This window comes from Atractosteus spatula, chromosome 3 (assembly GCF_055471065.1).
Source record: "Atractosteus spatula isolate fAtrSpa1 chromosome 3, fAtrSpa1.hap1, whole genome shotgun sequence".
In the NCBI taxonomy this organism is placed as follows: Eukaryota; Metazoa; Chordata; class Actinopteri; order Semionotiformes; family Lepisosteidae; genus Atractosteus; species Atractosteus spatula.
The window spans coordinates 26,493,928-26,631,008 of NC_142708.1; the positions used below are offsets into that span (position 1 = coordinate 26,493,928).

Consider the following 137,081-nt stretch of genomic DNA (forward strand, 5'->3'; position numbering starts at 1 on the left):
CGGTATTGAAATGCTTTTTATATACAGTACAACTACCTGAACTGTGATCTTGTCAAAAAGCAAGAATGGATAGGCCTTGATTAGTCTTCATGTCACTAGGTGGCACCGTGGTATCTTGACTGTAATCCCACCCCCCCCACACACACACAATGATTTTAGATGTGAACATCATGTAAAATCTATGGGTGACGGAAAAAAAATAGTCTAAAATGTCTAGAACCTTTAAATTCTAAATAAAATAAGGTTTTATTTATATAAATATGGCCATAAAACATTTATGATTTTTATAGAATTCCTTTTGTATCATTGCACAAAAACATGTTGGTTATAAAACCTGGCCTCCCTGATGTCCCCCAGCTTTAATTCAAGTTAGAGGTCCTCCATCTTCTTCATGCTTTCCCTTTCACAGCTCGTCTATCGGGGCAAATGTTTAAGAAGTTCATTATCTTGTATCTCCTTACCTAGATTAGAAGCTTTACTACCTGATTGGTCAATCAACTGGATGGCTCAGTGGCACAGTGGTTAGCACTGCTGCCTGTGTTCAATTCTTGGAGTGCTGTCTGCATGGAGTTTGTGCTGTATGTTCTCTCTGTGTTCGCAAAGCTTTCCTTCAGGTGCTCCAGTTTTCTCCCACAGTCCAAACACATGGAAGGTTAATTGGTTTATGGGAAAACTGGCCCTTGTGTGAATGTGTGTGTGTTTGTTTCGGCGTGCGCCCTGTAACGAGCTGGTGTCCTGTTCAGGGTGTACTCCACCTTGTGCCTGTTGCTTGCTAGGAGAGGGTCCAGCTCCCCCATGACCTTGTATTGGATAAAATGGTTAGAAAATATATGGATTAGGTTCTGAGAAAACCCTTCTTTCTTCCAATGTCTCCATACCCTGTTGCAGACCCAGGATGAACAGATATACATTCTGAATGTCACACTATTTTATCGATGAAATCAGAGTCCTGTTGGCACACAGCCTCCACATTTCTTAAATCTGACTCAGTGATCTCTCTTCAATAAATAACTGTCTGTCTGACATGTGCTTTCAAAGAACATTCTGTTACCTGACCGTGCAGCCGAAGCATGTTTTCAAGTTTGTGCAGTTCCACATTCAATAGGTCAAAGTTTTATTTTTTTGGTGACCATAAATTATGTTGTATCATTTGAGTATTCTCAATGCTGCAATAAAGACATATCAACGGGCACTTTCCATTAAAAAGAAAGTAGGGATTCATTTACAACACACTTACTGGAAGAAGCAGTTATTAACAGTCACAATACATTATAATTTAGAATCTCTAACAAATATATTGTAAATTGTAAAACAATTTCAAATCTTGTCTTGGTATACAAAAGCTGACATTTTCTTATGTAAAACAGCATTGAGCAAAATGTTAAACAGTAATTGAGTGTAGAAATGTAATAACTGTTGACATATGTATTGTCTATTTTACTTAGATTACATTTATGTATTTGCAAATTCTTACAAATATGAATTTATCAAAACTTTGAAAATGTGTGCAAAAGAATGTTTAACATTGTAAATCTAGATTCTAAGAAAACCCTAAGCTTTTCTGAAAGGGGAAAAATTACATTTAGTAAAACGAGTGTTCTTCAGTATAAACACATTTGTTGACCTTAAAATCTGGACTGCATTTTCATTTGGAGACATAACTGAATGTACAGGATATTTCAATTTTTGCTAAGTGTAGTTTACGGAATTGAGAACAAAATATCTACTTTCAATAAACAAACATGTGGGAGCAATTTTTGATGAGTTCATAACATTTGGAAGGCAAAAAGTATGGCCAAGTCAAATCAATGCCCGGGCTAGAAAATTAGATTAGGTATAAAAGAGTGACATATTATTGGAAATGATGTATGATCTTTGTAATCTTTAGCTGTCCTAGGATGTCTGTTTTATTTGTTTTCATGATAACCACAACACTTTTTAGAAGAAAAACAATATTGGATTCCTAGTAGTTTTATTCAGAAACTACTGCATTCAATCCATTTGCTTGCTTTAATCATCTTAAACTTAATTGGTTTGGTTTACTGATTGACTAGTTGCAGCTTTGGTCTCTCTGGAGGGAAAATGCTGAGAATATGGGTCAGTTTGGGAAAAAATTGGGAAAGGAGAGACAGCCTCTGCTACCCTCCAGATCTTTCCTATATGTTATGATTAGACTGGATCCCTTCTGCATCCATCCATTTTCTCACTGCTTTTAGCCAGTACAGGAACATGGGAAAGCAAGAACCTGTCCCAGCAGGGTGAGATGCACCCTGGATGGGATGCCAGTCTATCACAGGGTACACAAAGACACAAACACGCACACTCTCACGCCAGGGCCAGTTTTCCCATAAGCCAAGTAACACAGTAGTATGTCTTTTGGACTGTGGGAGGAAACCAGAGCACCCAGGGGAAAGTGGAAACAAACATACAAACTCCCCCAGGTGTGGAATTGAACCTAGGAACCCAGCCGAACAAGGCAGCAATGCTAACCACTACCTGACTTTGAGCCTGTGTAAGACTTTTGTAGCTAGCTTAACAAGTTCACACATAGAGAACTTACACTTGCACGTACACTTTGCTGAAACTGACCATGTTAGGGTTTCTGGAAGAAAGAACCAGGAAAGAAGAACCCGTTACTGTATGCTACTGTGGAAATTTGAAACATGCTACACCTACTGTACACATGGGGGCTACTCTTTTCATATTGGGCTCCCTAGAGGCCTTTTCAAATGGAGAAGTGCTGATTTAGGGGGGTCATTGAATAGTTGAAGTATTTCTGACTATATATAAAGTTTCAACTTTTCAACCTTATCCTGTTATTTTATTTTACTGTGTAATTGCTAAAAAAGAGTCATTGCATATTACATTAAAATTTGGGTGATTTGGAGGTGAAGGGATGTACTGTATTTCATGGCTAAATATGAACATAGTATTGCTTCATTGCATGCACTTATGATTAATTTTTAACCCTTAGCATATTGGTGACTGATTAAAGATAGAAACTTTGGAATACCCAACTTTTTACCCAAGATTTATATGATTTTTTTTCTCATCTGTGTTCATTAATGAAGAAATAGAAATGTATTTTCATTGTGCTATGTGGAAAACCATAGTACTTAATACGCTGATAGATTTAACAACAATAAATTAACACTTTAGTCTTGAACGCAGATTATTTAACCTTACTAACGAGGAATAAGAAAACCTGGTAAAAAGCCTAGCAAAAATAGTTAAAATAGTAAAATTGCAGATGTATGATATAATATGTAAGAACAAAAGCATTGGTATTAATAGGTATTATGGTATGGAAATAAAAATGAGTTTGATGACATACAGTAGGTTATAAAAGTTAACCAAAACTTCATATTCTGGTAATAATATTTACACAAGAGTTCTTGAGAGTATCAAAGCATATACAGTGCCCTCCATAGTATATTATTCATCAAACCCTGCCCTTTATTACATTATACTATATGACTGTGTTGATGCCACCATCTGCTCTAGCACTCAGTCCTATCTCTTTATTACTATTATAGCACTTAACCAACTTGCATCCATCTCTCAAATTCACTGTTAATGATCCACCACTCTTCCTATTCTGGACATACTGTAAGTCTTTCATTAACTAGACAGGACAGAAAATGTGTGTGTATGTCTCTGTGTTACAGATACTCAGATTCACTCAGGTACTTTATACTAAAAACTGTTTTCCATTGTCACAGTTCCTCAGACTGTGATGTTTATACAGCGACAAGGCTGACTTTCAAGCCCTTAAAATGTGGCCTTTTTTCATTGAGAGGGGATATTGTTTGCACTGTGTTGGCAGAGCTCTCACCCGTGTTAAAAATAGCCTTTGGAACATCAGCCCTAGAATGGAATTTCCACATCCAGAACTACATTCAACTATTCTTTCCTTTCCTTTATTACACCCTTTCTGTTCCTGATGTCATCAAACATAATGTATCAATTGTACAGGTTGACTTGAAAACTGGACCATTTAGACCCACCAATCATCTCGTACCGCCTACCACTAAGTCCTTGCAAGCCTTTTGTCCACACACACCATCCACACCAGATCCACGCGAGTTCCAAACTTGAATTAGTAGTAGAGTGCAGGAGATTATTGCCATCTGTACATGTACACTGGAATTCTTATTCACGCTGAACTCTCAGGACCTACACAGTACAGCAGAGAACACAGTGCAACAGACAACAGCACACAATGTAGACAGTACATTACACAATGGAACATGATAAATAATAACAACCAGAAACAATAAATATGTGGTGGTGAACAATAAATATGTGGTAGTGAAAAAGTCCATGCAAAAAGTGCATAGTGCAGAGGTGCATTAAGTTCTAAGGCAGCGCGCGCATATCTTTCACACCAAAAATAGGACAAAATGCAAAAATAAACAACATAACCCAGAGTTACATGAGGACAGAATACACACTACTCTGTTGAAATGGAAGCTGATGTATTACCTGCAAATGCATATCCATCAGCAATCATATACCTGGCTCTTCTGGCCATTTCAAGATCACTCAGAGGGCATTTATTGCGCTTTGATCACTACCGTGAAAGCTCATACACTTCCTTCTACAGTGTGCAAAGCTTAGTCCCTGGCCCACAGCCATGACTCTGCTCTTTTACACCTTGCTGTAGTGTAGCTCTTGTAATCCCCTCCCTTGGCAGTGCATCATTGTTGCCACAGGCATCACCTAGCAGCAGATGTTTCAGCAGGAGCTCCTGTTGAAGTGAATACACTGCACATGGTTCCCCGTCTTGTTGACTTAATTAAAATCTCGTCCAATTCAGAACAGGGCTTTATATAAAATAGTGTTCTTCCCGAATTGTGTTTAAAACACACGCCTGGGGATGCACTGGGTCTTTGGATAGACACCTTTTCTTCCCATTGTCTTGCTGTCAGCTTGCTCTTCAGCCCAAACATATATTGAAAAATATGTTGAAACACATTTTATTATTTTTAACAAAGATGCTGTATGAAGTAGAAATGTGGTTTTAACAAGGTATATGATCGCTGTACCTCCATTTAAAGATTTTCTCAACATTATGGAACATTTTACACCTTCAGTCAAACTTACCCTAGGTGTCTGTATGTTACTTCAGGTCATAGAAGTGTAGTGTATATGTTCTAGTTGTGCTATATGTACAGCTTGTACCCAGCTTGTACCCAGCAGGGACTAACATTGTTCAAGCACAGTGGGTTAAGTCACGAAAATGGTTCACATGAAATGTGCACTGCTGCTTAAAACAAAAGTGCAAAACAAGTACATGTTTTTTTAGGGACAAGGTATTCATAAGCACTATGTACACTTTGCAATGATGAGTCTTAAATGTACCACTTTAAGATATTGTACTGTGAATAATAAGCATCTCTAAGAACTATTTTACATGCAGTGCACATCAAAACAGATCACTCTCAGTATCTGTTTGTCCAATTGAATGAGTTCTTCTATTAAAAACAAGAGATGCTGTCCTGCTGTTTTCTAATACAACTAAATCGAAAGCTGAATTGTTCAATGTAAAGGTCAACACGTAAGTGGAGGCAATAACAGAGCCCCTAATTGCCCTGAATAAGAAAGACAGAGGCAGAGACTTATGTGTAATTGCCTGTATGTCCTCAAAACCTGTTTTTAAGAGCCTGCTCCTCTAATTTAATAAGTTTCACACTGTGTTGCTGAGTATATCAGCCTCTGCCTAATGACAACTCTTCTTTCCCAGTCACCATTTCATGACATGAAACTATCAGCTTAGTAAGGTAAATACAAGGTTGCCAATTTAATGTTATTCCACACATTTGTGGATTTCCACTCCTGCTTGCTTCACTGCACTGAGAACAGAGTTGACCTTTCTAGATCTTTCTTTCTTTTCCCCTCTTCTCTGCCATTTTAATCCAAACATCCCAGCAAACCTTTCAAGTAGATGTTTTTGATGATGTCAGGCTTATTCAATTTAAGAAACTACAGGAGACGCCAGAGGCAAGATATTTAGCTTCAGAGACATTACTGACTACAATATGCAATTCTGTCCGTTTTATCTTCATATACTGTATGCTGTCAATACAGAAACAATACCGTTCAAATGTATTCAATGTTAGGAAGTAAAAGCAGAACAGAAAGCAATACAGAAATAATGGAACAGCGGTGCTGTAATGTAGTATGGTTAAACAGGAGCAGTTCATGCAGAACCTTACTAGACTTTATTTTAATATCACAAATTGACTTAAGAATTTAGGGATCCCTCTCTAGGATAAAGGTTTTACTGTAGGTTATCCAATGGAAAGAATTTGGACTACAAAGATATCCAACATACTGTATAGCTTTTTGATGTACTAGGAGATTGTATAAAGAATATAATATTTGGGAATGTAAAGAAATAGAATAAAATAAGTCAGAGACCAAATGGTTTCCTTTTGCTTATTATGTGGATCTGATTAACTGAAAGTTAAGGATTTTTTTTCATAAAACATCATTTGGAATGGTTTTCAGGAATCTAATATAAATTCAGGGACTCTGTGATATTTAAGAAGGAATGTTTTTTCCAACTACGAACGCTAATATATAATAATGCTTCTGCACTAAATTCACCTAACCATGGATATGTTTTAAAATGCCTTTTAATTGTACTTGTATTCTCTCCCGATTACTAGTGGTTAGTAAATGGATTACTAATATACGGAAACAGGTGGGCTGAATATGATTTCTAACTGATATCAAAAACTGCTTCATCAAGAAATAAATTAAATAAGCTCCTCTTCAGTGTTTGTCTAAAATGTAGGTAGTTTGCACATCCAAGGAGAAACTGAAACCGTGACAAAATTTACTTTTGGCATTTAAAACTTAGAAAACTGTAGTTTCTATAGAATAGTATGAATATGAACCAAAACACTCCCATTAAATTTTTGTCAGTACACGAAAAATGCTGTATCTGAAGTCAGTACAATTATTACACACAGATCATTGCAGAACAATGAAAAAAATTACCACAATGTATATTGCAGAAAGACATTAGTTAGATGAAAAATCACTATTACAAGAGAGCATTGTGATTGTGGTATTATTCAATAGTTATTGTATAACTACAAAACTGTATTATTTTTTGACAATATAATTTCATTATTACAATATAGCATTCCACTGTTTCATAAACATGCTATGTGTGAAAATATATTTATCTTCTGTGGCAGCACAGTGACACAATGGTCAGTATTGCTTCAACATGTCCCTGTTGGAAAAAGTGGTTAGAAAATGGATGGACGGACACTTCTTAACCATTTCACATGTTTACAAGTCATAGCAGTCATTACAAGGCATTATAAATCATTATATTATATTGAAGATGCCATTCCACTTACATTATTTTTTCAGAGATGTTGAGTTTGTTTGTGAAAACACAGGGGCTGACGTTGTGGTTAGGGTTCTGCACTGGAGCACTGTGGGTTCAAATCCTAGATTTGACAGTGTTGCTCTACCCTTCAGTGAGGTACTTCACTCCACTTTAGTCTTGTTGTATAAATGGCAGCTTTCCAGTTTGTCATTAATAATAATAATAATAATAATAATAATAATAATGGCTTACACTTATATAGCGCTTTTCTGGACACTCCACTCAAAGAGCTTCACAGGTAATGGGAACTCCCCTCCATCACCACCAATGTGCAGCATCCACCTGGATGATGCGACGGCAGCCATAGTGCGCCAGAACACTCACCACACATCGGCTATCAGTGGGGAGGAGAGCAGAGTAATGTAGCCAATTCATAAATGGGGATTATTAGGAGGCCATGATTGGTAAGGGCCAATGGGAAATTTGGCCAGGACGCCGGGGTTACACCCCTACTCTTTTCGAGAAACACCCAGGGATTTTTAATGACCACAGAGAGTCAGGACCTCAGTTTTACGTCTCATCCGAAGGACAGCGCCTGTTTACAGTATAGTGTCCCCGTCACTATACTGGGGCATTAGGACCCACATGGACCGCAGGGTGAGCGCCCCCTGCTGGCCCCACTAACACCTCTTCCCTCATTAGTAATGAGCTCTCAATTTACTTACATGGTGCAGCTGATTGAATTTCCACTAGAAGCCCTACAAAAATGGCCACAGATCCTTTCATGTCTACATACATCACCTGCTGAACATAAATCACTTTTTAATTGAGTGGTAGCTTCATGAAATTTTGGGCTTGTATAACATGGTTATCTTATTGAATATTAATGAAATAACAAAATAATTTCTTCTTCTTAATGGTAAAACAAATTCTTTCACTCTGTCTCATACCATAGTACTGTGTGTATTGTGGAAATATCAATTTTACATACAATGATAGTTGATAAGAAGCAAAAATTACAAATACAATTTGTAACAATTTTTCAAATGTGAGTGGAATCTTTCATAATGCACATGACATTTGACTAATAGTTTCTTGAAATATGACCATGGATTTGTATACATACCAAACATATACTCTATGAGAGCCTTAAACCTCAGTGTGTTTCGATCATACAGTATGTAACTTTCATGGAATTTCTTATGGAAAATGTTACAATCATATGACTTGATTTATTCGGTTTTGTTTTTTTAGAAAAGCAGAAAGATTTTGTAAATTCAATAAAAGTTTTTGCCAGTTTTTATGACTAACCTTGATATAGTCAGGTAACTTTGGCTTGGGCATAAATTGCAAAATTCTAGTGAGGTAGTTCAAGTAGGTCAACACGCGTAAGCTGCAAAGGAACAAGTTAAAGGTTTATTCCATGCTGAAAAGAGAAGAAAAGAAACACAACGTTTCGGCTGTGGGGCCTTCTTCGAGTGTCAACGCTTGGGTGTTTAAACCCGAAGAAGGCTCCACAGCCGAAATGTTGTGTCTCTTGTCTTCTCTTTTTTGCCACCGCTTGCTGCGTCTGGTGAAAATCTGGTGAAGGAAAAACACAGGAAAGAACTGCTCTGCCCTGCTTCACAAGAGAGCAACAGCTGGGAGCCATCAGCGGTTCAGACCGGACTAAGCCAGTACACTGTCACTCATCATCTGGGGTGTTCACACCTTGTAGTTCTTAACCTGACCAAATTTATAACCAAACACAGTCCATATATCAAGGACCTTGATCTTTGAGACCTTGAGTCATGACACATTTGCCATGATTGATAGAGGTGACCGAGTGTGTAACGGGAGCCAGTCCTGACTCCCGTGTAGTGCATATTTAGGACCGTATGCAGACGATATAATCTGGGAGAGACTGGAGAAGGACAATAGGGAAAACACGGAGAGGAATGGATGGGAGGAATGACAGGGGTGGTGCTGACAGTGATCCAGGTACAAGGGGGAGCGCAGGCGAACAAGTCCAGTGGGAGTCCAAAAGGGAAAAACGGTGCAATCCAAAGTCCAGGTAGCTGGGAGATCAATCCAAGGCGAAAACAGGGAAAAGGGATCCAGGAACATGGAAAATAAAACCATAACGGAGCAAGGCGCTCCGAGCCGCAGACTCAGATGGTTAGGATGCCTGGGGAAAAGACCTTGCCCTAGGGCTTCTCCTGAGCCCGGTGGATAGGTGGGCGTTCAGACGTCCATCTTCGAAAACTGAGCCCAGAGCTTAGGAAGCACATAGCTTATATAGTGACGGGTTAAACAGGAGACAGGTGCACGTAATAATGAAACTAATAATAAAAGGTCGGTGCGCCTTCTAGAGGAGGGATGACGACCGTGACAATGTGATGGTCAGACCAGGAGTATCTATTAGCTACAGTACTCACTTGTGGTGACTGATGGCAACCTGCCTACACATAGCTGTATTGATTAACTCCTTGGACCTCACATGCTGCCTGTCCTGCAGGCTCATCCTGCCTTGACAACAATCCAGAAGGACAATGCCAGTCCTGAAGGAGCTTGTGTGATAATGGCTGTCTAGTGTGTATGCAAAAGGAATTTTGTCTTATTTAGTCCATAGATGTGTTAGAATTCCTAAGCATGAGTCTTCACAGAGAGGCTATAGATCATTGCCAAATCTAAAACAACATAGCATATTCAGTTTTGTAATTTGACTAAGGTTTTGATTGTGCTTCAGTTGGCCAGGATGTCCCTGGTTTTGCAGCAGGAACACTTGGAGTCGGAAGAGAACAGTGCTGTCACTGAGTGCAGAATCAGCCTTTCAAACTTATCTTGATTCTCATCTAACTACTGCTGTCCAGAGCAGGGGCTGTGGGACTCACAGTGGGAAACATCGGGCACATTTCAGATGAAGGAGTGCAGGATTTTCATTCCTCTCTACGGCAGTCATAATTTTTGGATTTTAAATTCTGGTTGTATATAGGGAGAAAATAACTGGAAATTGCAATTTTAAGTTTAAGAAACATTAACCACCAACAGACCTACATCAGACTTAACATGGTGATCCAATTACATACAGCTAAACGCAGCTTTCCAAATGTAATTACATGTACATTGTATATCCCTTGAGATTCAACACCATATTACTTTAGTCAATTATTAAATGATTTTATTAAATGTATTACATTTACTTATATTTTATGAATTACAGACAAATTCGGCTCATGTGGTTTTATTCCAACCGTGCGGTCTATTGCAATAAAAAGGGTTTAAATATATAAAATAAAGTCAAATTATAGTTTAAAAAGCAGATCCTGACACGTTAGTGTCCGGGGATCAAATTTAAGTTAAATAATAAACTTTCCACAAGTTATAGATTGTTCCATTTTTTTTCCTGGCACAGTATAGTTTCAGATTAAAAGAACAGGAAACAACTTAAAATACATAAACATTTATTTATGAAAACCTGCCAGCCACAGCACATAATACATAAACATTTATTTATGAAAACCTGCCAGCCACAGCACATAATACATAAACATTTATTTATGAAAACCTACCAGACACAGCACAAAGTACATTTACTATGGTTTGCAAACATTTGCATTAACTGTGAGTAACTACACCCAGCTTTTTTAGCCAAGACTGCCACTGATACCAACAGTATCCAAAAGCGACACTTTCTGTATAAGGAAGATAAAAAACATTCCTGTAAAAAGAAAGGTGCTATCTAGGTCAAAACTGCTCTCTAAAGTGATGCTAAACTGCAGGGAGCACTTCTCCATTTACCAAATAAATCCATCAACATCCACCAAAGAGAGGCTCATTTTTGCTTTGTGGATGACTTGAAAAAGAAATTATGACACTAAAATAACACAAGCCTATATTTAGAAATTGAATTGAATTGAAGAAAGTGTTGGACATCTGGCCTGTAAAGTGCAATACAGTTCAGTATATGAGGCCTACTGTGCCACTGCTTCTGAAATCCCCTTTTTCTGTATTGAACTGATTGGTAATCAACACGCTTTCGTCTTTCTGAGGTGCTGAAGGCTGTGTATCTTTGATGGACAGCAATTTTCAATTTTCTTGTGCATTTGTTTTATAGGGAAATTTAGCAGCGTGGGTTTCCAGTGGCAGACGATAGGCTATGCCTCTAAGCCTCATTTGATAGAATAAAAAAAGAGTGAAAAAGAATGGCAAGAAAGATGCATTTATTGCATAACTGAGGAACAAACAGAATTAAGAAAACATTTAACAATGAAGAAATCAGAGACGGTCTTGGTGCAGAGCTCTTTGTCTGACCACATACAGTCATCTACTGATCACATACAGTATAAATCACTTCCTAACTAACATAAATCAAATGTAATTATGTCATAATTAAACAACACCTCATCAAAGCTAGGACATAAAAGATTACAGCAGAAAACTGAAGAGAAGAGCTACTGAACAATCAGCATTAAAAACATGCTATGACACCACAGCACGCAAAGCTTCTTTCAGAATGACGTTAAAGCATAGCCTGCAGCATACAGTATATTTTAATACAACATGTACAGCTTTTAAAAGCTTGTATCCTTTCTGTTTCCTTCAGCAAGAAATGGGACAAGAGCTGAGTCAGACATGATTAAATTTTTCTCAATAGAAGGCTCGTGTGTGTGCCTTTGAATTACATCGCTGCTTCGGTATTGTGTATATCCCTTCATACTTGACAACCAATAAGAAAAAAGGCTCCGTAGCCCTGAAAGCTGTGCTTTCAGATGGATGCTGTTCAAGTTAAAGCTTTTTGCACAGCTGGTGCAAATTTGGCTTGCTAAGAAAAAAAGTGTCAATGGTGGGAAAGCGGATGGAAAACATACCCCACATTTTTGTGACATATTCCCCTTTTAGTATTGAAATATTTAATATTTCAATGCTGTAACTGTAGAATTGTATGCTTTTCTGCAGTGTTACCACCCCCCAAAAAGAGGTCCAATACATTATAAGTGCACCAAACTATATTTGGGGTCATGGCATCCACCAAAATGGTTAATGAACAACAATAAGGCGCTGGGAAATCTTTCAGCACTCCCAAGATAACTGGTAATGGTAAGTCATGAAAAGTAAAAAATGTAATGACTATAAATGTAAGGGCTATTGTTCATTGTTTGTGTTGTTTTGCCTAATTCAATTAGCTATTTCTGCAATTTTCAATTAGAGAATAATGATAAGCTATTGAAAAGTGGTCTTGGGTAAGCTACTATGTCAAACTTACCCAAGCCACCTCGCAAACCATTCGGCTGAAATCAAAAGACAGAGTCCTTCACATTGATAATTGGTTTGCAGATCTTTTCTGTGGTTCAAACAGTCTGGCTTCAAGAGCAGTGGCTTTCTGATATCAGCTGTATGTACAGCATTTTATAAGATCAAGTGAATAATTCATTGTAAAACAGCCACTAGTATTATTCATTAAATTCCAATTAAGATTTTAAAATAGATTAAAAAAAAACATGTGCAGGCAATATGATACAACAGAATGGGGATTATTGCCCAGCAGCACGATATTTTCTTTCTACTTCAAGGTAAAAACACCCTCGATTAAAGATCAAAATCAGAGATTCAAATAAAATAGTATACATTTCAAAAACATTTTTAATTAATTTCCATATGATCATTTATATACATAACAAATACGACCCCACACAACGAAACATGTCTAAATCTTCAGAAACAGGAAAAAGCAAAAACACTTTTCTACTAGAGCACAGTCAAATACACATAAGTTTTATATCACTAACATATATTTTAAGACAATTGTATATAAAATTAAACATGCTGACTCTAAATATGTAAGAAAAACAGCAGCGTTTTAGGATTCTTATATAAGGCAAAATACTTATTTAATGTAAGTATATCCTGCTTCTTGGCAATTTGCATTACAGTTGCTTATGTTAAGGACAAAGCTAGCTGTTCTTGGCACAATGGAAATGTAACAATGTGATTTAATGTTCATCATTAACTTCTGTGCCACAATAGAAACGTGTGTGGACATATGTTCATATGATACTACTTCTGCCAAAAAAAAACACTAAAAAGAGGATAAATGCAATGTTCATCTTTGTCCGTAACATGCTGTATGTTCAAATGAGGATTTTGACAAAAACCTAAATGACATACTGTACTATAGCTTATTCATGTCTTCATAACATATAAACCTAAGTGCATATAAAATATGAACCACTAAATCAGTGATGCTTCCTGCTTCCATACATTCTAAAATGTAGTAAAATTCTTTCTCAGAGTCATTGAAGTTATCTATGCATGTCATTAAAGGTAAATTAGAAAACTATTCAATTGTTTACATGTAAACTGCAATACAATATATTAATATTACCATTTTGTAAAAAATATACATTTGATTTCGAACAATTCAGGCAGACAGCAGCATTCTGCATGCAATTACACATTATACAATACTACTCAAATTATTTTTAAATAAATTCTTATTTTAAAATTCTCAGCGGTGCAGCTATGCTTGAACGAGTGCCCTCCTCAGGGTTCAGTACTTAATGCCTTATGTCAGAAAGCTCACAATATGATTTCTCTCTTCACTCTAGGAATTCATTAGCTTATGCTTATTTAACGTTGCTTACCAGGCTTTGAAAACTAGTCCATTAGTTGTCAGGAGTATTGGCACTTACTGAGGCAGCTTGTGCTACTGCTTTTATTGCATGATCTGCACTTGCATTTGGCGTCTACATTAACATTGCATGTAACAAAAAGATCAATGAGCTGAAGATCAATGAAGCATATACAGTATGTATATAATTAACGACAAAGTCAGATATAACGAGTAGCTTTCCCCTTTACAAAAATTGCCTTCAAAGTGCATGTGCACTTTAAAAAAAACTCAGCCTTTGTTTGCTTTGCATTTCATTATATTCCCTCTTCAATAAACAGCAAATTAATTAAATTCAGAAATTGAAGGAAGCCACTTGTTATTAAAATTCTGAAGGGTGTCAAGGATAATCAATTAATCTACACATCTTTAACATTGTGAGAACTTGTGATATGTTTGTAGTAGCATGCTGTTCTATCCTTTCTTGCAACCCTTGTTACGTTCCTGTAATTAAAATGGTATATAGCGAGACAACGTGCTATGTGTGCTAAGTTATGTCTGATTTGGAGTTTGTATGTGCAAAAGGGACAAGTGTGCACAAGTAAAACTGCACAAGGTCACCCACTTTAACCCTCCTGCAGCTTGCTCAGCAAGATGGAGAAGGAATGAACTCTCAGAATGTTATTTGTAATCATTTTGCCTGTTGCAACATGAAGTCACTGGGACATTCAGTGTCCACTCATCCAAATACGGTGGGCTCCAGCAACACTCCCAACACACATGAAGCAACTTTACTTGACATAACTGTGGTCACTCCAGGTAACTACCAAATGACGGGATCAGCAGATAGTCATTTGCGATGGCTTCCAATCATTTGTAACAGTGGTTACTAACATATTTGTGTGTGTACCCATGAATTACAATGACATCAACACTCCATGTCACCAAACTGCACAAATGCAATTGTCACATCAATACAGATTCCAACCTTGTGGATTTTATTAAAGTTTGATCTTTTCTGCTTAATCGCAACAGTGTCTTATCTGGCAATTTTCAGAATGGTCGCATGAATGGTGCACATTTCATTAATCTTTACGAGTCTTATTCAATAGTAAACTTACGGCGCTGTGACCTGTGCCCAGGTTTTGAGACTTACGCTCCACCTGTTGCTACAGCAACACCTAATCAACACAATGCCTTATTTTTCCACATCTGGTACTACAAAGCAAATATCACATCAAGCTGGGATCACTGTGATACTGATTTGTTAAATCTTAATCCCATCTATCACCTGTGGAATAAAATGGAAACACGTCAGTAACTGTCAAATGGCACTGCGAATATAGCAATGACTGTGCTGAGTGAGATAAAAAGCATTTCGACAAGCCATGAGCAGTGTCTCTGCCAGTCTGTGTTGTTCCATTTGCATCCTTGTGATTGATCTAATATGGGACACAGCAGATACTGATCAGGTAAGCAGAAGCTCACAAACATCTTGTCAGATATTTGTTTACAAATGTTCAAATGGTGTTGCTATCAGAATGTGTCACTTAAAATTTACCTTGAAGACGTAGTTTTTTCGCACAATTTAAACTTCAATTTACAGTTTTTTACTATAGTTTCATTGATGCTAATATTTGTAATAAGTGTAATTTGTAAATAAAAACAATGAAAAAATATATCTATTTTCTAGATATCTATTTCTATACATCTATAGTATTTTAATTAAATTAATGGTTGGACAAGTGATGCCCTGTCATGCTCTTTTACTGGGACCTGATAACAAAATCAAAACAGCTGGAAGGCAGAGACTTGAGTGTAAAGCTGATTCACCAAAATGAGTCAAGAACTGACATTCACTAAAGCTTGTGCTACCTTAACTCACCTGACATGAGCCTGTTTTCTGACACTATGCATATTCACTCTCACAAAAAAGATTCCATTAGTACGAAAATGGAATTTAAGTAGTTTAAATTGCGCCTTGTTCCAAAGGCGCTAATAGGCACTTATCTGGCAATGTGTAATGTAAACCTAAATTCGTTTTTTTCCCTAGAAGATGGTGAGTAGACCTGTGGAAACAGTAACAAGAAGGGATAATTAGAATACTGGGAAAACCATATCTTTCTGACACAGTCACTGTGATTCAAGGAGGTGATGCATCTAAAAAAAAAACAATGTGTGTGTATGTGTAAAAAGCTGTACATTAATATTAAGCAGACAGATGAGCATGTTTTTATAACAACTGCAGCTTAAGTTCAAGAATGCCAAGATGCATTACTGTGACAATCCACAGGTCGCAGACAAATTGCGATTGACAATTAAAAACTAGAAGAAAATATAATAAGCATCTGGTGTTAAAAGAAAATGAAATCTGACCGATTTTAAACCCAGATTAAAAGTCTAACCTCAAATGGTAAATGGAAACAGAAAAAATGGGGATATAACATATAACCTATTTTTTAGATATCTGTATTTTCACATTTTGGTGCATTGCTACTGTACATTTATCAGTACATTTTACACAGTTCAGAGAACAGGTAATTGTATTCATATTTGTGAATAAAGTGTAGCACTTGACTGTCAAAAGGAGTATGCTACATGTTTTTGTTACTGCAGATGAATTGTACACTGAGGGACATATGGCATTTGTTCCATTACCCTTTTGTTATGTTTAATGCATGTAACTGTAATATAATCATTCCATTTTTTTAAAAGAAAATCGCTTTACTTTAAATCTAAATATATGGCAGAGGCACTCCTCTTAATTCTAGCTTTTTAAAAGAAATAATTTACTGCCTCTTTTTACCAATTTTCAACAAAGCTCTGATGCTTGTATTTGTGTTTACCTCAGGCTTGTGGCACTACGGCATGTTACAATCAAAAACATTTTTAGTATTTGAAATATTTTCCCTTCAGTTATCTTTAAAACCCTTTAAGGTTTTGTATGGATGTAGAAGTTCACACTTATTGGCCAAAATACAAAAGAACCACCACAATATAACATCCTATGGCCCTCCAAGAAGCAAGAAAAGCATAAAAAAAACATAGTTTGCATTCCACAAGGATACAAAGTATTGGCGATTTGGAATGGAACTGCACAAACCAGCTGTTCCACCTGATTTCAATACAATGGAGACTGGGGATTGTTCATACCAGGGAAGGTGATGGAGGTCTGTTATATGCTTTTCAAAACGGATTTGCTTCGCATTGACTGTCTTAGAAAAGTCATTCATGTGCTATAATATTTGGGCTATTCGGTGTATAACTCATAAATAAAAATATGTTTTTGCTAGTTTGTGCACAGCAATTTATGTAGATTACTTCTATTAAAGAAGTAAATAAATACTTCAGTTAAATAAGTATTTGCTTCTATTAAATAAGTTTGGAGTTTTAGGTGGAGTTCAGACTTAAAATAATCCTCCACAAAAATCATTTATATAATCTTCTGTAGATACAATATTACCACAACATAAAAGTGATTTAACTTTTTGTTTGACCAATTACCAACAGTAATTTGTGTTCTGATTCCAAATAATCATTAAAAATATCTTTAAAAAAAAGAAAGATCTTCTCTCTTTACATTTTTAGTGTGCTTCTGTCAGCCACAATGCACTATTCATTCTTGGGACATTTCGTTTCACCTTAACAAATGTGGCTTTTTCCAAAGTTTTTAATACTTGTGCAGCAGCACTGAGGTACTATGGAAAAGCTATGCTATGAACCGTCATTCAGATCCCTAGTAGATACAAGTATAGGCACCTCGCGTTCTGTAAAACCAAACATACCCTGTCTTCCCAATCTGTACCATATCCTGGTGGGACATTTCACTGAGATTTCAATGAAGAAAGCTTCCCTGATTTCTACGGATGAGCTTAGATAAGCTTATGAGATGTGTGCTGTGTTGTACATTAACAAGAAATGAAAGTTCAAAGGGACAAAGAGACAAAGGTAAAACAAATAGGGAGGTTCAAAGGACATCATGTCTTTAAGGCAATGCATTTTTATGTATGTACTGAATACGCACATTATCTACCTGACCTGCTCCTTTATGTCACAAGGCTTGACAGGAACTTTATAGTTTTGTAAAGACAAGTATGGCTTGCTAATAGGTTTAGGTTAGAGCTGTTTTAGATGATGAATACTGACATCAATATTAGACCTGACTGAGGTATGATAAAAGAAAGATGATTTTCCGGGCTATATCACAATTCCAGTTTGCCATCACAATGCTCAGTTTACACCCTAACTCAGTTTCATTAGCTTTCAAAATTTTCCATACTGTATGTCCTGTAAGCAGATAACAATATTATTTCTCCACAGCTAGTCTTACAGGTAAAAAATATATATCTGTAAAATATCTTACTGTGAACTAAATAATTTCATTTTTATAATAAAAATACATATGGTAGGATTAATGTAAGATAACATGTGTAGCCTTTTCTTCTAAGACTAGTATAGTACAAAAATACACTGAAGTCAGTTGGGGTGCTGCTTAATTCTCCACAATCAAAGTACCACTAATCTTTGCAAAAGGTGTGCGGAAAATTGTTTTATGTAACACTTGTGTGTTTTACAAGCTAACTTTATGGCAGTTCACCTCACTTGATCCCAGTATTATTAAGACACAAGAATGCACCATAGAAGCTGGCTCTTCTGAATAAATGAGCCCCATTGCACTGAAGATACAATGTATATCAAAACAAAGACTAAAGATATGCTCAATCCATCAATCTTTCAGTCCCCTGAAGATGATTTTTTGTTCATATGTAGAAGAAATGAGCCTGAAATATGAACAGAATTTACTGAATAACCTTCTTAACAAATGGGATTCTTAAGGATCTTCCCATATGATCTCATGTTATGCATATTTATATCTATCTATGCTTTTGATAGAAAGGATACATCACTGAGATTGCTAAAGGAGCAACAGCTGCAATTCCACTATGAGTTTTAAGTTATTATCAGGATAAAGCATATCCTTAAAATGAAATTTGCTTAGGCCACTTGAACGTGCTTCTACCTCAGAGGCTACGAGAACAAAAAACTAAAAGAAACAATAAAACTCCTCGGTTCCCAGCTTCTCAACAGATCAGTGTCAAAAGTTTTTTTGTCTGTACGTTGTCCTGCTGGTTGTTTTGGTATTTGGCGCGAAGGGTAGGTTTTCTGAGACAGTTCAGGGTGTGATGCTTCCCAGAAGGTCGGGGCTGAAGTATCCGACAGGCACAGGGCGTGCCCCAGTGGGCACCACAGTGGGGTTTAACAGAAGGCTCTGCTGCGAATCCACAGCCTGTACCAAGGTGTAGTCCGAGAGACAAGGCGGCGAGGCCACTGAGGAGTCTGCCGCCCCACAGGGGCCCTGCGGCTCCACCGGCTGACTCTCGGCAGATGAACAGCTCTCCTGGGCGTAGCCCTTCTCTCTGCTGCGCTCGTGTTCGTCTCGGGAAGGGATGGCGCCTATTTGTTTGGCATCAGTCTCAGAGGTGTAGGCACTGACCGGGACCATGGCAAATTGACAGTTTTTATCTTTCAGGGGGTTTTCCTTTTCTGAGGCCTTCTCTGCTTTGCACTGTTGGCCAGGTGACAGCAAGACACCCCCAGCTGGCGTAATGTCACTCACCTGGGCGTAGAAATCCATGTTAACCCAGCTCTGGTTGCTCAGCTGGGTCTGGATCACAGGGCGGCCTTCTGCCCGGCTGGCTGCCGGCAGAGCAGCTGGATGTGAGGATTCGGGGGCAGAATAATTTGAAGGGGAGAGACGCGGAACGGCAGCATGGCTTTCTGATTCGAGAAGGCCGGTGTTCTCCCCCAGGGCTTCCAGCTGAGTGAGGTTGAACGGCACAGCTTCGGTATCCGGGAGCTCTGGATCGTAACAGCTGGCGCGTCCCGAGTCGTCATCCTTGATACTCAGCGCATTGGTGGCGTTGAGCTGTGCCAGGTCCAGAAGCTTGTGAGTGCTGGAGCGCTCCATCTTCTCTCCAGGCTCGTCGATATCCAGCTCGATGAACTCCACCCACAGGTCTTCAGTGTAGAGTTCAGGCTTGTAGGTGTGGTGGTTGGTGAAGATGGAGTTCAGTTCATCCAGTTTGCCTTTCTGCGAAAGGAAAAAATACAATTCAAAGAATATTTTTAAGCAGTTCACAATAACTGTTTAAAGTGTCCTTATGACATCGAAGAAAATATTCTTTTATTTTGCAGTTTTCTTTTAAATATAATTACTTCGCCTTTTTATTACATTCCAAATTGGCAGATTTCATCACTATATATTTATATTAGAGTTGTAACATTGCTGTACTGTGTAAAACTACAGGAAAGTGTTTTATCTCAGCCAGTATCAGTTCTAGGTATGAAGGGAATTAAATCATGAAAAAACACTGCAACATTAACTTGGGTAATGATCTGAAATTCTGCCTTAGTTGCACGATTTTAACATGTGGACTTTGGACTAACAATACAACCGGTTGGTATAACATTTTTAAAAGCTTGAACAACCTCTTGTTTTTTCAGCAGTACTCAACTGTCCTTTTTTATTATAATGTCAGCCCGTGTGGTGAATTAACTTGGAACAGTGTGTCCTACTATTATAAACATTCATGTGGAATATTACTGCAGCGCCAAATTGACAAAGTAACCATGTTTGCTTGGTCCACTGACCATGTAAAGGTCTCCTATTATAGGTCTCATGTGCCAGGTCCAAACATGCTGCTAACCTGATGAGCTCATGCCACAAGGAGGTATCTCTCAATTACAAACTGATTGAGACCTAAAACAACAGGTGATTTGACATTTTGGTCAGTTAATTAGCTTAATTACTGTATGTCATTAAGATCAGAGGGCCTGAGGGTATATATGGCATTGAATTGTAAATTAAACTGCAAAACCTGGCATATGAATGCAGATTGTATATTTTTTATTAAACCAAAATTTACCAAAGCATAAATTATGTTTGTCCATTAATATGTTATTTCGCTCTTATGCCACATTCTATTTCCAGAATATAATACTAAAAATATTACGTACCTTCAGAAGCTCTGGGTCAATTCCTTTAATTTTTGGAACTGGCACAGGTGGCAGAAAAATCACCATTAGCCTTAGAAAAAGAACAGTTTCCATCAGAGGATTCACAGTGAATTTATTTTCTAGAGACAGGCAGTGTGTATCACATAATATTTGTTGACAATTATGATGGAAATGAAAACAAGCTATGTTAGAGAATAAACTGTTTACTCTTCATGACAGTTAGGTCTTATACAGTGATTTAAACCCTTAATACAAATGAACATGAACACGTAACTTATATATTTATGCCAAAATGTACTACAGATGATCAATTTCTCTTTGATGCTTAATTAAGAAGAGGTATAGACTGCAGTTTATTTAATTAGAAGTGTATAATTATTTCTTCTTTCTACACGGAAGATCAATCAACAGTACACTACTCATGTAAATGTGTTTTATTTGATTGCAATACTTTTTGTGTCTGTTTCTACATAATGTAATGAAATTACATAACTGCTGCCTAAAATGTTTGGAAAAAACAATTGGTAAAAAAGAAAGAAAAACTTGTTAAATTGCTAAATTGAAATGGGATCTCTTCCAACACTCAACACTGATCTTAAACTGCTCATTAAACTGTCAGTGTAATCATGTAATAGAGGTATCCCCAGAAAGACTAATTGAGATTGATTAAATTCTACTCCCAATACAATGGAACCAATGAAATGGAATGGAATCGTTTTCTTTCATGTTTTATTATTGTGTTGTATTTTATTGTTTTATTAATGTTGTTTAATTGGTTAGATTTTGTAGGATTTTATTGTGTTAAAATGTCTACCAATGCCTAGAAATGAAGTCCAAAACCTGATATCATCTATATCTATTAGCAATTGACACAAGTTCCTTAACACTACATAGCACTGTACAGTTTTATGCATAACTTCACTGCCATTTAGTATATGTGCCCTTAAGAAAATATTTCCATACAATGTAGAAGAACTGCAATGTTTGGCTTTATAAATCATTATATATTTTTTATATTTCTTATGAAATATTTTAAGTGAAAATGCATGGCTAATATTTGTTGACAACTGTTCAGTTTTGTTTCTAATGTGCAGATAACTCACCTTCTTTCTTTCTGACACCTTCTTTCTTTAAGAATGTATTGGTTTTATTGAGAAAAGGATCAAGGAAAGGAATTCCAGTAAAATGTAAATGTATGTAAATGTATATATTTACCTCTGCTGTTGAGAGAAAACTATGAGCATTAGTAGAATTGCCACTCCAACTGCTCCAAAGATAAAGACAAAAGCGACTGGAAATGTGGACTCTAAAACAAAAAGAAAAGATTCGTTCTAGAATGAAAAATGAAAACATCACTATGTGGTTGGTATTGTTGTCTCTTTGCCATTTTTAAGTATTTAAATGATTTGACTGAAAAAAGACAGAATGGAAACCAACCAAAAAGACGCAACTGATTTGACTAATTTGAACATTTGTTTCTCATACCTACATACTGGTAGGCTAATTACCAGGTTACTGGTAGACATAAGTCTCTCTGCTTATGTGCAAATTACTTTTAGAAAGTGGCTTTCCCTTTCTGTAGGTATTATAAACGAAATGTCCTATCCTTTCCTCGTACTTGTGGAGCCTATTATATTTATCTAAAAGTTAAATTAAAAAAATGTCGAACATATAAAATTGATTTAAAAGTACAATAAAAAAGCCTAAATTCTTGTATTCCATTTTTACAAATACCTGATAAGCATATGATCATATAAATATCACTGGGTTTTCCTGAGATATCATAAAGGGATATTTGCCATTCATTTAAAGAGAAGTTGTATAATTATCTATAGAAAACAACTTCCCTGTTAACTTTGCAGTGTTCAGCCTCTTTCTTGCTGGCTACATAGCTTCAGTCACATGCTTACAATTTGACACAGATCAACATGGCTCACCATCAGCTAAACTGACAGCTACCCAACATCCATCTACCCATACATTTTCTAATTGCTTCTTCCATTTTTCCCAGCAAGCAACAGAGACAAGGCGGGTGGCTCTCTGGGTGAGATGTCAGTTCACCGCAGGACAGACAGACACAAACACAGACACGCACACACTCACAGCAGGCCAGTTTTCCCTGGAGCTAATTAACCAGTATTTCTTTGAACTGTGTATGAAAACCCACGAAAACCCACAAGCCACACACAAGCCCCACGCAGATAGCACGCTAACATGGGTAGAACATAGCCCCGCGCATACAGCATGCTAACATGGGGAGAACATACAAGTCCCACGCAGATAGCACGCTAATTACGCTATTAATTAAACCCGAGGACCCAGTGCTGTGATGTACAGTAGCAATGCTAACCACTGTGCCACCATAATGCCCCATAACCAACATTTTTAAGGAGTAACAGGCAAAACTAGGTGCACAGAGACATGCGCATGGATTGTCAACAAAAAATCAGCTTTTGTTTCACTGTTGAAGTGGACAACTAAACTGACCTACCCTTCACACTGGCAAAAGGCACAGGTTACCTGGGTCTTAAAGAAAACTCCTTATCACCAGCTATCTGCAAATTTGTACGGCCATTTTTGTCCCATAATGTATTCAGCCATGCAGTCTTACCTTTTGTAGGTATCTGAGGAATGTACACAGTTATAGGATCACTGAATTCACCAAAGTTGTCAAATGCTGGCATTCTACACCTCACTCTGACCTCATACTCTGTGTTGGTCTTCAACCCATAAATAGACTGGTAAGTGTGCTTTTCAATATCCATCTGTGAATAAAGGGAATGAACATAAAGAGTACATTTTAATGTCACAGGTAAACCACTCAGCTATTTAACATTTTTTTTTACTTTATTTCAACATTAAATTTAAGGGTATGCCTCCCTCATATTGTATGCTTTTGGGCTCTTTAACAGTACATTTTAGGTGAAAAAATCTAACTATATATAGTATATAGACTGCTTATGGTCGTGTTCATCCACATCTATTTCCTAGACAAACTGCTGGCGTAAGTGTGTATGTGTTTGACATTTGACATTTTATAATCTTGAATCTCTTTTTACTTGTGAAGCAGTTTACATTTAAACCCATTATTTCACATGGACAATCAAGGGTCACTACAGTTTCAGTTTCAGATTAACACATATAAGTACATGTACTGTACATGTGCTTGCATTACAAACTGTAGTTGCAATGGCCTGGACCTACCACTATCCATTCAGAAACATTGACGACTCTGTACTGAGCCTCATAGACAAGGCTCATCCAGCCACTCTTCACATCTGCTGAAGGAGGAGACTCCCATCGTATGAGGATGTCAAAGTGCTGCCCTGTGCGGCTCACGTTCAGTAATGTCCAGTTCAGGCCGATGGGTGGGTCGGGGTACACTGAAGAACAGAGGAGGATGAAGCAATGAGATTCTTTCATAGTTCCGAAAACTACCACCATTACACCTGCGGAACAGGCAGGAGACTGGAGCTGACGATAGGATTTATCAGTCTCGCTCATTGTAATTTACCTATGTCTTCAACCGTGAAACATTGCTCATCATATGTGACATCCTGGGTGCGTGACCTGAGCTGTATGCAGTATGAGGTCCAAATTGACGTGTAGTTTTTATCGAAGTAACATTCATTTTCTGAAGAGGAGCTGTAGTCTGGGCACTCCTTCCACTCTTTCCACTCTCTGAGACAAAAAAAATAGATTACCCATGCAGAAAACTTACTTTACAATAGAAAATATAGTTCAAGTAGATAGCTGTGTCAGCATGTGTAGGCTGCAAAGGAACAAGTTAAAGGTTTATTCCATGCTGTAAAGAGAAGAAAAGGTGAAGGCTCCACAGCCGAAATGTTGTGTTTCTTTTCTTCTCTTTATAGCATGGAATAGAAAATATACTGTATATGTGAAACTAAAAGAATACAGTTTTAAACCGTTAATTTTTATACAGCATGTTCAATTAGGGAGCTGCGTCAGCATGTGTAGGCTGCAAACGAATAGTTAAAGGTTCATTCCACGCTGAAAGGTAAAGAAAAAAACACAACGTCTTGGCTGTGGAACCTTCTTCACAGTGAGGGAGAGAAAGTAGCAAATAAATAAGGCATTGGACAACAAAAGATGGAGTAGGTAAGAAAGGGCGTGGAGCAGTGAGCAAATGGGCTTAAAGCAGGTGAGAATGAGTGTCCAAACTAAGGGAGAACAGGAGGAGAGGTGTGGAAAGCTGAAACCTGCAAATGAATTGAGGGGATTTAGAAGGAGATGAGTCTGTCATTGAGAGAAGGGGGAGGTGTGATTCAAGTTCAAGGAATCTGGTTTCACATTTCTTTCTGTGATAGGAGTTGTGAAACCTCTGTGTGAGAACACAGAGAGATCAGAAAGATCGTGGTCATTAGAGGTCAAATGGGGAACTAGCAGTCTGGAGAGAACTCCGATCCTCACAGCTCTGACATGTTCTCTGAAATGGTCTGATAGTGTTTTCCTGTCCCACCATTGTAAATTGCTGGGCATTTTCTGCAAGAGATGCAGTGAATGCGGTTTCTGGAAATACATGATGTCATCTGCGTGACACAGAATTGTCCAGAGGGGGTGTGAATGTGTGCTGTATTGGATATGATGCGGTGGATTCTGTTGCAGGGGAAAGTGCCTGGTGTGGATGGTTGCTGTGGGTGGTTAAGTGAGCTGTGAACAAGAAGGTTGCGCAGATTAGGTGGTCGGTGACATGAGACGATATAATTAACCTTTCAACTTGCAATGAATCTTTACCTGTTCCTTTCCAGTTCATTTTTACAAAGAATTATTATTAAGGATTAAATAAAGTAATATTTTATAAGAGGATTCATTAAATGACAATTATCAGATGTTACTGAAATGTCTAGAAGGGTTAAAGAAATCCTCAGAGACATGAGGTGTGGTTATGTACAGTAGATAATTGTTGTGGAAAGAGATACATTTTATTCCAGTATGAATCTCTACAAATGAGCATTAAAAACACTGCGGCTATGGGCTTCCAAAGTGGTCCTATCTGGCTGTACTGAGAATAAACTGTGAATACAATTTCACGACACTTAACTATTTTCTTGAATTTGATTTCCCTCCAAACTGTAAACTAGAAGCAATGGAATAAAAAATGGATACAACATAAAAATACTTGAACTAACTGAATATAAAACATGTTACCAAATAAATAACATTGCTATCAGTTTTTTAACCACTCTTCAAAAACAATCAGAAACAAACCAGGCCTGTCAATGTCCTTAGCAATAACTACTGTACATCACAGACAAATTGAAACTTACTCACACAAGCCAAAGAACAAGACTAGAACACTTCAATATCATTTCTTTAGCAAAGCTTCTGTCAGGCCACGTTCAGATATAGAGGATTAAAAACTTAAAACACTTTTCACTGTGGTATATTTCTTAAACCTATTTCAGCTATTAAACAATTTCTGTCTGTGATAGAAGGATTATCATTTGGATCCATTCAGTCCCACTTGCTTGACAGTGCTCCCTTCCACTACAGCTACTGCTTCTCCCATGTCTCTTACTTGTCTCGCTTCTGGAAGAAGACCCTCAGAGTGCCGGGCTCGGTCAGGTTCTGATAGCTCCCTGGGCTCCACCAGCATCTGAACGTCTCCTGTTCTCGGGACCGGCAGCCAGTGAAGTGAGGGCCTCTGGCTGGAACTGTAATAAAGGTGCAATATGGTTACCTCATTACAGAATGTAAATTGTTACCCTGATTTATCTTCATATAACAGTAGAACACATAATGTAGACAGCACATCTCACAGTCCTTGGAAACTGAAAGACACTTGTCCCTAACATAATAAGCCACTACTTCCTTCAAAAACATCGATGTGAGTTTCCAACCAGTCATCCATTTATTTTCTAACCGCTTTATGCACTTCAGGGTCACGGGGGAGTCGTAACCTATCCCGGCAACCAATGGGCACATGGATACACCTTGGATAGGACCTCTGTTCATCGCAGGGCACAGACAGACACAAACATGCAGAAACTCACAACAGCATTTTCCCCAATATACAATTAACCATCAAATATGCGTTTTGTCTGTGGAAGGAAACCAGGGCACCGAGAGGAAACCCATGCATCCCACCCACAGAGAGAACATGAAAACTCCATGCAGATAGCACCCCTCAGGAATTGAACCCAGGGCCACCATGCCGCCCCTAGGCGAGTTTAAATAACATGAACCCAATCATCCATATTATCAACCTAGCCTAGTCCTTGGCTTTTGAAACCACAGCACTTGGTAAAACCCACATTACCATGGGAGAACACGCAAACTCCACACAGAATGTGCCTTGGTTGAAAATCAATGCCAAAGCCCATGTGTTTTTAGCTGTTGTGCTAATCACCACACTTCCCACAGTAGTGGGAACAATAGTAGCAGGAAACTAATACTACCAAACAACAACAATAATAATAAAAATAATAAGTGACACTTGGCAAATACTCATTGCAGGTTGCCCCACTACAAGGCAATTCTTCTGAAGAAGTAAGAAATTGTTTCACTTCTTAAGTTAAGGGGTAGGTTAGGTACAGTAGGTCATCTTGTGCAAGTCCACAACTTAGCCAAGTTACTCTTATAATTTATGATCAACTGGCAACTGAGATGTTGAAAAGGGCTTTTCAATTTAAAAGCAAATTTACTTAGTCCATTAATTATCTCAGGCTTCCCTTATAGCTTTGATATACGCAAGATTCCTAAGTGTATTTGTTCGAAATATCTCACAGCAGCCTTGTATTGTCATGAGAGCCTGAAGGCTTATTAATGTTATCACAAGCAAATAAGAAATTTCTCTGTTCTATTAAAAGACCTAGCAGTGATGCAGAGTGAACGTGAAGAGTTACTCCAGAGTTTGTTATTTAAAGGGCCTTGCATGTGGTTCAATGTACACTGTGTCACTTCATAAATGCTTACTGTAACTGAACCCAGAGACGAACCATCTGCTGAGTGTTTTCAGACATGACAGTATTTCCCAGAAGTGCAGTCAGAGCTGTAGTGGTTTCAGATATATAACCTCTTTCAGACTTCTGTTCTGTTTTTGCTGCAAGTATTGGGGAACATCTTTATTTTATTTAAGCCTATTTCTAGATTTAGTGAAACATGCAGTGACCTGCACTATCTATTCGTTTTAAGAATCTATTATACTGAGAGAATGAGAACGTGATCTGTCCGAATGGTACAAGCAGTGAGAAGAAAGTAGGTAAAAAAAAATACCATAATTGTGCTGGCTCAGGCCAGAGACATGCTAAAAACATGCAAACCTGTCATCTACAATGATATGTTACTATTTACCACACAAATCTCCTAATCTTTGCCTAATATAAGTGTCAGTACCCACAGACCATTAGAAAAACTAACTAAGATGGCCAGGAAATAACAATCATCCTATCACTCTTCTTGGCTCACCAAAGACTCAGAAAATCTGAGAAACACCTGTTAACACTTAACTTGAGACAATTTAGCTGCCAGAGAGTCTATGTTTTGGGGTTTTAGGTATTTATTTTGAAAAATAATTCTAACAGACATGATTATATCACATTCAAGAACAATTTATATCACAAAACAAATAACAGTTTCAGTGTTAGCCCACAAATACACACAAACAATTCCTCTGTCCAGCCACAACAGCTAATAGTTGGTTATCCACACATGGTAGGCCTTAGCATAAAAAATATCTAAGAATATAAACAACCTGTGTACTGTATGTAGTAGTCTCTTTATTTCACTGCACAGAATCTATATCTTGTCTTGTTGTAGAACACTGGCTAAGAGAATCTTGATGTAGGAAATGTAACCACAGAATATTTCAACCACAGGTGGACAGATGAGGTTAAAAAATATTCAGCAATCTCCATCCATGCCAGGAATCAGTGACTGTTGGTTAGCAAAACAATTGCTTTGTTGTCTGTAAAAGCATATCACGAATTACTGTCTTTTTACGACAAAAACCCAGTTAGCTTAAAGTACAGACTTTGTCAGAACTACATCAAACTCTAGTTAAAGAATTACTGTTTCTGCTTATCTATGTTGCACATTTGCTTGTGTCAGCTAAATTCATTTACCCAACTGGACAGCCAGCAATCAATAAATTTTGCTGTTTAGCTTGTCTAAAAACTTAGATCGATGGCAACCTTTAAACTTTATTAATTCAGCAATCAGCTCCATTATAAAAACAAGCATGATACGATGCCCTCCAAAAGTACTGGGGCAGCAGAGTCAAAACTATTATTCTTGCTTCACAGTAAAGCAATTTGTATTTGCGATTCTGAGTTTAATATGAATTTTAATTACATTGGAATAAACATTTTATTGTTATTTATATTGAACATGTTTTATACCAAAATGTTTATAAAAATTGATACCCAATAGTTTGGGGGATTCTGTGCATACATTTTATCATATTAGAACAAAAACACATGTTGTGTTCAACCTAATTATTTCACATGGCCATTACTTTAATTTTGTCAATACTTATTCACAATATTTGTATTTAACTTATTTAATTGTGCGAGGTGCTTCTGAATTCACTTGTGTCAGTACGGCAGCTGTTTGAGTTGTTTGTTCTCTTCATACTGATTCAGAGGAGGCATGGAGGTAGGGGCAGACATGTTTTTAAGAAGGGCTGGAATGTGTGGAATGTGATGGGGTGGATATGTGAAAGTGGATGTAATGTTTTGAACTGATGGTACCCACTTCAATATGTCCATTTATTTTGAAAAAAAGATCTTTAGAAAAGTATTTTTGCTGATAATATTAGGGTGTACACAACGGTGCAGTGGTTAACATTGCTGCTTCACAGTGCTGAGACCCTGGGTTCAATTCCTAACCTGGGGTTCTATCTGCGTGGAGTTTGTATGTTCTCCACATGTTTGTGTGGGTTTTCTCCCACAGTCCAAAGACAAACTGGCATGTTAATTGGTTTCTGGGAAAACTTGTCCTGGTATGAGTGTGTGCAAGATATCCAAGACAGGCTATGACTACCTGTATTGGATAACAGTTAGAAAAAGGATGGATGGGTGAATTATAAACCTGAATGTCAAAGATATACCCAATTATGCAACATTAAAACATTACAACACTACTGTATATAATGAGCACAGAGCCCAACAGTTAGGTCTATAGATGTTCTTAAACTAACCTTCTTATTATCATGTACAGGTCTAATGATACTCATTAAAACAACTTACATAATTGAACGGACTGTTAAAAAATCACACAAGAAATGGAGCTCCAAGGTTGATACTGTAGTTCTTGTTCTACAATTGAAACAAGATGGGTATCTTTGGTTGGGCTCTCTTTCAAGTTATTAGCTACTGTATACTACCTCCCTAGAAAGCAGGAGCACACTCAGTCACTTAGCAACTTATGGAGGGTCGTACTAGTTATGAATCAATTACAAGAATTATTTTACAGTCCCATAAAACTGTAGTAGGCCCGTAACAGAATAAAACTTGTAAGTGCCCTAATTGCAAATTCGGAATCCTAGATTAAAACAATACTTTTACCTAGTGTTCCTTTTAAAGGGGCTGAGATGGCCAACAGATTGAACTGCATCTTAAATATTCAAAAAGGGGAGACTCTGCAATTTAGTAGATTTTGTATTAAATTATGTTTACTTTTAATATGATTTTTGTACCATGCACTGCTTTTCTCAAAGGCTGCAGTGAATATTATAACCACTGCATAGCTGATTCCTGCAGACATTTATTTATTTCCAGAAATGGATATCCATCATTTTATAGTTCAAATGAGGTTTGTACATCTAAAGCTACTTGAATGAAATATCCATCCATCTTCTAACTGCTGCCCCTAATTCAGGGTCTTGGGGGAGCCGGAGCCAATTCTGGCAAGCCTGACTGAAACAGCTGTAGCTATATACTACCAAATACTTACCCACCACTGCAAATTAATGTTAACATTTTTGAGCTATCACAGAAAACAAATTTAAAAGAGAAAAATGGTGAATTGGAGTATGTTATACTGTCTCGGTCTCATTTCTTATGGTACGTTTTGTATGACACCATTTACACTTTGTGGCACATGTTTTCAGAAACTATTTTCTCTTTAGTTATCAAGAGCAATGGTCTTGATTTTGTAAACTTCTTTCGTAAATCATTGTAAACCACTACACATAAACACATAAGCAAACAAAATTACACGTTAACATATCATTTACTCAGGCAGCACAGTGGCACAGTAGTTAGTATTTCTGCTTCACAGCGCTGGAGTTCTGGGTGCCATTTGGACTTGGGGTGCTGTCTGTATGGAGTTTGTATGTTCTCTCTATGTACGTGTGGGATTCCTACAGACGCTCTGGTTTTCTCCCACAATCCAAGGACATATTAGTAAGATAACAGGCTTCTGGGAAAACTGGTCCTGGAGTGGCTGTGTGCTTATCTGTGTGTGCCCTGTAATGGACTGCCATCCATTCATACATTTTCAACCGGATGCATGTCATTTGCCCCAATGAAATTTGGCCATGAAATAAAATGTGCACACAAAATTCTGCATTATGCTCACAATAGAGTACTAATGAAAAACTAAGTTTAATAAATTCACACTGTCTCTTACAAGTGAATCGTATTCACAATCTTTTTCTCTTGGTCCACCTGATTCAGCACAAACACAATGTTTTTTCGCTCCTGCAGTGGAAATTCAAACAAACGCATGTGACTGTGCTAATGTTTGCTTAATGTCTGCCCAGGGTACAATAGATCCCAGGGCACTTGGTTACTTGGAAACATGCCTAGGAGTAAAGGTCTCTATTTGCTATCTATCCAAAATTTGTAGACGGTTTTAAGCACTTGACAAACATTTAAAAGTGACAAAAATCAGAAAATGTTTTTTTTTAAAAACAAAGTGAGATGTCAGAAACCTTTGGAAATGACCCCTTTTCTATTGCACAAGCTATGTGGCGCAAGTCTCCAGAGCTAAAACAACAGAACAGATCACAATGTTGGGAGCTCTTTATTTTACAAAGTTCATTTGGCCAGAAAAAGACTGTCCCCTGCTGCTTCTCTTTCCAACGGAAATTCTTGCTTCTGAGCCAACTAGGCAAGCATCTACCTATAGGATTATGACACAGAGAAGGGACTACATCTTACTGAGCTTCTTACTGTATGTGGTAGAGTTTAGCACATACTGGTAAGTGCAAACTATAGGGGCAGTTATTTGTATTAAGAGAAAAGCACCCTTGGAAATTCAATAGCTTTTGTAATAAATTTGCACCATATTATTTAATGCAAAATGTATTTGTTTAAATCATAATTGTATTATTTGAAAAAACAAAAAACTCAGCAGAATTAATTTCAGTAATAAATATTTATGTGCTTAAATTATGTTAAAATTCTTCCTGACCTGTAACATGTAATTCTTGTACTTCAGTTACTGTATGTATATAGGGATAGTAATTAGGAGAACAAAAAAAATTAAATTTCAAATGTATTTTCTCCAGGAAGGAATTTGTTTCTATAAAACCTAATTTTAAATCTCCATCTATTCATCATTCATCTCATACCAGCATGGGAAGAATAAAGGACTGACTTCCTTTTAAAAGTAGTCTCAAAGTGCCCACAGGCGACCAGGTGTCAGCTGGAGTAATGACACAGTTCTCACTGAAAACATTCTAATTCTAATGTTTCAGGGAGTCCTTGAACATTTAGCAATAACTTTCAAAGTTACACTTGTGGAGCCAAAGGTTTTGAGAATCTTCCTTCTGTCTCGTTCACTTCACTTATTTTCCTGGAAATTTCAAAATAAATAAAAAGATAAATATCATTTCAGTTTCAGGTAACTCGTATGGCTCATAACTGAAGACTTCAAGAATGTGTTCTATAACTAACTGTACATTTCAAAATAAGAACAAAATTAAATTCACTCCAAGGAAACCAAACCAAACAAACCGAAATGTGTAGCCTTGTGTGGTCTCTGAGCAGCCTGTCAGATCTTAGAAGAACACTAGGCCTGGTCAGTTACAGGGATGGGAGATCTCTGTAGAAAACCAGACTGCTGCTGTAAGTAGCGTTGGAAAACCAGCAGGTGGTGATCTTCTCTTTGGAACAGAATTCCCAACCTTTTGAACCAGTGTGGTGACAGGGAACAGTTTGCCACTAGACTGAGATCCTTACTACTTTGTCATTAACGATTCCATGACACTGTTCATAAGAGTGTTAAACCTGGTGTCCTGTCTAAACTCTTCGCTGGGTATGCACATCTGGCCTGACTAAAGTTAATTCAATTAGTGAAGCAGTTTCTCAGTTTTATACATGATCTTTTTCTGAAGCACAGAACGACTGCCACGTGTCACCCAAATGGTCACTGCACCACAATGCTGAAGGAAGTGGACTCCGCTCCTATACAGTATGTGAAGCTTTCAGATCCTCTGAGATGAATACTGCTATACTAATGCAAACAATTATTATGATATCATTCTTCATGATAATGCTGGTGTTCGTGCTTGCAAAGCTACTGAAGATTATTAAATTAATCACATATTTAAGAAAAATTAGCAAACATAATACATTTCTTCACTAATGGTTGTGCATTTCAACAAAATAAAGCAAGTTCACAAATTCTATATATCTGAACAGGGTTTACAGAAACAATTGAAAAGGATGGTCCCCATTACATTCACTAGTTATTACTGTATGTAATATAACCCCTAGTGCAAGGAGCACAGGTCCCCTTACTTCTGCTAAATAGGGGTCTTGTGGTGGGAAAATGTTTTATAGCCACGTCTTTCTACTGCAGATACCTCAAGAAACCTTTAAACAGAACTTTAAAGAAAAGCTGAAATATTTAGAATACCCTTGAGGAAAACATGGGTGAAAATATGATTGCACAGGCATTGAAAATGGAATAAATATTTATCAATCTTTTCAGTGTAAAGTCAAAAGGTCCCTCAAGAGATTAAATGGCAGCATGTTGTAAAGTCACTGCAATTATAATTCCATAAATTCACCACTGTTAGTGACAGAAGCAACACCAGATTATCCTTGGCAGATAGTTTTTAGGATTATTCTGAGATATTGTTAAGATTAAGATGACGGTTCATTAAAAAGCGATTGATTGAGTGCCTATTGTCCTGCACTCAGATCTCTCTTGAGTCATTTCTGACAAAAACCACTGATTCACATTCAAATAACTCATACTTAAAATTTAATCAAACAACAGGCCTAATAAAGATCAGACCAATACAAACCTAACCAACCTATCCCAGAGAGAGAAAATTTAAAGAAAAAAGGACATTCAAGTCCATTTGCATGCCATACTGGTACTGTACTTCATTAGTGCTCCCAGTGAAATTACAATACGAACTATGGGCAGGATACTACAATTCCATGAGTATAACTTAATCTGAGAGTAAGAATTTATACAATTAGACTGGAAGAAAGACATAACCAGTCTCCAGAGCAGACTGTTACAGCTACAATGAAATAACTACTCCGCGGTCAGTCTGAATTTAGGTTTGGAATTGGAAACACTAAATCAGAAAGGATTGGAGAGACTGTTAGTCAAGCTTGACTTGATGCAGATAAACAACTAAAAACAGATAATTTCAGGATTTGTTTTATGTAATTAGGGAAAATGTAATTACAATGTATATGTTTATGTAACATTATAGTTTATATATCAAAGACAGACACTATAGAAGAAGCCAAAAATCCTTATGAATCAATTCCAATCAATGAATGCCACCCGGACAAGAGTACTTTTGTATATATTTCAAAAGCTTAGTATTGCTTTCATAACAACTCAGTTTAAAAAATGAGTAGTATAAAAGTATTATATTTTTATCTTGTAGCCAGTGAAACTGAATGTGGAATGTGTTCGGGCACTGCCTGTGTGAAATTTGAAGTTGGGCATGGGACAGATACTATACTTTTCTGTCATCCTGTGACATGAAATAAGCAAAACAGACAACCTGCTTTAACACAAGTATCTTTGAATTGTATTTCCATAGAAAAATGGACTTGTTGTAAGATCTGAAAAGCACTACTAACTACTCTGCTAGAAGGTATTTTTTCTCTTTATTTTAAATAACGTAGCTAGTTACTGTATTTGTTTCTTGTTTTTAGGCCAAAATTACTTTTACTGTATCCATAGTGAACAATAAAATTATGCTGCAATTTAGTTTTCAATAGTAAAAACAACTATGAGAATACAGTGGCAAATTTAATATAACTTGAAATGCAAATTAGTTATAAAATTTGGGAATCCAAGATTAATAATTAAAGCTGTTTTTTTCATAATATGCTTTTTCTGAAGATTTCCGTGTGAAAAATACATTTAAAATACAAATGCAAGGTAAAAATAATATCTCATTGCATGCTATAAAGATCTCCACATGAGTCCTACTACGTACTACATAACTCACCAAAAGAGTACCTACTCAAGTGTGCTGGAATCATAAAATCCTAAACTGTTGAAAAGACCATCTACTACACTATAGACAGAATTAAAAAATCTCACAGCTCTATCATAAATAAGCGCTTACAATGAGGTGTAACATGATAAGTCTTGAACTACTTGGAAGGCAGCCAAAATGCTGACATTCTGTCAAGATTTTGTTTCCAAATTTCACTTAACAACAAGGGACACATAACCATGCTTAAGTTAACACCAGCTGTAAATTGTTAGTGCAAAGAGTTCCCTTGATACTGATGCATTAAGGAAGTGTGACAAGAGAATGAAATGACCATCAACAGCAGAATGACACAGAATGAGAAATAATCTGGACAGTAATGTAAAAGGCTGGTCTGATTTACAGGCAAGATACTGGGCAGAAAAAAAAATATTTATTAAAGGCTTACAATCTATCTTGTTAAAAATCCATCCAATTTCTTACCTCTTTATCTAATATAGGGTTGCAGGGTTGCCAGAGCCTAAACCTACAAGCAATGGATACAAGGTATCGTGTTGAAAATAAGCAGAATAATTTTAATGGTAAAAAATAATAGGCTTCAAAAATACTAATATAAAAATTAATCCAATTTCAATGATAAAAAACAAGTTACGTTTGACAAACAGCTAAAATCCCATTTTGCAGGATCTGCACATATTTTTCTTATGCTTCGAACTCACTAGGATCCACACTGCAGTAAAATTATCGAGGGCTTATCCCTGACACAGTTCATAGCAGCCTCAAAATAATGCCTTTAAAGCCTCAAAGCTGCACACACATAAGCAAACCACAACACAACCTAAAACATATACAGTAGGTCTATATATAAAGGTAATTGGAAAAATAAATTCTGCTGTTCTTAACATATGATAAATAATGCACAAGCCCTGTATTAAACTAATTAGGAAGTGCTAAATTAACATTTTGCTAAATACTTTCAGAGGTAAGAAACCTTTCAAACCTGTTCAGAATGCTTCCGCGGTGACCTATATCTTATGCTCTTAATCCATTACTGCCACTTACTTGTTCAAAGAATTCTAATCAGTTAATAAAGGAAAGCATACCTTTTCTAAACCAATGCTGACTATTCCATTGTAAGAAATTCTACTGCCATACAGATATTATAATTAAGTTCTAATTATTGTTTCCCTGACCTTACACGTAATATAATTCAGACTTAGTCTATACAGTAATTACTTGGTTCTGTTTTATTTCTCAGTTTTAGTCCCCTTTTTATGGATGGGCGCTACATTAGTAATCCATCCATGTTCTAAATGTTTTATCTAATTCAGGGGAACCAGAGCCTATCCCAGCAGGCAATGGTTGCAAGGCAGGATACAGCATGGATAGAACGCCAGTCCTTCGCAGGGCATAGACACAGATACACAGACACTAGGATCAATTTTCCTGGAAGGCAAATAACCTACCAGTATGTCTTTGGGCTATGGGAGGAAACTGGAGTATCTGGAGAAAACCCATACAAACACAGGCAGAACATATAAACTTCACGCAGACAGCACCACAAGAACTGACCCAAGGCCCCAGAGCTGTGAGGCAGCAATGCTAACCAGTATGCTATCCGGCTGCCCTACATGAAAGATTTCCACTCAAATATTATTTAACGTGCCTTAAGTAACTGTTGGAACTCTGAAAGTGATAGGAGGTGGGTCTGAAGAATACTGATGTACAGTAACCGATGACCTTTAATAAAAAGATGGTTCATTTTCCACAATATCCAATGACATCCCACTCCACGACACTGGTATCTGTCTCTTCCCTGCAAAACAGAGGGGTGGAATTCTTCACCTGCCTTCCTCCCTGCCCGTAGAGCCTGTTCAGCTGAATTGCTGACATCGGGATTGGAAAACATTACCATTCTCCTTAACTCCACAGGATATTGATGCATTTCTGCAGCCCAGAAAAAAATGTGCTTCACATATGACACCATCAATAAAGTCTTTTTTCCTAGTTACGTGTCTTTTGTAGCCAAACATGTGCAGCATTTGACAAACTATATCTTCAATCCTGCCTGCTGGTTCTGCAACATCTGACAGGCTCTGAATAGGTTCTTTTGAAATGTGCTCTATCAGTGCCCTTTTGCTGTATGGTATAATGCTTAATCAGTATCTAGTCTACTACTTGTCAGATGTAATACCATAGGTGATCGTGTTATTTGCACACCTGTTTGACACACCCAAGAGCTGGTACAATGACTCTGTTGCTCCAGCCACATTCTTAATGACCTGCTACACAACCTCTGGCATAGGACACAGACATCAGATGTGGGCGCAGACATCAATCGTGCGTGGCATTGTGATCCTGAATCAAAATGCAAGTTTGCATTTATAATCCTAGACACACGAGCCAGTATGGGCAATGGGCAGTTTTATTACTTTCTTCTTCTTGTTTTTTTTAGTCTACAAGGAAATGTAACTCACCAATCCACATACATGGCACTGAGAATTAATAGAAGTGAAATATGTCATAGCCGATTAATATATAATTTATTACAGAGATATACATCACTACAAATCCACAATCCAATACAACCATTCATTGTCTGGCATTTTGAGCTCTTGCAGCTTTCACCTCATCTAAAAAGTCTTTGACCGCATTGCAAGGATATATTACAAGTCATACAAACCAATAAAAATGTATATAAAACAGAGAATAAAAGGAAAAGGAAGGGGTCCTGAGGTTTCTTTAAACAGATTTATAATAATATCCTCTTGTGTAAGCAGGAGAGAGAATTGTTTCTTATCTCCCTGTGGAGAAAGCTTGGAACCAAGCCAGTTGAAACAGTGAACTGAAGTGCAGCCTTCTAATTCAATTTTTCATTCTATCTGTCATTTCTAAGATATTTTTTATCACAGAGTTGCATTGTTATCACTACATGCATACACAAAAGACTTGAAAATGCTAAATTCACTCAGTTAAACATTTTTTTTCTAAACAATTTGAAATTAAAAAGAAGCCTTGCTATAGATCATTGTTCCAACGAAGGACATGAAGAACTTAATCCTTACTCCTGTGTCGCCAAAAAGTCAGTACCAAGGTAAAGTGTTGATCAGTTGCTACACGTATCCAGCCTTTTATTAACTAGGCCTAGCATGTGCATGTTAAGTAACAATATGTTGCCGACAGCATTAGAAAGCAGAATCACTCTATGTATGCAAAGATACCAAAATAGGTATACTGTACATATGCACAGAACCTAAAAATCCGAGCCGAGTTCTAAAAGCAATGCTATTTTTACACCCTGCCAAGAATGTGTATACTGGATCTTAAAATCTTGGCATCCCTTCGTATTTCTGGATTTCATCTTGGGTTGCTTTAATTGGAGAGGTTAGAATACTCCAGACATTTGAAGAGTTATGTCAGCTAGCATATGAGGGCCCACAGAGCACAGTTCCATACCTGGTACCCAAGGCCAGTAATACAAGTTCAATGGAAAGAAAGAAAAGAAAAAGCTCCAATGAAAACACTTCTATGAACCTTTCCTTTGCCCTAAGACCCACAAGGCACACTACAAATGTTGAGCTAATTAATCATTCTGGATTTTTTTTCCCAGCAAGGGGGTTAAGGTGTTGAAAGCTACAATTGTAATGTAATCTCTGGATTTTAATTCCAAATATTTTTTTCCCCATTCTGGGTTTGTTAAAGGGCACTATGGGCTGCTGAAATATGGAAGGCTGCTCCTATGAACCATTAGTGGGACCACAAAAAAACCTCTGAATCCAATGTTCTCCAGATTCTTACCTGAGCGTTAATAAATGACTCCTCTACACTACAGTACTGCACAAAAGGGCATCATCTGTGTCATTTATTAGCACCAAAAAGGTTAAATGGTGTTTAGAAATGCTTCTGAGCAGAAAATGTTGCAACAATGGAACTGTCCAATTTTTAGGATTTTAGGTTTTAGGATTATGGTTATATCTTTCAACTCCTTTATTATATTCAACTCCATTTGAAAAATCCCCCAAAAATGCTAATTAAACCAAAGGTTTATTTCTAATCACACAGAATCTTATGAGTTCCCTGGCATACGGTTAAGGCCTTAATGGATATTCGTTAGTATGCCTGGTGTATAAACACAAACATTGCAATGCTAAACAGATGGTATTTTGAAGCAAGCAGCCCTTTTAAAGTAGTACAATGCTTAATAAATGTACTGAGAAATAGATCAGTAGAAGTGCCTTAAAAATCATGAGTGAACGAGAATTCCCATCACAGTCTGAAATAAAGCATGTCTATTTCTTCCAACAGAACATCACTGACTGGATTCTTAAAAAATATTGCCAGTGACGGGCAAAATATAATATCACTAAACAAAACTGGAAACATAAGGCTGGTAATGAAAATGAACGAGGATCTCTTTCAAACAATAAAGCAAATCTAAAAAAACTCTTTTTACATTTCTTAGAGATCCATGAATGTACTAAAGTCATCCTGAAAATAAATAATAGAATGCTCACAATAATATCTCAGAAAAAAACAGTAAGCAACGGAGATTCAGCTATCACATCACTAAATCTTTTCAATATGGTTCTGAAGTGGATTTTAATTATGCCACTGTTTATGACCACAATTGGAAGAACAGTCATTTTTTATCACAGATTAGAAATCCACATAATCTGATAAGAATCTGTGAAAAAGTTTTATATTACCAATAGTGTTGTAGATTCACACCTATGAGTTCAGATCACACAAAGAAAACATGTTTAAGATGACCTGTTTTTAAGGAAGACCTGTATAATCTCATGAATTTAAAGAAATGTAAGGTTAATGAAATGCATATCAGTTTAATGAAAAGTGTCTACACTAAATGCCAAAAAACATTATAGTCAAAGATCTGTGTATTAATATTATATTAATATATGTATTTTGTGTTAAGGTAAGTAAATGTAATACTTCAAATCAGAAATACATTTTTATTAATGTAATTGATTAGTTACTGTTTGGTTACTTTGGTTACTGAGGAGACTAAATTGACATGGTGTGACTAGAAACCTTAACTACAAAAAAGGAAGAAAACTAGTAAAAATCCTTTGAAAATCAGTTATAAGAAATAATACTACACAGGGTGATTATTCATCATCACTGGAGTTGTGTACAAATGCATTAATTTCCTTTTGTTATACCTGAGTATTCATCACATTAGTGTACGGCTCTGACTTTTTTGCCGCCCAGACTATTGTTACAATCATATTATACATATTACAATCAATGGACCTCTTTAATATAACATTGCCTTTTAAAGTGAAGTTGCTGATCTGTTACTCTTGCTGTGTTTTAAATTAAACAAAATTTCAATCCTGGATGAATTGTATTATCCACATGGACTTGCAACATTCCAATCTAGTGTGCAATTTCAATAATTTTTGGATTGTGTTGGTCTGACAGTTTGTCCATGATCCAGCTTGTAACAAAAGTCAGATCTTGGATTCAGACATTGCTAATAGCTCCTTAGTTTACCCATTTGACTAGTCTTGATTTGAAGCTTTCTGATCACACTTTCAATCTGAATTTTCCAGTCTCTCACTTCTTGGTCTGTAAGCTTTCTCAATTGGCAATCAGTGGATCATGTTAGGTTGGCTGAATCTGCTGGCTTAATTTTCTTGTTTTTTCTTTTGCTGATACTTGAAAGATAAGGTGCAGCTGTTCAATAAGTCCCTAATACATGCATTTGATACCTTGGACCCATTAGAACTCATTGAAATATAGGAGTCTGTCACCTGTATTTGTCATGGTCCATGGCAGTACTGACTGCTTGCACTCCCAGTAGCCAGGTTCTGATTAACAGGAGAGCAGACAGTGCTTTAAATCCCTTCCAATCTAGCTTTAGGCAATCACATAGCACTTACAGTTGCTAATGGTCTCCTCAAGGCAGGTTAATTGGGTATACTGTCTTAATTCTTGAGACTTCAGTGCAGCACTTGATATAGCAAAACATGACATTCTATTTAGTCAGTTGGACAGCTTGTTTGATATTTCTGATCAAGTCCTTAAGTGGTATAAATTCCACTGTGATGAACTTCAGAGTTTTATTTCTCTTGGTGGTTTTAGTTTCATTGTTGGATTGAGTTTGCTCCGACACTGGGCCCTATTGACATGTGTCCCCTGAGTCAAATACTAAGATTCCATCATCTGAATGACCAAGTTTATGCATTTAAATCTATATCCACACCACACTTGAAATTAAATTAGTGGTTTTAGTAGTCTCCAATCGCATTTCTGATTTAAAACCTAGCATGATTTTTTTGCATGTGATATGCCTGAGGTTCCTCCCATCAGTTATGTGACACTAATACTGTAACCTTGTCAACTGACAAGAGCATGCTTTAATTCTGAATCAAAATTATGGATTTGGGCATGATCTTCCATCCGAGATTGACTTTTCAATGTTACAACAGAGTTTTTCCAGTAAGTTTTTCAATGAGCAAAAACCTGATTAATCTATTTCATTCAACAGGGATTGACTATTGCAGTGCTCGACTTACAGGAATCTCTCAAAGCCTAAAATATGTTTTCATGCTGCTGAATTCTGAACTAGTTAAAATATGTTAGAATCCAGACTGAGCTGAGTACAAATAAATGCATTACTGACTTTTAACCAGATTCTTAGATTTCAAGTTAATTTTAAAATCCCTGCTTTACACTCAAGACCCTATATGGCTTGGTTGCCCAGTATGTGTCCAATATGTTGTATGTCCACACATTGCACACATAATCAACCCCCCTGTTTTCATCACTGCCAGAAGCACTGCTTACTGCTAAGAAATTAAAAAAAGGACAAGGAGCAGTAATTCTTAGATGTAAAGAAGAGACAAACTCGCAGTCAATGTTCATTACAGGAAGCATTTTGAATCCACTGTACACTACAAACTAACACTACTCCATCTCATTAGACCAATCTCGTATAAAGATGTAATCCTGAACTATTTCAAGGATGACATAATTGTGACAATCTTCAAGACATATCTGACTATTGAAATTGCAGAGAGATGTCTCTTCTGTCCATCGAGGACAAGATCATAACAAGAATTCGCTTGAACAGGCTCATTCAAAACACTAAGGGGAGTAACATTGTGTCAACTGTCTCAGTAAATCAAACTGCTGCCATATCAGTGTTAATAGATATAAATATATAATAACTAATTCCCTGGACTGTCCTGTACATGCATTATATTAGTTAATTAATATCATAATATCATTCAAAGCTTTAATAAAAAAAAAATTATACAATGGACACTCATGTATAAAATAAATATTCTTAAAGAATTACTTAAACGTTTCATGGACAGGGTCTTGATAAGGTTCCATAAGACATTACACATGCAAAATAAGAACAAATAGCTTATGTGATGGACGTGTACAAAATACACATCTAAAGAACATTTCATTTAACTTACAAACCACTGTTTGATTCTAAGCTGTTATAAAGAAGAGATTTTATGAATGTATGTGATTACAGCCTTCCTGTGACCCTGTATTAGATAAAGCCGTTAGAAAACGGATGGATTACAGCCTCATCCGCTTAATAGTCTAAGGATTCTAAGGAACACAAATCTAATAATAGGAGCAGAGAATATCAACACATTCCATCTGAAACTGTCTCTCAATGACACAAATTAATTAGCTGCTCACTAATGCATCCACTAGTGGTCACCCTTTTCACAAGAATGATGCCCAATCATTAGGCTAAACCTTTGATGCTTTGGTAGAAACTGGTGTTTTTTATAGTACAATATTATAAAACATCCCACAGACAACAGTCTAACATAAAATGTATTTTAAACAAACTAAATGCTTCACAACAAAAATTATAAATTAAGTTTTGTACCTACTGTATGATACCTAAAATGTTCAAACTGGTAATGAACATTCATTACTGTAACATATACCAGAAACTACTTTTCCAAGTGTTCTGAAGCTGTCAGTATCTACAAAAGAGAAAGGGCTATTTTAAGATTAGATAAAACTAAAGAAAAACTTACAAAGGGGAGAACACCTTCGTAACGTGAAATATTAACTTTAATATTAAGTCATGTAAAATAACTGCAATGAAACATCACTTTAATTAGGTAGTTTCCACTTTGAATTTAATAACCATGAACTGTTTTGTTGGATGGACCTAAGGGACTATTAGTTTCTACCAGTAATGAGCTTGTTTGAAGGTCTCTGTCTTTGTCTCTTGCAATGACATTAGGAAAGTACTACTGTATGTATGTCATTATTTAATTGTATGTTTTTTTACAGGTCACTGACATATCTTATCAACTCTAGCTTTTCTATGATTTCAGGTAATAAGCTGGTTGAGACAACAAGATGTGGTATATTTTATTTAAACTTTAAACTATGATTTATTGTACTAATGACTGATATTACTTAATGTAAAATTCTTGTACACAGTTTAGCTAAGCACCTCATGAATCCCACCTGTTTTCTCCTTTAACCTACAGTATTTGAAGAACTATTACATTAATCTCATCTCATCCCATAATCCTGTAGTTTTTATATGATTTCTATTCTGTTGTTTCAAAGCTATGGAATGATCTCGCTGCCAATATGAGCACCTGCAAATCAGTTAGCACTTTTAAATCCTGTCTTGAAACTCATTTATACACTCAAGCACTTTGTGTACACCTATCTCTTTTGTTTTGGTTTAAAGTGTCATCAGGCAATGCATCATCAAAGATGCTATATGAAATAAAGATTACTACTAACACTTCTCAGCTCTTGCTAACATCTAATTAAATTTATGAAGATAATTACTTAAACTGGATGACTTCCTTCAAAGATGTTTTGTGGCCTGGATTAAATACAAACATTACAGGAAAACTTTTTTTTACTCAAACAGTGTTTACTCAAACAGAGTGAAGCCTTGCCAAAAGTATTAGCTGTCTTCTTCTGTGGTTTCGTTTAAAAACATTCAAATGTAGATTTAATCAGGGACACAGAGTTTGTGAGGAGGACCTCAGACGACCTTAGAAGGCTATATGGAAAATCTGCTTCCCAGCCGCTGTTGGTTCATCATAATGGATTAAAGGAGCTAATCCCTCCCAGTCAGAAGTGTAGGTATGTAAGTAAGAAGCATTCAAAAATGGACATTTTCTGGAATTCAAACTTTTATTTTCTTACTTTATTCTAACTTGTAATACCCATTGGCAAACCGATAATGTATGAGTACATGCAAGACATTGGTAATACATGGGTAAGTGACAGTAAAATAGCATCCTCATGTGGATGTGGTAAAATACATAATCTCAATGGAAAGGACTAAACTGTATTAGGCTTGGCTTGTCACGATCGTCAACCCTCCTCTAGAGGGCGCTCCGACCCTTTTGTGTTTTTCGTTTCATTATTATGTACACCTGTCCCTGGATTCGCCGCCTTTTATTTAAACCCGGTGCTCCGGAAGCTCAGGGCTCTGCATTGGAAGACGGACACCGGGAGGCCCGCCTAGCATCAGGTCACCCTATGTCCGCGGCTTGAGGGCTTAGGCTTCCGATCAGCGTCCTGACCTAGCTGAGTCCGGGGCTCGGAGCACCTGGCCTCGTCATTGTTTCTAACCTCCTGTTCCTGTTCCGGATCCCGCTCCGGATTTTAACCCTGTCTTGTCTTGGATGGATCACCCGGCTTTGGATTTTGGACTGCACGCAGATTTCCCGTTTTGGACTTCCTTGGACTTGTTTGCCTGCGCTCCCCCCTTGCACCTGATCACTGTCGGCACCGCCCCCAGTTCGCCATCCCTTCCTTTCCTGACTATGTTTTCCCCGTAGCCCCCTTTCCAGTCACTTCCGGATTATACCGTCTGTACAGGGTCCTAAACTACACACTACGCGGGAGTCAGGACTGGCTCCTGTGACATGGCTTTGGTCAGCTCTCATTACATCGCTTTTGTTAAAGCTGCCTACATTAGTACATACTGCGTTCTGCACAGTTTGCGTATAGCCCAATGGGGACAAGATGGGTTAATGGGTCTAGCAGCCCAAATACACCCAACCTTGTACAGGTTTTACCAATTTCATGAGATGACTGCTATGCTGAATGACACTTTTTTGTGTGAAACTGCAAGCCAGTGACTAATATACAATGAATCATATTAAGAATTTACTCCAAAAGCCATTTTCATCAATGTCAATAGAAGAAAAGTTAGAAGTTAAACAGCTAGGGCCTCATCAGCCACAAAATGTCAAAATCAAAGTGACGAAGAACAAGACAAAACCAAACATTCCGTGCCTTTTGGACTGACAGAAGGCTTACAGTGAGTGAAAGAAAACTACACTATACTTTTTCTCACATGCAGTGTTGGGAGGGAACAAAAAACAGCAACAGTGAAATAAAGCACCTGTCAGAGATGATAAACTTGAGTTCAGCACAATTCATATCAGGATGTGTAAATAAACTGTAGAAATTGTGACTTTATTTAGCTCATATTTAATTCACTGAGCCTCAGACCAAAGATCTACACCCTTCTTCTATGTTACTAAATTTAATTTCTGCTCTCTCCTCTGACTCTGTCTCTGTCTCTGTCTCTGTCTCTGTCTCTGGTGTCCTGTCTGGCCCTGAATCAACACCTTTTATACCTCTGGCTCCAGTTTCCACTCTCAGTCCCTGTTGCTCCTTACAATTCCACTTAAACTCTTGGGTCTGCGTGGCATCCTACCCTCAGCCCAGTCAACAGGTGTTCTATGACCGTTGTCTCTTTACCATCATCTGAAGTCGAACATGACTTGTTGGCCACTTCTAACTATCCCTCCTCCTCATCAAGTCCTGCAATTTTCTGCTTAGAACTTTCAAACCTTGCTTAACACTTTATGTAGAGTTCTCAGCCGGTTGCTAAAACCCCAATGCACTGTACAATGGGTCCCAGGTCTATCTGATCCATTCTACCACTGTCCCTGGTATTCTATTGGCCTTGGATACAACATATTCTGTGCCTATGGCCTCAGTTTCCCCTCTTTCGGGTCCTGCTGCTCTTGATAGCAACTCATCAGCCCAGATCTTTCCTGTGTCTTACCCTCGGCGGCTCAGAAAGAAGGCGACATATAATCTGTGCACTTCCTCCTGCCCCTAATATTCAACATCTAGTAGTCAATAATCAATACAGTTCAGTGCGATTTCCTATTTCCCAGCCTTCCACACAGATTATTCAGCATATTCAACTCTCCAATTTTGTTTATGCTTACTGCTCCATAAGCACCCCAAGAGGTTTCCTCCAAAGTAGCAGCTCAATTATTCCAGTGGTACTAACATTCCTCCTGGGGAGCCCCTGGACACTGAAACTTACTGCAGCATCTGTTCATTTCTATCCTATAATTAGTTCATTAATATCCTATTATAAGCTCTGTCCTGTACCTGCCTCAGAATGTGACCCTATTCCTCTCACCTCCATCCCTCCCCTGCCGACGTTTCCTAATAAGCACTTGCTCTTGCCAGAGACAGACATTAGTGCACATCTCTCCGTGACCCTACTCACTTTTTGACTGCTCAAAGAAAACCAAACCCCAAAACTGCCACAGATCCAGCAAGCCAATTCAACAGCTGAACTTCTCCAGGAACTCAACACACCCAATAACTCTTGTTATTTAAACATGGGAGGAAGAGTTGAAACAGAACTGAGCCTTACAAGCCTAGTATTACAAAAGTCATTCTTTTGATTTGTTAAAGATGAAAAATCAGAGTGTTTTGGTTTTTATTTCATAAGTTTTTATGGCAATGATTTGGATGAAAGCGAAAGATTAACCCCAGGGTTCAAAAGTATGCCTTCAGTTAATTGTGCTGTTAACCACATGAAACACTTTCCAAACACAAATTTGTAATAAATCGTGTTAAAAGCAAAAAGATAGAAACAATAATATGAGCATGTTTTAAAAAGCCATAGATCCTTAACTGGAAGGATCTCTATAAACTATAAACAAAGTGCATTTATAATGATATTGTAAGTGTAATTTAGCAGACGCATTGTTTAAACATAGTTTTCAGGTGTATGTTATCTTTACTATGTATGAGTAGAGCTTGCCAGGATAGACTGCAGCTCCCCCACAACCCTGAACTGGATAAAGCAGTTAGGAAATCGATGAATAAAACATTTGACGTGGCTCATGCTTATGAATATGGTTTTCGACAAGTATCATTTATATTAATTCTGCAACATTCTGAGAAATCAGAATATAACAATAAAAGACAAAACATTTTTGTTCTTTCTTCCAACTCAAAAACACCTGCAATGTACTACACCTAAAATGTCACGTGAACATAGTTCAATGAGTACCACTGCCTTTGGGAATAACATCTGTACAGTAATATGTGGTCAAATAGACTAAACGCTCAAGTTTGAACTCCTTCACCTCTTGTATCACTATGGAAATAATCAGAGGAAGGTTCCCCTAACACAGCAACCGTATATTTGTGGACTTGCTTTGATTTACATCCTTCCTTGCACAAATATTTGGTGCAATTAGTCATCAACAGATGTAGAACTGGGCATATATGAAATACTGTATATGAACCACTCAATAGCTGCAGTCCAACCATGTAAATTGAAAAATTCTTATCATTCTTCATACTTCAAATCTAATGGGGGTAAAAAGGAGTATTTTAATTAAAATCTGCAAGCATGCATCATATTGATTATTTCAAAAATGCAGTCACAATTGCCTGAAAGCATTTATTTCAGTTTAGGCAACCATTTACTTCAGAATTGATTGGATATGTTCTGCACAGATCAGCAAAGGCCTTTTAGAATCAAAGTACAATTCCTGTAGATTTTTGCATATACCATAGTCACTAAAGGAAACCTTACTGTAGATAGGAAACAGGAGAGTGAGATTCACCTATTAATCTTTTCTTTCCAAAATTGTTTTAGAATTAGTTATAATTTTTTTTATCTGAGCTACAATAATTATATTTACCTAACACTGATTAAATAATAACTTCGTTAATTTTAATAAAAGTAAAATAGTAAATTAATTATTTTATTCCCTGAAATCTATGTACATTCTTATTTTCATATTTTAATAGAAAATATATTAAATGGCTTTCTCAGCCACCTTTCTTTTAAGATTTCATGTGCGATGCACTACAAGGTTTAAAGAAAGCTATACCTTCCGTAATGCCGGAACTCGATAGATCAGAGAGAGCAGACATGATCCGCTGGCAAAGTACTTGTTACTCAGACATGGGTAATGACAGATGCTGCCCTGATCCCAGCTGAAACACCCAAAAGACCAAGATACTGTATGCAAAACAACCGACACTACAAAGAATAAGTTTGATAGAAGGGAAAAAAACAATTTCCACCTATTAGTGTAACTAAAGGATATAAATACAGGCCTATAGACAGTTATCTCTAGCTGTCCACTACATCAAAACCTGTCCAGTTCTCCAGTGCCACCATCAATGCAGCAAAACTTTGGTTTACTGTAGGGAGGTTATGACTTCTTCATCCATATGGCCATATGGTTGTCGCTCAATCCCAGAGGACTTGTTTATCACAATCACATTATGATAAACAATTGGAATTTGTCTGTAATTGCATGAAGTGAAACTAAAGGCTGATAAGTTACAAAGGCAAATGCCACTTAATGTGTTTCGTACCTGTGCTCTGACATAGCTTTCAAGGAAAGGCGGATTCAAACACCAGTGGCTGTTGAGTTGCCTCAGAAAAGGTCCAACACTCACTATCAACAATAAGTCTACTTTTGTAACCTTTTGTAATTGCAACTTAACAGCCTTTTTCTATTCCATCCTCACCACCCAACTCATCAACTCTCCACAGTGTGAGGAGATGAGCTTTTTCTATGTGTTGGCTGCTGTAAAGACCACCCTGTTAACATGTTTTTCAGGGAGAGGGGTTTGTTTAGAAGCTCACCATAAGAGACCAAGCTTATGACTTCCACATTGCTGAAAGCTTAATTGTAACAAAAAAAATGATTTGACTTGGAAACTTGGTCCTCATTGTCTTTTACAGGCTAACTGTGTACACCTGTGTGTGCTTGTGTGTGAGGTTAGGATTTTGAGCTTTAATAAACTTTAATAAAAATCACAAAATCACAAAAGGTCATGTGAAATACACTGTACGAGATATTACTAATGCCTATGAAATACCAGTGGTGGCCTCTTGCCCAGATTTTGGATGTTAAATGTTTTTGGTTTCATTTTGTTTTGTTGTTATACATCTGTGATTTCCAAAGCTTTCCAATTAATAACCACACCTGACCGTAAAACACATCACAGAGAACCTTTTAATTTAAGCTATGGTGTGCTGTGATCTTTCAACACTACAAGCAAATAGATTATAAAAGGGCTATGCAAAGTACTGTACTGTTTGCTTTGCCAGGAAAGTAATCTATTGCTTTTAACCTTCTGCTGTTTTCACTTTTGATTTTATTGTGTGTGACCCTCAAGTTATCTCTTGAGTGGTTATTTCCTGTACTGTATGTAAGAAACTTATCATTATATGAATTTATGACTCTATTTCTAGAACAAAAGTGTATGGATTTTGGATGTTAAATGTTGTTGGTTTCATTTTTGTTGTTGTTTTTATACATGTGTGACTATGTTTATGGAGACTGTTGCATAAGCAGTAATTGTGATTTAACTTGTTGAATATCAAGCCTGAAAATAAAGGAAAAAAAACACAAAAGCAACCAATATACCCCATTCACATCACAATCACATTATAATAAACATAATGTTCATATGAACACAATGAACAAATATCCTTGTGAAATCTGTATGATAGGGTCTGAACTAACTAAATTCAAGAGGAGTCAGCAACAGTGGAAGTAAGTGTTCATTAGCAATAAACCAAGGCTTTATTTTCACCATGCTGAAGAACATCAGCACATATGTGTATAATGCTACTGATTATTGTGTACAAGAGACTAATTCAAGTGTGATGGTCAGGGCAGGAATGTCTAGTCACTACAGCACATGTAGTGGTTAATGGCAACCTTTTTGTTTGATATAACAAGTTTCTGTTTTTCCCTGTTCAAACCTACTAATCTTACATATATTGTCTAATATGTACTGTACGGTCACGAAAGAGTCCAGTTTCATGAGCTGAAAACCAAACATGAAATGAAATGTACATGGGTTTTTGCTGAAATATATTTTCAGCAAGATTAATTTTTTGCCAACAACTTTTTTTTTTGGGGGGGATTGGAGATCTATATCAGTATATAAGGATCTGAGAAACTGAAATAATTTCATGATAAAAAGGAAATGCAATTTTGTACTGAACTGGATGTTGGTTTGAAAAACATGAATCTACATTGTAGACTTTTCATAATATAATAATCTGACACCCTAGACTAAATAGGCAATACAAAAGTTAACAAAAAATCATCTTCTGTCTGAAAATGTCCACCATGCCAAAAGAAACCACATCTTGGAATAAGTTTATTTTGCTGCCTATGTTGCATACAAATTCCAGAACTTTCTTTGCTCTTTAGCTGTTGTCACAGATAAATGTAGTTTTATAAAGTTTATTTAACCTCACTGTATCTGTTGTGTTAACAAAGCATTTGACTCATGTTTACTTAAAAGGCAAAACCTTCACATATAAAGTGAGTAAACAATTTAGCTATTTTGTTACCAACACCTTGAACTGTAGTCTGCCATCTTCATAATAACTAACTACAATAACTATAATATTTTCATATTTGTGGTGCATGTGAGGTTCATCCCCAGCTGGGTTTTGATCTAGTCTCTCAGACATGTTTCAGCACCTCAAAGCCACACAGACAGCCAAACAAATAGATCAAGGCAAAAGATGACTCCTCTGATCCAGAAGATCTGCAACACCTAACAAGTTCAAGAGGATTACAGGCACACACTGAATGAGCCCTGTTAAATTTTACCTTGTGAATTTGTCCCCTTTCCGCTGAATCCTCATGGGCTAGTAAGGATCGGTTTCAGTGATCCGACTCACAGAACCAATGGCACATGTGTTATTAGTCCAGTCAGGATTGCATTTTTTGTGATTTAGGGACCTCCAAGCCCTCTGATATTACAGAGCACACTGGCCTGTGAATAAATCTGATGGGCCAAAAGGAGATATAGATTGTTTTAATTCAATGTAAACTTTAGACACCCAGCCTGAAAGTAAATTATCAGATATTCAGTAGGAATCTCCTTTCCAATCAATACCCGTTCAGCATGATGTTCAGTATAACGGTGGTGAATATAGTAGGAGAATACAAAACAAACTAAAAAATCAAACATTGGGAGACACTAATAGCTCAATCTACACTTCTGGGCTCAGCCCCCTTGTAAATATTTAAGGGCAATAAAGTTGGATCTCTGCACACCGGTGTGGTAGAGTCTTTAAAAATAATTCCGTGCTAATGTACCATTCAGATGTTTCAGTAATGCAACTCAATTCAACAAAAAAAAAACCTGGATGTGATACCATCTGCTGAAAGCCCTGTAAATTGCATTAATAGGCAAAGAAGAGGTCTATTTACTGTTGAATACACAACAGCTATTCAGTTCAACTTCCTCTTGGTTGATATAGAACACAACCCATGTGTTTTAAATTCCACATCTGTGCCTTCATTGGCTTCATTTCAGCCACAGAAAGCAACCCAGCATTTGCAATAATTTGTTACATCCAACATTTGGTAATTCTAAGAAGTACCATTTATCCATTGTAGGTACAAGTATATAATGAATTCGTTCAGGACAGAAGTGAAAATTCTCAAAACTGCTATTAAATGCAATGCTTACAGGAAATAAATGCCAAATCGTAGTCTGACATTTTCCCTCTCATTTTCTTTACATCTGAGTTTTCCATTTTAAAACAGGATTTTTTTCTTCTGAAGGATCTATCTTGACTTAATATCACCCAGCAACAGGGATATGTAATACCATGATCAAAAGTTGCATGTTCAAAAAGAAATGAAAAGTTGAAAGATCCACTGTCTTGATAATTTGTATCTAAGGCAACTTAATTAAAATATCCCCTGAAATTAAGGGGGTATATCACCCAAAACAGTATTAATGTAATGTGTTTTTTTGTGGTTTTCTGGTTTTGTGATTTGAAGGCATGTAACCAAATTATGAAAATGACTTTATTGTTAAAATTACACATTTTTTGCTTGTGACTGTGCAAACCTCCATTAAATAAAGCAGAAAAAGTATACAAAGTATCTTTCACTCCAAGTTGCTTCTAATTTTCAGCTTTCCTTCATTCCTTGTTTGCTATCCAGCAAGCATGTGCATGCTGAGGAACAGTTCAGTACTCGGTAAACACTGGATTCATGTCTGAAAGGTCATCGCTTAAGTCCCTGCTACAGAAAGGATGTTTCACCCTTGAGAAAGATGCTGTAGTTTACCCCCCATTTTCTCCAGTCCACCCAGCTGTATAACTGGGCACAAGAATTGCTTTAGGTAATCCCTACAATGGGCTAATGTCCCAATGCCTCACTAAGGAAGGGGGTTAATCACATGTCACATGTTCTTAGTCCAGCTAATGCTACAGCAGCCAGGATGAGCTTTGGACTGATGAGCCACTGTGTTCTTGAATGGACTTTGCCTTTTAAATACTGTATATATGCTGACCACCAAAGAAATCCACACAAAATGCAGCTGACTTCTGTTAACTCAGTGAAGTCCAAGAAGAAGAAAAAAATGGCACCACTTAAGCATCAAATTCTGACATCCACCCAGGTCTTACAAGCTGGAGAAGGGGCTTTTATAATAGCCATTCTGTGTGGGAGAAGGGAAAGCTATGTTTTAATAACTGAACACTTGCCATATGAATTAATTCTTAGGTAGGCTGCAGAGTGGTGATAATGTCAAGCCCCTCTTGTTATGCAATGCATTTTTAAAGTACCCTAATGAAGTGGACTTTGTATTGAACTGAATGGGTGTTGTGCTATTTTTTTCTACTGTTTTGTTTAACTGAATTTTATAACTCATTTTGTAAAGAGGACACTTCAGTTCACATACATACTGTACGTACATACTAGAATCCCTGCATACCACCATTTCAAACGATTTTATTCTTACAGCTTTAGGTGACTGAGAAATGCCTCTTAGATTTAAGATAAAGTTTGTGACACTTGGCAGAGTAAACACTTCTAACTTCAAAGTTGAGAGGATGTTTTGTTGAGATGTGGGGGGTCCCCTGATCAAAAACAATTATAAAGTTTAACTTTGTATACCCACTGTAGGTATGTTATGGGTTAATGACAGTCAATGAGCAGTACACAAACACACAGTATAAGATCACATTAATAGGGCAGAGAGACAACAAGGAAGGGGTAGAGACAACAAAAGGCAGGATGCAGGCGAGAGCCCCTACTTCATGCATTTACTTCATGCATTGATCATCCTAACAAAACCTGACAGGAAGGCTGAGTGTTTGAACCTTGTTAGAGAGAACTTGGTATTCTGTAGTTTTAGGAAACATGGGTTTCCGAGGTAAGAGAGTCCTTGGTTAGAGACATCTTTCCAGCTTAGGGTGCATATATACAATAGCAAGATAAGCTTCAATTTATTTAGGGCATTCGGTGTGCAGAGAGAGAGATTCAACTGCAGGTTGTATTGCATTTATTTAGAAGGCAGCTCATCTCTTTTTTGGCCTCTGTAGGCACCATTGAAGAGTTTCATATTTAGTAGAAGTCTGGGGGGTTTCTGGGTGATTAGGATGTTAGGCCTTTGTCTGTAAATACTGTATATAGAGTAACTTGTGTGTTGTATGTTCCATTGTGTGTAGTGTAGTGTTTGTATTGTCATCATAATAAATAATAAATATTTGTTTAACCAAATATGCCTGGATTATTATTCTTTTCATCAAAGCTGTGCCAGAGAACAAATAATTCACGTGCCTCTAATTATACCAACCACTCTGGTATATTCTGGAGAAATCACTTACAAGTTAGGGGTTACAAATAATGTGAATTATAAATAACTAATAATAATACATTTTATTATTGACTAAACCACTCTGTCAACTCCTGATTTTCACCATTTTCATAACCCCCCATTTGCAACATTATATTATTCAAAGATGACATCTTAGGAAATCAGCCAGTTTTATGATGAGAATATCGAGAAGAAATATTTTTTTTTATTGTTTCAAAAATATTCCCAAATTATAAGAGTAAATTCTCATTTAATTAGAACAATATGTTTTATCAAAAGTCTTAACATATTATTACCTGAATGCTACTTTCTCATATTAGATGAAGTGTTAGAAAAATTTGGATGCTGGATCATATCCACTTAAATGCATTTTAAAGTGCTACTGAAAGCATTGGCCACAGAAACAGAAAAAAACTAAACCTAGTGTAAATTGGATTAAAAGTATTTTTTCTGCTGTCTACATTATTTTCAAATCTCTGCCTCTGAGATCATTTAATGATACACATGCCGCTTGGTGGTACAGTACTGTAGCTTTCACATTGCTTTCATGTTTGTGTCGGTTTAAAGGCTAGGTTCAATTCTTGCCTGGGGTGCATCACTCTTGACTTCTCTATGTTGTAGTTTTACACACTAAAAAGCAGGCAGCAGGTTTTGGAGCTTGTGATTGTGTCTGCTTTGTGATGACACTATTGTTTCTGGCCCAGTTAGCAAAGTCCAATTTGATACAAGACAATCACCTTGTTACTATATCCTACATATTATTGCTGTTGACTCCCCTACCATAAAGCAACCAGATGAATATGCAAGACCAAATATATCTCACAGCAGTATTTATGTTTATTAATACAGTGTCAAGACTGAAAGCAACAGCTGTGCTTCTTCACTACATAAATCAACACTGTAACACAACTGAAGGCTTAGCAGCCTATACAGCATAATATTTCTATACATAACCACATACTCAGGGTAGTACAGATTGTATACAGTACATAAACAGTATAAGTGAATAGAGAGTTTCTCATACATTGAAATTTACAATACAGATTTTATCCATTAAAGTCCAATCTTTCTATATTTACTATGATATATTTCAACAACAAAAAGGCTTCAATGTGTGGTATAAAATATTCCATATTTTACTTAAAGTAATGAAAACATAAAAATAAAGCACAAATAATTACTACAACTGATACAGCATTAATTAATACTGTAGTGCTATTTAATTATAATTGTTTAATTCGGGTACCTTTTCACAAATTTTGCCTTAACAGTTTAATTTTTTGAAAAGCTAATTTCTTTGTTATACCTTGTAATATAGGGAGCTTACTTGATATTAAAGAGTCCTATGGGTTACAGCATAAGAAGGATTTAGAAAAAAATGTGAAACTAAAAACTTTCCCTGAAAAAAATCCTGGTAAGGGACACATTTTTCTCCTTGAAATATTTAAAGTTAATAGTTTTACGAGCCAATCTGAAATCACCTGGCATCACAGATATCGTGCAGACAGGTTCACTTCAGAAGACCCCAATTTATTTAAAAAGTCTTCATTCTGCACATTAATTATCCTAAGGTCAGACAATTTTCATAACCTGCAGACTGCTGCTAGTCTGGGCATTTCCTTCCACCACTTTGAAACAAGAGGCCATTTTACCTAACTGAACGTCCCACCCGATCACCCATAAGGAAGGTTGACATTTTTACTAAATTGTGCACTTTGAAAAGAAAGCACTTAACATAACCATTTTCTACACAAGGTAATCTGTACAATTTTGTAAATCACTCAGTATTCGGAACATGTAATTTATTTTTTCCTTGCGCAGATAAATTAGCATTCTGAATGATTCACATTTTCCATTTTCATTATTGAAAAATATCCGTGAGCAACTTCTTTATGTTTTACTTGATGTATTTCCTCTGATGAAGTACTGTACTCTCCTGAGGGGACAGAACTAGCAGTCACGCAAGGGTATGGAGACAACACGTGACACGTTTTAATATTATGGATGAAACAACTTGTAGTTGTGCCATTATTTTGTTTTTGTTTTTTTTCCAAATCTGGTTTGTTTTCCAGCATTATAAAATGCGAGCACTCACCTCAAAGAACACCCAGTCATTCCTGGCACCGAAGTATGTTCAAACACTGAACCGACCTACCATCAACCTTAAATCTCAATCTCTGACAGGGTCTAGTGTGGAGAATAACCATGTATACATACACCTGTACTGACACACATTGAAAAGGCAATAGTAGAAGTCCTTTATCAATAGCTCATCAAGCACACAAATAATGTTATGTGCATTTGAAATAGAAGATTGTATTTTTGTTCTGAACAGATTTTTAAAATGATTTTTAGTTATTTTAGAACAATATCAAAACACGTGAAGGGGAGGCTACAACACAAAAAGCAGAAAAATAAGAGGAGAAAAGGGACCATAGTCATGACAGTTCAACAAAACAAATACAGTATAAATAAATACACTAACACAGAACAGCATGGTCATGCTCTCTGGAAGACCATCTGTGACCAAGTCTGATTTTGAGTCACCACAAACTCCATGCAAAATTTATTTTTTGTCTGTAGGTCAAAGCTGCCAGGAAAAGACAGGCCCAAAGAAAGACAGTAACCAAAGGAGCTGCCATTCAGCAGAAGCAGTCTGGGGTTCACTGTGAGTTACTGCAATTTCATCTGAGACAAATCCAAACAAAAGGGCACTCCCAAAACACAATTCATTAGGTACTCTTAGTGCAGGATCCCTGAGAAGTTTGGAAGCAATCTTCATCTGGAACCATTGTTATGGTGTTATGTACATGATGTTTGCAAGTTTAAAACTGATTAGTTGATGTGATCGATTTTTTTTTAAGAGATGACTAAGTGGTTGCACTGGACTGCATCTAGATCAGGCCTTGACCTTGTTTAATTCCCTATCTCAGAAATGATACGAAGGACGGAATTCGTCCTAGCTCTGAGGCAAAAGCCATATTAGACTTCTTTTGTGGTAGTTGACATAATAAAAACAACCACTGAATAAGAGGGAAAAGCAAAATCCCAATGAATCAGATTGGCTTTGTGTGGTTTTGTTCCTTGGATATTAAAATACTGAGCTGAAGCCATGTGATGTCATAAAAATGCCAGGTGCTCAGTGTTTGCTACTTTAGTTAATATTGCTGAATGAGTTGACAGCTAACCTTAATATACAGCCATTCAAAACAACATGATTTGAATGAATGAAGGTACAGTGAAGGAGTTCAAGAGAATGAAGTCTGTCTGGTTGCTATTGGCATAAAGAAAGGCAGACAGCCTGTCAAACTGAGAGGAAATTTAAACAGAAAGCCGCTTATTTTCAGGGTCCCTTCAACTTGGAGCTCTAGAAATAATAGACCATTTATTGCTAATTACAGTAAGTTAAACATTTAATTTAATTGAATTTCAATGTGTCCTGAAGGACACTGGACCTATATTAGGAACTACACTGTCCTATAACACCAGACTAGTACAGAGCAAGAATTTACAGCAGAGGACTTGCAAAGTGTCTTATAAAAAGAGCGTCTAATCTAAATTTAGTTTTATATCTTTTATTCAATATAGAGGAATAAGAAAAAAATAGCTCAGTTTGAGCACTGATGTACCATACATATTAAAAACAACTTCCGCATATTATAAAGACTGAATATATTTTTTAAAATAAAATTTGACTCTGCATGCTTGAACACAATATTTTTTTTTAATTCAGAGAGAAAACATACAAACTCCATCCAAACAGCAGCTCAGGAATCGAACCCAGGGCCACAGCACCGTGTGACAGCAATACTAATCACTCCAACCATTAATATATCTAAAAACCCTAATATTATTTCAGAACAATTTGTTCTTTCTGTATATGAGATTCATAAAGAAATATCATATCCTGTCACCTGCCAACCAAGTTGTATTTTAGAAACTATTACTTTTTAAAGAAAACAGAAAATTGAAAAGAGGATTTAGATCTACATTTTAATAAACACAAAAAAACCTTAACAGTACCTTCTGATGTCACTGGAATCTCTTCTGCTAACAAAGCTCCGATTCCACAAACAAAGCAGAAGATAAACAGTCTCATAGTCATGATGACAGCTCCTGCAACAAAGAGAAAGATTGAGGCATGTCAGAGCTATTTTAACTATTTACATGCATTTTAGGGCTTTTTAAATATCCATGATATTCAAGCTTGTCATGGTGTGTACTTTTATACACACATTTACTCCAGTCAGTGTCTAATCATGTTATTCTGGTGGCTCATTATAAGCATAAGCACTAGGATCCTGTCCCTGATGTTATCTCTCTAAAAAATGCTTCTTTTTTCTCATCTTTAAATTCACCGCCTGATCAACGAACCTTAAAAAGGAGTTTTTAATCTGAAATCATGAGTCCCACTATTATACTGTAAGACACAGACAGACAGAGGCTACTCAACAACTTGTATGGCTTGTTTAGGTCATTTTGAGCAATTTCATTAATTCAGGATTGCCACAGCAAGTGTTACTTAAGCAATCTTTTTCTTTCATATGATCTATTTTTGATTTTTTTGCTTTGAAAATGTTGAGCAGGTTGTGCATATAACAAGTATTAATTGCAATTTCAAAACATCATGGCTGCAAGGTTTGAAGCAACGAAATGTGACTACTGTGCCAGTGTCTGAATACTTTGCAAAGCACTGTATGATGAGCATTTAAATAGCTAGTTTTTTGTTCTCAAGTATCACTAAACATATTGCTAATTCATATTCAATGTGCAAGTGAGGGAAGTCTCTCGTACAATGCATTGTTCCACTGTCTGCACCACAGACCATTTCTTCCACCACAAAACAAGGTTCTGTGGTAAAATGATGCACGACATGGTGCCCTAGATTTCACTATGGCTCACCTCCTGTTTTGTTAAGCAATAATAAAAATGATGTGCATTTATTAACCCAGCCTAAAATTTTGCAGAATTGTTATAGCTTGTCACTCTCTCTGAAAAGCATCCACACCCACTCATACTAGGCTGGGCCACATAACCACTGCTTAGTCCTATAAAATAATACAATCCTTTTGTGAATGCAGACAGCCTTTGTCTTCTGTTTTGGGGTTTATGATCTCTTTAAGCAAAAACCATGCGCAACACAACAATTCTTGTCTACTGGTGATAACCTACTAAGGAATTTTCATAAACTGCCAAGCAATTTTGGACTTAAGACTGGGCATTTCCATTTATATTTTAACAATTATATAAACTTCCAAATTATTTAATGTAATTAAATTTAACATCTCAATCACTCATGCTGCCATTTGGTTTTTAATTGATGTCTTTTGGAACTGCTAGGGACGTCTCCATAATGTGGAAAGGTCAGCCACTTTAAACAGACTATTTCCTATATGGTCAGAGTGGGAGCTGGATCTTCATTCCATGGAATCACTTGCAAGACAACAGGTTACACATCTGTTCTAGTCTGTTCTGTCTTAAACGCAACAGAACATGTTTGTGAAACAGCAAATAAAAAGATCAGAAAACACCTAGTATTCGCTCTTTCATGACCTGGCCACACTGAAAAATGGAACAAAATATATCTGTTTTCTAAGCAACAAAGAACACCCTTAATACTAAGTCTGGCAAAAGCTTTAGCTTCGTGGCCTCAGTTTGCCGTAAACGCAGCAACAGCATATGTTATATTGGGAATAGTGGATCCTAAAATTAGATAAAGAATCCTGGCCTTTGAACTTTATGAAGCTTCATATCACAAATCTTTCAAGGAACGTTTACCTACATCTTAGGTATGAAATAGCCTTGTGCTTGCTGCTTAGAATGGAGTTTTAAAAATGGTTAGGAAGTTCTAGTCTAGTAGAAGAAATGTTTTGGGAATAATTACAGTATTTCCCAACCCATTTTGAATTACAGCATGATAAGCAATATATTTTTTAGAATAATTTCAGATAAAAGTCAAAATGACATCGCTATTACTATTCATAACAATGAATTTTATTTGAGATACACTGTATAGACAATTCACACTTACTGCATCTATGAAGGTGTTTCAAACAAGGGGAAAAAAGCAATGAATAAAACATTTAATAATAATGTTATTTAATAATAACATCTATTTTACACTTGGCTGTGACAGGCAGTCAGCTTCATCACTGTCAGAGAGGATGCAGCTGTCGGTCTTTACGACTGTGGTATCTGGCAGCTGTGATCCTCTCTACAAAAACGTGTGCTCCCTTTCAGCAGGTGCAAGGTAGCTGGGAAAAGGCTGAGAGTGGGAGTATGTGGGAGCAGCCGAAAGAGAGAGAATACTGTAAGAAAATAAAAGCACACTAAAGTGACAGTTTCTTTTTTAATACAAGAACCCTCTCTGCCATCTTCTTTACCGCCCTTTAGCAAGCACATAATCTCAAGGCATTTCACATTAAAACAATTAATCATAAAAGACAGGCATAAACAAAAGCAAGAAATTAGGAATAATTTAAGCATTACTGTGACTTTCATGTCTGTAAATGGGCAAAGAGATCATTCCACAGTCTCTGAACAACTGAACTGAAAGCTTACTCTCCAAGCACTCAGGTTTGTTTTGGCTACCAAAAGCCCAGAGTCCAACACAATTTTTTTATAAGTGTAACTATACAGGTTTTCTGGTAGGTTTGTAGGTAGTTCAAAGTTCACTGATGTAGTATGGCTCCAAACCATGCAAACCTTTTATTATCATGCATTTTAGTTTTGGAGAAAATCCAAGCAGTTGAGTCCTGAAAATGCTTAACTTGTTAAGAACATGCTTGGATACACAAGTAAGCACTGTTTTACAATGATTAGGCTGGATAAAAAGCATCAGATCCGAGGTACGTCTGATTGCTAACTCATTTTTGGAGAGATGTGTACGATTGCGCACAATGTTATTAAGCTGAAAATAGATCTTTGAGTTTTGAATGCAAGACTCAGGTCAAAAGTTCCTGACCTGATTACTTAAAACTGTTTTCAGGACTAAAATGTAGAGCTGACACAACTGTAGAGTTGATTAGGAGAGGCAATCAACATATAGTTCAGAAATACCGTAGAAACAAATCAAAACATATCATATTAAAAATATTTTTTTTAATCACTTAGAAGTCAGATAGTCCTCGGTTGAAAATGAAATCTGATTACGTACCTATGAAAAGCCTGAAACAATGTTAACTATATTAAAATATTACTAATATGAACTGGACCAAGAACAGTGCCTTGCAGGACACCAGAGGTACAATGACTAATTTTAACAAATGTTTTCCTATCAGTTACATAAAATTTAAATCACAACAAATCTGTTCCAGTAATACATCGACGCTCTTTGACATACTTAGCCAGACAGAATGCTCAAGAGCATCAAAAGGTTGTCATCGGCAGATCATAAGTGAGCATCACAAGAGATGTTTATGTACTAAACACTGATCTGAATCTAGACTGAAAAGGCTCATGCAGCATTTTTGTAAATATGTGACTTGTGTAATTGAACAGCAACAACTTATTCTAACACCTTTGCCAACAAAGTTAGATATTGGAAAAATTACTGAGAAGGCTGAAGTCGAAATTTTGCTTTTTACAGATACATAATAGCTGCAGGTTTAAGTGCAGAGGGAACAATTATTGAGCTTAAATATTTATTGATAATATATGTGGCAATGAAATAGAAACCCACAAAAGTTGAACCCAACAGAGCTCTGGGAACAACATCCAAGAAAGGTGTTGGGTCTCGTTTTAGTAATTTCAGATAGGTGCTGAGGAGAGACAGCATGAAACTTGGCAAGGTGAGAGTAAATTATTTTCAGAAGCTGAATCACAATACAACAGGATGTTACCAATTCTAGATTGAAAAGCAACTGCATTAGACTGTAATTTCTTCTAGAGTGGTGTTCTTAACTGGATATAAGAAATGGTGAATTGTGGTAAAAAGGCTTCCAAAGTTACTCTTCTGTCCTTCTAAAAAAAACACTTATCTTGTAACAGCCAGTAGATTATTACAAGATTAATGGTATTGCGTGAAGACAAGTAAATGAATAGGCATGTCAGTGTCCCTTCATCTATGTTTAAGTTTAAGGAGTGTTTATTATAAAAATCTGTACTAAATTAGATGAGAAAGAACTTAATTGTTAACTCTGCATGTGACAACATGGCAGCTTACAGTATTTTACAAAGTTCACAATTTTATGCTTAATTTGAAATTTGTACAATTTTTCTATAACATCAATTAATTTATTTTCTTACCGAGATTTAACAACAGGTCTGAGAAACTGGGATTGCAGTTCCCCTGTAACAACATGTATGGGTAGCCTGATTAAATAGTCCCGCAACCATCTGGGTAAGGAAGTGCTTTCTGGTCTCATTTTTAATTGGACTTCTACATAGCGTCCTGTAGTTCACTGATTTCACAGAGCTTCACTTTTCATTCTCATGACATTCACTGGGTTGGACTATATCAATGCCCTTGAGTGTTTATGTCAGGTCCCCTTGCATTCTTCTTGGTCAAGACTAGAAAGTTCCTTCATCCTGTCAGTGTAAGATATTCCCTTAAACCACTAAAAATAATCTTTTTATGTAAAGTACGTATATACAGTATATACAACTCTCAGACATGTTTTGTGTAAAAATGTGGACAAACATGACTTAATTTATACTTAAAGGCTGTACTTCTAATCTTTCACATATAAGTGATTTATATAAACTGAAACGGATTTGAGTAATTTGGTGTATAACTGTCCACAGATCACATTTTACAACACCTATTTATTAAGACTATTAAATATTAAACATCTGCAGGTAAACTACTCCACATTCTGAAATTAAAATGATTATATTTAAAATATTATTTTGAAAACAGAAAAACCTGATAGTATTTCTACGTTAAGGAACAGGAATCAAATTAATGTATTTTTCAACAGGCCAAGCTCAATCAAAAGTTATTAATGTTTTCTCTCACATGAGCACTGCTTGAAAAACATATCAGAATGTTTAACTAAAAAAGGATGTACCTAGGGATTTCTACAGGAATTTATGTGTTCTAAGATTCTGAAAAAATAAGTTTGCATAATGTGTAAAGATGAAAGATTAAGCACCTAATTGAGATTTCAGTTTTATCTCAGTCACAAAAAAACAATGTTTCTTTACTTAGTTTAAAGGTTCTTTTCCCATCTGCTGTAAACCTGACTGTAGTAGAGCAAGCTGTGTTAATAAAGATTAAGTGAAGATGGCTCCAGAGCTATTGCAACACTGGACTGGGATTTGGGAAAGATCTAGTGTCAGTGAGGGAGAAGCACATTAGTTCAAGGAATCTTAAGCAGTCCTCGCAATGTCGAATGAGGCAAAGAGATCCCCCCCCCCGACAAAAATGGTTCAACCCGCAATCGGCTCCACTCCTCCCAGCCTTTCAAGAAAGTCTGTTTTGAATTTGGAGTGAAGGGACATTGACCCACACCAGTGGGAATTGGCTGTAACCTCTTAACATCCGCCCAATTGGTCACAACCCACAGTTTATGTTTCCTATTAAAAAATAATCATGATTGCACAACCAGCTCCTTATGTACAGTTCTGTTTTCTTATTTTGCTTTTCAGCTGCACTCTGACAGAGCTATTGCAAAAGGTAATCCTCTGATAATTTTTAGTTCTTACAACACACGTAATAAAATACAACTGTTTTCGGAATGCAAGAAAAGTTTTTTTAAGAGGTACAAAATTTCACTTGCCTTTACCATTCCACATTTGAATTATCTACAGTTTAAAAATATGTTTTGCCCTTGTCTGTCTGCAAACTAAACGTTTAAATCTTTCCAAAAATTAAATGGAAATCAAATTAATTCATTTTTCATTTTTATTTGCTGTATCTTGCTAGGTTTACACATTTAACAATTACAAAAATTGCCAAGAAGTGTTAAATAAACAATAATAGTCTTACAAAGTATTCATTTGCTAAATCACAATATACTATATTTACAAGTTAAAGACCACTGTCACAAGGAAAACAAAGAGTTAATTTATGTCCACATTTAATTAAATATTTGACCCACCCACAAACTACAAAACCCACACTTAAAACACAGGCTTATAGTTTGTCTGCTTGTTCCTACAAAATGCAAAACATCATCAGGTTCTGGCCTTTTAATTTGTAACTGAAAGGCAGATTGAAGTTATTATTTAGCCTTTTTTCTTTCCAAGATCACATGGTCCTGTCTGTTTAAAGCATGAGAAACAGTAAAGAGAGTAAGACATTGTCTTTGTTTAATTGGCTATTTGAGCAGAAATACTTCAGTGTACGACTGTAAAACTGCTGTATACTGTATCTATAGCCCTGCAGTAAGATCTGTTAAATCCACAAACAGAAAACATAAATAACTTTGAGAGTAGTGCTGAAGATCACCACCACTGCATTAAGCACAACAAAGGTCCTTTGGTTAAGTTTCTGATAACCAATATTCTTTATAGCTCCGAGAAAATGGACAAGCATGATTTGTTTAGCAAAAAAACATATAGTGCCTTCCAGGTTTATTTACACTCCACATGATGAAATAGAAACAAAATCCATCACATAACAGATATTTAGCAAATTAGTGTCCTGCTGAAAAATGAAAAAAAAAATCATTCTATAATATGAATATAAGTGTACCGACTACCATTATATTTGTTATAAACAATTAATTTAAGTCCAGAATACACAAAGGCTGAATTTATTCACACCCTTGTAATTAACACGTTGTAAATCCTCTTCTGGCAGTGGGTTATAGTGACAAGATGCCTCTCTAGTCCTGTGAAGTGATATGAGGTTCTGGCTCATCTGAGGGGGTTGGCCATTGCTTCATTGCTCCACACAGAATTGCTCTATGTACTGCACACCTATTTGTGAACCGATTTCTTGAGTTTGAACCACAAATCTCCAGATGGACTGAGGTCCGAAAATTGAGACAGAAAGTCAAGAGCATTTACTTTGTGTGCAGTTAACCACTTATTTGTCGTTTTGGATGAGTTCCATGCTGGAATGTCCATTTTCTGCCAAGCCTGGGCTTCTTGGCGGCCAGAACCAGGAGTCAGTCCATAATGTCCTTGTACTGTATATTGTTGGGGTTCATGATTCCTCCTAGATTAATAAGGGCTGCATTACCTACAGATGCAAAGCAACCTCAAAACACAATAGGCCCTAAGCCATATTTCACAGTGGGAACAGAGCTTCACTTTTATGCCAAACATATTACTGATTAATGTGCAAAAAGCTACGTCTTCATTTCATCTCACCATAACATACGGTTGCAATTGTCATTGATATGTAGTTTAGCCACTTTGAGTCACCTCTTGTTGTGGTTTGCCTTCATAAGAGGGCTCTCCTTGAGATGTAGCCATGAATGCCACATTAATGCAGGCAGAGTGGTAGTTTCTGTTGAAGATATCCTTTGGATTTACCATTGTCGTCCAAACCACTTGTCTTATAGCCCTCTGTGGCAAGAAACACTTGAGTTCTCTTCCTGGCAGGACTGTTACCAGATGCCTTAATTTTCTAAACAACTGACACTAGTGAAAGGTGGTAGATTCTGCTTTTTGTGGATTCTCCCCAATTTAGAGGAGGTCAATGCCTATTTGCCTGCAGTCTTCAGTGTGTTCTCTGACCTTAACAATGATGACGCAATCTGCTACTGAAACAGGACATTTTCAGAGGCCTCTAGAACATTCCAGAAACTTCTACTGCACCAAAGACCAAATTATTGTAGATTTGTTTTGGTTGGATTTTATTTATAGGGATATCTGAGGTGTGAATGAATGTGACCCTCATATTTTCTGAAATTCGATTATTCATGACAAATATGACTTTGCTCTGTGCAAGATAATTACAGGGTAAGATTTTTAGAATTGTTTTGAGCAAGACACAATATCCAAACTGTTACTCATTCTGTAATATTGTATCTTTTATTTCCTATTTAATTGGGGTTATGAGTACTGTACATCTGGAGTGTGTTGCAGCTCATATAATCCGACACAGGTTTTAAATCGTAGAATTTTTTTTCTAAATTGTTTATTATGGAGATCTAAATTCCGTACAAGAATGAGCTTTTGGTGTAATATAACACTGCTTTAAATCTAATACTAAAACAGTTTATAACTTTAATAAGCCTAAAAATGCTCTAAAATGCTTGTGGTTTTTACTTTTTTGTAAAACAGTACGTTCTGTTGACTGTACTGTAGTGGATGAATTTTAAAAACTGTTGTTCACACAAGGTTAGAATGTCAAACAATCATTTAAAATCTGCTCTCAGCCAAAAAAGCTTATTTTCTGCCACAAAGACCTCTAAACGGAAAGTACTGTAATATATTCATCTTCCAGATGTTTCAGGATCCAGCTACAGTATATCACTCAAATAGTAATTAGTGTTAGATCTTCAGAATAGGCACTGCAAATCCAATTAAGTAAAATGACAACTACAGTACATGTTACAACATACATCTTTTTGCAAATTAACTTAGATTGAATACAGGTCTTAGCAGTGTGAAATGTTGTTTTTAGAATACAGTATATTTCAACTTTTTTTGCCAGACTGCAATAAAACAGTACATTAATTTTTAATTTGTTTATCACAAGCTGCACAGTTTAAGATCACTACAAATTAAAAATAATACTTTAGTATCTCTGGGCATCACATTCAAATAATGTAGAAAAACATTTAATATAATTTGTCTTATCCTATTGATCACAAGTTAGAAATACCAAAACAATGCATGTTTTTTCAAAAAAGGTCAATAGCAATTTTTGCTTATTATGTAATAGTCCTGAAGGCATCAAATGTGGAAGCCAGCTAGGAAGAGTCTTTTGTTCTCATTTCTAGTACAGTATTAAATAAAACTTTACTCAAACTAAAACAGTAGAAAAACAATAATCATTCAAATTTACTGATCCTCATTAAAAACCCAGAACCCCACTAAGAAGCTAATGCACTTCAACATATCTCCGATTTTTTTTTGGAGGACATCTAAAACATGCACAAAATGTTAAGTAGGATGCAACAAGTACATGTGTGTGTTTCAATGTTCATTGGCTTCTATTTTCATATCTTATATTTCAAATATTTCACATTTTATTAACCATGTATTAATTCAAATGTTCAGGTAAGTTTGGGTTTTAATTAGCACAAAACTGTATGAAAATGCTAATTTAAGAGTAATGAATGGCTGGAAAGGTTTATTTTATAATTCTTTTGTATATTTATATACATCTTAAATATTTGACTAAAAGATTCAATACTTTATGCGATACACAATTGGTGCAACGCTAGAAATGAATTAGCATTCATGCCGATCAACAACTTCCATCATCAGGGCACATGTCAACAGAGGAAAGATAGAGATCGAGGGTGATGAAAGCTATCTGTTGGGTTACTGGCAGTGAATATATTGATGATGAACACAGTTACAGGCTTCCTAGAAAGTCAACTGACCTACTAGTATAATTTTACATCATGAACTGGTGTAACATCTTAGTGTTTCTCAGCTGCCTTCATTCACCCTATGAGATGTGTGTGTTATATTACTTTGGCAATATAAATATAAATCTTTATTATTTCAATTATAAAAAACAATCTAAGTTTTTTTTTACATTTCATATTTGTTTCAGATTAGACTATTGGAAAGCTTACAAATGAGGGGATGCTGTTCTTGCTGATTTAATTGCTATCACCTCATTGGTCCAAGGATCTCATACAGAGTTTCCTGGAGGATCCTAGATAATCAGCATGGGAGGGCAGCTTGTTTCAGACCCTCACAAAAGAGTTAATGTACAGAATCTAACAAGTTAATCAGTTAATATATTACATCATCTTGGACAGACAGGGCAGCGTTATTTTTAATTCTACAATCTAGCGTGATTCACATTAAGGGTTCATGAATGAAACACCTTTCGCCCACAATTTATGAATTAATTACAACAATGTAGGGTACAGAATATACACTTGTTATTGAACATATCAGTTGGATATGTTAAGGAATGGACTTTAGTTTATTTCTTTTTGTATTAGTTACAAACCATGTGTAACACTGTCTTAAATCTTCCCCATAGCAGGCAGTGGCTAATAATTCACTTCACCTGCTAGGGAGTACAGGTTAACATCAGAGGGGAGACAGGTATAGAAACTGGCTACAACCACTCGCAGACTCTGCTTTGTCTTAGAAACTACAATTCCCACAGAACCCACTGGAGCGACTTCCTGAAGGCATCCCGAGTCCCTGTGCTGCCTGCCTATCTTGATGTCCTGCAGATCCCTCCCAGCGCTGGCTGTGTCATTGTTGGGGGTCTGTTACCACCAGCATGTGCACAGAAGAAATTCACCTGCTATCCCTTATCTGAATTAGTTTTTAAAAATGAGAAAAGGCCATGGAAGGGTCTGCTGAGCTAGGACAGGAGTACTACAGCAGGTAGCAGGGATCTCATTTCACTCCCAGGCTCATACACACTTACATTATCTTAGTTAAAACTTTACTATATAATACCTTTAAACACAATGTAACATAATATTTTCTACTATTACAATTACATTACACTTAACAGACACTTTTAACCTAATGTCTTAACACATTTATCTAAGGGATATTCCTCCCTGACCCCCCCCCCAGCTCTTGTATACACTTTTTGAAACCTTGAAACAAACACATAAGCCTTAAACAATGAAACAATATCATTGCTAAACATTAAACTACATTTAAAACCCATATTAACTCAGGTTTATTGATCTTACCTAAAAAAAAATTCAAATGACAGGAGTAGTGCAGCTGGTAGGGGGGACCAAACTCCCAGCCTGCGTGTGGTCAATACTGACTCCTGTGCCACCACCTCATCACCTGGTTACACCTGCATCACGGCATTTTATAAAATGTAAGGAAATTTCAATTTTCAACTAAGTGCTGCAGCTCAGATCTCTAGTGTCTATATAATGCCTGCAGTGCCAAAGTTCATCAGAGAGATAACATATCTAAGCTCTTGGTAATTGACGATAACATGGAACATTCAGGTGTACAGAAACTTCCAGTATGTTTAAGATAATAACAATAATAGAACTAAAAAAAAATAGGTTAAACAGATGTCAAAGGAGTCAAAGACAAACAAGGTTACTTGAAACCAGGTATTGTTACTGAATTATTTTAATACTTAGGCTCCCCAATGCCTACACATAATTTACAGCCTAAATAAATTAGTCAGTAATTAAGGGAGCTGTAGATTGAACGATTCCTGTTTAAACAAAGTTATAGAAGAGTTCCCACGGCCAGACAAGAGGTGAACCCATTCACCACACATCACACAAGGTTAATTCTCCTTCATTGCGACATCCAACCTCAAGTCTTTGTACTTGACCTTCTTATCCATCTATTAGACCACAAGCCACTAAAACTTCTGCCTGCCTTCTGCTGAAAAATACAGCTATTAGTCTTGCATACAGCTGAAGGCCTCTCAGGGATAAAGTACATTTCATTTTGATTATCTGAGAAGTTAAAAACGAACTTGAGCTTTTAAAACAACATTCAGTTTAGCTGGGTAGCAACTTAGTAAACATTTACTTCTGAAAATCTAAATGGTGCTTTAACACTAATTTCAGTTGCCCTCCTGTTTTATTAACAACTCTTTTCAAGTTTTTAATTTGATGACAAAAAAGGCATTTCCTACCTTATTTTTCAGATCAGGGTGCAACTGCATTTGTCAACATTTGAAAGACGCACCAATACTAACATTAGAAGCAAGCATTTAATAAATAAACTCAATCAGAAAACTTTAAATAGAATGCTTTACTTTAAGGCCCAAGGTAGGTTAAAACTATATATATATGTATTTTTTATCGCAGCTAAAAGGTGAGGGAAGTGATACTCCATTACATTTTTGACAAAGTAAAATGCATTATTTTAGAAGACTTTCAAGATATTGTGCAATTTTTTAAAGTTTCTTATTAGAACCATAAAATGACTTCATTTTTATTTTGGATAGCTCACAGCATCTTGAACAAACACGAGGGATTCAAAAAGGCCAAAAACAGGCCCTCAGATTGTTAACAACTCAATACGCAGATGTGCCAAGATATTTTTCACAGCATAAAGCAGGAACACAAGCTTAGCAGAGAGAGAGCTACAGGTATGTGTGTGGACTTAACCTTAACAGTTGCAGCTTGTTATCATGGTCAGTACTATACCACCTAATGCAGTCTCATTACAGGTATGAAATGTATAATGTATATACTATACTCATGTTATGAAAGCGTAAGGTAAGCTCTCTCCCACTGCTCAACAAAGCCTGTCTTTATAGTTTGGTTGATATTCCATGTATTCTATTAATATTAATGCTGAAGAAGTGCCAGCAGTGTCTTGTTCGTTGTCAACCATAAGTCAAGGACACCTGACACATTCCCTAACAAGCTGGTAAAGGCTTGGAGTGTTGTCAAAGCTAAGCTTCTGGCTTTATACAAGTACGGGTCTGAGACACACTCTGCACAGTATTGCTGTTTTAATAGGTCCTAAATGTGCTGTTATTAATTAAACATTTCTAAACCTGACCCCAGAGAATCAATTATAGCCTCAGTGAATTTCTTTCACTCAGAACACACAAAATAAATAAAACAGCAATATCTTAAACTGGAAATGAAATGACCCATGATGACTCAATTTCTTGATGCTTCTCACCCTGATACTACTGTCTTGCAGACGCTGAAATGTATTCCCGTTGGAAACTGCTTGGAGCAATGTAGCTAATTTTTAAATGCGATCAGGAGGTGGCGCAAAACAAGACGCCAAGGTGCTTTGTGAAGTGGAGCACCCCCACTTCAGATACCACTTCGAAGAGATTCCTGATTATTTGTTACTTTGAACGCATTTTCTACTGTGAGAAATCAATTGACATGGGAGAAAGGTGAAACAATAATTCATTAAAGGTTTTGATAACAATTGGACAAGTAACTTTTGCAGATTTGAAATGTAAATCTTCCAGATGTTTTTCAAAACAGAATAACGTCAAGAATGAGATTTCTTTGCACTATATACAATAATAGGAAGCGGGTTAAGCTAAATGCTTATAAAGACACACCTAGAGATTGAAAGTACAATATTCTATTTCATGATTCATGGTTCTTTAAGGCAGACAATTGGTGGCACAGCCATAAATAAAGCTGATCTTTATTACACTATCACAACCAGATGAATGTACTTTTTATTAGTAAACTGCATTTCAGTTTTCTAGCACTGAGATGTTGATATAGCTTCTTTCAAGCTACTTATTAAACTATCATCCCATTGTAGTACTTTAATTATCTCAATTAGCTGTTTAATTACTACAACTTACATAAATGTAGATTTACAGCATGTACTTCACATCAACATCATACATCCGCTATACTCAGTAGTAACACAAAGCAGTAATAAATTAAAGTGATCTTCAATAACAAGGTTACATCGTGTCAACAGCATAGTTCTGCTTTAATTAATGAGATGAAAAATACTCAAATCCAAAAGTGAGTGCACTAACATAATTGAGATGCCTAGATAAAACAGTGTAAATAAGAAATAAGAAAAGACAGTTTGGAGCATATAAATGTCAATGATAGCACAGTGAAAGAAAGCAATCATTGTGTGTTATTTTTCAGTGTTAAATTTAATCACTTGTCAATTACACAGTTATTGTCATTCCCATTCTTCTTTCATGGGCTGATGGTGATGTGAAAAACATTCCCATAAGAAGAAATGCTTCTTTTCATATCCACAGAATTATTTACTGACAAATATTGTTTAGCGTTTCTTGTTAAGTTAGGAAGTAAATTTTCAGGATCATTGCAAAAATCATCCAAACACATTTCACCGCCCTTTTCTTTTGCACAGTGTTTTGGTCCACTTTAGATTTGCATTCAATAAGAAAACCTGGAATAAAACGTTATGGGAGGGTATCTACATCCAAATCGCATACTTGTTTTGAGCTGAATATTCTGACAGCCTTGGCTAATTGAAATGTGTTTTTGGGTTGAGGTAAACAATCTGTTTTTCCAACAATTTCACAGAGGTTTGCACCAAAGGTATTAAGACAAAGTATATTTATTGTGCCTCAGCTGTGCCAATGCTTGGCATGTATCAAATCCTTCATTATATGTTTCTTGGATTCTACGACTCTCCAACCACTGGATTAAATCAAGCAGAGTCTTGCCATGTGTTGCAATCCGAGAGAACTGAGTTTCCAAACCTCGTAAATCCTTCAGCAATGTTTTTAGCTCCATTATCATCACTGTGTTTGGTGAAATGTCCATTTCCACAAAGACTGAGTAAACACTAATGCATTTAGAATGGTATTCTGAAGATGAATACCAAGTGCTCCTTCATGCTGTACATGACTGAAGAGGCAGTTTTATGGGTGAAGTTTTTCTTTACATCCCTCAGATGGTCCTTAGAACCATATCAGGAAATCATCTGACCATACATTACGTGCAAGCACTGCTATATGACAATTACATCAAATATACTGAATTGGTAACAAGCTTTGAAGAATGCCACTATATGCCTTGAGCTTGTAAATGGCATTATCTGTGATAAATCCACTCATATTTATAAATTCCACTTGTTCAAGTACAGTATTTAATGGTGCCCTGTGCCATTGAGGAGTAATTCACAGAATGCAGGTAACCTGTGAGATTAACTGCTAGTTCATTACAATTACTTGATTGCATGTTTGTAAACAAGTAAACTATGAAACACACAGTAACACACAGAAGCACAGCAGTCATTGCTAACATTTGTAGATTCAAACTACAGATACACATTCATTCTGTTTTTTTGTACAAATTAGCAGTCTGTGGTAAATACTACTTTATCAGATGACCTGCTGTCAAAATTTCCCCACTCACTATTATATTTCTGTTGAGAAATGCATCTTGGATTGGCTATAATTTTCAATAGTGCACATTAAAACTGCGCTAAACTGTCAATGAGGGAATGCCAGCATTCCAGGATTTCACTTTCCTTTTGCCTTTGCCTTTTCACATAGAACCTCTCTCTTACCAGTGTCAATTTCAGCCTTTCATTTGGTGTTTTTGTGATTTTTAAATGCTGGTCTATTGTTACCTCTTGTAAACAACACATTACACATTTTGCAAAATACGTTGCTTCTGTTGGTGTGCAACACATCAGTGCCAACTGCTGTACTCATTTTCTCAATTAAATGCTTTTTGCTATACATCCATTTTTAATTTTCTTGGCGGGTCTTTTAATTGCATCAATTTATTGATTACACCAATACGCTCTTCATAATTAGTTTCTAATTACATAATAAATCACAGTTTCTATGCTTGTTACTTAAAGATCGCTGAGATGATGGTGGCTGTATGGAAGCTTGGAAGATAAATTACTGAACTACAGGTTAGAAGCCTGTTCAAGAAAAACCCCAGGGTCTAGCTATAGCATGGAGAGCGCAGGGGTAGGCGTTGCTATGGGTACTAAGGTTGCACAGAGTGTCCAGAGAGCACAACAGCCCACAGGCTGCAGAGGTTCTCTTGAATTTCTCATTTTGACACACAGAGGCACAAAGAGGGTGTACAGGGATGCATGGAGGAACAGAAGTATACGGAAAGTGCCAAAGAGCACAGAAGCATGAAACCATATGGATTCTGGGAGTATACTGGAAGTATGCAGAAACACCTGGAAGACCTGGAGTGCACAGGTAGAGCAGCAGATACGGGGAAACAGCAGTGGAGATTGCCGATGCAAAACTGGTCACTTAATAGACCTGGAAGAGCCTAGTCTATCTCCTCCTTATTTTGTCTGCTGTCTCTTTCTTTGCTTTTCACCTGAAAGAGAAAAGTTAGGAAGGAAGAATGAATTCCAGTAAGTACAGCCAAGAGCAGACAGACAAAACAAAAGAAAGTACGCAAGCTCACCCTTAGAAAATTTTTTTAGAAGAACTGAAGGTTTATTTTTATTCACAGTGGAAAACTAATGTTGAAGGTAATGATGCTGAAGGAACTGGACACGCTGACAAATCAAGAAAGCAATCAAGATACCAAGAGGCCCAGAAGTGACACATAATCCAGTCCTAACCAATGTGGTAGTGTTTTTTTGCCAGAGAACAAGGTGAAGAAAGAAGATACCTTTCACATATCCCAGTAGTAATAAACCAATACAGGGGAAATGGTACAAACCAAACCCATATCTGATGAAAAGAGGGTTGCTTTGAAGAGGTTTGAAAAGAAAAATATTAGTTGGTGACTAATATTCAAAATGAAATGGTAGGTATCATCTCACAGCATCTTTTTTGGTTTGGTTTTGCTTCTACAAAGACCCCACAAACCTGCAGTCATTTTAGGGTTTACACCTAATGGGACCTCATATACTGTAAGCTTCACAGAGATCCTCCTTATCTACCGCTTTAACGTCTGTGGCTCCCCATTTGTGCTGATGTTTAACAGAGCAGGTCTCTCTCCAGAGGTCTCAGTTCACAGCCGCAGACAGTCTGTGCCTGTTAATCTGCTCACACTTGGGGTGGAGCACTCCACTTTAACTGCTGATTGGCTGAAGTGCTTCACAGCTCCTCTGGCACAGAGCTCTTCAAGAGGAACACTGCCTGATAATGCAACTGGGAATCGATGCCTGGTAAATATCAGCTGCTCTATTCTACTGACCTCAAAAACTGCACCCTGGCACAGGTTCCTCTTAAAAACAAAGCTATTAAGACTTTCTTATTATTCTCATAATCCAAGAACTCTAACCTATTTCCTAATAGAAAATATCTAAACAAGTTTAGCAATATTGTATTCTCTGGCTACTGTTTTGAAATTTAAATGTATGTTATAAAATAAAAATAGAGTCCTAAGTGGGTACAGTATTGGTATCAATTTATGTACCAACTGACCTACAGTAGCTGTGCAGAGTCTTTATAGGCGTTGAGCTAGTGGTCACTTGTCCATATCACAATTTTAATAGACTCTTTCACATAATTTTAGTCTCACAATTCTTGTGTCCTTTAATGAGTTCTGAATAGGAAACTAAAGCTAAAGTATTCCACCAACTTTATAAGTTAAAAATATCTCCAAAGCAAACATGATCACGATACACAGTATGATACCAATATTCTACATTATAAGCTATTGTATTGTACCACTGCTATGACTTTGAAATACTAAGCAACAGAGACAAACTGTTCATTAAAGGAAATTTAACTCATCATCCTTCACCTAAAGATTTAGTCTTTCAGGGTACCTCTATGGGATGGCTTGCCACCAGTAGGAGGTGAAGGAAGAGTGACTATGATTGTGGGGGGACATATATGTTTATTTATATTTTGATATAATTGCTCATTTACAAAATGTTAAAATAAAAAAGGAAATCACAAAAAGACCAGCTGGAAATCACCTAAACAGTGAACACAAGCATGTAGAGTGTATATCAAGGAAAGTAGTGTTGATATGAAAAGCAATGGAAAAACCAATGAATAACAAACACTGGAAAAACAATATGAGTAATGTGAATATTGCATAAGAATAAAAGAATGGTGACAAACAAGAGGAAACAATTTGGCTCAACTTGGTTACTAGTAGCTTCATGATCTAAGTATTGCCTTTATTCAGTTTGTTAATGATTTCATGAGCCAACGTCAAACAGGTTCTTGTATATCTGATAATGAAAATGTTCCAGAGTGACTTAGTCAATGACTTTGAGGAGTGGATGTTTTCTCTGCTTCTAGTCCCATGTTTCATATACTAGTATACTCTAGTGTAGCCATGAATTTACCCCCAATTTGTTTTAAGTACAATTTACCTCATTTTCTTTTTTTATTTAAAAAATTAAACTTCCCTTTAGTCTCTACCTGTCTGGTATTGAAGGATACTTTAGTATCGATCATATTGCTCTCACAATGTCCCAGTGCTTCTCTTACTTCAGCCAATGTCACTCTATTTTGAGCACTTGAAAAGATCAGTTTAATGCACCTTTAATACTCTGACAAGCTGGGAAAGAAGGCAGCTATTATCCACCATTTCAATTTCATCTTTTATACTCTCAGCTTAATTAAAATTAAAATCCCATAATTTCATGTATACTATGATCTCGTCCTTGATACCTGCAGATCTGACTGAATTGTTTACTGAAACATCATCACGACTCTCTGAGTTAGGTAGCTTGTAGCACACCTTCATTACTAGATCTTTCAAGTTCTAATCCATAGATTCAGAAGCACTCATACTTTTACAGGAGCATACTGATATTTACATTATTCTGCCAGTTTATGACATATAAACAGACATAACTGCAATATCACTACATATAATATAAATGTTTTGATATAATCTGCTACCCTGCAATGTCTGGTCGTTTGCTTGCCTATGAACCTTTTACTAATATTAAATAAATCCCTGTCATATTCTGTAAGCCATGTTTCTATGAAGCCCATGATATTATAGCTGCCTGCTAATGATGTTGTTCCTAAATCCAGTATCTTGTTTTTGATATGCCTAGCAATGAGGTATGGGTCTCTAAGGACTTGGCTGTTTGAGGTCTCAGTTTCCCTTATTGTGTTTTCATTGCTTATTCTTGCACAGCATTTCCCTTCATCAGCCAGGCCTACCTGTATACCCTTTAAGTCACAATGTTTTCTTCCAAGCCTGTTAGAATTAGTTTTTCACCTGGACCATTTCTGATAAAGCTGGGAACAGCAAGAGCATGTGAGCTGTAGACATTGTGTATTTTACTTTTACTTCTGTACTTTTCAGTATGTTCTTTCTGTTCTACAGATAATAAAGATATGTTTCTGCTTCCCCACTCCCTCTGTTATGTAATTCTTAATCACCTCACACACATGCTTGCCCAAAGCACATGACCCCTCTCGATTCAGAAGCAGACTGTCCTACTTGTAAAGGTCCTATTTATTTCAAAAGGGATCCCAGTACTCCCTCAAACCTACACCCCTCTTCTCTACACACATAACATTGTCTAAGCCTCTCACAGCTAAATCCCTTATTATCACTAACTTCTTTCCATACACATCACATGGAGTGCATGAAAAAGGAGGTCATTTAACCAAAATTAAGGTAATTTATTTGGGGAACCTGCATCCAGTTTGGTGTTCAGTAACTGGAACCTACTACATTGGAACCACTCTTTACATTCTTCATTGGTTAGATCAGGGGTGCATGATTTTTCCTACTACTGCCTTACAGTGAATCAAATAAATATATGGTTATTAAGGTTTCAGTAAGTCCATCCGTCCATCCATCCATTTCCTAAATACTTTATCCAGTACAGAGTTGCCAGGGAGCTGGAGCCTATCCCAGTGAGCAACAGGCACAAGGCAGATACACACTGGACAAGAAACCAGTCCAATGCCGGGCACACACAAACACAAACATGCACACACACACACCATGGGTTAATTTTCCCAATAGCCAATTAACCTACCAGTATATATTTGGTCTGTGGGAGGAAACCAGAGAACTGAGGAACCCTATGTGAACATGGGAGGAAAATATTCCACACAGATAGTACCCCAGGAATAGAACCCAGGTCCCCAGTGCTGCAAGACAGCAATACTAAGCACTGCGCCACCGTGCCACTCTTTGAGTTAATTTAAAATAAAACATCTAATAATAAATATAAAATGGTGGTTCACATGGAGTAAAACAAGCTTTATTTTTCACAATGTGAATTAGGAAATTGGTTTATTTTCCTGATTTTATAATCGAACAAAGGTATTTTTGTTGCTTTATGTGCGTGTTTTAATTATTTAGTGTTGTGGAGAAGGGTACTGTATGTGTGACACTGTCCACAGTGCTGAAGTAGAGTATTCCTTGTTTCCCTTTGGTCCTACTGCTCACTGGCAACACCTCCATGGGCTTAACAATACCATAGAAAAGGTGTGTTTGGCTCTTATTACTGCTGCCAAAAGAATGCCACCACACCCCTGTCCCTGGCACCAGTGGGCCTTTCCCCATGTGGAGGTAGCTCAAGCTGATGTTCACATCTTTGGTGCAACAGAAGAATGTCCTGTGACATTGGGAGACAACTGAAGAAAAGATACAGCCTTTTTTATCGTGCCCCCATCCTCTACTTACTGAGTGGCTTTTGCAGAATCCTTGGGAATGGCCAACTGGGATAGGGTGGGTTCTGGAAGAAAACGGCTGACTGCAGAAGCAGGGAAAAGGGTTCATGGGGGAGGGGTTTGTTATCATTTCCATGTTTGTTTTTTTGGTTGTTCTGATTGCAAATTGAAAAAAGAGGCGATTACAAAAATAAACAGCTATTTTAAATATTGATTTTTTGAGACTGTGACAAAATTGAAAAACAACATGGACTAAAAAAACAAAACAAAAATTAATTTGTTATGCCACAAAGAAAAAGGAACATATTGTAAAAAAAATGTCAATAGGAAGTCCTACAAAAACCAGTCCCTCTGCTATATCACTCCCAATAGTTTGGAAGCTACAGCATACCAAACTTGCTTAAGTTAGAACTTATTTCTATCCTCCAATTCTACCCACCTCTTCATATTGACTTTTTTCATTTAGTTATCACTAAAATTGAGAGCAGCTTATATTGAATTGAATAAATTGGGCAATAATCATAGTATCAAATGCGCTGGAGCAATGGTGCTTTTGCCTCAGTAATTCTTATTCCAGAAAGGTATTACTCCACACTAAATTAAACATAAACACTGTATGTGCATGGAGTATATTATTTTATTTGAGTCGTATTAACATCCTAATTTTAGCACAGGAACCATTAGAAAAAATCTTTAATGCACTTTACCTAATTGCCAATTTTCAGCTTATCTACAAGATATTCTTTTTTGGTATTCAGCATTCAGTTATACAGTATTTGTACTAACGCCAAGTTTCATGGAAGATACTTTCATAAAATGTTCAACAGTGCTCAAATGTGTTTTCAATTTTTAAACAAATCACTTTGGTTTTATGTCTGTGGTCATCGAAGATCATAAACGGAAAGGAAATACCAATTTTCTCAAGGTTATTAGAAGAACGAAAACTGGCAAAAGTAAAAATTGTTCAGGTTTTGCTAGAGTAGAAACAAGTCACAGTGAATAACACAAGAAACAAAATACTATAAATAAATGGAAAAGTAAAAAAAATCATAAATATACTAAAAAAGTCATTTCTTTCCAGTTGTAGTTCTAGCTGTTGTTATACTTAATTCTGAGCATTTGTAGGACACTTGATAAATTACTTTGTCTATCTGCAACTTAATAGTATACAAACTAGAAATCTGAAAATCCCAGTTTCACAATATTCCTAAATCAGATATCTAAAATTACTAAAGTCAAATAATTGTGATTGTGATTGTGAAAAAAGATTTCAAAAACATTTATCGAGTAAGCTGCCATCTACTCAAGTGTCACATAATGCAGCTTTTTCAACATATAATATAATGCAGTGTATACTGGATCCTGTATACAGTACTTGCTATTAGAGCTACAACCAGCAGGGAAACAGTGTATAAAGTCTTGGTAAGCAAGCCAAATGGCTGGCTCTGGTACACATCTGTAAAGTGAGCTCTACATGGAAAATGCAAAGTGTGCAAAATTCCAGTCTTGATTCCAGCTTCTATGCAGGGCATAATATTATACTTATGTGCAAGACCACATTCAGCATTTTCCAATAAGCAGTCTTAAACCAGGTTTGGCTGGTTCAAATGTAGTATAATATTTTTCATAGTCATGCTGAGGCAAAATATCACTTTGTATCATGAGAAAAAACATTCTAAACTTTCACAACATTGTTTTACTGAAACTATATAAATATTTCAATTTTTAATGCGACTAGTCTTAAGAAATATAAGGACAATTAACAAGACTTATTTCAATGAGATTTAATTTAATTGATGTAAATAAAAGACACAGACCTTGCTAGTTCATTGCTCCAGCAGGTTCATTGCTCTGTACCTTCTAGTTGCAAAGAAAATTTGTACATGTTCCTCATGAACATTTGTACATGTTCCTCTCACACATTTAACATTTCCAACTTTTATTTGCTCATGTACCATGTACTGTGCGGTCCTATTTACGGTAATATTACAGCAATTATCAAGATATATCAAGAAATATGATAAGAAAACTGAGATTCTCCGATCCATAATTTAATTAAAACATAAAGATGTAATTCTAATACATAGAAATATGGTTAATCCTATGCATGAATAAACTCTATTTCAAAGAAATAGAAATACCCATGTACGTTCTTAGTACTGGAAGCAGATTATATAGAACCTTAGAGAATAATTTTCATTTGTCTCTTTGTCTGATTTGTCAAATGAAAAAGTTGTTTGACCTTGACTGAACTGAAGACATTTGCAATCCCCACTAATTTCAGTAAAACAATTTATCCCCTTGAGATCTGTTTTTAATGTATCAGTATCATATTTTTATAGGTTAGAAAATTAACTTACTGCTTCTTACTGTGCCACAAGATACTGTTTTGTAACAATATTAGCATTCCATTACTTCATCTAAATTGCTGCTTGGCCCTTTTGGCAGTTATACAGATTAGGAGTGAAAAACAAACTTAACTACAGAGTTTGTAAGGTCATAGACATATGCCAAGTAAGATCTGCAAGCAGCTGGTAGAAACTTACTCTGTGGAAAACCTACATTTTGTCAAAAGATGTCTTAATGATTCTGTTCTACGACATGAATGAGAATGTTCCTTTTCGACAAAAGAAGCAGCACGTCTGAATTAAAAGGACATAAACATCCACTTTCCATTAGCTAAAGTTGATAAAACAACTGTAAAACCAAGTAACATTCTGACCGAAGCACTCCATCAGGGCCTTCAAAGGTATTCTCTGAGGATCATACAATGCTAACCAACCCGTCACTGCCACATAGTTTAATTATATGGAGTAAATCATAAGAGACAGTGTGATTGCTTATGTTATGAAACAACCACTGTTATCAGTTCATGAGGAATAGCAACAACAAAGAATTAAATGTATTGAAAATATTTACTGACAAGGATGCCTGGACCCCTGGCACAGTGAGGACTGAGCCAAGGACTAGCTTCAGAGATGGAGACGGGAGAAGGTACAGTATACAAAAGACAAATACAAAGGAGAAAAAGCTTACGTGTAGTATTTATAGTTTTTCTATAAGGAGATTACCTCAGGAATGATTGGGAGTTGAGGTGAAAGTGAACTGGCTGCTGTCATTTCCTCTGAATGCTCATTGTAAACTCCATTTATTATACATTATTCATTTGTCTTATTAAGGGTCTAAAGTTTTCCTGAAGGGGATTTGATTATCCAATCAACGATATAATTACCTTGTGGAAGTGATGCAACACAGCAATAGTTCAAAGTATCCTCTGCTTGAGTTGAAGGCCTTGAGTGAGTTTACCCAATAGGAGAGTTCAAGATTTACAGTTTCCTAAGGTAGATATCCATATAGGAGCTAGCAGTCACTGTCCATAAAGCTCCCAGTGTATTCTTTGATTCAGCTTAAGGGACTGACATAAGCCACCATCTAGCCAACATCTGAGAGCTGTCAGATTGCCACAAATGAGCAACTACAAAGTTACCAAAATTAGCATTTCTTGGTTAGCAGTGTTCCAACGGTTAAATTTAATAAAAGATGAGCATATAATTGTATATTGCATATAAAGACAAATATTGTATATAATCGTCTCCATATTGTTATTTAAATGGAATTTTATAACTTTTTGAAACCTTTTCAAAACTGTATTTTACTTTAAAACTGTCACAATGACAGAGGCATCATATTTCTTTCATAACATTTACATTCTCATGGAAAACTTTCTTCTTTTTTTCCAGAGATTTCTTTTTTCCTTCCTTTTGTCTTTCCTTTTTAAGAGGTATCCATGTACAAAGACTGTCTGACATTCAACTGGATGAAAAGATGCAAAGGGGAAAAGGGGTACTTGATTCTAACTTTTACCTTGGCAAGCAGAAATTAGCCATCAGGGGGCATGATGAATGAAGGCACACATTCCTCTAAAAAACATCATTATGTGGAATAATATTCTAATTTCCGACTATGACAGTGTGAGAAGTAATCAGGTGTCCACAGCCACACTAGTCTCAGGTACATCTAACAAGACTATAATCATTGTGCCAGATGCCACACAAGCAGAAATTTAGGAAAATCATATCAGCAGTAGTATAGCTTAATGAAGCAACAAATTTCAAAATAATAGTCAGTTTTCTTGTGTTTTCAGGTATGTGACTGATAATGGTCCCAAAGATCAGTTTCTAAATTTTATGAATGGTACAAGTAAATAAATAAATATCTTACATCAATTTGATTGTTCTTAACAGGTTAGCTGCAAAATGCTCTGACAGGGCATCTCAGCTTAGTGGTGTGCAAGCTTGTGTGAAATGATCTAGTCCACTTACAGTTCTCGTCTGGTGTTATCTCATATGCTTCATCAAAGTCACAAAGCCATTGAAAAAACAGATAATGCAAAATGTTGTTAGCAATCCTGGAGGACAGGCAATATCTTTCCCAAAACCCCCAAAGTGGACACAGTGGACACACAGGTGGCACCCACATTCTGGAATTTCTCATCTCAGCTGGTTTGCATTGAGTAAGAAAAAAAGGAGCTTAAAGAGCTTTTTCACCACATACAAGAGGTGGATTTATTTTACAACTCATCAGTTCAGAGTTAGATTTTGAGCTAAAGACATTAATTACAGTTTCCACATTCACGGATGTGCTCTTTGAAACATTAGCAGAACCTTGCCAAAAAAATTGCTTCAGAGAAAGAAATTTGGCTAAATATATATGAGGAAACTGTCACTGCCATAGCCAAAACCAATCTCCCATCAGACAATCTAAATGGCACTAAAGGTATGATAGAGCTTGTCATTTGAAATCACAGATCACATGTACAATCAGCTAGTCACAATATTCAAAGGTAACAGGAGGATAACTCATTGCTCAAGCCAAGAAGTTCACTGCTTACAAGAATAAGTTTCCAGAAACTGCTTTTTCAAACCCACAACAAACATGTGGGAGCATTTTGTTGAAATGTAACCTAAAGCTATGCCCATTGCCATGTATTTGATGACAGGTTTCCAATGAAAACTTCACAGTTATCTGCTCCTGTTTCTTCCAACCAATGGACTCACAAAAAGCATGCCAGAACTAGAAGCCCTGGCCTTGAAACCCATTTCTGTGGTTTCAGGACAGAGATCATCCGCCCTCATTCAGATCACATGTTTTACCAGGAACACTCCAGTGGACAAAATCGGTTAGCATCTTGGCTACTACATATATTCTGCTGCTCAAGTTTAGGGATGTGATCCACCACATTGGGGAGAAAGAGAGCAGAACTGGATAGAGTTTGGAATTAAAAGAACAGCTGTTTTCTGAAGAATCCAAAAATCTGCAGCAGTCCGTGCCAACAAAAAAAAAAGATGGTGATCAAGTAATTTTCCTATGGAGAAGAAAGCATGCAACCTTATGATTTTACAGTCAAAACACAGAAAATATTATTACCTCACATCTTAAAACATACAGTATGGCTTACAATGAACGGGTCAAGCTGACCAAAAAACATTTGAAAGATATATTGTTAGGATATGCTATACACCACTAAATTCTTATGTCATTTATAATTCAACACTGTACAAAGAAATTAAGAATTTGTGCACAAAAGAAGAAAGTGTTTTCATTAGAGACTTCAATATTCACAACATAGACCAGCAAACCTACAGGAATATCAGCAACAGAAACCAAAATGATGGAGAATTTTAACTAATTGCACTGGAACGCCACCTTGAAATTGGAGTTGGCCACCACAGCTTGTCTTCTCCCGTTATATGTTGACCTTGAAAAGCCGGGAAAAAGTCTTTTGAAATTCCTATATGGAAGCAAGGTGGTCACTGCAATGAATTTCTGTGAACACTTTTTAAATTTAATGACTGCTTTCTTTACCTAGATTTTGGAGGTGAGAGGACCATTAGGGAACTATGGTCATAATATAGTGTGCTTTTAAGTACATATTGAAACTGTACAAATTGAGTCCAAATCAAAAGTTTGTCATTTCTGGAAAGCAGATTGTAAGACGGTGGTAGATTTAATCAAGACGTAGACTCTTGTCTGAACTACAAATCCCAGAAGGCAATGACGAATGACCTGTGATTCTCGGTCATCTGACCAGCTGATGAAAGGCAATTGGTAGTTTGACATTTAAAACCAGGAAGCTGACACTTTCAAGGGACTCTGTCAGTGAGCAATATATGCGTTTGCACAAGAGGAATAAGAGAGAAGGGAAGAAAGCAACAAAAGTTCTGGCCTCAGAAAGGCAGTCGGTAAGCAGCTTAGCTGACCAGTACAATGGGATTGAAGTCATCTAGTTAGAGCTGGGTTAGGTTTCTGTTTGTTGAAAAAATGTGAATAAAGTCTGATCCTACCAGAAACAGGGATCTATCACACAGTCTTTGCAGGAAAGAGACAGAGCTTAAGAGAAGCAGAATGAGAAAGGATAGATGTTGAATCAGTGGAGAATGGATGGCAATGGTCTAATGAGCTGATGAGATGAGGGGCTTGATGCACAGAACACATTTAGCAAACAGATAGCAAATCAAATGGCCCAACTAGTATTTCAAGTGGTAGATGGCAAATCAAATGGTCATACTAGTATTTCAAACGGTTCAACAAATTATGAAACCTATAAGGGAATAGAAAAGGCGTCATAAAATGATTAAAATAACAGGAGAGTTCAAGAAAAGCAGTACAATGAATTGCAAGTACAGACCTAAAAGGATATTAGGCTGGCCAAGAGAGAGACAGAAAGGAATACAGCAAAGGAGGCCAAAACAAATAATAAAAGGTTTTTCAGTACTACAATAGGGAAAAAAACAATGGCAAATAAATTAAGTTTGCAAGACAATGATAGAAATAAAAAATGAAATAGTGAGAATGAAAATGTATTCGAGACAATGATGGAAAACTTGAAGATGATAAAAGGAAAATGCCAGATGTACACGTATTTCTCTCAGGTATTCACTAAAGATGTCAACAACATGCCTCAGGCAGCAGAAGGAAGTTCTTTATTAAACAGTATTAGCACAGGAGAAGCAGAATTGTTTCAGATAGTAGAAGGATTCACAATCTCCAGATCCCAATTGTATTTTACCAGTCATACAGTAGTCAAGGATAGGATTATTCAGAACCCATTGCTGGTATTCAGATGCCACTGAAGCAACTCTTCCAACAGTAGCTCAATACAGGGATAGAACTGGAGAACTGTTCATTTCGTGCCCATCCATAAGCAGGGTGAAAAAACTGACTCAAGTAATAAAGACCAATATGTTCAAGTAGGTAGTTGTGTTGGCATGTGTAGGCTGTAACATGCTTATTCAGCATGGAACAAACTAAAGGTTTGTTTATTTTATTTTATTTTAGTTGAAAGATTTATGCTGAAAGGAAATATTCAGGTGTCTACCTGAAGAAGGTGTTTTGGAGTTTCGGCTGTGGAGCCTTCTTTTCACCTGAAGAAGGCTCCACAGGTGAAACACTGTGTTTCTTTTCTTTCAGCATGGAATAAACCTTTACCTGCTCCCGTATAGACTAATATGTCTGACATCTGTAACATGAAAGGTTATAGAAACAATTATTAGAACTAAACTAGAGGATCAGCTACATGAAATGGCATCCTAGGAAACAGTTAATATGGATTTAGAAAAAGGAGTTCTTGCCAAACCAACTTATTAAGAGTTCTTTAAATGAACAACAACAGTAATGGACGCATATGATATGATGTATTCTGATTTTCCAAATGTTTTTTACAGTTCCCTATAAAAGCTTATTTCTAAAAGTAGTTAGGTAGTTGGTATTCAAGGAGATGTGTGCATCTGGACTGAGAACTGGTTAATAAATAGAAAACAGAGAATGACTTAAATTGGGGTGTTGCAATTAAGGGAGTGCAACAAGGACAACACTAGGGCCACTGCTGTGATTTAAATCAATGAGATAGATTCTGGTTATATTAGTAGACTGGTCAGTTTTGCAAATGCAGCAAATGAAATTCAAGACTGAACAAAAACCTAGCAGATGATGTTTAATGGTTTCGCATGCAGGTAGCATCTTGCTGTTTGTTTGTTTTTACATGTAAAAAATTACATTTGCAGAACTAAATTCCTCACACACCAGTGCACAGCAAACTAACTTAAATGTCCTTAGCTATTTACACAGAGAACTAAGCCTGATCAAAGAACTGAAAGGCAGGCTCATCTTGTTTTGGAAATGAAGAGATTCTGGCATGAAAGCTCCTCTGCTCCTTCTAAAGACCCCCAGTGGGGGGGATGTTCCCCAAGGTTACCGGGGAAAACAGCACTTCCTTCCCCAGCAACGGTCCTCACTCCTCAGGATCCGAGAGGGGCTGTATCAGCCCTGGACCAAACACTCATTCTTTGAGTCTCCCCCTACCAGACAACAGGAGGGGAATCAGTGACCACTAGGCATTTAACATACACTGCTCTTAGAGGCTGAATTAGCTACAGTATTTTTTGTTACCTGCAAAATATCATTAGTAATACTACTCTTGTTGTTGATTTTATTGTAGACTTACATACTGCAAGGCTTCTATTGCTTGATATATCCTGGATAAAAGTGTCTGCTTAATGTCTGCTAGTTTTATTGCAAATGTTAACTACACAATAAATCAAAGCATTAAATATCCCTGGTCTGAATGTGTTCTTGTTTGCGTCCGTGTGTGCCCTGTGATGGACTGGCGTCCCATCCAGGATATATCCCGCCTTGCACCCAATGCGTCTAGGGATATGTCTCCAGGCCACCGTGACCCTGCATTGGATAAGCAGTTATTGAGAGTGATGGTAAAATTAAGCCATGTTTATACTAAATAATTAAATCAAAGATAAGTGATATATTACATTAAAAGCCATTTTAGTATTTAATGCATTGTGTTTGGGGTTTGTGGTAGATAGGAACTGAGCTAGTTTTACTGGCTCTACTGCCTGAATTCTTTTTGCCACAGCACACCACTGTATTCTAGACCCATCTGTGCTTTGAGGATGCTGTTTGCTTTTACTAATGTATTTATCTGATTGATGCAGAGTATGAGATTCATAACGCATTAAGCTCGTAGAATTCTCAGGTTGACAAAAAATGCCCTTTTCCTTTACAATGTGGAGTTTTTCACATTGTTATACAGAAATTGATTTTATTTTTATAGCATTATGAAACTGCAAATTCCAGAACATAATAGCCCTATAATTCAGCAACTCAGCAATACTGCCTGTTATTTTCTAATGAAAATCGACATTATATAATGACAAAGTTTACTAGTTTAAATTTTTTATTGTTTTTACCATATTTTTTAGAAAAATCAGTTTTAGGCTCCGTATTATGATCACAAGGTCTGTTAAACACAGAAGTACAATTACATTAATTAAGGGAACAGATTACTGCCTGTCTCATCAGTACTGATGAATCTGCCCAATCATAGATTTTTGTGTGCACTGGCTGCTCTAATGGTAATCAAAGAATGGTTTATTCAGAAGACTGTGTGCAGTAATTAAAGCATAGACTTGGCCAGTACAAATGCTACAGTATATTTTTTGGTTTTGGGCTTGCGTTAGATGTACCCCTGCCTCAGAAGAACTCCTGGATGCCTGTTGGCTCAAACAGCCACCTGAATGCAGCCTCTCCACAGTCAGACCAAAGCTTTAAAGCAGGAGATAAGGAGCCACTGAGGAGAAGGAACTATATTCAAAAGAGCATAAAGGATTGAAGTACTGTAAGTTCCAAATTGTTTCCATTGAATTACTGTCCAATAACTACTGAAGCTGATACAATCTACCTTGCCTGTAGCGTACAAGGACATAAGAAGCTTAAGAACAAAAGGAACCAGCTTGCTCCCTTGGTAGTTAAGTAACTAGTGAATCTTAAATAAAATGTATCAATATAATGTGAGATATGAATGGATTACCTTTCTTGATCATTATTTTGCTTGATTCTCAGTGACAGACTGAAGGTCTAAAAGGTAAATAGCTCAGGTCCTTGTGCATTAATTTCATTACTTAAGTGATAAGAGAATGAACTGACTGCCATCTTTAATTACTGTACACAAAGATATTGAAAACAATAATGATAAGTTTGTCTAGTGAAAACATGCAAACTGAAAGGGAATTTCTCATGTCAGAAGGTGAAATTATTCCCTTCCTATACAGTATACCAAAGCTCCTGAGATTCTTTGGGATGAAAGGTGCTATACAAATACAACTCAGCATAATTATTAATATAAACAATCATTAGGATCTACATGATTTTATTGTACTGTACACATCTGGTGGTAGAAAGGCTCTGATCTTAGCAACATATTGTGTGTGGAGCCAGTTGCAAAGAAGGGCTGAAAATGTGTTTTCATCCTCTTGGCAGATAAATAAAAATCAATTAGACATCAATGTATACAAGCACATCACAAATAGTACAGCTGTTACATTCAATGAGTGTTGACTAAAGAGAGATGCATGTATTATTACACTCTTTACACTTTTTAGTACAAAATAACACTACTGTAAAGTAAACAAGTACAAAATTATTTAATCCAGTGTTTGGATTTAGGCCTTCCTCCATCGCTAAAAAAGGCTAAAAAGCAAACAGCATAATTACCAATCAAAGGCACTACTGGAACCTAGAACTCTAATTGCATAGAAAGAAATGGACTAATTAAAGCTTTGTTATATAATCAGTCACTTGGATTTGGAATTGAATCTTGAAACATGTTCGTTGCCTGTGATGAATTTATTTTAAAGCTACAGGCCCAACTTTTAAAATGAAGGTATTGCACAGTCCAGGAATATACTGACAAAATATAAAAAACAATACCTACATTTTTAATTTACTGCTTAGTTATAGCATGTACAAAACCTAAACTCTAAAAGTATTTTTTAGTTTTATAGCATGCTCTCTTTTCAATACTTACAGCACAAAGCCTTTTGCAATTTTGTCTTTCCATTTAATCTTTTTAAGCCTCATATATCCAAGACCACCCTCTCTGCTTGTTTACTATAACTTAGCTTTTCATTGTTGTAACTAGCACTGACCACGTCTACAGTTTGCTCATATGTGTGGAAACTCATCCATAAAATTGAGATCACTCATACAATACAATGTACTAAATAACGTGAGCTTTTATAGTTTCATTTTAACCACAGCTGCTTTAAAGTTCCATGGCATTAATTCCTTTATGTCAGTTAAACTGCAGAGTAATCAAGATTTTCCCACTTTACACAGCACCTAATAAACAAAACATATCATTGTGCACAAATGTAAACTACTTAAGTGTAAAACACGCTCTCCAGCTCAGATTCTGAAATTAAATGCATCATTTAGACATAATAGACCATGATAACTCATCAGGCATATTTATACCTGCAATTACAGTAATTCTCTCTTGATGTACAGTAGGGCAACCTGAAACTATCTCTCTGGATTTAACTGCACCTTCAAAATTAATTCACCTACAATTAATCTCAGAAGATATGAGGTATCACGTTAGTGTGAATTTAACTACACAAAAGATAATATATAAGAAATTCCATGAGGACCTTTGGTTTCTGTTTTCCACAAATTGGTAAGAGGACTTCCTGTAGACTTGTGCAATTACAGCGGTATTCGATGCATTTGATGTGGTAAATGTTTTAACTTTGATTCTCAATATTAGTCTTTATTAGTGACAGTAATAAAATGAGCAAATTAAAATCAAATTGAGTGATAAAATTCCAAGATTTCACTCTGTTTTTAAAATATATTTAATAAGTTTCATTACTTCGGTAACCATCCACTATTTAATACTAAGGAGGGAAAAGAACAGTCAATTGTTTCCAGTTGTTTTTCAAAAAAGAAAATCTGTTAATAATCTCTACATTTTTATTCAGAATAAAATATATTCACAAAAAATTTGAATTTTTTGTGCATTACTCAAAAATGTCCAAAAATACTAACTAAAATATGGCATTTACAATGTATGGCACATTACATATTGTTCAGGTGCCCAACACAAAGACATGCTGCAGCCCTTGTTATGTACTATCTGGGTACATCTACTTATTTTACCTGAAGAGCCATACGCAAATCTATTTCACCTAGGTACTTTATCGAGTAGACCCAAATATGAATTAGTTTATTTTACCCCTATAAAAAAGTAAAACTTTTAAATGTGTCTTTCAGTAAGAAGTGTGATTGTGTTGGGGGAAAAAAATTCTAACTTTACCTATACTGTTAGCTGATAATTCTTGCACAGTCATTAAAAATGGCAGAATATCCAGACAATACGGTATTTATGTTGCAGACATTCCAAATGTGGTTTATTAATTAGTCCGTTTTTCAAAATTTATTTTTATGCCAGTGAAAATTAAGGATTAGAGTGAAATGTTTCAGCATCTGGCCTCGTACTTTTACATGAGCCAAAGCCTTCAGCATTTTTTTCAACCATCTGGTTGTTGTTTTGAGCTGAATTCATTGCCAGTTTGGCACAATGACTCCTGAGGTCTCAACATACAGACATGTCAAGGACATTAAACATTTGGACAGCCTTATGGTACAAATTCCTAACCAAGAATACACGTTACTTTCTGGAACAAATTAGTGAAGCTTTCAGTTGTAAATATTATTCTTACATATATAGAATTTACGTAATTCTTAGTGTTCTTTCCGTGCTTCACCGTAGCAAGTATTTAAAAGATGGCGCACAATAAAGTGGCCAATATTGAACTATTTTAAGCAAGTACTAGTTCTAGTGAAAACGTCACCTATCCTCAATTTTGTTAGTTTGCCTGAGGATGTGCTATCTACACATGCTGTAGCCTAAATAAGAAAAATCAGACGGAACGCAGTGTCTTATCAGTCTGCCCATTTGCAGAGCTGTGGCAAACAGCAACGTCTAAAACAACAAAGAAGACTGATCCTGTGCTCTTGGGGCCAAAGCTACTTCTGCATTTCAGTTCAAGCTAGTGTTAAATGACTTAATTGATATAATCAGAAAAATCCATCAGACAAAAGCATTTCCACTTCTGGTATTAATCAGATGATAATGAAAAATACATATAAAGCCTGCAGGACTACAGCCCTGATTTGATCCCCACTGCAGTCACAGAGCATTCAGTGAGTACGACTTCTTATCCTCGTGCTTCTTCAAAAGCTGACATCCAAGGCAAAATAAAATACAAAAAAAACAAAATAAAATACAGCTAAAGTGGATCCACTACAGTTATTATATTAACTTAAAATAAGTTTGTTCTGCAGAACAGACAATAAACCTTTACAAAGCAGTTACTGTACCACGAGTGGCTAAAAGTCATATCAGAATTACAGTATCCCAGTTTCTGCAAGAATTTTAGAAAAAAAAAGTATTTCTGAGTTTGACACTTCTTTACGCATTTCCTCCTATCTTTAGAAGTAAACGTAGTGCCAAAAAATGATAAAATAATTTGAAACCACAAAATGTGCCACACATGATATGACTTTGTCACACTTGTTTGAGCAGAAAACCACAATACCTTTCTGATATCACTAAGGTATGCAATTCTGACATATCTATTTACTGCACACAGCACACTCAGCAAACAGAACTACTCTACTGAAAACAGCAGCTGTTCGGGTGTCATTCAGCTCAATAATGTCCACTTAAAAGCTGTAAAATGAACAACAGGATAGCCAGAGTTTGGATTCAAAAGGAGGAACTCACTTTAAAAAAATCACTTTTCTGCTGCACTATATCAACCATGATTCTCACACAATAAAATACTAGCATTGTCGTTAGCAGAAAGTTAAAAACTATGAGAAACGTAAGTGACAGAATACTGTATTAAGCATTTATACATATTGTAACATCAGCCATTCCTTATCTTCGGTCGAGTCTCGCACTGGAATGTGTAATTATTTTAAATTAATTTGCTTTCAGAGTAAGGGCACATTATGACAGCATATTCGTATGTGTTCAGTTTTCACCACTATTTAATTCTGCATCAGATAGTACATCTGCATTAAATTAGTACTTGTACATTAAACAAACTGCACAAAAATATGTTTTTCTTGGTGTACTGTTAAAATGATTAATCTGTTCTTGTAATTACTGTACTACTAAAAACAACACAAGTGAACAAAACACAAATGTGATCTGCTTACACATTTTTTTGTATACTGTGTGAACTCTTGGATTTATAACTTTTTGCAATTTATAATAGCTAACAAGACTTCAGTAGCCATACTGTATATATTAAGCTGTATATTTTAATACTGTAGATTGATTTACTGTACTTGACCAAGTGCAAACTTTAAAGTAAAAAGGGTACAAAACGTGCCAGATGAGAATACAAAGGAAATAGGTGGTCTGATCTCACCAATAAATTTTTATATGGCACCCATGAAATGTATCCTTCAGTTAAATGTTTGTTTTTGTTTCTACTGATGCAATTAATAATTCCCTATCTCAAAGTAGTTGTGATTTTCTAAACCACACCAAAGTCCACTCTCCAACATTACAGGTATAAGTGAACAGTCACAAACATTCTAGATAGTATTCTTCAAAGTTGTTTACTGAGAGATGTATTGCACTCAGATGAGAGAGCTTTTAAACATGCTTTTAAAAATGCCTCTATAAATTATGGGATCGATGTCATTCCTTTTAATGCATACTGTTAATACAACATAACAGCATAATTAATCCGTTTTCACTGGAGCAAAAACAAATCAGCCACTTTCAGAATCAAGTACAATATAGATAAGAGAATACAGCTTCGTGTCATTAACTGCACTCCGTTGTCCAATGCTTATTTTGAGTGTGCTTCGATTGCTTCAGTAATTATTAATAAAGGTGCATTTTCAAAATGAAGTACACATGAATTCGCATGTGTATATGGCTGATGTTCTTTAAAATTTCTGGTGACTGACTAGGGCAATTTTTTTTAATAAATCAACAGTAAAAACAGAATACAGAACATATGAGCACGGAGTTTCTAAGAAGCATAGATTACATTTCCATAGATTATATTTCCTCTAGTTTTTTTTAAGTGATTATTCAACGTTATATTCTTAACTATAACGATTGTATTAAATGTAACAATTTGGACCATTTGATAGCATTAGTGCTACTCATTTTCCTTTGCTGTTTTATTTCAATAATAATAATAATAATAATAATAATAATAATAATAATAAAACACAAGACAAAATACAATTACATTTTCAGTTCACCTATACCTGTTGTATAGCATACACCGCATCGTTTTGTTTTAGGTCAGCGAACCATAGTTATCCGATTAATCAATTCGTGTTAACATAACTGTCTATCCGTAATCGTATGCATACAGTATATATATATAACTAATACATATACAGAAAGATATAGCATTTCCAGTACTGTACTGAATATTCGTAAATAACAGCTGGTAAGTAAGAAAACATCTGCACTATTGAAAACTGCTTTAAAACCTTAAAGCAGACCAAAGGCTACAATTGTATTACTCCTGATGCATCTGAAACTTCAAATACACAAATAAAAAGGATTATACAAGCCAAAATACCAAATAAGTTCATATGATTCATTTTATACACCTATTATTTATAATCATTCAGAGAATAAATGACTTAATTTCAATTTTAAAGAGGACAATATGTGTAGAACTGTACTGTAGAAAACATTCCCAGTAACGGACTTGACTTGCGTAGACCACCAGAAAACAAAAAAAGAAAATACTCGCGTTGGGGGAAAAAAAAAAGCTACCTCCGAGGGTCAACAATTACAAGTAAATAACGAATAATTATAACATGCTGAAAACACTGCAGACAAAACGCATGCATACGTACATTGAGTGAATGGGCTCTTACCTTAACAGAAAGTTGTCGAGTGTAATATCTATGTCAAATTCACGAAAAATGTTAGTAATGGGACATAAGCCCTGACTGTATAATATTCCACTAGAAGCCCTTTAAGAGCCGATAATGTTCGTAACAGGGATTACTTCGTACCAACCATCTCTTACTGAAAGAGATTTCATTACCAACTAGTAATTGAGATTCGTAACTAAGCGCTGCACTTCTCCAAACTTGCAACCTCAGTGTGTTTCAGCAAGCTTTGTGAGCCAAAACTAAAAAATAAAAAGCATTCCTCTGGGCTGGCCGTGCGCTGCTCAGAATTGCGAGGCGCCCTCTGCAGGCAGACATTTCGCCAAACCTCTCTGAAAATCTGAGACTGCAGATGAGATGAGATGTTGGTGGTTTAATGTGGCTTCTTCGATAGAGCATGTAAAATAAAATGCAGGCAGTATTTTACAGAGAATCACCTGAGGCTTACATAAACCTGCAATTATGAAGGAGAATTAAAAGGTAAAAGTATGAATTTATCATTTTATAGTGGTGTATATCTGAGCCTGAAACTCTAGATTCACTTCAGACCCTTTCCAGCTGCTGTCTCTCCGAGACTGGTGCTCTCCCACACACACCCACCCTGGCCTTGCTCTGGCCGTCTGTTACTGAGCAAACAAACCTTGCTGTAGTCCAGTCTCCATTTTCGTCAGTGTCGGATTTACAACGCACACCAACATTTCCAGATGCTGGACACACTTCGAAACTTTCATTAATTTTCGAAAGTTTCATTGATTAATCCAATTCAGTTTGTTTCCGAGACTTCGAAGGCTTCCTACTAGAAACCTAAATACGCATTTACGCTTTAATTGAATAAATAAGGCGATAATAGTGGCAGCAGTTGTTTGATGGGCAGTAGTTATTAGATTAGCTGTTGTGTGTTACTCAAACCTGCGTTATGCATGAATTCTTTTTATACATGTATGTTTTGAAAGTTATAAATATCTTTTCTAGACATTTTCCTTTAGTAATTGGCTAATAATTCGTGGTGTATCGTAGTGTATGCAGGGCAAGTTCGCTTTAATTAGTTAAACTGTTAATTTAAACTTTAATTAGCACGCCATTTATTTAGAACGGCCAGGGAAACTTTAATAAAGGATTTAAGGTGAAAAAGAATGGAATATAAATATAAGCGATTTTGAAATCGCTACTTAAAAACGATTTAATGCAGGGGGTTATGTTGACAGTATTTACATCTTCTCGAATGTTACAATATAGGGAGTTGCAAAAATACTTACCCCTTCCTAGCGATGTCCCATTTTGTTGAATTCTAAAATGAATTATACCCATATTTTGAAGTGAACCTTTTTAATTCAAAATTAATGCTCAAACTGAACATATTTATGAGAGAAGGAAATTAGGTTTAAGCAAAAATTGCAAATGAAAATCACAGAATAAAACTTTTGTAAACAGTTTAATCTTTGAATTTGTACAATATATGTCTCTTATCAACTTTGTACACCAAGATGCTGCACCCCCAATTCATTTCAAGTCTTGCCACAGAATGTCTATTGGATTCAAGTCAGGATGGGACTGGGTTACTCAAGGACATTCGCTTTTGCCTTGTTATGTTATGCCACACCAGTGTATTTTTGGCCTTGTATTTTGGGTCACTGTTCAGCTGAAACATTAATTTTCATCCCAGTTTTAGGTCTGTAAGAAACTGAAGCAGGGTTTGCTCCATCCATTTCCCCAGATTGTTGACAAGCTTCCCAGTCCCAGCTGACAAAAAGCAGAACTATAACATGATCCTGCCACCACTATGCCTGACAGTTGGGACAGTGCTGGCATGGATGATTCACCATGATGTGTTTGCACCAGACTTAATGCTTTGCTTTTCGACCAAAAAGTTCTAATTCCATTTCAGGGAATCACAAGTTCCACAAGTACCACAAGTTCCTTTTCAGAATGTCTGCAGGGTTACTTAAATGCCTTGATATGGCTTTTTTTGCAGTATTGGCATCCCTCTTGCCACTTTGCCAGGGAGGCCAGCTTTGTGGATATTCTTGATCCACTGCCATTTTCTCCCATCTTACTCATTGAATTCTATAGGTCTTTCAAAGTCATTTGTGACCTCATGGTGACATTCCTGACCTGTGTCCTCCCTTCCTGGCTGCTCAGTTCGGATGGATTGCCTGATCCAGGCAGTGTCTCAAATGCTCAAAGAGATAATGTATGTGTTTGAAATTTTTCATTACCCTTTGTGCCATTTTTTTTATTTGACTTATTCAAATACTGTATGTATTCATTGTTTTTAATGAGACAAAACAGGACATTATTGGAAGGGAGTGAATACTTTTACACAACACTTTATATAGTTAGTTTTACATACAGTACAACGTAGATTAAAGCATGTTATGTTAAGAATGTACAATGCACTATTAGAATATTGTGTACCATTTTGTTCTCCATATTACAAAAAAGGTCTGCTATTCTGGAATTAGTCCAGAAAAGAGCAGCCAGAAATATTCTCTCAGCTTAAAGAATTGTCCTCAGCTTAAAGGGCACTCCTACTCTACTCTGTCCCTAGTTTCCTGTGCTTTGCTGTCCTTCTGGTGTCTCTCTCTCTGGGGCTATATATTTCCGGGTCACTCATTCACCTTCGCTCAGCATTGACGTTCGGATGTCCTGAGACCCGCCTAGCATCCAGGTCGCCCCATGTCCACTGCCTGAGGGCAAAGATTTCTATTCGACTCCTGAACTGCTGAGCCCGGGCTAATCCCCCGTTCCACCGCTACGCATATGGGTCTTTTTTCTGCTCTCCTGCCTCTCCACGGTTCGTCCCTTCCGACATCCGTGACAGAATACTGAGCCTCCTACTGACCCTGCGAGCGGCGCTTTTTGTTTTTCCTCTGGGCTTTTTTTTCTCTCGGCTCTCCTATTCTAATCACAGGATGCTTTTTCTGACTCCTGTGCCTGTGAGCGGGCTGCGGCCTGGCTTTCCTCGGGTTGTCATTCCGGCATCTGTGATGGAATGGGAATGTGCCTATTGCCCAGTCTGCTGTATTTTTCCCAGGTTTTTGTGTTTTTATTCTTGTTTTTTGCATGGTGTTTTGATTTTTCACTTCCTGGTTTCCCCTTCTCTCTGGTCCCCCTGTCCCGTGTGTCTTGGAACTTTTGGTTCTTATTTGATTTTTGTGGTTTGTTTCCCTGGTCTCCCAGGTTTATCTTTGTTGTGGTTTGAGCTTGTGTACTTGTCTTTTTTATTTTAAGTCTCCGGAGCTCTACCTGTCCCCCCCTTCCTCTACCCAATAAAGGTTTATACCCTGGAGGAGGGGGCAGCTCTCAGCCATGGACTCCCGGAGGTTTCCTTTCAGTTAAATGAGGTTTTTCCTCTCCCCAGTGCTGTGCAGCTCACTTATTTGTATGGACGTCAGGAGCCGCCCATGAAGGGGGAGGTACTGTCATGCCCTCTGCGGCCAGAGGGCGCTCCTTCTCTGTCCTGTCCCTAGTTTCCTGTGCTTTGCTGTCCTTCCGGTGTCTCTCTCTCTGGGGCTATATATTTCCGGGTCACTCATTCACCTTGGCTCAGCATTGACGTTCAGATGTCCTGAGACCCACCTAGCATCCAGGTCATCCCACGTCCGCTGCCTGAGGGCAAAGGTTTCTATACGACTCCTGAACTGCTGAGCTGGGTTGTTCCACTCTACTGCCTCTCCACAGTTCGTCCCTTCCGACATCCGTGACACTGACAGGCTAAAGTGACTGAACATTATTAGTACTGAACAGTGAGAAAAATAATGGGTCCTGATTCGAGTAGTCAAAATCATCAAAGGCATCAACACAAAGATCAAAGATGTCTTCTTCTTCAACAGTGAAACAAAAACTGGAGGACACAAGCAGAAACTACAGTTTATGGAAATACATGTAAAACTGAGAACAAGAGCCACTTTTTGATCTATTGTTGTAGGAGTCTTCATCAAGCTACTCAGCCATGTTATTGAAATCAACATTCTACCGTAGCTTGTTTCAATAAATGGCTAGATGAAATTCTCAATAACAAAATAAGATAGATGGGTGGAATGGTCTGCTTTCATTTGTAACTTTTATTATGTTCTTATGCTGGGCATCTAACAAACCCACCAAATCTAACAGAGTGTCAGAGATTTGCTCTCACCCAGTCATCATGGCTCACTGGATGACTGGATGGTCATAATCACTTTGATGTATTCAAGAGTTCACCAGTTTTCAGAATTTTTAAGATTTCTTGTGATGTAAGATTTGTATTGGTCTCTATAGAAGGTAAACTAACAAGTGTTGTTGTGAATCGCCAATACCTACATAAGTAGAGTAAAGGCATCCAGACAGAAAAAAGCTCGGACTTAATAAGTAGTGAAAGATGTGATAAACAGTAAAATATATTTGTTTTTGCGTTACAAAAACTGGCCATTCTCTCTATACAGTATGTGTAATTGTATTTGCAGTCATAGGAAGACAGCCAAACATGTATGGCCAAATAAGAGATTTACAGACTCAAAGAGACCGTCTTTTATTTCTGAGGGTTGTACTTACTGTAATTGTGTAATTTGTGATTTCTGTAGCTGAGTTACTGTATGTAGTCCAAAGGCACTCAGATCCATTTTTTCAGCAAAACACCAACATTTAGTCAAAACCTATAATTGGTCTTGGTTTACTATCCTACTTTACATTCCCCTACTTCCCAAAACAGGCTGGTTTTGGGGAAACAAGCCAAAAACACAAACAAGTTTTTATATTTATTGTTTTATAGCAAGCTACACATTTTTTTTAGGTATTAAACATTTTTGTTAAATTTGGCTTTCCGCTTCTACTAATCCATCCATCCATTTTCAAACCGCTTAATCCAGTACAGGGTTGTAGAAGAGCCAGAACCTATCCCGACAAGCAATGGGCACAAGGCAGGATACACCCTGGATGTCCCTGGACGCAGTCCATCGCAGTATACACACTGACACAAACACATAACCACTCACACCAGCAGCTATTTCATCTACGATATCTAGATATGTCTTTGGACGGTGGGAGGAAATCTGAGAACCAGGCAAGAAACAAACAGGACCACGGGGAGAACATAAAAACTCCCTACAGAGATTTCCTCAGGGCCGCAGTGCTGTGTAACCACTGTGCCAGCATATTGCGTGCTTCTACTGGTTACAATAAATAATTCCTTTTCTTATTGTATGCTAAATTTAGGTTTAAGCGGCCCATCATGAACAACTCGTTTACATGTAATTCTTTACTGCATGAAGTTGAAATGGACCTTAAACAACTCTTCCAATTATAGAAATGTTATTTGTCCCTGGTACTGTATATATTTCAGGTTTGCACGCTATTCATCTTTAGTTTTCGTGGAGTTGTCTATCTTCTGGATCTCATAGATCTTAGGATTACTCGATTGTCCCTTTTTCACATTAAAACATAAAAAGTCTGTACATTTCTTTGAATTCATAAATGAATAACACATTCCCTTCCTTCCAATGATGTCCCACTTTGTTCAGTTACAGCACAAATAATGGACACGTGCTTTTTTACAATGAATATTTTCAAATTAAAACTTGAATGCTCAAACTGAAACATTTTATAGGTGAGTGAAATTAAATGTAAACAAAATCTGCAAAAAAAAATCAATAATTAAAATATGTTTTTGCTAGTTCAGGTGGGTAGCTGCGTCAGCATGCATAGGCTGCAAAGGAACAAGTAATAGGTTTATTCCATACTGAAAAGAGAAAGAAAACACAATGTTTCGGCTGTGGAGCCTTCTTCGGGTGTGTTTTCTTTTTTCTCTTTTCAGCATGGAATAAACCTTTTACTTGTTCCTATGTTTACCTTATATGATTTAACTGTTGTTTGAAATGACTTTGTAGTTGCCTGTGTGGAAGACCGAGTGAAAAGGTCAAGACAGTGACTATGAAAGGTTTTGTGTTGGCACCTAAGACCACTGTCTTAGGTGCAAACTAAAGCCTGTGATTCCTCACGCCCATTCAACCAGAGAGAAATGAAACAGATTGCAGGATGCCAAATGGCTTCTTCCTGTCCTGTTTGTTTGACTTCTGACACTGCCCCTTTCCCTTATGTTCCTTTGATATGTTAAAGTCTTGCCTACTTTTAATGTTTAAAAAGGAAAATGTAACTTCAGTCCAGTGAGCATGTCTTGAGTGCTAGGGGAAACCCTTTCTCTGTGATGTACTCCCCTTCAGCTGATTGAATTAAAGATCTCTGTTTGACAATCTCCCAACCTGAGTGAAGACTGAGTTTTCTTCGACACCTGTTACTCATGAAAGGGTAAGAATATTAATCAAAGAGGCTCCAATTCTCACATCTTTCACTTCACAGAGCTCTGAAGACGGCTGGATCAAAAATGATAAGCTTTACTCGTAAAAATCTTAGTTCCCCCTCTTTCTAATATCATAATATAATGATTTACTACAGTAATTATTTCAGCAACTTAATTAATAATTAAGTGGAATTTAATTATATCTCATGTCTTTATGTAAAAGCAAATTACAATATGTTATTTCATTTTTGGGTTCTAGGTACAGTGCATCTGTATCTAACATTACACGGCTGCCTTAATATGATCATACACTTTAAGAATAAAAAAATCGGTTAGAGAATCAGACAGGGAAGCATTCAGAACAGAAATGTTATAACCCATACTCCAAATAAGAAACCGAATTGGATAATGTGAACAACTTGTTGTGGGCAGGAAAAATACAAGGTTTCTAAAATGTAACTGTTTGTTGTTTTTTTTTAAGAGGAAATGCTGCATCACCGCAAGCACTTTGCCTATTAGACTGACTCCATTTCTTCTAAAACTCTCCTCACTATGACAACCAGTGGAAACAACTGAAAACCCTAATGGTGAACTAATATGGCAATTGCCGAAAAACCCAGAACAACCAAGTACATAACACGTCTTCTTCCATATGCTCAGGAATTTTACTGCAAGACTTTCACTTTCACAAATGAGGGCGTGAGGGTGAAAATGTAGAAGGAATGAGTGTGTGACCTAGTGTGTTGAGAGACAAACCAGGTTTAATGATGCTCCAAGTTGAAAGCTTGGAAGCTGAACAGAGAATGCTGCATTGAGCCACTGAAAAAGCTGGATGGAATATTTGTGTTGACGGATGAAGATTTATATTGCTATGACATTATAGGTTACCCAGAAATCACCACTGTGTTGAGAAGTTCATCCTTGATTGCTTGCTACATGAACCAGTTGGTGACCACTGGGTAATGTTCGTGCTGACCATGCAGTTCCATCATTCACTAATAAGGCTCAGGGTGATTATTCCTCAGATATAAATGTCAAGGTCACCTTCTTCTGGGACTGGCGTGGAATAGTTTTAATCTTCTTACAGCAGCGCAAAGCCATTGTCAACAGGGCTCATAGTGCACAATGAAAAAAAACGTTTTACTTGAAATATCAGGAGAAACAACCCTTTCTACCTTACCTTTATCTTCAATATCTGCATGTTGCGTAGCTGGTGAATAAACAACTTCAAAATGAAAACTGGAAGGTGCTTCCACAAGGTACCCATAGTACATATACAGTGGTGTGAAAAAGTGTTTGCCCCCTTCCTGATTTCTTATTTTTTTGCATGTTTGTCACATTGAAATGTTTCAGATCATCAAACAAATTGAGATATTAGACAAAGATAACACAAGTAAACACAAAATGCAGTTTTTAAATGAAGGTTTTTATTATTAAGGGAAAAAAAATCCAAACCTACATGGCCCTGTGTGAAAAAGTAATTGCCCCCTAAACCTAATAACTGGTTGGGCCACCCTTAGCAGCAACAACTGCAATCAAGCGTTTGCGATAACTGGCAATGAGTCTTTTACAGCGCTGTGGAGGAATTTTGGCCCACTCATCTTTGCAGAATTGTTGTAATTCAGCCACATTGGAGGTTTTGCGAGCCTTAACCGCTTTTTTAAGGTCATGCCACAACATCTCAATCGGATTCAGGTCAGGACTTTGACTAGGCCACTCCAAAGTCTTCATTTTGTTTTTCTTAAGCCATTCAGAGGTGGACTTGCTGGTGTGTTTTGGATCATTGTCCTGCTGCAGAACCCAAGTGCGCTTCAGCTTGAGGTCACGAACAGGTGGCCGGACATTCTCCTTCAGGATTTTTTGGTAGACAGCAGAATTCATGGTTCCATTTACCACAGCAAGTCTTCCAGGTCCTGAAGCAGCAAAACAGCCCCAGACCATCACACTACCACCACCATATTTTACTGTTGGTATGATGTTCCTTTTCTGAAATGCTGTGTTACTTTTACGCCAGATGTAATGGGACACACACCTTCCAAAAAGTTCAACTTTTGTCTCGTCAATCCACAGAGTATTTTCTCAAAAGTCTTGGGGATCATCAAAATGTTTTCTGGCAAAACTGAGACGAGCCTTTATGTTCTTTTTGCTCAGCAGTGGTTTTTCTCTTGGAACTCTGCCACGCAGGCCATTTTTGCCCAGTCTCTTTCTTATGATGGAGTCATGTACACTGACCTTAACTGAGGCAAGTGAAGCCTGCAGTTCTTTGGATGTTGTTGTGGGTTTTTTTCTGACCTCTTGGATGAGTCGTCGCTGCGCTCTTGGGGTAATTTTGGTCGGCCGGCCACTCCTGGGAAGGTTCACCACTGTTCCATGTTTTCGCCATTTGTGGATAATGGCTCTCACTGTGGTTCGCTGGAGTCCCAAAGCTTTAGAAATGGCTTTATAACCTTTTCCAGACTGATAAATCTCAATTACTCTGTTTCTCATTTGTTCCTGAATTTGTTTGGATCGCAGCATGATGTCTAGCTTTTGAGGATCTTTTGGTCTACTTCACTTTGTCAGGCAGGTCCTATTTAAGTGATTTCTTGATTGAGAACAGGTGTGGCAGTAATCAGGCCTGGGTGTGGCTAGAGAAATTGAACTCAGCTTTCCAAAGATGTGATAAACTACAGTTGATTTATGTTTTAACAGGGGGGGCAATCACTTTTTCACACAGGGCCATGTAGGTTTGGATTTTTTTTTCCCTTAATAATAAAAACCTTCATTTAAAAACTGCATTTTGTGTTTACTTGTGTTATCTTTGTCTAATATTTCAATTTGTTTGATGATCTGAAACATTTCAGTGTGACAAACATGCAAAAAAATAAGAAATCAGGAAGGGGGCAAACACTTTTTCACACCACTGTAGTACCTATCACTGTATGCTATTCAGTTGCTGTTTCTTCAGTATATTGAATTGCTTGTTATAGTCAAGATCAGTGTGAGATAATTGGTAAACAACATGTCTACATGTTTTTTATTTCACCAGACTGTTTCACAGTAAAGCAATTGCATTGTGATAGATAGTTATTGCATTCTGTGTTTTTCATATTTAGCATGAATTGGATGTGAAAACAAAACTACAGTATTTAGACTATTTTACAAATGTTCTCTGTCTTGATTTTAGCAAAATGTGAAACTTAAAAATGTCTTAAATATTTACTTAAAATAAATACCTGAAGCTACAGTAAACAAATGTTTTACAGATTTTGTTTTTAAACTCAGGGTAAATATACAACCACCCAAATGTAATATTTTTACATGCTGTCCAGAATTTTCTTGTAAGCTCTATTAAAGAGTGTTCCAGGTATAGCTGGTATAGAATTTGCATATTGTCACATACTGTATGGACATAAGGGAATGTTTTAGAGTTTAATTTCTTTCAACTTTGAGAGACCCTTATGAAAGTCCAGTTCTGTACCAAATCACATGAAAGGCTGTGTGACCATACTCAGAAGATGGCTGGTAAAATAAGAAGAAGCTTAAACTTTTGAGTACAGATGCAAATCAAAAACTAAAAAAAAAATCCCATGGTATTCACCTGCACATGTGGTTTTGTACTATTTCAGAGTCAATAATTTTATAGCAAATTATACTTTGGATCCATTTAATGACAGAGAGGAAAACTACCCAAAAATTACAGTCCCTTCCTTTGAAAATGGTCTCTTAATGCTACATAATCTGTTTTTCTATGTAATTGTGCAGTCAATATGAAATGCAGGTTTGAAAATCGATCAGAACACACTTTAGCCTAAAACCCAAGCTATAATTAAACACTAACATGATACAATTTTCCTCTTTCCAATAATTTTTAGCTTTAAACTGAGAAGACTCCAACACTGTTGATTAACATGCTTGCAGTTTGATTTAATATCATGCTTGCTTGCTAATTAATAATAATATGTTTCTACAGTTCTGATATATACTGTATACTGTATATTGCTCATTCCAAAGGATCCCAAAGCACTTCTGTACAGTAACTAACTTCATGATTGAAGTACAGCACCCACCACCCAACACCTAAACTACAAAGCAGATCAGGTGAAGAACTGAGAAATTACTTCACCCATTAAGAGTGAAATTTTTGTTTGCTGTTTGCCTTTTCTGTTATAATCATCTCATATTAGCAGCTGTCTGTTTTATATTTTTCCAAAACATTGTGTTGTAAAAGTTTTGAAAAACAAGCTGTTTGAATGGGGGGAAAAAGGAGTTGTCTTTGGTTTGGTAATTTCTTCATAAGATAGGTACCAAACATAATATAAAAAACAGTTTTTAATTATCTTGGATCATTTCCAGTACACATATATGAAACAACAGTCTGAAATTATCTTGAGATTTTCTTAGTGATTTCTTATACAGTATAAACAATTTTTCTGGTAGTATTTTGCAACATGTTTGTGTAAGATCAAGTGAAGCTACTGTATAAGGTGGTTTTAACACAAGTTGATCATCATTAAATTTTTACAAAGTTTTTAAAATAGCAGGACTGACAAAAAGTCATACTGCAAGTCGAGATTCTAAGGTGTACTGAAAGCTAAACCCCTGCTGTTTGACAGAAATTAACTATATTTGGTTATAGATGTGACTGATATTGTGTGATTTTGGACCAACCCGTGACCCGATGTGGAATGCTAAGCAATATATCCTTTGGAAGTCTCTGCATTAACAATGCCCCTACAACTGTAAAATGAAAAGGAAATAGTGAGATTTCTCTCTGCTGAGAGATTCATATTTCTTAAAATGTAATGATCATGTGAATGTTTTGCAGGGCAAGGCTATGCTGCTGGCCTTCTGCCACTACTGCAAAAGCTTCCAGCCCTCAGCTCTGTCATAAATCTCGTCCAGTCAGGGCTGATGGAATTGCACTTGCTTTATTGAGCTGCAGGAGTGATATTTATATCTTTCCCTGCAATGAAGGTACAGGCTTGCTGGTCTGCACCAAGACACTCGTATTCATTGTGCAATAAAATATCGTATTCCAAACACATTTGAATGGTTTTAATTAACAACAGCAGGAATCAAAAGGAGAAAAAACTAAGAGGTTCGTATACCGTGATTATAGTGCACCAAGCCTTTTCCATTGGCCTGGCAGGAAAAAATAGGATTTCAAGTATTTTAATTCTGTGGTTTTTACAGGCTTGTGAAGTGGCTGTACCGACACTAAGGGTGGTTTACACGTAATACAGTATTTTGTCAGCGAAACATTTTTGTTGTTTTTTTCAGTTACATCTTAGCATTGGTTATTGTAGTAATCCATATTTCAAAGATTTGGGTAGAATATGAAACTTATATATTAAAATAAAAGTATTGGAGTGATCAAACCTTGCTGTCAACATTATACAAATGAGAGCTAAAAAAATGTTGAAACATTGCTGATATATGCAGAAGGTCTGCACAGTGTTAACATGTAAGTGTATTCTTACAGGAGGTCTTAGTGTTGACTTTGCTGACAGGAAAATAAATACTGTATAGACCAATCTGTTTAACCACAAGAAGTGGTACGTTCTATTAATCAGAACAGAAATGTTGGTGTAAGAGCGTTTTCCATTATGAATTATTTGTATAATATTGTAATTTAAAATTACATTTCAAAGAATCTACAGTAATGTGCATGTTCTGACTAGTTTAAGCACTTCCATTGATCTAAAGGCTTGGTAAAAGTGCTTGCAAGCACTTTTGTTATTAAAAACAGTTACTTTCACAGTCAAGCCTTTAGATTAAGTATTCTACTTCTTTAATACAGTTATACAAACTGGGTAATTGGATTTCTGAAAGAAGGCTTAAAGCTCTCATCTGATCACACTTACTACAGTAAGCACCAGTTTGACTGCGCACCACCAAAACCAAGCAGCTATGGAGTTCTGGCTTTAAATACAGATAAGCATTGGAAAAACATTCAAGAATACTGGAAAGTGACTATAGTTCCGCACAGTTATAGTTTTTCATTTTTACAAGAGTGGGGATTAAAGTGCAGAATATACATTCAATCAATTTTGATGAATATCCACTATAAACAGTTGAAGGTATGATAAGGTAAATTTGAGAAGTGGGGACAGTGTCAGCAGCTCTCTAATGTCAAATCTGTTAATCATATTTTCTACAGCTATCAAGAGTAGTACACAATTAGTAGTGTAACTTTACAACTTTAGAAAATCAATTCCTGAGCATACTCTGTCTCAGGAAATTGTGATTGAAATAAAGTAAACCCACCAGACTCCTTTGGAATGAACAAGAAACACAACCCAGAGGACACAAGTCGGATGGTTGAGAAAAATGGTGGCCTGTTCCCCCATGGGCCTTCATGGCCTGAAAAGGGGACCCTACTTACCAGCAAACAGGATAGATGGGACAAAGGGAATTCTCTTGTTGGTAACCTTTCTTGTGTTCTTAAACTGAGGAGGCTATAGATTATTTTGCTGTTATGAATTTCTTTGCTTTCAAATACAGTATGTGTATTGTGTATATGTAGTGTATATTTCCACCAACAGCTGGATGGTTGGTACAGAGATTGTGTGCAATGGCTTAAAGAGAGCTTCACAATTTATGTGTAAACATTCTTGTTTTTTACCTATGAGGTCTTCTTCTGTTAGAATATTCTTTTATTGTAAAAAAGAATTAAAAAAAATATATTATTATATTCTTTTTTGTTCTTGTTCTTGTTTCCATCTTGCAAACAAAATCTACACATTTAGAAAATGTGTTTGAATGTACCATCACAGCAGCCCTATGTCAACCACATTGCACACTTAACCTGTACAGAATGTACTTCAGTGGACACCACTGAAAACACAGTAATTACTTTACCACAGAGGGGAAAGTCACATGTTTAATCCCCCTGTCAGGGTCGTAAGTTTAATACTAAGGCCATCATGCCTGTCAGAAGGATGAGTCTGCAGTGTCTTTATCTGATTAGAAGCCCTATTGCTATGGAGACTGAAGTTGGTAACCTAGGATCTGCAACAAACCAAATTGTCGTTATCAGTCAGTTTGTACTCAGTCTGTACAAGTCATAAAACATAAACTGAATTCTGCAAGGACCTTGCATTTCTAAAAGACAGCTGGATTGAAAGACTTTATTCAATAGGAAGTTATTGGATATACTGTAGGTGGTATAAAAATATACTTTTATAGCTTTTAAATTGCATTGCTCTATTTATGCATGTATGTTTTTAGAAAGAAATAAGGTGCATGGATGTTAAATATTGATTACATTTTTTGGTATCATTTGATTAATGATTCATGTCTGAATATGATAGTGAAGTGACAAGCACTTGAACAAGCACTACATAACTTCATTAGTGAGAAAATTGATTGGAAGCAAATGATGAAGTGATTTTACCTGTTGATGGTCACATCTGCAGAAAATCAAGCGATAACACAAATAGGAGGCAATATGCTCCATTTATCAAGACAATGATGCCTTCATGTCATGTATATGCTAGACACTGGTTATAAGTCACCTCAGATGACTTCTTAGCATTGGAGCCCATTTCTTTTTAGCTGTTCAAGGTTTTGAGCAGATCACTTAAATGGTGTCAGCAAGTGTGATGCAAATACACAGAATGGTCTACTAATTTTGGGTGCAGCCAACCAATTGATGGAGAATCGCAAGGGTGATTGGTCAGTTCAGGAGTGTTTAGTTGCTACATAACTCCTCTGGTAGTGATTGATGGCAACCCCACTGCCTGGTGCTACATTGATCCTAGGCCAAGTCCTAGGCCCTCACCTGACAATACAATATCTGTGAATGGTAAAAAGTCTGCATCCCAGATCTTCTGATTATATTTCTTCCACATATACTAGAACCAGTGGCCACATATAATAATAGGCAGTGACTTTCACAATAGATACCCTCTTTATCAGTTCTCTGTGACAAATACTGTATTAGTCATCATAATGAATTTACCATGTCATGTCTGTTCAATAAAATATGAGTGCCCTGCTACAAACAGTTTTTGTTGTTTTGCGGATTTTGTTGTTTGATCCTCTAACAAGGAGGTTCTAGACAATTTTGCAAGCATAAGAATTGCAGGGTTTATTTTACTCTTGATCTGTCCAACATTTGACAAAGATATAATGTTTTCTTGTGTCAGAACCAATAATTTCATCATGGAGCAGCTTGAAGACACAAGGGTCAGAATCCGGCTGAAAGATTTGTTTTACTTTCAGAAACGATACTTGCTCCCAGATTTCACAACAATGCTTTGCTGATACAAGAAATAATGACCTTACTGTACATCACATTAATCACTTCAGTTCAGTCAATCAAGCAAAAATTGTATAAAACCAACATTAAACTTTTCTCTTTGACAAGCATATACTGTTATAGCCAGCAATGTGGTATTTCCCATGCTGGTAAAAGCCATTAACTTCCATAATTTATTTTTGAATGGTAATAAAGCAATAAAGCATAAATTCAGCAGCCATATCACTCTGCAACTCACAACTGGCAACCCACTGAAGCTAAGCAGGTGTGAGCTTGGGCAGTACCTGGATGGAGACCTCCTGGGAAAAACTAAGGTTGCTGCTAGAAGAGGTGTTAGTGGGGCCAGCAGGGGGAGCTCACCCTGCAGTCCATGTGGGTCCTAATGCCCCAGTATAGTGACGGGGACACTATACCCTAAACAGGCGCTGTCCTTCGGATGAGACGTAAAACCGAGGTCCTGACTTCTGTCATCATTAAAAATCCTGGGGCGTTTCTCGAAAAGAGTAGGGGTGCAACCCCGGCATCCCCCTCTACGAACTGGCTTCATTACTCTGCTCTCCTCCCCACTGATAGCTGATGTGTGGTGAGCGTTCTGACGCACTATGGCTGCCGTTGTATCATCCAGGTGGATGCTGCACATTGGTGGTGGTGGAGGGGAGTCCCCATTACCTGTAAAGCACTTTGAGTGGAGTGTCCAGAAAAGCGCTATATAAGTGTAAGCAATTATTATTATTATTATTATTAAACCGGCACTCAGGGATTGTGCTGGTGATTTTCAGACTGGCACTTGAATCCAGGCGCAAGCTGGTCAACTGAAGAGCCAAGACAAAGGTAGAGATCACACTGCAGAATCCAAAGGGTTTCCAAAAACACGAAGTCAGACAGGTGAGGTTCGTAGCCAGGGACTCTCCGAGTAGACAAAGCCAGGGAAGATCGGGGATCACGGTTGGGAGACAAGCTGGAGGTGGATACACGGTAAAGTGACAAGGCAAAGCGAGCAAAGAGAAAGCAACGCACAACGAAGCTGACAGGGATCTTCAGGGAGAAAACCGACAATGACGGAAAACTACAGCAGGGGTAGTCAGGTCTTAAATACTAAAGATGTTAATAAGGTAATTGCCTGTTAATTAGTGGCAGGGGAGACTGACAACAGCCCATACTGTGTGTGGCTGCATCAGACTGCGTGAATATGTGGGGGTGCGAGTCGATATTCGCACAGGTATAACAGCAATTAAGTTCATTATGTAGTCCTGAAATACTAAAGAGGAAGAAGAGCTTTTTGCAGTTTTGTTCTCTCAGGTTAATACAATTGCAATGCCAGTAAACTCTTTTTTTTTCCTGAATCTAAAAAAAGAATACTGAGAAGATAACAACTCCATCCACTTCTTATCATTAAAAGAGCTTGGTAAATTGTCAATGCCTCTTGAGTTTTTATTATATTCTTATTCTTAAAGGATGGGGTTTCAGGAGGCATTTTAGAGTTTTTCAATGCTAGACCCATTCTTGCATTAATTAGTACTGGCAGCATTTTAACCTTATTTTTTATATTAAGGGATAACATCTCTGCATTTTATGTAACATTCTCAATTACAGCTTTTTTTTGTCTTTTTGGGTTAAATTTAGGCTGCATAATAAATAATAAGAAAGCTTATTATTTTTTCTTATTATCATATTTTTCTTTAATATTTAATCAATTCATTTTTAATTTAGAAGAAACAAGATATGTGTGAAGTTGATGTGTCAGATTACTGTTGAAGGAAGTTGTATTTCAAACTGAGCTACTGAATAAAATGCTGGCCTGGATTCTGTGTTTCATATTCTATGACCATGACGTGCTACAATCATTTCAGAAAATTATGAAAGGGATGAAATATCCAAAGCATAATAGATGCAAAACCTTTATTTCATAAAACAAATGACCCGTGATCCTGTACAGTGAGGAGTCCATCTGCTCATTCTCTCTCTCAAAGCTTAGATTAGTCACCCATAGCAACCATGCAAACAGGGCTTTTTTTGCACATTTCAGAGAAAGAAAATACATTTTTTGTTTATTTGCTTCTTTTCCTTGAGTGCCAGAATGATCAAATTAAAACACAACTTCATACAAATAAAACATGATATCTATTGTATACAATTTGTAGTGCCACTCAAACTATGGGGCAGGCACACTTTCAGTTTTCATTTATTCCAGCTTTGTGTTGAGTTTTTAAAAAGATCCTGCTGTTTCACATTATTGTTAGAAAACATCTTGATCAGTGTTTCTTTTGAACCAGCATTTTGTCACTTCATCAGTAATGAATTTGCAGTATAATATGCTTAAATGCATATTATATTATATTATATTATATTATATTATATTATATTATATTATATTATATTATAATATGCATTAAATGACTAACCATGTTAAACTACATTATGTTTATGATTGCATATATTTTTAAGGTCAGACACCCAAGTGATCCTTTCAGATTATTGTCTCCCTGTCATAAATAGTTTTCCATTTTATTTAAAGTCACCACTAATAGAGGGTGCCTTCTCTAATATGGTCACTTCAGGTTTATGTTCCAACAGTTCTAACTGTTCTAACAGTTCTAAGAATTGATTGGCTTCTTATTTCACATTGCAGTAAGCTTTGCATTGTATTTCTTGATTGTTTCATTGTCTTTGCATTGTGTTGCATTATTCCTTTTTGGGTAAACCAAGAATTATGTATTGGAATATTTATAGGAATATAACTTGAAGGTTTATACTGTACGACATTCCAGCGTAGCTATTTTTGCATCCCTCCCATGTTACAAATGTCTTGTGTCTCAATGTAAAAATCAGTTTGTTTCATTCAATCGGCTTGAACTTCATCAAAAATAATTTGTTTTCACAAGCTTGGGATATTGCCCTGTTTACAAACAATGAAACAAAAGCTTTAGAAAATGGTCTGAAAAAGGTTTTCGGAAACTAATACTGTAATCAGGATGTAGTTACTGTTAAATCATATAAATAATGTACTGAGAAAGTAGTATGGGGTTACAGTTTCTGTTGCCTGACATCCAATTTGTTGTTTTTGTCATCCTTTTTATTTGATGTCATTTTGCCTCCATCTTTTCCAGTTAATAAGAAATTGAAAGAATCCACATGATCTAAATAGAATGGTCAAACTACTCGCTCAGTCAAAAGAGAAGTGAGCTCTGCTTATTAAAACTGAGATGGTGGCAGGGAGTGCAGACACAGCTTTGATTGACACCAAGATACGGTCTCTAATCCTCAGATGGCACTGTTCTCAGTCTGTCTTGAAAATGGATTTGGGCTTGGGTGAACAGTGGGAACTAAAAGCTGTCCACATTAATGCAGTGAAGGCGAAGAGACTGGAGCACAAGGAGACCAAGTTGGAAGATCTGTAACAGTATCCACTTGACAGGAATCAATCCACATCCTCAAGGCACCTTATTCTATGAGCTTCCTTCCATTAATGTCCCTCCTAGCACAATGCTGGGCAGTTCAGAGATGACAATTAGGGATGCAAGACATAATAATAATTCCTTACTTTACCGTGTATCCACCTCCAGCTTGTCTCCCAACCGTGATCCCCGATCTTCCCTGGCTTTGTCTACTCAGAGAGTCCCTGGCTACGAACCTCACCTGTCTGACTTCGTGTTTTTGGAAACCCTTTGGATTCTGCAGTGTGATCTCTACCTTTGTCTTGGCTCTTCAGTTGACCAGCTTGCTCCTGGATTCAAGTGCCAGTCTGAAAATCAATAATAATAATAATAGTTGCTTACACTTATATGACACTTTTCTAGACACTCCACTAAAAGAGGTGACTCCCCTCCACCACCACCAGTGTGAAGCCCCACCTGGATGGTGCGACGTCAGCCATAGTGCGCAAGAATGCTCACCACACATCAGCTATCAGTGGGGAGGAGAACAGAGTGATGAAGCCAATTCAGAGATGGAAATTATTAGAAGGCCATGATTGGTAAGGGCCAATGGGAAATTTGGCCAGGATGCCAGGGTAACACCCAAACTCTTTTCGCAAAACACCCCAGGATTTTTAATAAGCAGTGTGTCAGGATCTTCATGTCTCATCCTAAAGACAGTGCTTTTTTACAGTATAGTGTCCCCGTCACTATACTGGGGCATTAGGACACACACAGACCACAGGGTTGAGCACCCCCTACTGGCCTCTCTAATACCTCTTCCAGCAGCAAGCTTAGTTTTTCCCAGGAGGTCTCCCATCCAGGTACTGACCAGGCTCACACTTGCTTATGTAACGAATACGCCCCTGCGTATAACAGGGATCTCAGCAGCCCCTTGCTAATGGAGGTCTCCTTTAGCTCAGCCGGTAAGTTCCCTGTTGCGTGAAGCTGGAGACCTGGGTTTGCACCCAGGCAGTGAGGGATGAACTGGCAGGGCAGGAGTGGCAAGGGCAGAAACCCCAAGAACCGTTACACTTAGCTTCAGTGGGCTGCCAGTTGTGAGTTGCAGAGTGATATGGCTGCTGGCAAGACATGTTTGACTGTGCCTGTGACTGAGAGGGGGTCTCTAGAGCAGGGTGCAAATACACAATGTATCGATACATCTGGCCATCTGTACACAGCCTTTTCCTCAATGTGCCCCAAGCAGTTGGTTCAGCCCACATCTCAGACTTCAAAAGGATACTTCCAACCCCCCCCCCCCCCCCAAAATGAGTCTTGAGTCCTTGTCAAGAAGGCTTAAAAACACTATTATACTGGAAATGTATCTTATATATAGCTTTCTGGATTTTTGGACATTTTTTATTATTTACAATTAACACAGTTAATAAATATTGTCACGGTGTCATAAATATACTCTATCAAATTTGCTCATGCGTATGAAACACAAAGGCAGCTGATCTACCCCCGTAAGGCACCACTAATGTATCTGAGTTTCTAAACATAAGTACAGTTTAATTTCACCTTGTTGTTTTATTTGCACATTGTACAGAGCTTTTTTACATGATGTCAGCATTGGAGTGTGTTTTGAAATGGTCGTTTATAAAAACTCACATAATGCCTATGAAACACAAACTACACCCATTTTAAGCAATTCATCTAGTCCTATATCCGTTGCTCTATACATTGTCCATTCTTGTGGGGTGGGGAAAGTCCAGAATTTCTGATTTTACAGATGAAATTCCCCTTAGCAGCTATTGTTTGTTAAATCCAAAGTCCATTAAAGTAAAGTCTGTTAAACCGAGGATTTACTGTACTAGTACAGATGGAAGAATGTACATCTCTTTGGAATTAAGTTAAATAAAATGGAAAATGTGCACATTGTCACAAACCTGGAGCTTGTCCTTCATTTAGAAAGATATCAATTTGCAAGTTGCTGCTGAGCAACAGAAAAGCAAAGAAAGTTCATGCAGTGGCTGAGAACGAGATGGAACAATTGTTTCTTCCCTCTAAAAGAAAACAGTGGATTCTCCCTTAACTTGTGAATGAATCAATCATTCCCTTATATAGGAGCATCAGTTAGACTTGCTACAGGAGCACAGGAAGGGTCATGCAGAAATATTACAATTTGCTAGAAACAAAACTGAACAGTCGTTCTGCAAAAATCAAAGCCACAAACTCCATGGATGAGAAGATAAAAAACAAGCAGTTCAAGACTTTGCTCACAATTATAGACCGAGATGCACTGTACAGACCCTACAGCTCCCAGGCATAATATGACTAGTTAGATAAATTCATCCAGTTCACAGGGAGTATTTCTAATAATATGTAGAATATTTACTACAGTATATTAAATAAATAAATATATATAAAAAGTACCCATGGATCTCCACAGTGGCTCAGATGGTAAAAGCACACTTCGATTCTTTTATTAATTTTTCTATAAATGGTTAATGTAACTAATTTTCCCTTTTTAGGAATACATTTTAAATTTGAATTTTTAGGAAGATTTATATTGGAATAACCCATTTTTAAACTTGACGTCAGCACAAAAACCCTTGTACAGGCACAGGTAGGTTGGGGATTTCACAAGCTTTCCTTTTAACTATGGTTTTGTCAGAGCCATCCAGCATTTTTCATGCTGCTAGTGTCTAAGTGCCTAAAAGACACTTAACGTTGCTTGGAGGAGGTATGTTGATGCCATTGACTAGCAGCGGATGGGCAGGCTGGGTCATCTGTCCCCACAGGTAGCTGGTTGTATTTCAGAGTGCAATGCAATCTACTATTATCTTGAGAAATTTGAGTTGCCCTTACATGCACTGGGCAAAACCAACAGAAATGTCCGCAACTGTAGCTGAAATAGTAGACATGGCTATCAATTGCTTTCTTACTTAGTTTCTCAGATCACCTACTGTAGGGAATTTCTTTATTGAGCTAGTCTGTTCTAATAATCAAGACCACAGATGTCTGTCCAGGGCCAGGATTCTCGATGTTTAAAGGGCATTATATGGACATGAGAGCACATGTGACTCCTCCACTGGATGGCACACTAGCCCATTGCAGGGATTACCCCCCAGCAATGGGGTCGCCATTTGTACAGCTGGGTGGACTGGAGCCATTGAAGTAAGTACCTCACTCAGGGTACAACATCAGAACCTGCAGAGAGGATTTGAACCCATTACCCACTACTTATGAAGCCAAAGACTTGCTATGCCACCCTGCCTCCTCACTTAATGGATTTTTAATTTGAGTTGGCCAATGTCTTTTAATCTCATGAACTAAACAATGGGAATTCTTGAGAAAACAATGTTTTGAGTTTTTTATCCATCATACCCTTTAGTGGGGCACTCCACACAGCTGCAGTGTAGTGTTCATCATGGTCAGCCAGACGTACATGTGCTATTACTATCAGAATAAAATCTCAAGGTTAATAAAACTATCCCTCAGTAAGATACTGTACTATATTATTAATTATTTTGCAGAGTCAATGAGTTTAGCTCATCTAAATGCTTTGCCTACATCCTGCCCTGCCAAAATGCAAAAATAAGACATCAATAAAGTATTTTTTTCAATAAATGTTACTTATATAATGACATTTTGTGTTAGAATGAAATATTTGTTGTTTCTTGGTGAACATGTATTAAAAGCAATGACAGCTTCTGAGCAATAATTGTCACATTGATCTATCACAACCATAGCAGTTCACTAGTGCCAGAGTACCCTTCGATAGTGTTTAGTTAAGAAATGTACTTTCAGGAGTAAATTGCATTGGTTAATATTTATTTTCTACTTTTTAATTGCTGAAGTCCAACTCCGGCTCTGGTGGAATTTCAGGTCCCACTGTCCTCCAGTACTTTCCAGCAGCACTGCAGCCTCATTATGTGGCAAACAATGCAGCCTCTGTTGGTGCTTGTGCCATACAGTATTTTGTGAGGCCAACACTTCCATTCTAGAAATAACCTGATAGATACAAGTTATTTTCAGATTATGAAAGTGTAAGGAATTATAAAAAAGAACACATTAATTGTACTTTAATTGGAACCTTTCTTGAATTAATGCAAGTGTGTGTATATGTATATATTTATTATTCTGTACATACTGTATATACCAATGTTAAACATGTGTACTGCACTGTGGTTATATTTATTTCTACACCCAAAGAAAGTCTGTTGTCTGAAACTTTCTGAAACAAATGCTTCTTCTAATCATTTAAACCTTATCTTTTTTTTAGTCGTTCATTTGTATACTGCAGTCTAAAAAGTATATACAATATACCCTATATATCTATTTTCTAATCCACTTATCCAATACAGGGTCAGATGGGAGCCAGAGCCTATCCTGGCAAGCAATGGGTTCAAGGAAGGATATACCTTAGATGTCGTCCATCGGAGGACACACACAGACACCAGCATGTATACACTCACACCAGGGCCAGTTTCTCTGAAGCCAATTAACCTACCAGTATATCTTTGGACTGTGGGTGGAAACCAGAACACCTGGAGGAAACTCACATATGCATATATGCAACTCCACACACACAGCAACAATGCAACATCCTGCATGCTTACCACTGTGCCACCCTATATTATATATATCTTTACATTGAAGTCTATCCTTTGAACTCATACAAATATTTTCTGAGTGAGAAAGGCAAATACTAGTTGCAAAAAGTCTTGAAGTCCAAATTCAATTGGATTTCATGTTTAAGACAAAAATAGCCACTGGCCAGAAGGTAGGCTAAATGTAGTTATCTTTATTGCAGATCCTCGGCCTGTGCCGTAGTCAGATAATATTGTTTGCATAGTTCAGAATGGCCCAGTGTTTCATTAAAGAAGACAGTGATGTATGGATTTGGCATGAGGCCTCACATGAGAACAAACAGAACACTGACAGCAGTGTGCTAGTAATGCAGTTACCTGCTGAACTAAATTTTAACCTTTCCTTGGCACAGAGTCTAACATTCATATTCAACAAAAGTGTGCTCTGAATTTCATAACTGGAAATGTAGCAGATGAAGAGCAGGCATAACACTTTACATTTCTTGAGGTTTGATGCCGAGAATGGAAGGACTTGTTTAGATGGACTTCATCCAGACAATTTCCCTCTGAATGTAATACACAGCAGAGTGCTTTGTTTTTAAAAAATAAACAATTCTCTTCAATATGTATATATGAACAGTTAAAAACAAGATGAGGTAATCAGCCCCATGAAGCGTGTTAGTTAGCTGTTTGATCCAAGGAACTTATCCAGCTGTTTCTTGAAAGAAACCAGTGTATTGGCTTCAATAACAGATAGGATAGCTTCTTCCATACCCCCACAACACTTATACTGTATGTAAAGAAGTGCTTCCTGTTCTCCATTTCAAATGCACTTCAGAGTGCTCTCTGGTTCACGTTTCACTGTTCATTCTGAAGAAATCTGTTGAGTTGACTTTGCCAGTGCCTTTGAGGATTTAGACTACAGTATGTGTATGAGATTCTCTCACAGACTTCTCTGTTCAAGACTATAAAGTTTCAGGCCCTTCAGCCTGTCAGGGTAGGGCATTCCCTCAAGTCCAAGGATCTATCCAACTGGCCTTCCTTGGACAGATTCCAGAGCAAAAAGAGCTTTTCTATAATGCAGTGACATAACATTCCAAATGAGGTCATATACATTTTAAAATAGCATCCCTTTCATTTAAACACACAGGTATCTAAATACTCCTAAAATTTTGTTTGCCTTTTATTGCTTCCCCACATTGCCTAGAAGATGGAAATGATATGTCAGCATAAACACCTAATATCTTTTTGCAACATAGCTGCATTATTCCAATTTTATGTTTATATTTTCGATTTTTGCTACCTGCATGCACTTGTCCACATTGAACATCATCTGCCAGGTGTTGGTCCAGTCTCGAATTTTAGCTTAATCTTTTGGAATTTCATTTGCTGCTTCTACAGGGTTTCCTAATCCCCCTGATTTGATTTTACTTCCAGCATTACCAAGAATGGAGAAAGAGAAGTTGTGGTTGCAGTCACCCTAGAGCTAAGGTGATGTAAGGTACAGTATCTTACCTCAAGTCACCCTAGAGATATGCCAGCAGACATATCATCCTGCAACTCACAGCTGGCAACCCACTGAAGCTCAGCAGGTGTGAGCCTGGTCAGTACCTGGATGGGAGACCTCCTGGGAAAACCACAGTTGCTGCTGGAAGAGGTGTTAGTGGGGCCAGCAGGGGGTGCTCACCCTGCAGTCCATGTGGGTCCTAATGCCCCTGTATAGTAATAGTAAAACCAAAGTCCTGACTCTCTGTGGTCTTTAAAAATCCCAGGGTGTTTCTCAAAAATAGTAGGGGTGTAGACCTAGCACCCTGGCAAAAATTTCCCATTCCCCCATAGCTGATGTGTGGAGAGTGTTCTGGTGCACTATGGCTGCTGTCGCATCATCCAGGTGGGGCTGCACATTGTTGGTGGTGGAGGGGAGTCCCTATTACCTGTAAAGTGCTTTGAGTGGAGTGTCCAGAAAAGCACTATATAAGTGTAAGCAATTATTATTATTATAAGGTATTATTATCCACTAGCTTATCCATGTAGGTACAAATGGCATTGGCATTAACAGCATACTATCCATCTGTCACAAAATTCAGATAACACAATGACAATCTGAAGAACAGGACTAAATCAATTGTTTTCTCAGGAATCCTACCAATAGTGCAAAAGTGAATAGCTTCAAATATTAACCTATCAACACAATGCAAGGCTTAGGACAAGGTGTACAGAATAAACTTCAGCTTTCCTGGCCACTGGAAACCTTTCCACTATAAAGGCCATCTGTACACATGTGTTGGATTACATCTCAATGAGATGGTGTAACAGATCCCCTCTGATTGGTAGCATAACAGGTAAATCTACACATAAATGGTCCGTATTACAGAGGAGCCTTGATAGCAAACAGATCACCCTGATGTAATGTTGCCTTCACACCTTGACATGAGTCCCAGTGAAGGCATTCCTAGGTCCCCGTTTTAACCCATTGGTAACAGTGGAAAATGTCCTCGCTTGGTCGAACCAGTTTGGACAGTCCTCCAAATAATGATCATCTTTTTTACTAGTGGCTGACATGGCTACTACCGTGGCTGTTTCTAAGATCACAAAGAGATGTAATTGTTCTCTTTCATCCTAATGTAAGTGAATGATCTCACCCTGAGATCTTTGGGTCTCCCTGTCTGGAAGACTGGTGAGGGTGAACCCCCTTCATTCCTGTATTATGACTTTTATGGATGGCTGGCTAATCACGGGTGCAGCGAATTATTTTATTTCTTTGTGAGAAAGCAGCATATGGAAATGTCTCATTGCCACCCTCTGGCATCTCCACCCTCTTTTCACCTCCCAAATCTGTCTGCCCTGTTACAGATGGGTACCAGTCACTTTAACACAAAAAGAAATATTAAATTATTAAAAAATATTAAATGGAATGGGGGAGAAATATAGAAGGAAGGTTCTCTGAGGAGCAAAGACAAAAGGAGAACCAAAGGGACAACAAAATAAAGAACCAGGTAATAAAGACCTTATACTGTACCTAAATGCAGATAGTATTAGAAATAAATTGGATAAGATAGAAGAATTTCCAAATATGATGTTTTTGGAATCACAGAAACATGGGGTGCAAATAATGGAAATTAATGTAACATTAGTGCATCCACAATGTTCCAGGGAGAAAAGAAAGATAGAAGAGTGACACTATATTAAAAAAGAGTAAACATATAAACACCTTAAGCTAGAGAAACTATTAGTATTATGTTAGGAGTTTGCAGGAGACCACCAAATGCAGATTCTGATTATAATTGAACACTGTGTAATGCAATTAAGACTTCATTTTTGCCAACATAGACTGGAAAAGACCTACAGTATACTGTAGGAATATCAGCAGCAGAAACTGAAATAGTACACATGGTTAATGATTGCTTGCTTATTCAGTTTCTTACTTGTTCTTACTTATTCAGAGTAAGAACAGGTAAAGTTGGATAGATCTCACCTTTTTCAACAGGCTCAGGAACTTAAGCTGGAGAAATATTATTGGTATTGTGTTAGAAGTATTCAAACAATCAGGATATATTGAAGCACACAGAGGTAAGAGAACCTTTAAGGAAGTGTGATCACAATGTGGTGCCCTTTGAGGTATATTTTGAAACTGCAGTGTGTGCCCAAATCATAAGTTTTCAAGGTCAAGGAGACAAACTTTGAAGGATCAAGGGAGAGTTTATGTGAAGTAAAATGGAATAAGAAAGACATGGAATCAGTGGGGAAAGTATGGCAACAGTTTAAAGAGATCCTGCTTAAAACACAGAATACACTTATCCCAAGAGTGAGTAAATTAAAGAATAAACAAACAGTATCATAGTGGGTTCAACAAATCAATTAGGAAAAACATAAGGGAAAAGTCAGTGCTTTACAAAATGGCTAAAGAAACAAAAGCATACAGTTTAAGAAAATTACAAACAATGACAAGGACAGGCAAAAAAGCCCAGGGAGAAACTTAAATGGAATGGAGGCTAACATTAATAATAAAAAGTCCTTTTAGTACTACAACAGGAAAAGAACCATTAAAGATGACATAAAATTATATCCTACACAACAATGGTAAACGTCTAGATAATGAAAGGGAAATAGCAGATCTATTAAATGAATATTTCACCCAGGGGTTTATGAGGGAAGAAGTCAACAACATGCCCCAGGCAACAGAAAGAAAAAAAATCTTTATTAAATAATATTAACATAGATAAGGCAGAAGTGTTTCAGGCACTAGAAGCACTCAAAATGACAAAATCCCCAGGCCCTTTTGTTATCTTACCAATTGTACTCAAGGAAACAAGAAATGATATGCATACTGTACAATAAGCCATTGATGCAACTTTTCAAACACTTGCTCAAGATAGGAATAGTACTCATGGAGTGGAGAGTTGGTAATGTACTGTAGTGCCCTTCTATAAAAGAAACAACAAAACCCAACCAATAATTATAGCCCAATAAGTCAGACATCCAGAACATGTAAGGTTATGAAAACAATTATTAGAACTGAATTAGAAAATCACCTATGTGGAAATAATTCTAAAAAATAGCCAAAATGGATTTAGAAAAGGTGGATCTTGATTACAGTAATGGATGCTCACAGAACATATGATATGGTGTACTGTATTTGGAGTTTCAGAAGGCTTTTGACAAAGTTCCTCATCAAAGACGAATTCTTAAACTATAGGCCCTAAGCGCACAGGGGATGTTTTTCAAACAAGTGAGGATAAGCATTTGAATTTTGAATCGGTTAATTAATTGATAACCAAGGGTACAGACAAGGGTGAAACCTCAACTTGGGGTGATGCACTTAGTGGGTTTCCATAGGGATCTGGTTTAGGACCACTGACTGCCTAATTCATATCAAAGATCTAGATTCTGGTATAGTTAGTTTTTCCTATAAAGCATTTCCTACAAAGTATAAAGCCTTATGCAGCTCAAGCTTTTCAATGTACAGTAGTTTTTCTTGTGATCTCGACTTCTTGTGCCCTTGAGTATAAGGTAAAAGGCCAACACATCATTCTCTCTGATGGGAGAGAAGAAAGAACAGCAGACATTAGCAAAGACACCACAGAACATTACTAAAATAGTTCATGTCACGTGTCACTAGAGTAGCGATAGAACGCTTGTTCTCTTTGATGATCTTTCTGCTTTCATAAAGCTTTTCATTTGCTGCTCTTAAAACTACCAAATACATATGGATGAATATGTAACTTTATAATATTGCTGAGTTTATCAGGGTCAATTTACAACCATTAATTCCAATCACAGTCTTAAACACGATTAACTATGCCATGTGCCTATTGTATAAATGATAACATTAGAAGATAAGTGTTTTGCAAAATGCGTTGAGCAAAGGAAATGTCTTTCATGGAGCATTTGCTCGACTAATGAACATACGTAGAATGTTAATAAAGTGCCTGGACCAGATTGTAAAGGGTAGTAATTAGATATGGTAAATGCAGCCAGGGTTAAATGGAGAAGTAAAATAACGGAAAGCTCTTGGTCTTATCTTCTGTGTAAAATGCCAAACATCCGTTACGCTTGGTTCTGCACATGCATATACTGTACAGTAGCAAACTGTTGAGTGAATTTACTTTTGCACATCTGTTAAGTTTGGATTGGTTTTAATATAGGAAAGCACACTCTTCTATAAATTACATTGTGAATTTCTTTTGCTGTTGTTTTTGTTTAGAGCAATTTTGTATGCACTCACAATTTTCTCTGTAATATTTAGCATTATCTACAAATATTAAAAAGCTAATGCAACTATTTACTTAAAAACATAACACAAATGGATCATGCTTTTGACTTGCAGTGTTGGATATTAGATTGAGATGAAAAAAGAAAACAAACTATATATGATCAAATGGACATAGAAACACAGGAAACTGACAAATAAAATGTAAGGTCATTCAGAGAGCCGTCAAAAGATGTGTTATAGCATAGCTTAAACAATATGATATTCAGGCTCACATGTAATGACTTCAAATTGAATAAAATGAAATAACTTTGTATTTTGATTAAGCAATGCACTGTATACTCACCTCTGAATAAAAGCACATAGGCCAAATATATTTTGGAGGAAATATAAATATATTGATGAGACACTAATTTCAAATAAAACAAATCTGATCCCAAATGCTTGTATAAAGCATTTACATGTGTTAATATCTTATGTGACTAATTTCAGTCTCTGAAAACTGTGTTGTCAACTATTGGCCCCTGTTGAAGAACAAACTATTGATTAATAACAGTTGCATCTCCTCCATAGACAAGTTTATTACCAACGTTTGGAGAGAAAGAGTTTCTTAATTCAGATCCCCTAATATTGGACATCTACGGTATAAAACAGTAGATTAGAAAGATTTAGATGTGGGGTAAGGTTGGACCGATTCATTGCTTTAATGATGTTCTGTTTAAGGAATTCTGGGATGTGTCTTGTAGTGTGCTCTGTCTTTGTCATGCTGGAAGACAAAATTGTATTAAACAACGCAACCAGAGAACATTCTTTTATTGTGCTGTGGCATTTCTGCCACTACCTGTGTCTGTTGTTTATTAGCTCCTTTAGCTATACTGTACTTGACCTTTTCAAGAGAAACCTTTCTTACAAAGACCTTTGAAGCACCCCCGTGACAAGTGTCTGTTAATACTGAATGACACCTTATAACATGTTAGAAGATCTTACCTTAGAATCCCTTTCTACTTATCCTTACAGTATATATACTGTATATCATCACAATAACAGTACATAAAGAAGTGCACATCATTAGAAGAAACAATGTTTTGCCATTGATCTGTGACTCCAGGAGGCCAACTACCACTCGCTGCTGAAGAGCCCATCAATGAAACTCAATGAAATGTGCCATCTTTGAGATGATGACGCCACAGCTGAGACTTATTAATTTGGTGCCATGAAATATTAATTTCACTTGTCACTGGTGTGTTCCAAATGTCTCTCAAGCTGTAGTAGAAGCTGTTAAAAATAGATCACATAAATGAAAGTGATCAATGATACAATCTTGCATCAATATGGCCAGGTGGTTCTGGGACGAGCTGCAACACTGTTTAACCATAGATGGAAATGGATTTATTAATGAACTAGGGAGTAAAGGACATCAGAAACTCAATTTACCTGCATTGAGTTTGTATCAGTTTCTGTTCTTCCTACAGGTCTTCAGCATGAGGCATGGTTTGTTTGTCTTAGAATTATGGCCAGGCTATGCAACATGTATACAGTAGGTGCTCACAGTAAATATCCATGCTTCTTGGTGATATATTCGCCTTTGTTTGTAACATGCACATCTATCAGTCCAGTTTGTGGACATACTGTATATTCAAAACATACATGACATTAGTTAATGAAGATAACAGGCAAAAAAGTACAAAAAGACATTGGGGTCAACATTGGGCAGTCTGAAACACCAGGATTTTGCTTTGGAACTTCAAATGTATCAAGATTTTGATATAGGCAGTAGTTCATTAAATGGCTGGCCTGTTGTTATATGGGTTTCTTTTCGAATTTCAAAATTCTATACCAGCTGTGGTTTTTTAACTTTCCAGATGTCTGTAATTAAGAACTATGTGCAACAAAACTTTTTTTTTCCAAGATGAACTGTGACAAGACTGCAGTTCTGCTCATATGTTCCAAACATTCATTTTGTAACTTCTGTAAATTTAGCATTGTGATAAAATTAAAGCCTTGATTGAAGTTTTAACTCTGACCCTGTTGTCATTTGAGGCCAATGTTAGGAATGTCACAAGGGTACCTTTCCTTCAGCTGTGTAACATTAAGACCATTGCTATTTGAAGCTGAAATATTGTTTTATTTTACTTACTGGGGTATCTTCTTAGCTACTATAAATGCTACAATATGTCCAGAATACTGCAGCAATTTTGCAGAAACAACAATTAAAATACCTGTCATGTCTTTGGAAGATGACAGGGAACAAGTGGATTCTGAGTAGCAATGCCTGTTGGTCATTGCAGGAGAAAAATAAAGGTAATTAGTCTCCCTCTGTGTGTATAATCAGTTATTTATCAACTAAATTGAATGTTTTCCACAGCCTGTAAAGTATGTTTATATGCAGATGCCTAATGAAGCTGAATATAAATAAGGGACTTAATCTCAATGAGATGCAGAACCCTGAAGAGCAGGTCTCTTAGAAAATGAATGGTCTGTGTGGAAAAAAATTAAATGAGCTGTAAGTGTTCAGAATATATTGAATGCAAATGTTCTATGACCATTACACTGCTAAGCATGCTGTATTTATTTATATAAGTAGGTAATTGTGAGAGAATTTGGAATGCTTTATTAAAATAAAAGTATCCACAGCAACAGAGCATAAGAGTAGGATAATTGAATCTGCAATTGTGTTCATTACCAATGAAAAGTAAAATACAGTGGTTGAAAATCTTTGGTTCACAAACTGTACGGTTTAAAAAGATTTCATCCATAAAACTGGAGAACAGTTGTGGTTTTGCTTTTCATTTCAATAAAGGCTCTCCAGTAAATACATTTAATAGATGCATAACGCCTTCTTTTTCCTGATGCTTTATTATAACATGTGAACCTTTGCATACTGGTTAGATCTGCATTAATAGACCACATAAAACTGGCCTAAATAATTCAGACTACTTATTATACTTAGTAGTTATACGTATACTGAAATAGTGTACTGCATATTAGCTCTTTTTATGCAAATGATTTTAAGGTTTGTTAAATGAAATGTAACTCATAAAAGCTTTAGAGGTAAAAAAACATAAGCCTAACCTTGGAAAGTATGTTTTTTGTTGTTGTTTTTCACATCTGCCAAAAAATATATATTTTAGTGTTGATTTAGTTTTTTGTTATAACCACGTTCAGGAACTGTCCCTATTCTTGTTTACTAACAAGGAGCTTCATTGAGAGAACAGAAATCTCCAATCATTAAAATGTATATGCTACATACTAATAAGATATCGTAGTAAAATATACCCTAAAATTAATAGAAATTATTCATATGGAGTACTGTTCTACCGACTACTGAGGGCACTAAGGAGGACCAAAGTGCTGCTGATGACATATTTACTGAAAGTCTTATTGCACGCAAATATGCTACTTTGGGTAATAGTATTTCAGGACAAGGGAGGTATAATTTTTTCTCTCAAACAATATACAGTGTATGACCTAATTCAAAATAATCAAATTCAGAATTAATGACAAAAATATCAAAAATGCCTTGTCAAAATCTATTTTGTGAAATTATCTTTAATTAAGTAGTGACTGTTTTCAACACAAATGCCACTGTACTAAAATGACATTATTGCCACATTTGAACCAGGCTACAATATGTCAAATACATTGGATGTCAAACAACTAAAAAGATGCTAAAGATAGATACAGTGACGGCGATTAGCTATAGCAGTGACATAAATGAGAACCACTACATCTCTTTACAGTAAGATAAAATAGAATTGCCAGGTTTAGGGTAAAGCTAAACTTGTAAAAAAAAGTAGCTATACGCAAAATACATCTGCAAAGATTGTGAAAAGCAGCAATAATTTTACTGTCTTACATTTTCAACAAAAATGTACTAAAGAGTATTACTAGCATCTGGCATATAGTTTAAAATAAAATACAAAATGAATTTGTTTTTTTAAGCATTGCTGTTGAGGATTCTCATTCTGTTCATGCCACATGAATAGCACAGACTGCTGTTTACATACTGTATATACTGTATATATAGTGTTGAGTGCATGAAATAAATAAATATTTCAATAAATTCATTAAAACTGGAATTGAAAACAATGTTGAGTGGTGATTGACACAGTTCTTAAAAAAAGGTTTTCTTAACATTGTGAGGAAAACATACTGTATCTAAAAGATAATTTTATGTGGATTGGGGCATAGATTCTATGCTTGTACTCCATTACTCTAAATCAAAGACTACTTTCTTTTAAATGTCACAGATCCATCTGAAATGAAAATGCATATTTGAGATGTGAAAGATGTGAACCTTTTTAACATTTTGTTTGACAACATTTCCGTTGAAGTTCAAGTTTATTTGTCATTCTAGCCATATACAAGTATACAGAGGAGTGAGATATCGTTCTCCAGGTCTACGGTGCGAATACAGACAATACACTGACAAGACAATGCTATAGACAATGTAGACAGACATTTCTGACAGGGTACAGGGTACAGGGTACATAAAGTGCAATGTGCATAGTGCAATGTACTTTACAGGCGTGTGCAAATAATTTTGCAAAGAATACATCAGACAGTATGCCTGACATTAGGCAAAAAGGAACTTAGTTTCCAGATTTAGAGTAAGTACTGTACCAAGGTGTTGAGGAGCCTGACAGCCTGTAGAAAAAAGCTGTTATGGAGTCTGGTAGAGCTGGCCCGTATACTGCGATACCTTTTACCAGATGGAAGGAGGGCAAAGAGGTTGCAGGAGGGGTGGGGGAGATCGTCCACAATACTGAAAGCTTTGTGTGAGCAGCGTTTGTGGTATATGTCCTAAATGGATGGAAGGGAGAGTCTAATGATATTTCCTGCTGTGTTGACAATTCGTTGCAGGGATTTGCGATCTGAGACCTTACAGATCCCAAACTAAACAATGATGCAGTTTGTCAAGATGATCTCGATGGTACCTCTATAGTATGCGGGGGGGAGGTTTGCCCTTCTCAGTCGCCGCAGGAAGTGGATACGTTGTTGTGCTTTTTTAGCTAGGGAGGTGGTGTTGATGGTCCAAGCGAGGTCATCTGTGATATGCACACCAAGAAACTTAGTACTTCTAGCTGTCTCCACAGGGGACAGTTGATGTGCAGTGAGGAGTGATCAGCAAAGGCCCTCCTGAAGTCAATTATCATCTCTTTTGTCTTATCGATATATTCAGAGACAGATTGTTGTTTAAGCACCAATCCACTAATTGCTAAATCATGTAACACAAACAAGGAAACCCAGGCCCACCCATGGCTATGCCACTGGGCTGAGTACCCAGCCCTGGGGGGTTCCGGTGTTCAGTATCGTGATACTAAAGATGTTGTTTCCAATCCAGACTGTTTGAGGTCTCTCGGTCAGTCCAGAATCCAGTTACAGAGGGAGGTGTTAAGATTCAGCAAGCTCAGTTTTTCTATCAGTTTCTGGGGGATGATTGTGTGGAATGCTGAACTGAAGTCAATGAACAGCATTCTTACATACAGTAAGTGTCCCTCTTATCCAGATGGGACAGGGCAAGGTGAAGGGTGAGGGATATGGCATCATCTGTAGACTTGTTGTGATGATACGCAAACTGGAGGGGGTCCAGAGAGGTGGGGAGTCTGGACTTAATGTGCCTCATGACTAGCCTTTCGAAGCATTTCATTAGTGCTAGTGCCACGGTGCAATAGTCATTGAGACAGGACACAGTAGACTTCTTAGGCACTGGTATAATCGTGGTGGTCTTGAAACATACAGGGATGACCACCTGGCACAGGAAGATATTAAAAATGTCTGTAAAAACATCAGCTAACTGTGCTGCACATTCCTTGAGCACATGACCAGGTATATTGTCAGGTCCAGCAGCCTTCCGTGGGTTAGCTTCTGCTAGTGTCTTCCTTACATCATCTGCGGACAGGCAAAGCACCTGATTTAAATGTATTTTTAAATATTGTACTAGAATAGAATAAACATCTCTGACAGCTGTTTAAAAAATAGGGAGGTTCTAATTATACTGAAGTTACAAAACTAGTCACAACCAGGTCCTGACACTGTCACACAGGGGCTGACTGCGGAGGATAGGGGTCCAATGCGGTGCCCTTGGTAGGGTTGGCGCTAGACGTAGGCGTAGTCAGAGTAAACAGGCAGGGGTCCGAGTCCGGGAAGGCGTAGTAGAGGCGTAGGCACAGAATTGGTAGGCGAAGGCGTAATCGAGGGAGCAGGCTGGGGTCGGAGTCCGGGAAGGCTTAGAAGTGGCGTTGGAGTGGATTCGGAAGGCGGAGGCGTAATCGAGGAGACTGGCAGGGGTCGGAGTCCGGGAAGGCGTAGAAGAGGCGTCGAAGTGGATTCGGAAGGTGGAGGCGTAATCGAACAGACAGGCAGGGGTCAGGATCCGAGAGAGCATTCTAGAGGCGAAGGTACAAAATCGAGAGGCAAAGAGGTAGTCGGAAAAGCAGGGTCGAGGTCCAGGGGAAAATCAGTAGTAAGGCGAAGGCGAAGGTAGTAGGTAAGCACCGGGAGAGAATCTCAATCGTGAGCAAAGACCGGGGGACTGATAAGGGTTTAAGTAGAGGACTGATTGACGCGTACACGTTTGGTACGGGAAGAGCTCGTGGGAATGCGGGAGCACTTGCCTGCGTGAGGGAGATTCGTGACAGACACCAGCTTGCTATGCAGGCACATTAATCCAAATAACAATTGTACTCTACCTATTATCAGGAAGGGCATGCTGACATGCTTTCTTTGTTTCACTGGCATAGTGTGGTAACAAACTAATAACCAGGTGGCAAAACAAATACTTAAGTTATACTAAATTTAAAATACACAACACAAAACATCTGTGGCAAGAGACATAATAACAAATCTATGAGAAACAGAGTCCTCCCCTTTACACACATGAAAAAATAGACCTTTTATAGGGAAAGGAAGGTTAAGGAAGCAGCCCATGTCTTTTCCAATAGATCCTTTTTCAAATTGATGTTATACAATTGTATTTCCTTATTCAAAATAAGGCATCACTAACAGATTTAGAGATTTCATAATAGCCTTTTGCATACCTCAAGTTGGAAATCAGTATTTCCAAAAATATAACACGACAGTCCCTTACTTAAAGACTAAATTACTTGATAGGTCTATGCTCCTGGTCTATAAAGGAGGAAACTCTCACAGCACTGTTTCTTCCCTGTTTTTTGTGGTATTTGATCCTTTCTTCAATTCTTCAATTGTTAGGCCATGTTTACTGCTTCAGGGACAGGAGCCGATAAAGACAGCTGTGTATACATTCCCAAGGTTTTCCCAAGCACAGACTGTTAATTGTTTCCCTTTAACACACTAGGGACTGTATGTGAAATTTAAACAGTGATACCCTCAGAGGTAACAATATGTATCTTTATTGTGCTGACACATATTAACCCTCTTCCAATAATTGCCCCATTTTGTTGAATCATACAGTATATAATGTTTACACCTTTTTACAAGTGAATATTGTAATCAGACCTTATTCAGTGTAAACTTACAAGTTTTGCCTTGAGTTTTGACAAAAGACAATGATGAGAATTCCAAGGTCTACGATTTTTCATATTCCAAGTACACAATACCACAAAAGCTAATACTGATCAATTTCTGAAAACAAAGAAAAAACAACATGAAAACAAAAATGTACAGCAGTGACTAACAACATTTATATTACTGACAATGAAAGGGCTATTTGGGGACCATTTCCACAAATAGCTCCTTCATTTTCCATTTTCCCTTTCCTCCTAATTTAAATTCCATTTATTAAAGAACTACATGTGGGCATTTGCAGGTTGCAGCATAAAACCAAATTTACAAAACTGATATTTACAAAAATGCGTAGATTGAGAACATTCTGGCTTGTTTGTTGAACTTTGAATCTGAATTAAGAATGAAGTCTCTTGAAATCTGTAAATCTCCTATTTGGCCATTCAGTTTTAGGTAATCTTCTTATGACCTTAAATTTCAATTACAATGCCTTGACTCTTCATGTACAGGTATTAGTAATTCATGAAAATCTTAACTCAACAAAACAAAGCAAAACAAACATCAAACATCAAACATGAACATTTCTGATTACAAGAAAAAGTCTTAACTTCTTTCACCAGTAAGTGTTCAAGTCTGAGCATTCATGTAATGATTTAAAACTTTTTTGTAATTCCACAAAGCACAACATTATTGGAAGGGAATGAATACTGTTTAAAAATAGCAGGGTCAGGAAATAACCCAAGTGTTTGGCAAATGTGAGGCACATGTGAAATACAGTAGTATGTGAATTCTATTTATTCTCCAGCACAGTTCTACACCTGTAATCAGAAAGCACCATGTAATATCTAAACAGGCCAAAAAGAAAATAAAAAGAGTGGGTGCTAATAAATAATTATTTAACCAGAATCTAGTCTCCAAGACTGATCAGAACAACATCCTCTCATATAGCACACGTTTTCAGGAAGAGAAGGTTGAAATTGATGTTCCTCCTTTTTCTGTTTCTTTCTTGTCTTCCACATCCAGTCTTTTCTCTCCCTTCCAGTCTTTTCTCTCCCTTATCTTTGTACTTTTGTTGTGCTCTCTGACTGTTGTAGGTTTATCCATTATCGTGGTTCTACTAATTTAAGAAGTTAATTTACCAGAGTAAATCATCAGAAACCTGATCATCTGTGTTTACCTGCCTCTAAGCTGACGTGCAGAAAGGGATAAACCCCAGATGAAAACCATTATTTTAGACTTTCTTTCTTTTTTAGGTTAAAATTACAGAAATCTTCCAGAACTTGGATCTACTGTATAGCATGGGGCATGTTATTTACATATTCTGTTGTAAACGCCTGTGTGAAATATTTATTTAGTATGTTAACTATACCTTTACCATCTTCTGTTATAAATCACTATTATCTTGCAAACAATTTATTCACATTTGTATGGTATCATTGCTTTGTTTGTAAAAAGTGTTTTGCATTATTTTTTGCCTCTATTGCAATATTTTTTTCTGTCCCTTTTTTGGAAATTCTTCTCCTGTCTCTGAATCATGAACCCTTTTATGCTGTCTGTGACGTTCTATCTTACATATGATTTTTAAAAATATTTCCATTAAACCATTTAGGCAGCATTTTCCTGGATTTCACAGTTTTAGGAAGGAATTTTGAGCCTTTAACATTATGTTCTGAAATATATCCATCCTACTTCTATTGACTCTGTATCCATCTGTTCCCAATTCATTGATTGTAAGTTCTTCCTTAATGGCTTCATAGTTCTTCTAAAATTATAGACCCTAATTTTAGACTCAAGTTTTTTATCTTAAATGTATCATCAAAGGATATCATATTATGGTCACAATTTTGCAGCAGTTCTATCATGTCTGTTCCCTTAATTATATCCTGGTTGCTCAAAAAGATTAAGAGCATCTTACTAAGTTGATGATTTTACTGTGTTAACAAGCAATGATTAACTATTTCGGCCATCTCAATTTCATCTTCTCTATCCATTCCCTTCACAATATCCCATGTGGAAGTTAATGTCAAGTTTGCTACATATCTTCTTGGTCTCATAATTTTTGTGCCCAAATTGCTAATCTACATGATGTCCTGCATTAACTGGTGTATAACCAGTTTAACACTAGAGTGCCTGTAATCTTTAATATCAATTCTTTAACTTGCAGATTATTTTGAGTATATAGCTCCACGCCATCACCTTATCTCCCGTGCCTGTCTTTCTGAAAAAGTGTGAACCCGTCCATCCTCACATAAACATGGTTTAGTTACTTTTATGACGTTAAAGTTCCCAGTTAGTGCAGTGGAATCAATTTATTTTATTGCATTTTACATGTTATTCTTTGTGCTTCTAGGATTGAGGTAAAATAATTTAAGATTTGACAAATTAATTGTTAAGAATTTGTTCTTGGTGTTGTCCAGGGCTTTTCTGAATTGGCCTCTTTTAAATTCCCTGCCCCCTCCACACTCCCCTCTGTCATGTTCCCTAGTTTAAATCGTTCTCAACTACTTTTCACATATCTTTCCCAGTACATTGATACTGCTGTGGTCTGAGTGCAGTCCATTCAACTTGTACAGGTCCCACCTTTTCTAGAAGAAACCCCACTGCCCCATAAGCTATTAGCCATGTTTTAAAGCTACATTTTCCTCCAGCTTCCTTGGGCTGTCACGTGAAGCCCAGCACAGACATTGTACTCTTCATCTTATAAGATAAATCTCCATCTATGAATTGGCTTCATCACTTTGGCTGCCGTCGCATTATCCAGGTGGGTGCTGCACACTGGTGGTGGTGGAGGGGAGTCTGCATTACCAGTAATTATTATTAATATTATTATTAAACCTTACATTTCAAATCCTCAGCATAAAGGTTCCTATTTAATTAGATCTATCATGGATCATGGAAACTGCGTTCAAAACAACTCTTGTCTGGAACCTGACCATTTTTTTAGGGAGGTCTGCGATGTGAGCACCAGGCAGTCAACACCCCACACGAGACTCCCTGTCACTCATGAAAATGGTCACAGAAAAGGGTAATTCTTCAGCAAAAGTTATTATCGATTAGGAGATACAGTAGTCTTCTGAGTTGAAATGGTAAACTCCTTCTATTTTAGATTCTAATTCTACACTATAGCTGACACTCTCAGTGAGAACATTGAACCCGTGCTGGAGAAAAATAAAACTGGGAGCAGTCTGACCTACTCAGACATTCTGTCTCCCTTCTGTTTTTTCCCACTGACTGAAAAACTCTGATTTGTACTTTGCTGGCTGAAGAAGGAATCATGTTTTACCATATTGATTGTTGTTTGTCCCTATTTGTTAAGGCAAAGGTTTCCAAATTTCCCATATTCGTATGCCTAGGTGATCCTCAGATTAAAAGCTAAATGTTATATTTACAAAGGAACAAGTAATAGGTTTATTCCATGCTGAAAAAAAGAAGAAAGAGAACACAAGAGAAACCTATTACTTGTTCCTTTGCAGCCTATGCATGCTGACGCAGCTACCCGCGTTATATTTACAATGCTGGTCATAATAGTTAATTATTTAATCATGGCTAACAATGCTGTATTGCAGTTCTGTGATGACAATCATCTACATTTTTTTTCTTCAATGGGTTGCCAGTTGTGAGTTGCAGAGTGATATGGATGCAGTTGTACCATGGGACTCTTGAGATCTATATCCTTTCTTTCCCCAGAGTGCTAGCAACCTCTCTCCCATATACAGTATTGTACACTATCACGGAATGTTTTTTCTTGTTTCTGAAATACAAAGTTATATATTCACTACACTTAACTCTTCATCTATCTGCAAACTGGCAACCCGCTGAAGCTAAGCAGGAGTGAGTCTGGTCAGTGCCTGGATGGGAGACCTCCTGGGAAAAACTAAGGTTGCTGCTGGAAGAGGTGTTAGAGAGGCCAGTAGGGGGTGCTCAACCCTGTGGTCTGTGTGTGTCCTTATGCCCCAGTATAGTGACGGGGGCACGATACTGTAAACAGGCGCCGTCCTTCGGATGAGAAGTAAAACCAAGGTCCTGACTCTCTGTGGTCATTAAAAATCCCAGGACGTTTTGTGAAAAGAGTAGGGGTGAAACCCCAGCGTCCTGGCCAAATTTCCCATTGGCCCTTACCAATCACGGCCTCCTAATAATCCCCATCTATGAATTGGCTTCATTACTCTGCTCTCCTCCCCACTAATAGCTGATGTGTGGTGAGTGTTCTAGTGCACTATGGCTGCTGTAGCATCATCCAGGTGGATGCTGCACATTGGTGGTGGTGGAGGGGAGTCCCCATTACCTGTAAAGCGCTTTGAGTGGAGTGTCCAGAAAAGCACTATATAAGTATAAGCAATTATTGTTGTTATTATTATTATTATTATTATGTGTTTGTATCTCATCTGTATCCATCTATATGTCCAAATCAGCATCTGATTTCACAGCTTTACTGCTTATGGCCTGCTCCAGGATGTTTAAATGTGCTGAGGAGAGAAAGAAACACAGCAGTGATTGCTTTACAACCCAATTTGGCACACAGACCAGAACAGACAATACCCTTTTTATGATTTTTCTGTGCACTCTATTTCAACAAACAAGTGTTTTATCTGTTTGCCAAGAGCACAGCTACTCAAACTACATTTTACCTTTTTAAGTTTACATTTTAACTCATCTGTGGTGAAGTAAAATCTTAACTGCTTTGCTCAAATGCACTAATACAGTTATATAGTATTGTTACAGCTTTGGGTGACTTGTGAAGTGTCTCTTGGATTTTAGATAAAGTTTGTGACACTGGGAAAAGTGAACACTTCTAGCTTCAAAGCAGAGAGGATGTTTGCTGAGGTCTGGGGGGGGGGGGGGGGGTCCCTGGAGCAGAAACAACAGTAAAGTTTATGTTGGTACTGTATGCCTAGGTAAATTGTGGATTAATGATTGCAAAGGAGCAGGGCAGAAAGACACAGTATAAATTCACCTTAAGAGCACAGGGTAGAGAGGAGAAGCAGGAGGAGAAGGAAGAAACAAGGAGAGCATGCAGAGGAGAGAGAAGTCTGGAGGAGATGGGACTTGAAGCTTGCACCAGACGAGAGCTCCTACTTCATTAACATCCAAACAAAACCTGACTGGAGCTAAGTATTTGAACCTTGTTAGAGAGACCATGCTATTTTGTGTTTTTAGGGAACTTGGGTTTCCTGGTACTGTCGTTAGAAACGTCTTTCCTGATTAGGGTGCATTTTATGGATAGGGATATAGGCTCCCATTTATTTTGTGGAATCCAGGGTGCAGAGAGATTTAACTGCAGGTTACTTTTTATTTAGTTACAAGGCAGCTCATTTGTTAGGCATATTAAGAGTTTAGTGCTTAGTAGTAGTCTGGAGTTTTCTGGGTGACTAGAATGTTAGGCCTCTGAAACGCCTTTTCCTTAAATACTGTAATGTAACTTTATGTGTTTTGTGTGTTGTGTCACGATATCTGTCCAGCCCTATATGTAACAATATAATGTAACTTGGTGTGTTGTATGTTTTGTGTACTTGTGTAGTTTATTGTAATAAATATTTTGTTTTAGCCAAGTGTGTCTGGATTATTACGCCTCTCAACAAAGCTGTGCCAGAGCATAAAGAATTCACATGCCTCTACTTATACTAGCCGCTCGGGTATATGGTTAGAAATCAGAGGTTATGAATAATTCTTTCTTAAATTATTAAGAATAATTCTTAAACCACTCAGTCAAATCCTGATTTTCATCAGTTTTGTAACCCCACATTTGTAACAGTATCTCTCTCTTTCCTAGCGTTAATCCTGCATCAGCAGGGTCCGCTTGTCGGCATGCCTGTCTCCATTTGGTGGTTTGAACCAAATCTTTGAGCTGACGTTGCCATTAATTGCGACCGAAAATACTCCCAACTGGTGGGAGGAGAACAAAGTAATGTAGCCAATTCATAAAAGGGGATTATTAGGAGGCAATGGGAAATTTGGCCAGGACAACAGGGTTACACCCCTACTCTTTTCGAGAAACACCCTGGGATTTTTAATGACCACAGAGAGTCAGGACCTCAGTTTTACATCTCATCCCAAGGACAGCGCTTATTTACAGTATAGTGTCCCCGTCACTATACTGGGGCATTAGGACCCACACAGACCACAGGGTGAGTGCCCCCTGCTGGCCTCACTAACACCTCTTCTAGCAGCAACCTTAGTTTTTCCCAGGAGGTCTCCCACTCAGGTACTGACCAGGCTCACACCTGCTTAGCTTCAGTGGGGTTGCCAGTTGTAAGTTGCAGGGTGACATGGCTGCTGGCACACATTTGTAACAGTATAACACAATAAAATAATCAGTGTTACTTTCCAAATAATAAAAGAAAATGTCACATAAACATGTTTATAACAATGTGTATCCTAAAACATAAAGAATATGTTATTGTTAAGAATTTAATCCATAACTATATTATCTGGTTTTATTTGTAGCAAGAGTTTGACTAATGAGCTTGTAGTTTATTATATTATTAAGTGATCTCTGTATGCTACATTTCTACATTATTTTTACTGGTATCATAGTCATTTCTAGGCATCTGGATCTTATCCTGCTGTCAAAGGATGCATCTTGATCAAACTGAGAAAGGTTCTGTCTGTTCTGTTGTTAGAATGTGTCAGTGTGCACAAAACATGCGTATTTCCTAGTCTATACGAAACATGGAAAAATAGACTAAAAACAGTGTAAATACTGTTTTTTCACTCTACAAACATATGACCAATGATCACAAAATACAAGTTTTATGCATGAAAGGTAACTTTTATACTACAAGTCTTGGTTGTGAAAAAGAAATTCTGCACCTATTTCTATTGGTGTCCTGTCCAGGGTGTGTCCTGCCTTGTGCCTTTCGCTTATCAGGATAGGTTACGGCTCCCCTGTAACCCTGAATTGGATACCCTGAATTGAAGTGCTTAGAAAATGGATGGATATTTAAAGTTCAAGGAGGGTAGCTGCGTCACAATGCATAGGCTGCAAAGGAACAGGTGAAGGTTTATTCCATGCTGAAAGGAAAAGTGACGCAATGTTTCGGCTATGGAGCCTTCTTCAAGTGTGAAGAAGGCTCCATAGTTGAAACTTTGTGTATCTTTTCTTTTCAGAATGGAATAAACCTTTATCTGCTCCTTTGGATGGATGTTTTATGAGCTGACTCATAAATGTAATAATGGGAAACTGCTCCATCATGAGAAAGTTAAGAGGTATGCCTCAAATGGAGATTATTTTCTGAACAATGGGTTTTAAAATGCCACAGATTTGTCAGGAATTACTGTACTGAACATAAATTGTTCCAATGGTTCTTA

The 137,081-nt window shown here is 37.0% G+C and overlaps 1 protein-coding gene across 1 annotated transcript; it reads right to left on the reverse strand.

Moving 5' to 3' along the window:
• Positions 1 to 12,957: 12,957 nt before the first annotated feature.
• ghra (growth hormone receptor a) lies at positions 12,958 to 94,323 on the reverse strand. Its single transcript, XM_088910546.1, has 9 exons — positions 94,097 to 94,323; positions 58,285 to 58,377; positions 26,497 to 26,632; positions 24,472 to 24,638; positions 24,162 to 24,340; positions 23,569 to 23,722; positions 22,173 to 22,263; positions 20,958 to 21,027; positions 12,958 to 20,031 (listed from the first exon to the last, which is right to left on the reverse strand). The coding sequence occupies exons 2-9, from the start codon at positions 58,364 to 58,366 to the stop codon at positions 19,114 to 19,116; spliced, it is 1,797 nt and encodes a 598-aa protein (XP_088766672.1). The 5' UTR covers positions 58,367 to 58,377; positions 94,097 to 94,323; the 3' UTR covers positions 12,958 to 19,113.
• Positions 94,324 to 137,081: the final 42,758 nt, after the last annotated feature.

Excerpts from the sequence above, each read along its gene's own strand:
- ghra (XM_088910546.1), bottom strand. The coding sequence starts at position 58,366 with ATGACTATGAGACTGTTTATCTTCTGCTTTGTTTGTGGAATCGGAGCT. Across the intron at positions 24,639-26,496 it reads TTCTTCCAGAAGCGAGACAA|AGAGTGGAAAGAGTGGAAGG; the intron begins GTAAGAGACATG and ends TTTTTGTCTCAG. Across the intron at positions 23,723-24,161 it reads ATGTTTCTGAATGGATAGTG|ATGGATATTGAAAAGCACAC; the intron begins GTAGGTCCAGGC and ends CTTTATTCACAG.